Source organism: Acomys russatus, chromosome 23, assembly GCF_903995435.1.
Source record: "Acomys russatus chromosome 23, mAcoRus1.1, whole genome shotgun sequence".
NCBI classification, from domain to species: domain Eukaryota; kingdom Metazoa; phylum Chordata; class Mammalia; order Rodentia; family Muridae; genus Acomys; species Acomys russatus.
In genome coordinates this window covers 16287753-16431931 of record NC_067159.1, presented here as the reverse complement: position 1 = coordinate 16431931, position 144179 = coordinate 16287753, and the positions used below count along the sequence as shown (strand labels likewise).

Below are 144179 nucleotides of genomic sequence, written 5' to 3'. Positions count from 1 at the left end.
CTGTGTGATACAACAGCAAGTGTGGAAAGGCTTAAAGGCCCTTACAAGCCACAAACCTCATTTATTGCACAAAGTAAGGTGCCCTCAGCTTTCACAGCTCTTCCATGTTTTCCATTTTTTAATTGAAGAAAAGTCTATCTGTGTAATTAAAATTGTCTTTTGGAGTGACTTACTGTGATTCTCTGTCTCAGAGGTTCCTGGATCATTCCTTTCTTGGGGCTTGAGGCTCCTGCTGGTTTGGAGTCTCCGAGTCTTTTCTGGTGTCCAGCCAAACTAGAACTGGTGCTCTCTCTGGATATGATCCCAGGCAAATTTCTTCTCTGTGGCTTTCTGTCAGATGTTTCCTGCCTTCTGTGAAGTTTCTGCCAGATGCCTTCTGCTTTCTGCAACACTGATGGGTAATTTCCTTCACCAGTCTCACTGGGTTTTTTAATCTAACCATCTTGTACACCAGATGTAAATGTTGATTTTATTACCTCAGAAGGAATAAGATGACAGCTTACCCAAGCTGTACAAACACACAGCTTGGGATGAGCCCAGACCATTTATTTCTGTTCTAGCTATCCTTATGCCTACGTCTGGAACCTTTTAGCCTCCTTACAATATAATATTATGAAAGCCCTGACCTTGAAGGCTTCAGCTTCCAGGCTGTGTATACTAACCTTAGCCTAGAATGTTTACAGCATCTGATTTAGTGCTGAATAAGCTCACCGTATCTACTTCTTTCTGAACTCTGGCTCTCTGATTCAACTCAGCTGTTATGCCTCAAGCTCCTCCTCAAATTGACTGATTCAAATCAGCTTCTATCTGCTTCTCATTGAATTGTTCTGCTTGAATATGAATGACATGAACTGAACTGCATGAACTCAATTATACTCAACTGAATTGCATTGAATGGTACTGTACTCCTGAACTATACTGTACTGTCTCCGTGAACCCCCCTTTCTCTGAGCCTCCTTTCTCTCTCTCTCTCTCACCCTCTTTCTCCCTCCTTCCCTACCTTCCTCCCTCCTTCATTTTCTTACTCCCTCCCTCTGTCTCTCTCTCTGTACTTATCTTAAATAGTTTCTTTCTTGTTTGTTCTCCCTAGAGTTGGGGGTATCCTATCTCTGTCTCATTTGGTCAAATCATTCTCCAGTTCATCACTCTGTCTGCTTCTCCATCAGATGTCATTGTTTGTGATTAAAAATGTGTACTAAATTTGCTCCAGAGGGATTAAAGGTGTACACAAAAAGCAGGTCCATATTTCAGCCGTGATACACAGACCTAGGTCTTTAGATATGATCCCTTGTCAGAGTAGCAATGGATTAAAATTCCTTTACAACATATGAAATACATATTGATCAAATAGGCTAACTGAGATTTCCTTTTTCATAAGCACGCTTTCATTCTCTATGTTCTGAAGGACTTAAGTTCCCTTCTAGCTCTTGTCTATGCCTCCATGAATTATTGTATATTCTACAGTCCTGTGAAACACTAAACTATGACCTTCCTATGTATGCACATTTTGAGTCCTTTACCCAGTTTCTCTCTATAGACACCATACCTACTCATATCACAGCATTTATTTATTTATTTTGAGACTTTTTTTAAAGTTAAAATATAACTACATAATTTCCTCTTCCCTTTTTTACCTCCAATCCTTTCCATGTTCCTTACAATGTACTTTCCCAAAACCACAGACTACATAGCTTTAACTGTTTATAATTTAAATATCGTGAACACACATATATGTATGAGGAAATATTACTTAGTTATACATTGCTGCATATATAATTATAATTATATATATATATGTATATTCAGTCTTTATTCTGTTATATATGTATGGCACAGACTAACTCAGTTGGGGAATGGTCCTTGGGTACGGGGTTCTTGAAGCGTTGATGGACAGAAGATAAGGCAGTGACAAACAGAGACAAAACTCATGAGAAAGTTCTGCATCTGAGTGTATTTTGCAGCCAAGCAGCCTAGCATTATACACAGTTCTTCTTCTGAAACAGGGAGGTTTGTGGTGGTTACAGTTTCCCCAGAGCACTCTCACGGAAGTCAGTGAGCAATCAAGCATACACAGTACAGACACAGAATGTAAGGTTATTGTGTTGTCATTTTTTGAATTACCGCCTTGAAAGACACTATACAAATTACATAGCAGAAAGATGTCATTTCTCCTAAGTTACAGGCTTGATATCAATATGTATATGCTTTCTTTGTCCATGGCCAATGTGCTCTCCCTAATGAAACTTGTGCCCAGCATCTGTGTGCCAGGATGTTTCTTCATTCATCTCGTTCCTTCTACCTGGAGTCTTTTGAAATACTCCAATTCTTTGTAGGCCATAGTGTAACTTATTGACTAATTATTAACCTCTAGCCGTGTCTCTTTTAATAAGTGGAAGTGAAACTACTTCGGCCATGGGCAGTCCTTGGCTGCAGTCCCATGTTAGCAACAATTTGTAGCAACGTGTATACCTGAAAAAGGTCCTGAGCAGGGCGTGAAGCTTAAGAAATGAAGTTTTAAGAAATAGGATAGAGGGAAATAGCTCCCAGCAATGAGGGTTTTGAAGCTGCAGTTTCTGCTGGCAGGAATATCGACCCCAGTGCAGGAGACTCTCCCCTCTTGGGGGTCTTATGTCTCAGGCCTGTGTTATTTTTGTCACACAGACTCTACTGGAGAGGGGTGACATATGTATATGTAGGTCTTTATATGGGCCTGAGGCCCCATCTGATTTCCCCTGTTCTATGTTGGCATGTCTACTGATATAATCTTTGTTCAGAACTTATTTGGGTATGCATGTTGGTGAGATTTCTTGGTATGCTTTTATGGAATTTTTAGGAGACAAAATATTAATAGTAGATTCTCTGCCCTATATGGTGTTTCCCCAATATTTCTGACTTTCCTTCCACTAGAATCATTAAACCCACTTAGAGGTGTTGTACCAGTAGGGGATGTGTACAATATAGTTACTTCTTCTCTGAATTTTGACTGGTTATTATTTTCTATAATGGTCTTTTTTCTGATGCAAAGAGAGATATCCTTGGTTAGGGATGAGTTTCATGCTCATCTGTGAATATGAGAACACATATTTAGACTCTATGTCTTATTTATGGTTTCTATTGCTGTGAGGAGACACCATGACGAAGGCAACCTTTAAAAAGGAAAACATTTCATTGGTACTGGCTTACAGATTAAGAGATTTAGATCATTATTGTCAGGCCTAAAAATAGTGCATGCTGGCAGACATGGTCCTAGAGAAGGAGCTGAGAGTTCTATATGTAGATCTATCCACACACAACAGAAGAAAACTGAGGCAAACTGGTAAGACTTGGGCTTGTAAGCCCTCAAAGCCCACCTCAACAGTAACACACTTCCTCTGACAAGGCCACATTTACTCCAACAAAGCCACACCTCCCAATAGTGGCACTCTCTATGGGCCAAACTTACCAACACATGAGTCTATGGGAGCCGTTCCTCTTCAAACCATGGCACTGTTCTTAGGAATTTTGATGGTTTATTAAAGTGGTTGTGAATGTTCTATAAGATTCATGACTTCACTACTTCAGGGTAGTTAGAGAAATCTCTAGTAGTAAGTATGATTTCCTTCTTCTTAAGCTAGCTTTTAGTCATAAGTCCAATTAGGGAGATATTGGCTTTTCCGAAGAATGTTTGTCACTGTGGCTGACTCAGTGGTATTGTGTCTAATCTCATTTTCAATTTAGGTCTGTAACATCTACATAGATATGGAAAGCATAATGCATCTATTTATGATCATATTTTTAAGTGTCCTTCAGTTTCTATGCAAGTTGCCGTAGATGAAAGAATTTCATTATTATTTATCAAAAAAATGTAAACACATTTTTTCCCCTGATGTAATTGTTACCTTGGAGGCTTACTGCTGAATAACTGGTCCTTTTAAAGTTCTTTCTGAGCTCTGTCTGGATGTTTCAACTCAGCTGTCATGGCTTAAACTCCTTTCCAAGGCGACTGATTAAATACAGCTTCTCCAGGTTTCTCAGTGGCTTGCTATGTTTTCTGAACTCCATAAACTGAACTGCACCAAACTACCTATATTATACTGAACTTCAACTCTACTATACTGTCATCTCAGCTGAACTCTCTACTGCTGTCTTCTCTGGTGAACTTTCTACTGAACTTTACTATATTGGCTTCTCTACTGTGTCTCTTCTGTACCCTACTCTACTGTCTCGCCTCTACTGTGCTGCTCTTAAGTGCCATCTCTCTCCTGATGCCTGTCAATCTTTCTCCGGTTCATCATTTTGTCTGCCCCTTAATCAGATGTCATGTTTCAAACATGGCTGCTTTCTTCTACAAACTTCCATTGTTTGGTATTAAATGTATGTACTAAGGTCATGTCTGTATTCCAGGCAGAGAAATAAAAACTGTGTCATTACAGCATGATCACACAGAACTTGAAGTTTTTTGGATGTGATCCCTTGCCAGGGAATGTATGTTGCTGGAATAAAATTCCTGTACAAATAAGAATATAACACTATGTGAAGAAATCACATTCCCTGTATTCATCATCCATGGATGACCACCATCATTGATTCTATTTCTTGCTTAATATGAATAGTGCTGCTCCAGTGACCATGGCTATACAACTATTCTTGCAGTATTGATTTTATTTCCTCTGTAAATAAACCCATTAGTGACACTGTCATATCATATGTTAGTTCTACTTTCAGTTATGAAGCAATTTCCATGTTGCTGGACTACACCTATTTACATTCTCATCTACAGTTTATAAGAGTTTTCCCTGCTTGATGATCAAACCATTTTCTTCTGTTAAAGGTTTTTCAGGGTCCAATAGGATTCCTTTTAACCTGGTGGCACTCAGAGGAAGGACAGCAAGTAGCCAAGAAGAGACTTGATACCCTATGAGAATATATAGGGGGACATAATCCCCCTCAGGAACAGTCATAGGGGAGGGGAATAATGGGAAAATGGGGGGGGGGGAGGAATGGGAGGATACAAGGGATGGGATAAACATTGAGATGTAACAAGAATAAAATAATAAAAAAAAATAATAAAAAAGAAAAAAAATAAAATAAAATAAAATAAAATAAAATTTATCTTACAATTTTAAATTTAGAGAAAATATTCCAAGTTGTTCAGTACGAAGTAACAGATTCACAGTAGTTCTTATCCATCAATAAAAGAGTTGAGCAAAGTACCCCAGTAGAACAATGAGTAAACGAGCAGCCATTGGGACTTACGACCCTTTAATTCATAGTGATTTATAGAGTGATAATTGCTTTATTTTTTATTTTTAAATTTATATGTATTATTAATTTATTCATATTACATCTCAATGGTTATCCCATCCCTTGTATCCTCCCATTCTTCCCTCCCTCCCATTTTCCCCTTACGCCCCTCCCCTATGACTGTGACTGAGGGGGACCTCCTCCTCCTGTATATGCTCATAGGGTATCAAGTCCCTTCTTGGTAGCCTGCTATCCTTCCTCTGAGTGCCACCAGGCCTCCTCATCCAGGGGAAGCGGTCAAATACGGGGCACCAGACTTCGTGTGAAAGTTAGTCCCCACTCTCCACTCAACTGTGGAGAATGTCCTGTCCATTGCCTAGATCTGAGTATGGGTTCAAAGTATACTGCATGTATTGCCCTTGGCTGGTGCCATAATTTGAACAGGACCCCCGGGCCCAGATCCACCCATCGTAATGTTCTTCTTGTAAGTTTCTAGGACCCTCTCGATCCTTCTATTTCCCCATTCTCCCTTGCTTCTCTCACCTAGAGTCCCAGTAGGATGCCCTGCCCTCTCTCCCAGTTTCCTGGTAAGTGAAGACTTTCATGGTACATGCCCCTTGAAGGCATCCCCTTTTCTGATGAGAAGAGGAGAAGGAATGGCTGAGAGGAGAGGAGGTGAGGGGACAGCGTGGGAGGAGACAAGGGAGGGTAAACTCTGGATGGGATGTGAAGTAAGTAAGTAAATAATAATAATAATAATAAAAAGAACATATACGTATGACCTCAGCATTATTTATATTGTGGTAACCTAACAGAAAATACGAATAATTATATGACATAAATGCATTAGAAAAAGATAATGCAACTAAAAAGGATAATAAGTTAAACTAAAGAAAACTAAAATCAAAGGTAGAGGTAGATATTACTCTCTTCAATAACAAGAATAATGTAGATAAAAAAGAAAAGACCAAAAAATTTGACACTAAAATATTAGCTGGGTCATGAGAAAAGTTAAATACATTAAAGCTGAATATAGTATTATATCTCAGGAATAAACAACAAGGATAGAAAATAAAGTTAAATTCCTACTTACTAGTGTACCAACAACATAAAATATTAACAGGAAATCATTAAAGATGTATACTATTCACACTCTAAACATTTGGCATTGAGAGACAGGCAGGATGTCTCAGTGGGTAGGGTTGTTTGCTAGTAATACTTATGTTTGATCTCTGGGACTCACAATGTAAGGAAAGAACCGAGTCCCAAGAGGTTATTTCTGGCTTCCACAATCACGTCCTTGTACTCTTTCACGTATAAACACAAAATAAATAAATGTAAGTAAGAAATAACTAAAAATAATTATTAAAAATATGACACGAGACAAAATAACAGTATTTCAAATAAAATGTGAAGACTTTGTATAATTAAGATGAAATGAAGTTTTCAATTTGAACCACACAAAAGCACACACACACAAAGGGAAAAAAAAAGAAAAGAAATAAAAAATAGACATAGCAAAACAAAACATTGAAAATCTTTTTCTGACTTCTAATGGATTTACTTTAATATGAAAAGTTTTATGAAAATAAAGAAAAGAGTTAGGAAAACAATGAAAAATTTAAAGCTAGACAACATGTCTGAAGAATTTACAGTGTCACATAGAAATTTTGGGCAAACAATGCGAGTTCATCTCGCAAGGCATGTGTAAGTGTGTAAGAGTTGGCATATTGGTTAGTGGAAATCATATGTGGAATTGATATACTGTGAAAATACTATCCAGCAGCATAAAGATGCTGAGGTATATTAATAGTCAGTAATGAGCCTAAAGTTAGAGGGAAATAGGCCATTCAGAAAGAACACATACCGTACTTTTGCCTTTGTATGTGCTTCGATGCTCTCACTTCAGATAGGAGGGTACCTTTCCAAAAAGTCAACAGTACAATAGTACAATGGACGATTCATACTAGAAAACATTTAGATTTCTTCATAAAATAATGAAACTTTCCTCCATTTGTACTTAGTACCATTGAACATACAAAACTATCAGCATTAAATAAATGTTGACCCACCAATAAAACAACAGGCACAACATGGAAGATATTTTGACTATGGATTTTACAATACCTAAAGTGGACGACAGAAAGCACATTCACTCCTCATGTGAAAGTGTTCATTTTGTACACATCTTTCAGTTGCCAGATTAGTGGTATCCTGAGATATTTGTGTAGCTGTTGTAAAAGATCCCCTTTGCTTTGTTTCTTTCTCAGTATGTTTGTCCTTTGTATATAAAGACTATTGTTCATGTGTTAATTTTGTATGCTGCTACATTGCTGAAAATGGATTAATTTTGTGCACTTTTGTTATGTTTTGGTATATTTTTGCTTAGGGTTTTTTCCTTATTAGTTTTGAAGTTTGGATATTTTTATTGAAATTATGTTGGTGATTCCTAACTTTATACATTGGGTTTGTCTAATGTGGCATCTTAGCTCATAAAATTAATTTATTTAATTTGATTTAAAAAAAAACTTCCCACCAGCAATGAAGGAGTGTTCATCTCTCTCCACATCCTCGCCAACATGTGGTGTCATTTGAGTTTTTGATCTTAGCCATTTTGATGGGTGTAAGATGGAATCTCAGTGTCGTTTTGATTTGCATTTCTCTGATGACTAATGAGGACGAGCATTTCTTTAAGTGTTTCTCAGCCATTTGATATTCCTCTGTTGAGAATTCTCTGTTAAGTTCCAAGCCCCATTTCACAATTGGGTTGTTTGGTTTTGTGGTGTTTAATTTCTTGAGTTCTTTATATATTTTGGATATTAGACCTTTGTCAGATGTAGGGTTGGTGAAGATCTTTTCCCATTCTGTAGGCTGTCACTTTGTTCTCTTGACAGTGTCACCTGCCTTACAGAAGCTTCTCAGCCTCATGAGGTCCCATTTATTAATTGTTGACATTAAGGCCTGGATGCAAACTAGTACAACCACTTTGGAAACCTATCTGGCGCTTTCTCAGAAAAATGGGAATAGGGCTTCCTCAAGACCCAGCTATCCGACTCCTTGGAATATACCCAGAAGATGCACTACCACACAACAGGGACATATGCTCAACCATGTTCATAGCTGCCTTATTCATAATAGCCAGAACATGGAAACAGCCTAAGTGTCCCTCAGTAGAAGAATGGATAAAGAAACTGTGGTACATTTACACTATGGAATACTACTCAGCAATTAAAAACAAGGAATTCCCGAAATTTGTGGAGAAATGGATTGAACTAGAAATTATCATAATGAGTGAGTTCACCCAGAAGCAAAAAGAGTTAAATGGTATATACTCACTTATATCGAGACACTAGCCCAAGGGGTACGTCCCCATGGAAAACTTTACCTACCAGGAAAGTGGGTCAGAGGGGAGGACATCCTATTGAGACTTTAGGTGTGAGAAGCCTGGGAGAATGAGGAAATAGAAGGATCCAGAGGGTCCTGAAAAACTACAGGCGGGTCTGGGCCCTAGGGTCCTCCTCAAACTATGACACCAGTCAAGGAAAATATAGGCAGTAAACTTCGAACCCCTACCCAGACTAGCTGATGGACAGGACATTCTCCACCGTTAAGTGGAGAAGGAGATCTGACTTTCACACAAACTCTGGTGCCCCATATTTGACCATGTCCCTTGGATGGAGATGCCTGTTGGCACTCAGAGGAAGGATAATAGGTCATCAAGAAGAAACTTGATACCCTATGAGCATATACAGGGGGAGGAGGTCTCCCTCAGTCACAGACATAGGGGACGGGAATGGGGGGGGAGCGGGAGCGAGAGAGGAATGGGAGAATACAAGGGATGGGCTAACAACTGAGATATAATTTGAAGAAATAAATAATAAAAAAAAGGAAAAAAAACTTAATAGAATATGATAGGCAGATTTGGGCCCAGGGGTCCCGCTCAAACTAAGGCACCAGCCAAGGACAATACAGGAGGTAAACTTTAAACCCCTTCCCAGATCTAGCCAATGGTCAGAATATTCTCCACAGTTGAGTGGAGAGTGGGATATGACTTTCTCACGTACTCTGGTGCCTCACATTTGACCATGTCCCCTGGAGGGGGAGACCTGGTGGCACTCAGAGGAAGGACAGCAGGTAGCCAAGAAGAGACTTGATACCCTATGAGAATATACAGGGGGAGGTAATCCCCCTCAGGAACAGTCATAGGGGAGGTGAATAATGGGAAAATGGGGGGAGGAGGAATGGGAGGATACAAGGGATGGGATAAACTTTGATATGTAACAAGAATAAAATAATAAAAAAAAAGATTAAAAAAAAAAAAAGAATCGAAGTCCCAACAAAAAGTTAGCAACAATGAAAATTTACATACACTGGCTGACGTCCTTGTTTTTTATTACTACATTGTTAATTAATTTGGTTTATTAAGCTTTAGAAAAAGTGAGAAAGACAGTCAATCTTGAGCCATTGTTCCATTTCTCATGTTGACTTTAGGGAGTCTAACACTTGAATCACACGTTCACACACATGTATCTCCAGACCTTCCTCAATAACATCTCTATAATTTCCCTACAAAGGGGCACTATCCAAAGACTGTATCACTTTACTATTTTTACTTAATAAATAAATAATATTAACGAATTTCCTTCCATTAGAAATTGAAGGAAATCAAAACAAAGAGCCGCAATACACCAAAACAGTTGGAGCTTGCTTAACCCCTGGCCTTAAGGAGAACAGTTCTCAGTGTGTCACAGAGTCGTTGAGGCACTGTTCACTGATCTGAAAAGGGAACATCTCTTCCATACAGTCAGTTCATCTACTGTGAATAAGAACCCTCATAGTCCTTTCTCATTTTCAAAAAAAAAAAAAAATCCAAAAGTAAACATATGAGCATTTAACATTTTAAAAGGGAAATGAAACCATTATTCAAATACTAGAATTTTGTTACTTGTTTAAGTATACATGGGGATGTTTGGGATGCAAGAGAGTTAAGCACATGTGTTGTAAAACCTAAAGTTCTTTTGTATACAAGATACTTATTCCTCAAGTAAAACGGTCATCTAAACCTCATCTGTTTGTTTAAGTTAAATTATTTAGGCAAGCACATTCTAATTGTGCCATTTTGTCTTATTTTAAGTATACTTTTGTAACACCAAAAGCCATATAGACTTACCTCGACTTGAGTCAGATTATAAAATACCAACTCAATAATTTAAAAAATTCAATCATATTCAGTATATTATATTCTGTGTAACGTTTTCAAGTATTACAATGACCTTTACTAAAATAATGTAACCATTCTTATCTACAAGGTATTTGAAAGAATTCTTGCCGACTTTCTTACATAAATAAAAGCCTCCTCTGTTCAGTTCTATACCACTGAAATTATGCTTTGTATAACTTCAGCTTCTTTTCTCACTATTATTAATGAATGAAATGTAACATATTGAAACACATTCCCCCCCCCCCTTGCCACTAAAATGCTTTGGGAGTTGATTTTTCAAAGTTGAGCAGAATACTCTGGATACTAATTTCTTTTTCATAGTGGTATATATAATATTTCTTTGTCTCTTCTTACAACATAAGGAAGCATTTGGACATATGACTAGAATGATATAAGGCTTTCTTTTCAAGAATTTGGGTGAGTCACACACACACACAAACACACACACACACACACACACACACACAGAGAGAGAGAGACACAGACGCACACACACCAAAAACACTGAAATAAAAACAAAAGCAAAGAACTGAAACCAGTTATGAAAAAATTTGGCCTGGAATTGAATTATTTTTCCCAGGGAAGTTTTACTAGATTGTTTTTCCATTTATTGATTCACTCAGCTATTCATTGATATTTTGACACTAAACGGAGACATATCTATAAAAATTTGAGCCATGAGTAAAGCAGAAATTCACATGCAGACAAGACTGAAAAATCAGATGCTAACATTAAGTATACTGGTGTTTTAATGTAAGAGATGTTAAACTTATATTCTGGTTTCATTTCTTTTACAATGGTGAAATATTGTGAGAAAGAAAAACTTAAGGAGAGAAAGAGTTTGTTCAACATACACTGTCAGGATGTAATATATCATTACAGGAAGGCAAAAAAAAAAAAAAGGAAATAAAACACTAATTATATCACATCCTCAGTCAAGAGCAGACAAAATAAATGCATCCTTATTTTCATGCTTGCTCACAGATGGATTTCTTTTCCCTTCTACTGTTCTGGACACCCTGCCAAGGAATGGCACTGCACACAATGGCCTAGGTCTTCTTACGTCTAATAATAATCTAAACACCTCACCATAGACAGGGCCACAAATTAACCTGACCAATATAATTCCTCATTAAGACTCCTCTGAGATAATTCTAGGTTGTATCAACTTGAGAGTTACAATCAGGCAGACCAAATGTACATATCTATGCAACCACAGTCATGATCATATTTTAGGCATGCTCCACTATGTGAAGACAACTCCTGAGTCCTTTCACATCTATATCTGTGTCAGTCATTCAGACCCTAGAAAGTAACTGTCTATACTACAGACTTCAGCCAGTTATGCTCAAGAATTCCAATAAATAGAAACACACATTTCAGTGTATTCTATTTTTGAATACCAACAAATGAATATAAATCCCTCCAAATTACTCAGATCAAATACAATATTCCTTTGTCTTTGGTCCAGGAAGGTACTATGCACATTACCAAAAAAGAAATATAAACAACACCACAACTACAAACTATTTGATCTACAATGCTGTCCTGCTTTTAAGATATGTTAGAGCAATAGTGATACAAGCTTATTCGAGTAACCAACCAATATCTGACTTTGACTGAAGGATAACTCCAGAAGATGAAAATCAAACTCAACATTGCTTGGGGCTCCAAGAATCTGAGACTAAATAGCCCAGTCACAGACCTAAGGTAAAGCCAAATACTACTGTTCCTAAACAAACAAACAAACAAACAAACTTTCTGCTATACCACACAGATCAGTAAGTTGCCTAGCCATCATCAGAGAACCTTCCTCTTGCAACAGATGGAAACAAATACAGAGACCCATGCCAGAATTTCCTCAGAAAGTGAAATACAATGAGATATCAATCCCTAAGTGGGATATCTCTATCAGATATCTTTCCTAGAGTGTAGAGAACTCTGTGAAAGAGAAGAAAGAACTAGTATAAAAACAAGAGAGATGGAGGAAAGCAGGAAATCAGGGCTCTCTAACCAACATGATCAAAGCTCACATAAACTTATGTAAATTGAGGCAGCACACACAAAGCCTCAGAGGTTTGTACCAGGTCCTTTTCAGTTCAGTGTTCTTATGGGATTCCCAAGTACATGAATGAGTAGGTCTCTATTTCTTGTGCCTTTTTTGGGATCTTTTCCATCTGTTTGTTTATTTTGTACAGTTTTTATGTGTTAGGTTTTTTTTTTTTTTTAATTCTATTAGCCCATAGAAATCTGCTTACTTCCTAATGAGAGACACATGGGAGTGGATCTTGAAGGGAGAGGAGGTGAGAGAAACTGGAAGTAGTAAAGGGAGGGGAAACCTTAATCAGGATATATTATGTGAGAAAAGGAAATAAAAAGAAAAAATTACTTTGAGAGCTCTCTTTTTCACACCAGCTGGTGTGACTTGGTCAGGGGTTTTTGTATAAATGTTTCCTTACATATGCGACAGCTAATGGTGGATTTTGTCTAAAATTAAACTTGATCCTTAAGAAGATAATATATTTTGAAGATCTTTGAAAGAAATTGCCACAGACATCTTTTGGGTTGGATTTTTCTCAGAATCTATTGCAGAGATTCCTATATTTCTCGATTTATAAGTAGTCTCATTTTCCAGGTGCTTTCTTAGGTAAATATATTATCCTCTGCATTTCCATTCATTCACAGATAGACATTAAAATTGTTTTTAATTTGTGTGTTGGCCTGAATGTAGATGCCATACCACTTATGAAAACTAGTAAATGCAATAGTAAATTTCTTCTGAACCATACAGCAAATCTTTTCTTAATCTTGATGTTTACTGCCAAAATGTTTTGCCAAATGGTTGTACATTTTACATCCCCATCAAAAATGTATGACACTGCAGCTGCGACACATATGACTCTTGGTAGCCTGGATGCATAACAGTGTCTGGTTGCAATTTTCATTTGTATTTCATGAAAATTGATCTGTTCATCGACCATCTGCCATTTTCAAAGTGTCTGTTCAAGTATTTTGCATAATTTTAATGAGTCATCTTCCAAGCAAATTTTAAGATTTTTGGCATAAGATTTTCCAGTGCACCTTGAAAACAAAAATAGCAAACATACTTTATCCCAGGATATTCCATGGTTGGTGGTAAGTTGCTGGACAAATAGTTTTAATTATTGGCATTCAAATTCATCACTTAAAATAGTATGCTTAATTGTGATATAAAAATTTTTGTTTAAAATAATATGAAAGACTTTATTCCTCTATTTTCCTCTAGAACATATATATTTCAAAATAATTTTTCCTAGTATGAAGTTGTTTTTTGGTTCATTTTTCCCCTGAGCATATTAAGATTTCTCATCATTTATTAAAAGAAAGAGCATTATCTGTCATTGACTTCTTTAATCTTTTGAAACAACACACACAAATACTTGAACAAGTGTACAACATAGTCAGCCTGTTTATTTTAATGATTTGTGTGTTAGATTACATGTATACTCTTTAACAGTTGTGATATATATCTCTAAATTAACTTATGAAAAAGTATTAAAAGTGTCTTGGATGGTCCATATTCTTCTCATTTTATTTGGGTTGTACTGAATGTTTTAAACAATTTATGGAGAGTCAAGAAACAAATTCATAAATGAGCAATAATACAAATCAAAACGACTCTCAGATTCTATCTTACACCTACCAAAATGGCTAAAATCAAAAATTCAAGTGACAGTACATGCTAGAGACGATGTGGAGAAAGGAGAACATTCCTCATTTGCTGGTGAGAGTACAAACTTGAAGAACCACTTTAGAAATCAAGCTGGAGCTTTCTCAGAAAATTGACAACAGTGCTACTTCAAGACCCAGCTATACCGTTCCTGGCCATACACCTGAAAGATGCTCCATCTTACAAGAATGACAACTATGTTCATTGAGCTTTATTTGTAATAGCCAGAATCTGGAAATAACCTAGGTGTCCCCCAACTGAAGAATGGATAAAGAAACTGTGGTACATTTACACAACGGAATACTATTCAGCTATTAAAAACAAGGAAATCTTAAAATTTGCTGGCAAAAGGACGGAAGTAGAAATGAACTTCTCGAGTGAGGTAACCCAGACCAAGAAAGACACGTATAGTATATAATCAATTATAAGTGGTATTAGCCCAACATAGATATCCTCTGAGAGACTCCACTCAGAGGGAATGCTGTGACTTGCAGTAGCAGGTCTCTGAACAGAGCACTGAGGCTGAGAGTTGTATGGAAGATTGGGAGAATCTAAGGACCCAGGGGTTTCAGGAGCCCTACAAGGAGACCATCAAGGCCAGTATGTCTGGACCCGGGGCCTGAACAAACTGATGCATCAACCAAGGACAATATATGCAGATAACCTTGATCTCCTGTTCAGATATAGCCAATGGACAGCTCATTCTTCATGGTTGTGGAAGGGAGTTGGGACTTTCTCTGACATGAACTCTGGCGCCTCCCATCAACTGATTTGATCACTTCCTCTTGGTGGGGAGGCTCTGTGGGCACACAGAGGAAGGGGATGCAGGCTATCCAGAGGAGACTTGATAGCTGTGATCAGACTGTGGTGGAGGAGGGCCACCCTGTCAGGGGTCTAGGGGAGGGGAAAAGGGCAGAAGAGGGAAGGAGGGTGGGAATAGGAAGATACAAGATAGGAGATAATAATAATTGGAATGTGATATGAATAAATTATAATAAGAAAAAATTTTAAAGTGAATTTTTAATTGTCAAAAAACAAGATTTTCAATTTGATTCTGTTTTATTGGAGAATATACTATATAATAGAAACCTTTTCAAATTATTGACAGGTATTTTCTGATGTACCTCTGCAAATGATATTTGTGTACATAAGAAGAATGCATAATATACATAATTTCTGGGGAAAGCTACTTGCATGCCTATAACTACTACCTTACTAATCCAGCATACTTTCTATCTGCATTCTAAATATATTTCTTCCCATAGGTAGGAGTAACTCTCACCACTCATTAAGGAAATTTTCGTTGCAATATACAGAGGCCAACACATCAAAGCCACAAATGATAAAAACCTCAGTCCCAAATGAGACTGAGCACCTTGGGGATTACTGTGGAATATGAGATGGAATGATGGTAAAATCCAAAGAAGTGGGAAGTTTGCTATGAGATTGTTTTTCCTAGGGATGTCAGAGAAGCCATACTCCTGAAGTATCACCAACATCATGGCCTAAATATGGCTCAAACAAAAAGTCACCAACAGACATATTAATGTAGATGGTTGGAGAAAACTCAGCAGGCTTTGATACTAGAGAAAAACTACTGGCATCTAACAGATACTTAAAGAGGGGAAATAATCTTCTCCAAGGATAACTGATTAATTAGCATTAGGACTGGCCTTTGATAATTTGATGTGCTATTCTAAGTGTTTGCATTTAATTACAGATATTTTTATTTTTTAGTTATGTTCACATGTGGACTTATTAACCCTACAGAATTTGAATAACACTTCCTGATGTTTTTAATTTCATTAAATAATTTTAATTACTTTTATTTTTGTTCCTTTATATCATAAGGTATTGATCTGTGAGTCATTTGTACTTGGGTTTCCTGAAATATTTCTTTCTTAGTCTAATTTTGACGTTTAATTTTCTCCAGTCACAACATCTAGTATTGTTCTGTGAGTCATTTGAAATATATGATTCAGGATTATTTTTATTTCTCTTTCCATGTCACCCATCTCATTGTGTCTTGTTTCGTGTAACCTGTTGCTTGAATATGCTGTTATATAGTTCTTTTAGATTGTTTTGTTATTCTTATGTCTAGTTTTTAATGATTCTGCTCATGTTCATGTTTTTTTATTTTCATTTTCTGCCTTAATCTTTCAGCTTCTTAAGCATCTATTAAGACAATTTTCATCATTCTCATCATCTCTGTGTCTGTTTTTGCTGACAGGTTTTTCTGGTGGTTATATTCATTACTTGTACATTTCTTGACTAAAAGCTATAATAAATATTACTTTGTTGACAATACAAAACGTCATTCTTTTCCCTTAAGAGCTAAAAGCCTATTGTTTCAGAAGACAATCAAGCATCTTGTACAGAAGCTTCATCTTGTAGGATTTTTTGTTTTAAATTTTTTTTTGTATTCATTTTTAAATCCTGGTGGGGTAGTAGCCCCATGTCTGCTCTCCTCCCAGCCCCACCCTTCCTTCCTCTCCCCTGCTCCTCATCCCCTATCCCTCAGAAAATGATATCCCCCTTCAACTCCACCACATCACATCAAGTAATATCAAGACTGATCACGTCCTCTTTCCCTGTAAGATAGAGCATGCTTATTGTTACTGTCTGAGGCCTTTAGAACAATTTCCAAGATACAAATCATTCTGACCCTCAGACATTTTAATCAGTTTGTGACACCTCTGGATTATGGGTTGCGTTCCCCCTTCACTCACAGTCGTTGGAGAGGGGAGTAGGGGGAAAGCGGGAGAGAGGGAAGTATGGGAGGATATAGGAGATGCCTCCTATGGACACCAACCAGCAAGGCATATCAAGTTGCAGTAAGCCTGAATACATGTTCTCCTATTGAGGCTAGTCAAGACAGCCTACTCAGAGAAACAGGGCTCAATGGCAGGCAACAGAGTCAGAGACAGCCCCTGCCCCCACTGTTACAAGTTCTATTCGAAGACCAACCTGTACCAATGTAATACACGTGCAGAGGGCTTAGGTAAATCCCATGTAGGATCCCTGGTTGGTGGTTCAGTCTCTGTAAGCCCCTATGTGTTTAGGGTAGTTGGTTTTGTAAGTTTTCTTGTAGTGTCCTTAACCCCTGTGTATTATAAAAGGAATATACCAGTCTTTTCAAGTTCTCTCAATGACCAAGTTAATGAAAACTTTGTCCCTAAAACAAATGCTAAACTTTGTGAGTTTTTCTGTATGTATTTATTTACGTTATACCCAGTTTCCCTTTTCATCTGTACATATGGTACTTATGCAATCATTTATTGAATGGTAAACCAACTGCATCTTCCATCATTATATCACAATAGGCTATGAAATACCCATTCTGCATATGTTTGTATTGATTTGCCCATGTTTTATTAAGTGGGTTTTGGTCTGTGTTCACATGGGTTGTTGGCCTCAAGCTTTTCTTTCATTTTGAATCTATCAGATTTTGTTATAAAGGTAATGCAAGCCTCAATACACTGAGTATAGATTTGTTTCCTGTTTCCCATACTTAATAATTTATATTTCAGAGCTTCCTTCATGAATTTTTTTTATAGATGGGTAGATGTTGAGCTGCTTTCCAATGTGATTCTCTAGCAGGTTGTTAGCTGTATTTTGTGAAAACTATCAATTTGAGTGATTATTCTAGAAACTGTTAATGTGTTCTCCATCAATATATCATGGGCCTTTAATCTCTAATACCTCTATAGATAGCTTCTTAGTCAATTGCCCACCTTTTGTCAGCATATATCAGAGGCTTTCAGTTTAGGAGGTCTCTCTCCAAATATAATGATTAGGTTGTGTAAATTTCCTAAGTGTTTGTGAATATTATCTGATATGTACCATAATTTTTTTCATTTTTCAGAAAATGAAAATAACTTTAATGAAAAATAATTCACATACGAAATAACTTGTATTGCCACATTTTTACATTATTAACTTTATTATGCCAGTATAATCCTCTTTTTAAAATCCAAAGCTTATTAATTATAATCATGTTTTAAGATTATTAACTATATGGAAAAGATTACATTCGCCCTCTTCCCCAAGAGTAAACACAAATGTCTCTTTTGTAAACTCTCATTTTCCTGAGGTTATTTTTATTCTGGTCCATGTTTCAAGTTAATGTGGGGAACAGTTTTTATAAGAATATTGCTTCTCAGCAGAAGTGAGCTGAGCAAAATAAATACAGAAAACATTTAAAAACATGTTGAAACTGCCATAAATCTTCATGTTAAGAAAGACAGAAACCTATGATAATTTCAAGTTATGTCTTAAACATCCAACAATTATTATTGACATATAGGATGGTGACTGAAAATCAATCATTGTGACCAAAATCAGGAATAAACTTGGCAAAGCACAAAACCCATTACTGCACCTTTAATAATTCAGGTATTCATTTCCATACACTTCAGCTCCTTCTGTGATTCTAATATCTCAAAGAATTGACTACAATACCTTATATTTCATCAAAATAGCATGGAAACCTAGTAAAAAAAAATACCACAGATAAATGGCAAGACCTGCTCTTTTTCAACAAGCCAATTTACTTTTTTGAAATGTGTTTGGGATTTATTGTTCAGTAAGTTAAGTCCATTTTTATACATTAACCGCATTTACTGTACATTTTTGCTGACAAGTTTTGTACTGCATTCCTCCTCATTAGAATACAGCAAAGTTAAAATATAATCACTTTCTCATGATGAGTTCAGTGGTCAAAATATGATGATCTTACACAGTCACTTGAATACACAGTGTTTGCAAATATATATATTTCATTTTTTAAAATGGGGTACAGTTCTAAACAAAGAATTCTCAATAGAGAGATACCATATGGCTGAAACACACTTAAAGAAATGTTCAACATCATTATCTATCAGAGAAACACACATCAAAACTATTTTGAGATTCCATCTTACACCTACCAGAAGCCTAAGATAAATAACACAACAACAGGTGTGGGGGTGAGACAGGATAGAGGGAGAAAGTAAGAGAGATAGGTGGAATTAGGGGGCACTAAGAGTGTGGTGTGGAAAACTAGTGTAATGTATGAAAGTGATTCTACTGAGGAATGCTAGTAATAGATGATATCGAGTCTCTTTTAGCCAGGCAAAACTTGCAGTGGTAACATTGCATTGTATTCAGTTGAGGTTTTTTAAAACTTGTTCTTTTTAAAATTATTCTTTTTTTTATTAAATATTTTTTATTTTTTACATATACATTTATATTATTACACATATATACAATAAACTACCTAATGATAGAAGAACCACAAAACAACCAGGAATTATATAAATGTTACATTCATAGTGGTTTGGCTATTTGTATTTGGCAGCCTTGAAGAAAACATCTTTCCTATCTTGGTGCCTCAAAAATTCTGATTGTACATCAATATCTATCATATCTCATCATTGTCAATTTAAAACATCTATATAGACGTAAAAATGTCTTAACACATAAACAACTAATCTTCACTGTAAGACTAAACTAAAGGTATCTGATTTTCAATCCCATCAGAGACTTGAGAAAGAATAAAATGAATTACTTGAGTATACCAGTAGTGCAGGTAAGGAGCTTCCCAGATGAGAAGATGGCAGAGACAGTTTACTGCCTGAACAGTACTACAAAACACTCTATATCATTGGAGGATCATCTTCAGCCTTCTGGCCCAATATATCTGACAAACATATTTGTGAGGTAGGAACTATTGAGGACTTGCTTACCCTGTCTTGGCAGAGTTTTGGCCATGGACTCTACCTGCATCCAAGCTTGCCCTTATTTAGGCAGAATTCTGTCTGTGGTAGAATGAGGACATTTTGTCCAGTGGCTAGTTTGCCACATTTGAAGCCATCTCCATAAGGAGGTTCTTTGATGCTCGTCATCTTCTTTGAGGTAGGCTGAGTGTTGCCAGGAGTTAACCTGTCTCATTGTCAATGAATATTTATACTAATAAAAACATCTTTAAATGTTATATTCTATATGTCTCTTAGTTTTTTGAAGACTTTATTGAACTAATTTACCCTATCTATATAATAATATCTATGTGTTACACCTAGGATGTGTATTCTTGTGATAAAAATAGAGTAGTAACTGATATGACCATGAGTTGATCAACTAACAATTAACTTGTATAACTTACTTATCCTAAATAGCATGCAATAGGACTTTCAAAGAATTAGAAGTAAAGTCAGTATTATAATTGAGCTGTATGGGTAAAATATCACATATTAGAGTAGAATATATATAATGTATGTGAAGAATAATATTAAATTTGAATTCTATCCCAATGTATCAAATACTAAACTTCTTTGCATTTATATACAAAATTCTATACCAGTAAAATTAAAATAATCATGGAAGTAATATTTAAGGCAATAAGTTGAGGAGTGAGAGAAGCAAGGGAGAAGAGCAAAGTAGAAGGATCCAGAGGGTCCTAGAAACCTACAAGTAGAACATTATGATAGGCAGATTTGGGCCCAGGGGTCCCGCTCAAACTAAGGCACCAGCCAAGGCCAATACAGGCAATAAACTTTAAACCCCTACCCAGATCTAGCCAATGGTCAGAACATTCTCCACAGTTGAGTGGAGAGTGGGATATGACTTTCTCACGTACTCTGGTGCCTCACATTTGACCGTGTCCCCTGGAGGGGGAGACCTGGTGGCACTCAGAGGAAGGACAGCAGGTTACCGAGAAGAGACTGGATACCCTATGAGCATATACAGGGGGAGGTAATCCCCCTCAGGAACAGTCATAGGGGAGGGGAATAAGGGGAAAATGGGAGGGAGGGAAGAATGGGAGGATAAAAGGGACGGGATAAACATTGAGATGTAACAAGAATAAATTAATAAAAATGAAAAAAAGACGGATATTGTTAAAAAAAAAAAAAGAAAAGTTGAAGCATAAAGTAAAGTTTGCATGCAACATAATTACTCAGTAATAGACTATTTTATGTCATCCATGAGTACAAAGCAAGCATACAGACTATGCACATTTTGGAGAGGTAACTGAAATTAATGAAAAATAAATGTTTGCCAAATATACTTGCTTTATAAAAGAACTCAGAAGGGAATTTTTCTCAGTACATTCACACTATAAAGAGTCTTGTCTATTGGCTGTAGCCAAAGGGCAGCTCAGGCTTCTTGTGAGTCCCCAGGAAGGGGAACAGAGGCTGTCTCTGACATAGAATCTGTTGCCAGCCTTTTTATCACATCCCCATGGCAAGACTTCCTTGTCAGGCCACAGAGAAAGAGTCCTTATGTGATTAGATGAGCAGGGTGGATAGGAATAGGGGCTTCCTTTTCCTGAGGAATAAGGGAGGAAGGATTGGGGAGAGGGACAGAGGGTGGACTGGGAGCAGGAGGGGAATGGGGCCTGGACCATGATGAATGAATGAATGAATAGAGTCTTGTCTACAAGAATTGTAGGAGAAAAGATGGAACATAGATAGGGAGAATGGCTAACCAATGACTGGTCTAGCTTGAGACCCACCCCACAGAAGAGGACAGACAATTCTCACTGTTAATGATACTCAGATATGCTTGTACATAGGACTCTAGGCATAATTGTCTTCTGAAAGGCTTTGCCAGACCACTGATGAAGACAGATACGGAGACCCAAGGCCAAGCAATGGGCTAAGCACAATGAGTGCTGTGGAAGAGTGAGATGAAAGATTGAGGGATCTGAAGGGGTCAAGAATACCACAAGGAAATATAGATAGTAATCTAAGCTGGGCCCATGAGGGATCATATAGGCTGAACTACCAGCCAAAGAGCTTGAATGGTCAGAACCTAGACTCCCTACATATATATATATATATATATATATATATATATATATATATATATATATATATATATATATATGAAACATGCAGCGTGTTCAACTTATGGTTCCTCTAACAATAGGTGTAGGCGCTGTCTCTGAATTTACTATTTACCTCTGGGCTACTTTCCCTCCAGCTGGGCTGCCTTGTCACAATCAGGCTAGAGAGGGAGAGGATGGATTTAGTCCTCCAGTGACTTGAGACACCAGGGTGGATTGGTAACAGTTGGGGGTCTCCCCTTCTCTGGGAGGAAAGAGAGGGGAAATGGGAGGAGGCAGTGTGGTGGAAGGTGGCATTAGGAGAAGAGGAGGGTAAGGTCTGGGATTGGGATGAAAAGTAATCTAATTAATTAATAAATGGATAAAAGTAAAAAATTAATGTCTTTCAAAAATATTATAAGAATCAGTACTTGAGTGATTATTGTTAATGTTTTATATTTTCTGCCAGAAAAAGCCATTTCACTAATACAATCTTTTTCTGCAAACATTATTTACTGTTTCTTACAACTGGATTATACAGTCAATTTAATAAGTACATCCTTGATATAACAAGGCCAAAGATATGAGTATTAGTTGTCTTTGTGAAAATAGATTTCTTTATAAATGTATTAATTTATTAATTGTAAAACACATGATGGCATTTTAAATCCTTTAGAATATACAAGAGTATCATCACATGAAATTTTTGTCATAATGTCAAGAATAAATTAAATTTTATTAATCAGTATTTTATATACATTTGATTTTACTTCTCTTAATAACTGCACTTTAAGAGGTAATTTTTTAAATTAATTAATTAATTTAATCTACATTCTGATCAGAAGGTCACCTACCATCTCTTCTCCTGATACGTTCTGTCCCCTCTCTTTTCCCCATGTCCACCTCCCTTTCTCTTCAGAGAAGAGGAACACTACCTGCTAGCCTCAAGAGAAGATGTGCCGAACCAGTATTTATTCTATGAGAATAAAAACAATTGGAAATGGATTATGTGTCATAAAGCCATAAGGTGAATATAATATGAAAGATGGGTCATTTTATGAAGGTCTTATGAGTTTATCAGAAGATAAATTACCCAGAGAAAGGACTGCAGTGTTTCCAATGCCTTTGTATACCTTATATCCAAGTTAACCAGTCTGCATATTTGGGAAAGTATGAGATTTCATAAAAAATGGATATTATAGCCTAATTCATAAGTACATTTCATGAAAAATCATATATGGACACTGCTATGGATTGAATGTGTCCCCTGTGAAGTTCATGTTGCAGTTTCTTACTGAAAACAGTATCATCACAAGGCTAATTTGGCTATGAGTAGGCCAGGAGGTCTCTTCTCTTGTTGAAGGGACTTAAGGCTGTTAATAAAGAAGCTTGACACAACACTTGCTCTTTCTTTCCTGTTTGCCCCGCAACTTTCTGCTATGTTAGAACATGTTTCTCGAGAGGACTCGGCAACAAACTTCCACGTAGGAAGCACATCAAACTTCTCTGGGTATCGAAGTTTAGGTCTTGGATTTCCCGTTCCCCTGAGCTGTTATAAACATATTTCTATTCTTCGTGAGTTACTCAGATGGTGGCATTTGTTCTAGCAGCGCTAATAAAAGTAAGGTCGGATGGGGCACAAAATGGATCATCCGTAGATGATAACAATAGAGAAACTGCTTTAGAAAGTATTACAGAGTTTTACTTTCATAGCAATATCTACAACGTATGCCAGACAACCACGATCTTTATAAATCTCTTCTTTCTTCCACAGCTCTTTATTAGTTGAAAGTCTTACATGAAAGCGTTACGTTATGTTCATGAATAGGGAGTCACTTTGTATATCAATACCGTGCTACAAAACATTCACATAATATATAGAAATGAAAAAAATAAAGAATACAAATGTATCGAAGTTCAGCTTGTACATCATCTGGGGAAACGGAGATGGGACGTGAATCCTGTGGCTGGCTGGCTGGTGACCCTGTAGACTCTCTCTGAGGGCAATCTTCCAGACCGGAACTGATAGCTTCCACTGATGGTGGCAAGCCGGGGCTAGGGCTCCTAGCAGGGGCTTCCACTGATGGAGGCAATCGTCTAAAGAGAAAGGGAAAGAAGGAGAGAAAAGAACCACGCTTCACCGAGACACACCCATCATGGGTTTGCTAACCGGTGGGCCACATTCCATGAGTTCTAGAGCTGTTCTGCTATTCCTCTTGCATGGACGCCGAGGCAAATGAGAGAGATGCTAAGATTAGATAAAATTTATTAAAAACAAATTTACAGAGTAAACCAAAATAAATAAATCTCGATGGATCCTGGTTAATAAAGATTTGTTGTAATCATGTAATGTTTGAGATTTAACACAGATATTAAAAAAATTCCATACTAAGGAACCAAATGGATGTGATAGAGTTGAAATGGTCCATAACTAAGGAGATCTTAGAGGGCAAAGGGACTAAAAATAGACACTTGGTTTAATATAACCAAAGAGAAATGTCAAGTTTTGAGAATTAAAAAAAAATGTTAAATGAGATCGGTGCAAACCTATACACCTATACACCTAGGATTCAGTAGGCTGAGACAAGAGGCTCACAAGTTTGATGACAGCTTTGCCTAATGTCTTAAGAGACAAACAAGATGGATGAAAATATTCACAAAGCAATCAAGCACACAGACAAAACCCCTATGAGATGATGGGAGGGTTAAGCAGTGTCATGTGATTTTTATCTTTGAAATATATTTTACTTAATAAACCATCCTATAAATATGTGTTAGTATTCATTTTGTTGCAAATGGCAATTAATTCTACTATTAAGGAAAAATCACCAAATTACAAACATATTATAAACTAATCATATAACTAATTATATTATTATATAATATAAACAAAGATATTTTCTTTATCAAGGTATTATGTATTATATTATGACCTAAAAACCTTATGTGAATAGAAAATAACCTACTTTGAAACGGCATTTTAAGTACTTAATCAATTGAACATTATTGCTTAGTTTAGCTGGCCTCAATATGCTTAAAAATTGACATACTCCATATGCTTCATTGAATACTATAAGTGTAAAACAAATTGCTTATATAGCATTTCCTCACACCCTTATAATTCAAGGAATGCTTATTAGGACCCTGGTAACTTTAAATTGTCAGTAAAATAAATTTATAAATTATTAAATTAGCTAAGCCATTACATAGACACATAACAACATATTGTAGGTTTTTTTTTAAACGTAATTCCAAATACCATGAAAGAAAATGATGAAAAACACTTTTGTAGGCTCCAAGAAAATACCTTTTTGAGGAAGTCACTGTGTGACAGTAACTATGACTGGGTTGGAATATTCAGGAGCACGCATATGGAACAGCTAGATTATTAATTCATGGAGATCTTTAAAACCATGCAAATCATTGGATATTTTTCCCAAATAAAATTAGAATCCTTTTTGAGATTTGGATGAAGAGATGACATGTTCTAATTTCATGAATCAGATTCAACTCACTACTATGTGTTGAAAGAATTTAATGCACTAAATAATGAATATAGGTCTACCACCTCAGGACTTTTCCTCTGCAACACCAAAGATAATAGAAATATTTGAGAAATAGTGCCTGTGGTGTGAGGAAAAAGGCAATGACATTTTGAGGATTTATATTTTTGGTGGAATCATTAGAATTTGTCAAGGAAAAAAAAAGCAAGATTAAGAACCACATATGACCCCCTCATTTAAATAGGCAAGTAACATTTTTTCCTAGTTATTTTTTTTCCTAGTTATAATAGTTGCAAACAGAGAAAAAAAAGACAATAAGGAAGAAAGGAATCAGGATAGCTGACTATTTATCATTTTGTTTTAACACTTAAATAAGAAACAAGGAAAATCAGCCATACTGTAGACTTTGAACTTTTTCAAACCTACTTTATTTGAGGTTCTTTAGTGATTATACTTCCCTTCCAACCCATCTAGCCTAGAAAGGAGAGAAAAGACATTAATGGGAGTAAGAGAAGTAGATCTTTTTAGACTCAGTTCCTTGGAGCAATTTCACTCCTCATCCTCAGGATTTAAGCAGGCCCCTTAAACAGCAAGGCAGCAATTCAGCCAAAGTGACTGCAACCACAGCAACTAGGACCCAGAAGGTAAAAACATTCTATGAAGCAGTTCTTTCTAGGAGCATCATGAGGTGGATCAACAAACAGCCAAAAGATGGAAGCGATACCAAAAAGCTAAGCCTTTGGTTTTAGGCATATAAATATATCCTCTCAGAGACAATACTAAGATGTTTATCCGTTGGCAAAAAAAAATGCCTCCTCAAGAGGCAGTTTCTCTTCTAGTGGACAAACAACACATGTTTCCTCAAAAGTCTCTTTCCAGTAATTAAACACCCTCATATGGGTCTGTTTCACATCCCACACTTGGGATAAAAACAAAAACATGTTTACATCCACTACATCATACTGAAGTATTCACTAGGAGGTAAGGTGCACAGTCTCGGCAATAAAAGGGACCATATGTTTAACTCTAGGAAAAACCATAAACATTGGTAATATATAATAATGAGATTCAGTGTTGATCAAAGAAATAGTTTGATAACTTTGGGAAGAGAAAAGACACAAGGAGATACTGAGAAAATCAGTAATGCAGATGAAACCAGAAGAACACATTTTAATGTAAAAGGGAACTTCATATCACATATTTCCTAGTCTTGGATTCTTTTGATATAGTTATCTATTCTTTTCTTTAGAGAGGTTGGAAGGAAAGAGAAATATCCTGTCAATGGTAAAAGGAATTAGAGGAATGCAACAATAGCTCACAGGTGACAGGTGAAACGAATAGAAGACAGTGTATGTCTGAGTGCCAAATGGCGGTAAGGAAATAAATCACCAAACAGTATTTGCTGGTTTTCCTACAAGACATCCTTCCTAATTATCTTGGTAACAGCATTTTGAAGAGTGAGTTATCCTCCACTGAGAATTAAAATGATGCTATATACTCATTCCATGACATCAGGAGAGTGTGACTCTGTTTTATAGGACATTCAAATGTTCCTCTTGGCCATATTCGTGATACATAACACTTCATCCAGTGATTTCAGGCTCGCTTTCAAGGGGAAAATGCAATTTGTTCACCAAATCTTGTGGCCATTTATGACCAAATTTTCATTTAATATTCTTGTTGCCATTTCTTTCCCACAGCTTTCTGACCTTCTTTCTCAATTATTGATTTTAACTTTTCAACAGCCCAAAGCCTAAACACATATTCTTTCTGCTCCTGGTTCTTTCTTTCTTTCTTTTTTTTTTTTTTTTTTTTTTTTTTTTATTAATTTATTCTTGTTACATCTCAATGTTTATCCCATCCCTTGTATCCTCCCATTCCTCCCCCCTGCCCATTTTCCCATTATTCCCCTCCCCTATGACTGTTCCTGGGGGGGATTACCTCCCCCTATATATTCTCATAGGGTATCAAGTCTCTTCTTGGCTACCTGCTGTCCTTCCTCTGAGTGTCACCAGGTCTCCCCCTCCAGGGGACATGGTCAAATGTGAGGCACCAGAGTACGTGAGAAAGTCATATCACACTCTCCACTCAACTGTGGAGAATATTCTGACCATTGGCTAGATCTGGGAAGGGGTTTAAAGTTTACCTCCTGTATTGTCCTTGGCTGGTGCCTTAGTTTGAGCGGGACCCCTGGGCCCAAATCTACCTATCAGCAGAAAGAATCAAATGGTTTATACTCACTTATATCTGCATACTAGCCCAAGGGGCATGTCCCACGAAAGCCTTCACTTACCAGGAAACTGGAAACAGAGGGGAAGGCATCCTATTGGGACTCTAAATGAGAGACACATGGGAGAATAGCAAAATAAAATGATACAGAGGGTCCTAGAAATCTACAAGGTTCTTTCTTTTTTAAAAAAATATTTTATTAATTTATTCATATCACATATCAATTGTTATCCCACCCCTGGTATCCTCCCATTCCTCTCTCCCTCCCGCTTTCTCCCTACTCCTCTCCCCTATGACTGTGACTGAGGGGGACCTCCTCTCCCTGTATATGCTCATAGGGTATCAAGTCTCTTCTTGGTAGCCTGATATCATTCCTTGGAGTTCCACCAGGCCTCCCCATCAAGGGGACATGACCAAATATGGGGCACCAGAGTTTGTGTGAAAGTCAGTCACCACTCTTCACTCAACTGTGAAGAATGTCTTGTCAATTGCTTAGATCTGGGTAGGGGTTCAAAATTTACTTCCTGTATTGTCATTGGCTGGTGCCATAGTTTGAGCAGGACCCCTGCTCAATATATTCTTCTTGTAGGTTTCTAGGACCCTCTGGATTCTTCTATTTTCCCATTCTCCCATGCTTCTATCTATCCCACTTTCCTAGTAAGTGAAGACTTTCATAGGACATGTCCCTTGGCCTAGTGTCCATATATAAGTGAGTACATAGTCATGTTGACACCTAAATCATACAAAGACCCAACAAAAAAGAGAGAATTTCAGACCAGTTTCTCTTATGAACATTGACTAAAAAATACTCAATAATGTACTTGCAAAACAAATACAAGAACATATCAAAGACATCATTCACCATAACCAGGTAGGCTTCATTCCAGGCATGGTTTAACATATGGAAATCTATCAATGTAATCCACCATGTAAACAAACTGAAAAAGAAAACCCACAAGATCATTTCCTTAGATGTAGAAAAAGCATTTAACAAAATCCAACACCCATTCATGTTTAAAGTTTTGGAGAAATCGGGAATACAAGGCACATACCTAAAGTTAATTAAGGCTATATACAGCAAGCTGATAGCCAACATCAAATTAAATGGAGAGATACTCAAGGAAATCCTTCTAAAATCAGGGACCAGACAAGGCTGCCCACTATCTCCATATCTCTTCAATATAGTTCTTGAAGTTCTAGCCAGAGCAATAAGACAACAAAAGGAGATCAAGGGTATCCAAATGGGAAAGGAGGAAATCAAATTATCCCTACTTGCAGATGATATGATAGTGCACATAAGTGACCCCCAAAATTCCACCAGAGAATTTCGACAGCTGATAAACACCTTCAGCAAATTGGCTGGATACAAAATTAACTCAAAAAAGTCAGTAGCCTTCCTATGTACAAATGACAATCGTGCAGAGGAAGAAATTAGGAAAACCACATCCTTCACATTAGCCACAAGCAATATAAAGTATCTAGGAATTACTCTAACAAGCAAGTGAAGGACTTGTTTGAAAAAAAAGTTTAAATTCCTGGTCCTTTCTATACCTCTTTCCATTATAATTACATATCCCATTTCATTCTGAAATTCTAGACCAGCATCTCCAAGAATCCAATATAGAATGAATCTAGGAGAAAACAACCATAGTATATCCATCAAAGTTTTGCCTTTGTTACTTGCTGTCTTCCAAAGTCACTAATGAAGTTTGGTATTAAATGTTTATGAATGTTTATAAGTGAACAAATACATCTCAATCTTTTTCAAATATAAAGGGCTAAAATTTCGCTGTCTTTTGCTCAGTATTGAAGGCAAACCAACCTGGTAAATTCGACTCAATATTACACATATTCAAGAATGATAAATATGTCCTCTTTTATAAATTCATCTTTGTGGTACTTTCCCTAGGGAGTCACAAATGTCTACTCACCCCAAATAAATAAATAAGAAGCAAAATTAATGAATTCATGAGTTTAAATTTTTGAACAGATGAGCTTATGGTGGTTAATTGTAGGAATATAAATGCAGGTTTCCTTATATGAACAGGGGTAATGTAAAGGAAGCTTCATTACTGAAAGCCCACCCCAGCATGTTTGTCTCTCAGCACAACTTGCAGACAATTTTACATGTTGGAGAATAACCTCTTCTCAACATTCCTTACTTACTCTTTATATAGCCAAGGGAAGGGAGGTAACTTGTGCACCTGGTGTGTTTCAGAGACTTCCTAAGACTTTAGGTTCTTTTCCTGAGTCTTGAAATGCCTCCTTTCAGAGCTTCTCCTGTCTTGAGAAAGTACTTTTTTAAAGTTAAGCTAGGAAGCAGAGACTGTTAAGTAACTTGTACAAAGTCAATCACTCTTAAGTCCTTTAAGTTACTTTCAAATCACTAAAACCTTAGTGTGGTAACTTATAGTATATACCAAAGCCAGGGAGATTTTTCAAATATTTTTTTCAAGATAACAAACTGATACATTGATATATCCAGATATTAAAATACCAGATTTAATTACCTGGTCAATTACTATAAAAATGATATAGCAACTGAATTCAGTAAAATGTTTTCACTTTGTAAATTTTAATTATATAAGAGTCTTTTATTATGTGTAATTTAAAACACAAAAAGCTGAAATTTCTCTCTGCTTCATTGATTATTAATGGCCACCAGAATTATGTTCTGTATATTTGAGCTACGGCACAACAGATTTATTTTGTACATTACACAATTTAAGTAAATTAAAAGGGCCCACCAGGAACAGTAATATTATATGAGAAATGGCCAGTAATGTGTTAAGAAACATGGCATTTCACCAGTGTGGCCATTTCTATATCTGCATGATTTTTTAAACAGTGAAAAACATTATACTATAATACATTTTTTATTTAGTTATATATTTTGTCATTGATACATGTGTGGTGAAATTATGATGATTCATTGCTGTATGTATCCATTACAAACATATTTAGACCAAGTGATAATATATTGCTATTAAAATAATAATGATGGGAAGCTTATTGATTTTTCTGATTTTCTTCTGATTCAAATATGAAGCCTAATTGTTAACAACATATTTAAAATTTTTCTACATCGTGTTAGCCTGACATTCAACTTCAAAATGTTTTATAATCTCTATTATTATCTAAAGACTTGATCTGTTCAAAATGTATAGACTGAAGGAAGACTGATGAATTTATGTTCTCATGGCATCGAATAAAGGCCCTTTTCTTTCCAGTGCAAACTCTGTACGACTTTCAAACACTTCTACGACTAAGAGAATAACACTTTACCATTTGAGAAAATTAATCACTAAATAGTAACCACCTACTGATTTTCCCATCAACTGTTAGTTTACATGGTTATTGATTCTCTTCAAATATTATCACTGTAGGAAACACAAACTAAACAGTATTACCACTAACCTAAAATATTCTCAATGTTCTCAATTGCAGAACTAAGACTTGAAAGCTAATAGTATCAATCTACAATGTGTACAAAGAGTACACGTTCATTGATTCATACACATTCATATCAGGTAAAGGAAAGAAAATCCATTCTGGGAAGGTCAAAATGAGATGTAGGAGGTATCATCAGAGCATTAAAAATACATTTGATGTCAGCATCGTAACATAGTATTAACAAAAGATTGCAGAAACATGTCACAAATTATTTAATTGCTTCAACAATATCTGTTTAGTTATTTAAATCTACAAACATATAATGGATTATTATCAGGACTTTCAAAACAACAACAACAACAAAATAAAACAAACAATGCTTAAGTTTGAGAAGTATGTTATGTATAATTGGCCAAAGAAGTAAACAAGTAATTTGGAGTATTTTAAAAACTGTAACTCCAAGATTTTTCATATTACTTAGAAAAAATTCTGAAGAAGGAATAAAAAATTCTGTGAGTGACTAGTGTAACAGAAGGTGGCTACTGAAAAATTAATATTGATGTCCCTTGTGACTGGAGATGGTGTTCCAAGAAGGAGGAAAATTCAACCAGACTGGAAATGACTGTGTGGCTGAGGATCATTGTAAACAGATGGAGGACACAGTTCAGGTCAAAGGGAAACAACAAAGAGAGTATTATGGAATTGTGCAAATGCTTACTAGGAAGTTTGTGTCACTTGGAAGCTTAAGAGAGTTCCTTAAATTTGTATAAACTTTGCCAGGATGATGATTCGATGAATACCTGAAAAAAGTATTGCTTTGTGATTATTCTATTTGCAACTACTACATGTTTTATACTTTCTACAATACTATGTATGTTATTTATAATGAAACAAATATTAATATCCTGAAGAATTGTGAATATCATACTTTGAGATGATGGAGAGTCAGACAAAGAAGGAATGTGGAAGTTTGCTGCAAGTTCTACTGACAGAGAAAATGAGGAGACTGGGAAGCTCTGCAGAGGTGGTAATGAAGATTTAAATAATTTGATGTTACTACTGGAGACTCGTATTCTCAAACATCAAACTCAGGAAATAATAATACTAGTGTAACTGAAGCTAAGTGACTAGATGACTAGCTCATTTTTTTACTGCGTATTACAGCCAGATGATATGCTATACCCTTCAAATTCTTACTTAAACCCTATTTCAAACACCACATCATCACAATTCTTATTTTAGTCATGAAATTACAGTTAGACTTAGAGGACTGGGGGAAAATTCAGCAGTTAAAACAGCCTTCTTCTCTTACAGAGGACCCACTGTCAGTTGCTAGAATACGCAATATCTACTTATTAACATTCAGTGCCTCTAGGTTCCAGGAGGACCTGCAGTCACACACACACACACACACACACACACACACACACACACACACACACACACACACACCCCACAACCTTCATTTATGCACACACTCACCACCTGTATTCAAGCACACACACTTAAATAAAAGTTAAGCAAAATTATGCATAGATGAGTAATCGTTTCAAAAGGTACATAGATCAAAAGAAGAAATTCTAGCATTGATAACATTGATAAGACAGTTGAGTAAAGCCCCTAACCATCTGCTCCCTTTTAAGTGCCTTGATAAATTTAATCCTCAAGTCAGATAAGGCTAAGGCTCTGGAGATGCCACCAGTCACATTTAGTCCAAGAAGGGAGTTAACCCTAGTCAGGAACTAAAAGCCACAATCCCCATTATCTTTGGCTTTGAGTCCCTTTGATGTTTCTATCTTATGAAAGGAGGAGGGCTGCTGGATGTATATTACAATCCAGCACCACACTCAAACCAAATCACATTCAAAAGAGGCAGAATGAAATGGTTTTCTTTAAAAGTGGTTTGTGGTTTCTTTTATGAGAATTTAGGAAACATACCACAGTATTGATTGAGGTTAAGGTATAGATCTGCACAATTCCACAGTTTTAGTTTACACACTATGAAGACAGAGTAAAAACTATTGAGTCTTACAAGCAATTAGGAGTTCAGATAAATTCTGAGAAATGTTGTACCACAAGAACACAAACCTGAGCAAATGCCTACACACACATACACACACACACACACAGGTACACAAACGGACAGGTGCAAAGACATACTGAACACACATACATACACTCAGCACACTGCACCCATACACATATATGTGCACAATATACACACATGCAGGCATGTGTACCTACACACACACACACACACACACACACACACACACACACACACACAAACACGCACACCCATGAAACTTTTCAGCCATTATAAACTTGAAAACAGACTTTGATGAAGCCCGCATTTCACCCAGTCATAATTATATCTCAGAGGATGTAAATCTTTGAGCAAAAAATCTCATTATTTTTGTTCCATAGGTATTGAAGGCAAATTTGAAATTTATTAAGCACAACATAGACATATTGTACACAAGCAGAAATAATAGCAGTGACGTTCATGCATGCACTCCTCTGCTAGTGGTTTGTTATGTTTCTTAGTTGCAATCATGTCACCCATTTTCCTTCTTCTAAAAAGAATAGATTACTCTTATTTTAGAGATGTTAACAAATTGCATCTCTTTACTAACATTATTTTACATGATTAGAAATGAAATAATTGGACATTTTTGTAGCATTCATCACTAGTGGAGAACTACACTGTGGGAAAGACTGTAAGCTTTGTCACAGGTGGGCTTTACCCTTGGGCACCCCATGGATACCTTGAGATATGCTGAGTGGAGCCATCCTGGGCCTGGACTTCAGGAAGCAGACCTGGGGGACTCCACCTGGACTATTGTTTTTCTAATCGAACCTCAAGGGGAGAAGGAGACTGCCATTCGCAGGTGACCCAGACAGGCAGAGAGGAGAGAGCAACAGCAGGTTGAGACCTTGCTTGAGCACACTTGGATCAGCAAACAGGCTGGACCAGCATGCAGGCCAGAGACAGCTAGAGACCTGTCTAGTGGAATGGATACCGGAAGGTTCACTCTTTTTTCCCTTTAACCTTTTTTCCCTCTTGTGTAAGCTAATTGGGTTGGATAATAAAGTTTAATTGTTAAGAAACAGAGCCTACAATACACCTCAAGATGCTACACACCATTAACATCATTCATTAATTTTAGATCTACCCAAATTACCCAGATAAACACATAATTTAACTAAAAGATACACTGAGAACTGCAGATTTCAAAACATGCATGTGGAAACTGAAGAATAAAGTAAATATTAAAAAAGAGTTGGGAACAAGGAAGTTAAAGTTTAGTCTATGCCAAAGCTGTGGTATAAATGTGAACCTAGGGTTTTGCGACACATTCAAAGAGATATGTGTTTATAGTGTTTATTTATGTGATTCAAAACTTTCTTCTTTATATGAGAGCCAGTGAAAATGTTCCTAATGCTACTGTTTCATTATATCTACTTATATGACAAAACAAAACTGAGCGATCATGAACATCCAAAATACTTCAAATTTCAATGAAAGGGGAACTAAAACCATGTAGAATGATGACACAACACATGACCAGATTCTTAAAAAGTTGGTCATGCATTAATATTTGAGGATCTGATCCCCAAATAGGGGAAGCCAAGGGAGGGCATAGAAGACTGGCAGATAAAAAAGAAATCAGTGGTTGGGCAACTCTGGCACAGGAGAGGTTCCTGTGAGTCTACAGGGGTGATCCTAGCTGAGACTCCTAGCATCAGGGAATATGGAGCCTGAAGTCACCACCTCCTGTAGCCAGGTGGGACTTCTGATGGTGTGGAGGACACGAACCCAAACCCTTTACCAAATTTTGTCTTGCCTACAAAATGTGTAGGGATAAAGATGAAGCAGAGGTTGAAGGAATGGCCAACCAGTGACTGGCCCAACTGAGACCCATCCCAAGGGAGAGAGCCAATGCCTGTCACTATTAATGATATTCTGCTTTGCTTGCAGACAAGAGCCTTGCATAACTCTTCTGAGAGGCTTCATCAGCAGCTGATGGAAACACATGAAGAGACTCAAAACCAAACAATAGGCAGAGGTCAGGGTGTTTTATGGAAGAGTAGGAAGAAGAATTGAGGAACCCAGAGGGGTCAAGGACACCACAATAAGACACATAGAGTAAACTAGCCTTGGTCCATGAGGGCTCATAGAGACTGAACCACCAACCAAAGAGGTTCATGGCCTGGACACAGGCCCTCAAGACATATGTAGCAGATGTTCAGCTTTGTCGTTGTGTGGGTGTCCTAACAATTGGATCAGGGGCAGTCTATGACTCTGTTGCCTACCTTTGGATCCCTTTACCAGAGCTGTGCAACCTCGTTAGGCCTTAGTGGGATCAGGCTTGCAAGTCATGCTGCAAATTAGTGAGCCAGGATGCCTATGGTGGAGTCTCACCTTCTCTAAGGAGAAGGGAAGGGGAAGTTGGAGGAAGAGAGTATAAGCGTAGGACTGGGTGGAAAGGAAGGAGGGGTTGTTATTAGGCTTTAAAGTTATTAAATAGGTAAAATAATGAAGAAAAAATATTCGAGGAACTATCATCTAAGATTTGATGAGAAATTTCAGTGAATGTATGTTGGAGCATGGAATGGTTCATAGCAAAGTTTGCTCATATAAGTGTAGACACTAATGGGACATGTGATCTGTCATTACATTTTGTCATTATACATAATTTAGGTAGTCAGATATGGTGAAATCCAATTGACAATCAAGCAACTGGGAAACAGAGATAGTGGATTTCTGAGATTTCCTGGCCAGGCAACATAGCAATAGCTGTTGGAGTACTTTTAATCAGTTATTTTTATTTTTGGGTTCCTCACATCTCTTTCGGCCTGCTTCACCCCAATCCCTTCCAACACACCAACACCAGGTAGGAGGGAAAGAATGTTAGTGGGGAGAAGGGGCATAATAGTTCTCAGCTGCTTCCTGCTGTGTAGGGTTATCAAGTTCCTTGTCTCACTGAATCTACAGCAACCAGGGGCAGCAGGGGGACGCATCAGCAGCCTTCCTCTTTCTCAGAACCCCCAGTCTCTCTTTGGGTCTGGCTTTCATACCCACTGACAAAGACCACGTCCCTGTCCCTGCATGAGGTAGTTCGTAGCTGACAAACATCACATGTCATCTCATGAGGCATTTATCAGCTGTGGACAAACTGGAGCAGCCCCCATATCCCACATATGGTATTAAAACAGAAACATATTTACCATGTAACCCAAACTTCCACAACAAATAAAAGCAGAGGTTGACCTCTACATACAGAGGCACAGAATGTAAACACTTGCACACATAAAATTACCAACTGAAATAATATGAGGTATGACTCAACTATTAGCATGGAAATATTATTAGAATGCCCTTCAAATAAATGCACATATTATATTCTGGATCTTAATTCAGTGTGTCAGTGAAATTAAGATTTATATGCATCATGTAACGTCTCCAACTAATATAGCCAAAATGTTTCTCACTAAGATTTAGGTAACTATTAGTTAACTCATATATTTAGTAATGTTTCCAATCACTAAACATTGTTCTAGGTTCTTGGGAGAGAGCCATGACAAAACATAAGTAGACTGCTATTCACATGACTTATAACTAAAGAAGATATTTTAGAAACAAAAAAGTAGTTTATTTTTTTTTTTAATGCAAACCACAGGCATTACCTGTGATCAAATTTTTATTTTTTTTATTTTTATTTTTTTTTATTAATTTATTCTTGTTACATCTCAATGTTTATCCCATCCCTTGTATCCTCCCATTCCTCCCCCCCCCCCATTTTCCCATTATTCCCCTCCCCTATGACTGTTCCTGAGGGGGATTACCTCCCCCTATATATTCTCATAGGGTATCAAGTCTCTTCTTGGCTACTTGCTGTCCTTCCTCTGAGTGCCACCAGGTCTCCCCCTCCAGGGGACATGGTCAAATGTGAGGCACCAGAGTACGTGAGAAAGTCATATCCCACTCTCCACTCAACTGTGGAGAATATTCTGACCATTGGCTAGATCTGGTAATTCATCTCATTTTTATACTGAGCCTTACTCTGTAGCTCAAATGCTTCTGAACTCACCATAGAGATCAAGCCGACATTCAATTCACAGGAATCTTCTTGAATTCTGGGATTATAGGTATGTGCTACCAAAGCCAGCCTATTTTTAAAATAAATACTGTGTAGAAAATTACACATTAGATACAGAGAAATGGAATGGTGTTGTTTTAAAATGGGCGTTTTTACAGCAGGTCTCACATCAAGAAAGTAAAGTCTGGACTGCAAGAAGGTAATAGTAGGGGTTATATAAAACATTTTGAAAAAAATCATAAAAGGGAACAGAAAATAAATATGCATGTGATGGTTGATGATAAATACCAGGGTAGTCTATATAGATTTAGTACAATTGGAGCAACATGAATGAATCATTTCAAATGGCTGTGAATACTAAAACATACATAAGGGGTAGGCAAGATGGTTCAGCAGGTAAGAGTACTTGCTGTTCTTGCAAAGGACCAAAGTATGATTCCTAGCTCCCACACAATGGCTCACAACCACCCTAATTCCACTTATATAAGATAACAAAAACATTCTTCTGAGTTCTAAGGCAACAATTATCATGTGGTACACATACAGACCTTCAGGAAAAACATCCATGTACATAAACAGAACATAAAGACCCTTACTCTGAAACTATTAATACTTTTTACTACTTACATGTTTACTTTTATTGTTTTATTTTTCAGTAAAACCTGTATCACACAACTTCATGAACAAAAATAAAAATGCACTATCAAGAGTAGAACCAACAAATATTTATCACACTTGTATGATAAATCAAAGGTTCAAACCACTATTCTTGGGTGTTTCCAACAAAGTTAAATAAAATAAGTAAAAATTAATATTTCTGGTATACAAAAAGGAAGAAATTGAATCTATTAGGTTTTCAAATAGAGTGGAAAAAGTTTAATAAGACATACTTATTACGAGAGATATGTGTGTGTTTATGTGTGTGTATATGGGTCTTGTTGGTATGTGTGTGTGGTGTAGTGTGTGGAGTAGTGGTGGGTCTCTGGGAAGTAGTGTGTGTGTGTGTGTGTGTGTGTGTGTGTGTGTGTGTGTGTGTGTGTGCGCAGACAGAGAGAGTGTGTGTGATTGTGAATGGGTGAGTGTGCGTATCTCTGTGTGTATAAATGTATAGAAGTTCGGGATGGAGGGTGGTGTGTATGTATGTGTAAATATGTTTGTGTCCATGTGTGTGTGTAAGAATGTATGAGGGTTTTGATGGAAGGTGAGGTTTGTGTTTGTGTCTGTGGCAGGAGTGTCTAAGTGTTCTGAGGTGAATGGTTGGGTAGAGGTGGTAGCTGCAGCAGCCCCAGTGGTGTATGTGTGTGTGTGTGTGTGTGTGTGTGTGTGTGTGTGTGTGTGTGTCTGTGTGCATGTGTGTATAAAGAGAGAGTGTGTGATTGTGAGTGGGTGAGTGTGTGTATCGCTCTGTGTATAAATGTATAGAAGTTGGAGATGGAGGGTGGGGTGTGTGCCTGTGTAGATGTATTTGTGTGTATGTGTGTGTGTAAAAATGTGTGGGGGTTTTGATGGAAGGTTAAGGGTGTGTGTATGTGTGTGTGTGTGTAGCAGTGTATAAGTGCTCTGAGGTGAATGGTTGGGTAGAGATGGTAGCTGTGGCAGCAACAGTGGCCTGCGTGTGTGAGTGTGTATGTGTGTGTGTGTGTGTGTGTGTGTGTGTGTGTTGGAACAGTATGTGGGGTATGTGGTGTGTGTGTGAATCACTACAAAAGTAGGAACTGCAATTTTGAAAATGATTGAAGTTTCTTTAAAAATAGAAAATATGAAATATATATTACTTTAATTACTAAAATCATAAAATTTAAAACTGAATTGAAAATAATTTTTCATTTTCTGTCTTTTATTTTAATTTGTTCATTTTACATCCCAATTGTAGCCCCTCCCTCATTGCTTCCTGCTCCTACCCACATCCCTCAAACCGCCTCCATCCCTTCCTCTGCTAATCCTCAGAAAGGGTGAGCTTTTCTCCCCTAACATCTGACCTAAGCCTAACAAGTCTCATCTGTATTGCCTGTATCCTCTTCCTCTGTGGCCTGGGAAGGCCGCCCCACCAGAAGAAGTGATCAATGTGTGGGGACCAAAGTCCACGTCAGAAGTAGTCCCTATCCCCCATATTATGGGATCTGCAAGGAGACTTTGCTGCCTGTCTACTACATCTGAGTAGAGGATCTAGGACCATACCATGCATGGTCCTCCGTTGGTACATCAGCCTCTGCAGCTCCCCCCTCCACTGCCTGCATTTGTTGGCCTCATTGGTCTTCCTGTAGAGCTCCTGACCCCTCCAGGTTCTTCTGTTCCCCAACTCTTCCATAAGACTTCCTGTGCTCCACCCCAAAGAAGTCTGGCTGAGAGTCTCAGCATCTGCTTGGATCTCCTGTTTGGTGGAGTCTTTCAGAGAACTTCTATGTTAAGCTCCCATCCTGTTCCTTCTCTTCAACTGTTTCTGGTGTCTATTCTATTTGTCCTTAGGATGTGCTAGAGTGGTATTAAAAAAACTTCAAGGAATGCCAATGAAGATCAATGTTTGAGTGCCTGAGCAAATCCTGAGTCTGATTCTAAGAAAACACACACACACACACACACACACACACACACACAAACACACACACACACATGCAAACACACATCACAGGGGAGTTATAAATCAGAACATAGGATGCTGAATAAAGGGGATTCCTAAGTTCAAGGTCAGCTTGTGCTCTGTTATGAGATGCTATCTCTAAAATTAGTAAAAATATTTACAGGGATGAACAGGAATACTTTCCACTCTGGTAACAAACCTCAATGCCATTATCCCCTTGTACAAATGTCCATAATTACTCAAATGTCAACAGATCTATCATCCTTATAAGCTCCAAAAGTTTGAGTTGTTTTTTTCCATTCTTCTGTCTTTGCTGCTTTTAAACTGTATACTTTCCTAAAACATTATTCTGCAAGTCCATTCATAAAACCCTACTATTCAAGAGCAATCAAAATAAAAACAATAAAAAAGGACTCCCAAAGTGTATTCAATAACAATGTAGATTATTTACTGCATCATAAACTTCATAAGGTTTATCTCCCCAAAATATCCATTTGCCACTGGGTATATTTTAGAGTTGTTTTGTGGACAATTTGCACCAGACTAACATGCAAATACAGTTAAAGATCTACCCTGCTTTTGCAAACACAAATGTAAGCTAGTAGCTATGAAATATATATCTGTCAAGTAATTTCTATCTAGAATATATAAAGAACTCAACAACTTGCTAATGGGATCATACACAAGGCAATAAAACATCCAAGTGTCTTTGATGAGACACTTCATAAAATAAGAGATATGGATGGTAAATAAGCCAGAAGAAATATGTGCAACACCATTAGTCTTTAGGGAAAGAAAGTTAAAATTACAGCTATATATTAATATACTACCATGAAATTAAAGTAAAGCATCAACAACAGCAAAGATCACAAAATAATGCAAGGAGTGAAGACAGAAACTCTCATTGAAGCTGAGTGAATGCATAATGGAACAGCCACTTCAGAAAAATTCTTGGGCACAGAAAAGACTCAGAAGATAAACTAGTTGTCCCACAAACATGAAAACTGGGGTTTGAATTCACAGACCATTGTTAATAATGACTGATGGGCACTGGAAACCTATTTTCTCATATTTGAGGAGGCAGAAACAGCAGACCTATGTGGCAAATTTACAAGGTGGACAGCCAGACTAGTACACTCAGGGTTTATTCCAATATTGAGTTCTACCTCATACTCTAAAGTGTCAATAACTGGATGAACTAAGCAGAAATCAATGGATGGCTCCACATGTATACACATATGTGTACATACACCCTTGAATACACAAGCACCCACACACATACATAAACACACCATATAAATATGCATATATGCAAGAAACATATATATATATGCACAACAATAAAGTTTCTTGGTAGTTTCTTCTTTATTAATTAAACAATTTTTATTTTTTTACATATACATTTATATTATTAAACATATATACAATAAACTACCTGTAGCAAGAAGAACCATGACACAATCAGGAATTATATAAAATTTACATTCTTAGTGTTTTGGCTATTTGTATTTTACTGCCTTGAAGAAAAAAATCTTTCCTATCTTGGTGCATGTAAAATTCTGAATGGAAATCAATCTCTACCACATCTTGTCATTATCAACTTAAAACATCTTTCTAGACCTAAAAGCATCTTAACCCCTAAATAACTAAGCTTCATTACAAAACTAAGCTACCTGGTCTTCAACTCCATCAGAGATTTGAGAAGGAAAATTCTTGATTACCTGAGTATGCTGGTAGTGCAGGTTAGCAGCTTTCCAAATAAGAAGATGACAGAGACAGTTTGCTACCTGAATTGCCACCCAAAACTCTCTACAATGTTGGAGCATCTTCTTCAGCCTTCTGGCTCAATATATCTAAAATTAACTACATACTTACAATGAGTAAGTGAGGAGAGAGAAAGAAAGGAAGAAATGAGAGAGGTGGAAGAGGGAGATGACTCTAGTCATCTGAATTATTTTGGCAATATAGTTCACCATTAAAATAAAGTTTCTATTATATGAACAAACTCAAGCCATAAGGATCATTATGCCAGTTCCTCCTCTGGCAATAATTAACCATGTCAGAAATGATGTTGTAGAGATGGAAATAATCACGTGTTTCCCATTCAACAGGTTAGCTCAACTGCTTGTAAATTTTATGGAGGTACTACTGAGCTTAACCCACATTGTGGATTAACGACCTACAATGGTGATTAGTTTGTCATCATGCAATATATTTTCTAAGCACAGTTAAAAGTCATTTAGTATTTTATTCTTGTGAGACTCTGACCATTATATATTCAATAACTGGCAGAAGCCTTTTCAATCTGACAAATAGTTTTTAGGAAAACGCCAAAATTATGATTAGAGTTGATTCCATTGTAGATAGCAATAACAATCACGAACACATGATTATGATCACTCACCACCCTGGCCCTCACACTAACTAAACCAGAAATATAAGTTTTATTTTCTAAGGTTTGAATACCTTGCTTTTACAAAGTATATTCAGTTTTAAAATACCATCAAATTGTCATAGTTGTGATTTCTAAGATAGAAAAGTAAACTCTGAATTGATTATCTTAAAATAATAAAGGTTTTATTTTTTATACATCACATAACTGATAAGTGTTATTTAGTTTTTACCAATATCTGTTAAAGAGATTAGTAGGAAAACCAGTCCAATGCACTTGCCATTCTACAACACAAAGAAAAGAGTCAACACTATATTACAAATTCCTGGATGGTAGCACTTCAGATAACTCACAATATTTTATGAACTTAAAAGAAAAACTGTAAATTGTCACCTTGATCTTCCATATCTTGATGGGTAGATAGAGGTTAAAAAAATCACACTTACAGATTCATATTTTTCATAGACCATAAAATAACAAAAAAATTTCTCTGTGGTTCAGGAAGAGGCCAGTGAGTGGTGAATTTACTTATTCAGCACTTACATTGGAGAACCATCTATGAAATAATGGCAAAAGTGATCAGAAATTTGGGAAGTGACTGACAACAAATGAGACTAAATTGTACTAATGCATGGTACACAGACTAGGAAGACTACTGTGAATAATGTAAACAACTTCTTATTAAGAAAAAATATTTTTAAAATCAAATATACATCTTACATTTGAAAGATTTAAATTTCACATTCCCTTTAACAAATAAGAGACTACCTCAAGCATTTGGAGTTTGGCATGTGACTTGTCTTATGCAACAAATAGAATCTTGTGATTCAATTCTATTTAATGAGTAGTTGCAGGTAGAAATTTTACTTACAGAACTCACTTGCCTAGTTACAAATTGTGAAGCATGAGTTGTTTTTTGTTGGAAAAAAATACTTAAAGTATTTGATGTGCAGAACATTTGTATATTAAACTCATCAGCCAGTATTGTTTAAGGTATTTTGTTCTTCTCTCTATTTCACCACTTATTTGTTTCATAAACAATACTCCCATGGCTAATAGATTGATTTTCAACTGAAAAACCTGTTGTGAAATGAGTAAAAATTAACAAGATTGCCATGTCCATGAAGTAGTGAAAGTATCATTTACTTCAGTAACTTGTATGAGAGTCAGAATTCTGAGAAGCTACTATCTCAGAAGAAAGTTAATAAAATTTTGATGAAGGAAACCTTGGCCAATGCGCCAAATGAAGAGTACACATGTCTTAATTGGCTCTTTGTGTATCATGAAACGTATTCTGAAAAAAATATTAAGTTGCACAAAACTATAGTGAGCAAGTTGCTGATACCAGTGGTTTTGTGTTCTTAAAGTAAGGCCTTAATTGTCACTCACAAGGTTATTTTTAATTCACTGGTATATAATTTTGTATATGTATGTAAAATAAGTTTAATTTTAGATACAGTGGTATGGAATTCAATTGTAAGATTGTTCTTCATATATTATATATATTTCAACTCTAATACGCATTATTAGAACTCATATAAGTCAATTACAATACAGATTCTTCCAGTACTTTAGAAGTGCTATTGCAGGCTCTTTAGGATAAATAAGTTAATGAAGTTGATTGTTAGTTGATCAAATAATGTTCATATTAATTATTAGTCTACTTTTATGACAAGAATATAAATCTTAGGTGAAACAGATAGATGTGATTCTATAGAAATATAAGGTGAAATAGTTAGATAAGGTCTTCAAAAACCTCAGAGACATCAGAACATGGCATTTAAAATGTTTTAATTATTTTAAAGATCTACTGACAATGAGACATGTTAACTCCTGGCAACACCCAGAATACCTCAAAGAGGATGATTAGCAACAAAGAACCTCCTTATGGAGATCGCTTCAAATGTGGCAAACAAGCCACTGGGCAAAGTGTCCTCATTTCACCACTGACATAATTTACCCTAAAAAGTGGCAAGCTTGGATGCAGGCAGAGTCAACAGACAAACTCTGCCAAGACAGGGTAAGCAAGTCCTCAATAGTTCCTGCCTCACACATATGTATGTCTGATATACTGGGCCAGAAGTTGAAAATGATGCTCCAATGTTATAGATAGTTTGGGGGCACTGTGTAGGCAACAAACTCTCTCTGTCCCCCCCCCTTTTTTTTTTTTTAATTTGGAAGCTGCCACCCTGCATTTCCTATTTACTCCAGGTATTTAATTTTATTCCTTTCAAGTCTCTGATGGAGTTGAAGACAAGATAGTTGAGTTTTACAATTAAGCTTAGTTGTTTAGGGGTTAAGGTGTTTTTATGTCTAGATAGATGTTTTAATTTGATAATGACAATGTGATAGATATTGATTTACATTCAGAATTTTAGATGCACCAAGATAGGAAAGATGTTCCCTTCAAGGCTGTCAAATACAAATAGCCAAAACACTAAGAATATAACATTTATATAATTTCTGATTGTGTTAGGGTTCTTCTTGTTATAGATAGTTTATATATATATAGATATATATATATATATATATATATATATATATATATATATGTATATATATGTGTGTGTGTGTGTAATAATATAAATGTATATTAAAAAATAAAAGAACATATTTAATAAATTACAGCATTGATATTAATTTCAAATACATACCTAAATAAATTATGCATTTACATTAGGATAAAAAGAGTGTAATGTACATGCTACAGTATATATCATTAGGATGGCATTATAAGATAATTACTAATATGAATGAAACCAAAATATAAGAGAAAATAATTATGTATTCAAGGGATTCTTGCAAAAGTTTTTGGTAAAGCTCACCTATCATCATTATCAGTAACAAAAAAAAGTCATCAAAGGTAGAAAAGAAAACCTCAAGAATATTGGAAAGAAGTGTCTCTCTTATTTAAGCTTATGGGATTTAAGAGTAATACAAAGGATAATTGTGAAATGCTGGACATAGTCTTCTGTCATAAGAAAATCATAACACAACAACAATGAATATTTCTACAACCATTTCTTCATTATGATGGTTGTTTATGTCAGTTCCATTATCCAGGAAATGGTGAGTAATATCAAATAGGACATTAATTAAAGGAAAAACCCATTACACTTACGAATTGGATTTATTATCTAAGAAGAATCAATCTTCTCTAAAATTGCCATTACATTTACTTTACTCCATTTTCCCATACAATGGGAGAAAGTAATTTTAAAATACATTCAAAGTCTCAGAAACGATACAAATTCCATAAAGAAAGGTACACTATGAAGATTTGATTCATTGGATATCAAGTATAAAATAGCACACTAATTAATGCAGTGCAATGTCTTCATAATATGAAAAAAAAATGAGTTTTCATCCAAAAGCCTGCATAATAAAGTAAATACCTCTTTAACATATGAAAACTGTTCATTATTCTCCAAGAACAGAGCTAGAGTGGAAAACCTACACACATTTCTTATACCCATCAAGCTCTACTAGTTGAAGTCATAGTAAAATTTTGAAGTCTGCTTCATTGAACTACATACCTGTTATACACTCAGAGGATAACAGATAACAAAAGAGAAAAATTCATGACATTCTTTAATAAGGACTCTATAGAAAAGACATGTAAATTTAAACTGATAAGTAAAATAAATTAGATTAAAAACATGATCAACTATGTTTGCCTAAGACACACAAAAGCTAAGCAGAATGGTAATACTGAATGGCACAACTCCTCATCCTTGTAGCTGGTGGGAATGAGCTGAAATCACTGAGCATCCAGGAAACCATAGAACAACTGAGTCTCTCAGTGAAATAGAGCAGAATTCAAAATTCCGCAAATACCTCAAGTCATATTTGACATTAGTTCATAATGCTGCATATCATTTGGCCTAGAAAAACCATTACTTTACTAAGCATACACTAAACATAAATTTAAATGAATATAGCCAGAATACATGTGTAGAAACTCAGTTACAGCTAGGGCTTAACTACTATAATCTAGAAACAAAACAGTTGACATGTAATGGATTTCTATATTGCAAAAATGGGGTAGTTTCTACTATAGTAATCTATGAATAAATTTTAGAAGATAATGATCAAAACTAAGAATGATTTAAATTATATATTTATATATATATGTAAAACATGAGATTCTTTGTGAAATTTCAGGTAGTGAAAAATGGATTGTTATAATAAGAATTAGGTAGGGTTACCCTTTGGGAAAGGGGTAGAACTGGTTAGGAAAAACAGAGGAAACTTTGATCTAATTGTTTTCTTATTCTATCTATTACTGAATAAAACAGAACAGTTGTATCCATTTAGTGGTAAGTAATTAAATTCTATATTAAAATGTATGTATTTCTATAAATTATATATAATATAACAAACATCTTTATTTATTAAACAAACTCCAAAGTTATTTTATATACCTTAACTGCAATAATCCCTTATGTTTATGATGAGAGTGTTAAAAATTTGCTGGTAATAAATCTCTGAAGATGGTGGAAACACATGGTTTTCTACTTAATCTTTCAAGATTAAACTGTCAACTGTTAGTTTGGTACAACCAAAATTTTCCAGCCTTCTAGGCAATGGTTGAATTATTTACTTGTCATGAATCCTAGATACCACTGCAGGTGTAAAACCATTTCTGTGAAAATATTGGAAGATGTAGTCTGTTTGTCTGTCTCTGTCTCCATTTTCCTCTGTCTCCACCTGCCTCCTTGTGTGCATGCACACACGTGGTACTGTTCCCCAAACAAATAAAGATGAGATGTTATCAATTTAAGAAAGCAAGCTCATTAAACCAGAACATCACTAAGATCTTATTTAAAATCTTAAATTTCACTTGCTTGTTTTAAATAGCAAAAACAACAACAGCACATGTTGTTCACCAAATCTGTTCACAGATGTCTACACAGTACACTTTCCCATCCCCTTGAGGCAAAACATATACAGGCTGAATGGTTACAAGTAAAGTAGATACAGTGTATAAAGCACAACAATATTTTCTGCATACAACAGGACAGTTGCACATGTGAACTCACAGCTGCTATAACAGCATTCACAAGACCTCAGCAAGCTCAAGGCAGGAAGTAAAGGTGGGCACAAAGTCGCACCATTTACTGAGGAACTATAGGCAATTTGGAGCTGGGAGAATGGCAGGTAGATTTTGTTAACGGCACGAACCCTAACCGGAATCCAAGGGATTGCTTCATGTCTAAAAGTAGCTGTCCAGCAATAAGTGGACTCTGTGACTTTAAAAGAGAAAGACCACGAATTCAGGTGGGTAGGAAGGTGCTGGTGACCTGCAAATAGTGTTGGGTTAATATAATCAAACTACATGCCATGGAATTTTAAAAAGGAAAAGCAAAAGGTATTTACTATGAAATTTTGTTTGCTTCCTATGAGAGAAACATACTTTTATCTACAGAAAAACATTATTTTTACATTCAAACAATTAGAGGATTGAGCAAGAATCCTAAAATATATTTTTAATAATGTGTGTGAATGTGTGTGTGACAGAGAGGGAGAGAGACACATGGTCTGTTTCTAGATTTAAGCATCATACATAGTAGAGGTGTAAGAACAAGTAAGTGAGATTTCAGTTAGACGGAATTAAGAGGAGTATGGCTTGTTCTCTTGTGGTGACATTCTTCATGTACATAATCCACATCTGCATATTTTTGTTAACACAGATTAATATTCTACTAAGATGTGTAAAGGCACATATAATTATGTCTTTATGTAATTCATTTTCAAGTTATTTCTGTACCTTGGCTGTTATGTATCCAATGCTTTGATGAAGTGAAAAATACAGATATCTCGAAAGAGCTCACTTGTGCCCTTTTGGTGAATGCCCAGTGGAAATATTGCTGATACATATAGTGGTTCTATTTTTAAGTTTTAAGGAAATTCCATATAGATTTCAGGGGTGGTTTTGGAAACAAACAAACAAAAAACAAATAAATAAAATGGTAATTCAACTTTTGATTCGGTTATCATTGTACTTCCTGTTTGTAATATGGATTATACATAATGTATACATAAATCTCATAATTTTCACCCGACATATAAAAAATGAGGAAGAAAAAGAAAGGGACAAAAAAACAGAGATGAAAATGGAAGAAAAACAAAAAAAATTTAAAAAGAAAGGTAAGATAGCTAAAAAGGGACTTGAGTTTATTTGTGCAGATAAATGAGCACCACAAATGGAGAGAAGAAAAAAATATTTTTCTTTCCTAGGCGTCCATGGCAAGGGGAGTGATAAGAATCAGAGGAATGAAAGCAATGCTGTAGACACAGTAGCAGAAGCAGTATGCGTGCACGTGTATGTGTGTGTGTGTTTGTATTTTTCTTTATAGATCTCTATGGAGGAGAAGGGTCAAGTGGCTGAGGAATATTAACTATGGCTTAAAAGTATCTGTAATGTTGTGTGAAAGGTCCTAAAATTCTGGGGGGAAGTTTTACATTTAGTCATGTTATTTATGCATCTAGGTCTAGAACGTGTTAAGTTTTACAAAACAAATACGTATTGCATTACTTTGACTTAAATTCTTAAAATCATAATAGCTTAAGACTGAAAATATGGTGCTCATGTTTATTTCAATCTTTCTTTGATTATGAAGTTCCATGATTAATTTAAAAACCTGTTTTAAACTTAAAGTAGCACCAAATCTTAGCTGTTGTTTTAATCTACAATTGTGTTAGGTTATCTAGAAAACTGGTGGGTTTTTATTTTTCGTTCCTAATAGCCACCTTATTTAAAACCAGCATTCTGATTTGAGTTATGACAGACTGGCTTCTCCAAATTTAGTTCAAATAGACAAAAATTCATTAACATTGATCCTTATACTAATCAGTAAATAAATGACTTCTGGGAGGTCTTATGAAATGCTGATCATATACCCATACATTTACTTGATAAATCTAGAAACCTAGAAATAAAGACAAATCCTTAAACTTTTGTTTTTATTACTTCACATGTTTTGAGATAATAGCATAATTATATCATATTCCCCTTCCTTTCTGTGTCTCCCCCCTTTCTCTCTTCCCGTGTGTGTGTGTGTGTGTGTGTGTGTGTGTGTGTGTGTGTGTGTGTTCCTAAATTCAACCTACTCAATCTCTAAAATGCTACTTGTGTGGATGTTCCCAGCGCTGATTATTTAGCATTGTATAACCAATCTGTGTGAATTTCCCTCGAGAAGACTATTTTCCTGCTCTCAGCACTCCTTAGTGGTCAGTCACTCTTTGTATGGGAGTGAAGCATCCTAGTCATCCACCAGCCTATTTCAGCCTCTCTCTCTCTCTCTCTCTCTCTCTCTCTCTGTCTCTCTCTCTCTCTCTCTCTCTCTCTCTCTCTCTCTCTCTCTCTCTCTCTCTCTCTCTCTCTCTCTCTCTCTCTCTCTCTCTCTCTCTCTCTGTCTGTCTATTTGTCCATGTTCAGTCATCTTAGGCAGTCATGTCGGTTAGACTTTTTAGGTATAGTTCTGAAATGGTTAGAAAATTAAAATTTAAAAATACATATTGTATTAATGTTTACCTAACTGGTTGCTAGTAATCAAGGAAACTCTCAAAAGTAATAAACAGCAAAAAAAATGCTTTCATTTTGGCATACTTATTTAGAATGTGAGTACAAATAATTTTGATTGTTTCATTACACTAGAAGATAACTAAAAATCATATTTACAACATTCTACCATCTTTAAGGGATCTTCAACCACATTAATATGCAGTTAGATCCAGTGACTTGCTTGTTTGGTTTCTCAGTTAAACATAACATGTTTATTCTTACTAAGGATTTATCATTTCTCAAAGTCATTTAGAGATTTAAGACATAAGCTCAAAGCAGTTTCAAGATGTTGCTAAAGATAGACAGTAACCTTCTGGGTAGTGAAATGACTTATTCTTGAGCCATATGCTCAGCCTCAGGCCTTAGACATTGGAATTGAGTCTGGAGGGAAGGCAAACCATGACACTGATTAGTGCCTATGTCCCTGTTTTAGATGTAACAAAAATCATTGAAATAATATTTTATGACAACTAATCTGTTGTTGTTAATGTGATCCATGCAAAAAGGAAAAAAATCACTTGATACCTCACTGATATTTGTTAGAACTATGAATCTGAGATACATTAGTCATCTAGATGGCTCAAAGACTGAATAGTTTTGGGAGTTCTGATTAATTCACCTCAGATACACCTGAATTCCAATACTTCTTTCCACTGATGTTATATCTCAATTCCTGAAATGTTTTTCTGTAGAACAAAAATACATTGATCTACCAAATTCTTATCCTAATATCAGTAAACTTATGGTGAATTTCTAGACAGTAACTTATCAATTGAAACTCTTTCATTGATATTCAGAACAGTATTAATATTTTCGTAGATTAATATAATGTCATAGTGATTTATCCCTTATTCTCATTTCTGAGTCACAGTCTTAATGTGAAGAAAATAATTTATCAAATTTGTCCTTCTAAGTGCCATTTGTGCTTTTAGACTTAAAGGCATGCTTGTAAAGATGGAGAGGAGAAAATTGCTATGACTTTTGCAAAATTCCACATTTACCATTTCTTTTTCCATAATTTAGAGTTAGATCCTTGGTGCACATTCTCTAATGCCATTACTTTACCTTATTTTATACACGGGCCTAGGCTTTAGACTTTCCAGAAATCTTATACTCACAGGCAGGAAGATACATGTCCAGCACACTTCAGAGTTAAATATAATGTTGAGGTACTGTAAAATCATTCAGTTAATGTAATTTTAATTCTTATTCATCATTATCTATCAATTAAAATAATTTTTCAAACTATATATAAATAATTCTTATTTCTGTGAGAGTAATGGCCCACTGTTAGGACAGGGTTAGCTGTCTTTTGGAGGAGTTTGATTCTGTTCTATCAAAAATGCAGTGAAATATCTAAGAACTGTCTTATTCAAATAGTATCCTGATAGAACAAGATATTACGGGAAAAAATGTGATTATCAAATCGGTAAGGAATTTTGATTACAAAATACAATTTAAAACATTACGATGATTTTTTTGGTCATAGCTGAGGGTTAAACTAATGGCCTTATTAGTTCTGCATCACTACTGAGTTACATCTTTAGTTTCCAGGACATAGTTTTGCTAAGGAAATTAACAAATTGTAAAACATACTTGTTAACTTACTTGAAGATTTCAATAATAACTGTCAAGGGAGAAATACACTGTGCTCAAGGACAAACCAGTTGAGAAAGAAACATGAAAGTGAAACTATGATTTATTATCCTATTAATAATCTCATTTGGAGAGAAAGCATGATTTCTACCACATCTTAAATGTAGCACAAGACTTCAAGGAACACTCTTCCACTTCAGGTTTAGCACTCAAAGTCAAAGTTGCTTCCATGTGAACCCAGATTCTTTGTTGCATATAGGTGAATTCTGGTTCCCCCAATCTGTCTTTAAAACTCCACTGCAAGGGAAGTCATTCTTCTTATTGAACGCAAAGGCAGTTGGAAAGATTGGCAGACATTAGCTTAACCAGGTGCTCTCCACAAGGAGTGCTGTACCAAGAAGATACAATATACTGCTTAACAGACAGAAAGGAATAAAAAGCATATTCATAAAATGAAAACTCCCCTAGGTTCTTCAATAAAACTGAATTTATTTTCCCTTATTTTTGCCCTAACCAATCAGGCACATGATTTCATTTTTAAATTCTATTTTTTTTTCTTTATCTGAATGTAAAATTCATGGATTTATTTTTATGCTAAATTTTAAGCTATTCTCTCTAAAACTATCAGCAGCCTTATCCAGCCTTTCTTTCTTATAGAAACATTCCATCAAATAAACACTGGCATATAAGGGTATTTGGATGAAGACTGGAAGGTTGAGTTTCTTCAAAAATAGTGGGGGGAGGGTCAGTTCTGTGTGATTGTATGTATCGTAAAAATGCCCTAGCCCACCTTAGCAATTTAACTGCCTAATTAATAGTTATGGTTGAATAAACAAATTCTTTGTTAGGCTAATGTAAATTTCTGAGTCTTGTTTGAGCACTCCCTTCTTCAATTTTTAAAAGTCATACTAACTATTATGACCTTAGAAATTACTAGGGTTTGTATACTATGATCTAACAGACACTTTATCAAGACACTTTCATGACATTCCCATTAGTTCTTTGTCCTCAGAGGTACTGAAGTGAAATTAACTGATAACTTTTATAGTTGCCACATATTAAGTATGCTATGCATTCTTATTACTTTGTTAAGAAAATGTAATTTCAAATCCTTCTGGCTAATATTTAAAGCCAATTGTCTTTATTCAACCATCTTTTCTAGATAGAAATCCATTTTCAAAAACAGAATTCATGCTAATTTTATAAATCTTCTTTATACTTGCAAGAGACAAATAACTTACAAATGTTTGTTTCAGATTACTTAATTCTTTTTTTACATATTTCTTTTTTACATATATTTACATCATAACACATAAGTAAAATAAACTACATACAGCAATAAGAACCTCAAAACAATCAGGAATTATATAAATGTTATATTCATAGTGTTTTGGCTATTTGTATTTCCTTCTCAAGTCTTTCATGGGGTTAAAGATCGGCTACTTTAGTCTTGCAATTAAACTTAGTTTAGAGATTAAGATGTTTTTAGGTCTAGATAGATGTTTTAAATTGATCAAGATGAGATATGTTACACATTTCTTTGTGGATTCACCTTTTCTACTTTTTTATATAATGACCTTTTTCAGGGGAAATAGTTAAGAAACTTTGAATACACATAGTAATCATTAAACTGAATATTTGTGTTCTATAAGCAGAAAGCTGATGTCTTCAACATGGAGTTCAGTTGCTCAGTGTCTCACAGATTGTTGGCAGTACATCCAGGGGTAGTCCTTTGAACCAAAGCCTATCAAGCCCATATTTTAATTAGTAAGTTGCATAAGAAAAATCTTCAAAAGATCATTTTATTTTATATTCAAAGCAAGTTCTCTTTGTGAAGTATGTGGTGAAATACAAAATTGACTATAACGAATTTTTTCCCAAACTCAGACCCACAGAACCATAAAGTAAACTAAAATTGTCTTGTTTTTAAGGTTTGTGAAATATTTTACTGGGTAAAAGTGCTTGCCACCCAATCCTGATAGTCTCAGTTCAATGCCTGGAACTCAAAAGGTAGGAGAGACTGATTCTGAAAGTTGAGCTCTGATCTTAACACATGCATAATGGTATGAGTTTACACACACACACACACACACACACACACACACACACACACAGAGAGAGAGAGAGAGAGAGAGAGAGAGAGAGAGAGAGAGAGAGAGAGAGAGAGAGAGAGAGAGAGAGAGAGAAACACAAATTGTATTTTTTAAAAGCAAGTTATATTACGGTATATAACAAAAAGTAAGCCAACAGAAAATTGAGATTTATTAATTAAAAGCTACAAGAATACTAAGCAGATGTCAAGGCTCTCTACGTCATATCCCCACATATTCAGATAATACATGTTTATACATATCTGTCAATGTTCTTAATACTACTTATCAGAACTCTTAATGCATATCTGAGTTTGAAACATTCTTGAACCATGTATATCATATGTACTGTAAAACTCCATATTTTTCATGTTGTTCCATGCACATGGATTTACTTGAAAATGAGTATTTCTAATTCCAACTGATTTTAGACATATTATTATCTCTCCACTATATCTTAATCCATCTTTAAACGTGTTATTAGATAACCCTTTAGCTTATTATCCCTTGGAGATTCTGAAAATATACAAATGCTATTAGTTGGTGGGAGTCCGCAAAAACCATCCTAATTTCTATCAACTTTGTGGCTATAAACAGTATCAGATACCAGAGGCCTGATGTGTTTGAGTTAGAACAAAAAGGTGAGTAGGAAAAATTAAGAACTTGTTTAAACTCATGACTAAAGAAGGTGAGGAACGTGCAAATTGAAAGATAAGCTGTACATGTGTAATTATACAAATACTCATGAAGAGGAAGGCTTCAGTAAATAACTCCAGTAAGTGAACAATCACACCAGAAAGACCTTGCTAGGCAGTTTTAGGGGGAAGAGTACAAAGACAAGGAAAATGAAAGGCTATAGGTGAGATACTCTGGCAAATTGGTAATGGCCCAAAGGCACGTTACTGTGTTGCATTTAGGTTTACATTAAATCATGGCCTTGAACTGGAGATGTGGCTCCATGGTAAAGCACTAGCCTAGCATGCACAAGGTCCTAAATTCAATTACCATCATAACAAAAAAAAGATTCAAGTTTCCTGGAAGGTAACATGCAACCTTCGTGTTGCAGCCATTTTAGAATAACTGTAGGATTTGATCCTGAGCTAAGATAAGAATTCCTCAAATAGTAGATGCATGACACCCCGACCCCCACCTTTACACTGGGCTTGTAAGCCACCAGTCTCCTGCGTGAAAGGAGCAATTGCCATAAAGTTTTTCAATTTATTTTTAATTTCAAGTTTTAAAAAAAAAAGTCATTTGTTCTAATGAAACAGTTTTATCATGCTTTTATTTTGTTGGTGTTCTTTGTTTGCTTACTCTTTGATCTAAGAATTAAATCCAGGGACTCTCTCTCACCTGAATCAAATAATCTACAATAGAGGTACTTCTCCAGCCATGAGGCAACTTTTCATGTACTCCTAGTCAGAGCCTGTGCATAAGAAAGTCTCACAGATTTTACAGACTTTAGCTCTACTCTCCGTCCTCTAGAGAAGACAGTTTGGAAGCAGAGCTAGTAATTAATAAAATCTGTGTAATGAAGAGAACAGGAATGACTGGTTGCTTTTCAGTGACAAGGTCCTAAGAGGGAGCGGGACAGGAGAAGAAAACAATGCAGAAATGGAGAAGATAAAAGAAAGAGAAGAAACATAAATAAAATAAAATAAAAAAGAAAGAAAGAGAAAATAAATTTTGAGTTTGAAAAGTCCTATAGAAGGTGTAGTTTTTGGCAAGCAAGCTTATGAATTAAAAACAGCATCTTACATATGGTCTTCCTGAAAGAAGAAATGGGATAATGTCAGCAAAAAATTATCATACAATAGGACAAAGTCAATGGGAAGCTGGAACAAACAATGTTGCACAAGAGGAATACAGGATATATCAAGGGTGCCACCAAATGAGCAGACAACAGCACTGAGATAGATAAGCATAGCCCTGTAAGGTAGGAATAGCTGGTTTCTCAGGTTCTAAAGCCAGCATCCTCCAAGTCCTGAGCCCAAGCTAGTACTGTCTGCCAAGCATGTGCCTGGTTTTGAGAAGGGATTTTGCCCCTTCTACACACATCAGGGCCACAAAGAAAGCATCCATAGACTAGGACAGCCATGAAAAAAAAAATGGAATATTCACAACATTCTATCAGAACTACAGGGTATCTGCAGCTTTAAGGTTGATGAACATCTTTTTATAATATGTAATGGTAGTACCCCAAATTCATGAAAACAACAGTCTTTATACTGAGAGTCCATCTGAACTTCGGCTGCCTATGTGACTCTTTGTGTGATTGTACCTTGTAATTTTTCATTATATTCCATCCATATAACTGACTGAGAAATATCATGTGTGTTTTTCCCTTAGTATTGTGAGTTATCTTGTGATATTAAGTAGGCCCAAAGAGAAAGGTGACAAGAATCTTCATTTGAGGCTTGTGCATACAAAAGAATTAGGTAACACCTACTGTTGTGATTGACATGTATGCATGTAGAGGTCTTGTAGAATTGAGACCTTAACCTAAGTTGCCTAACACTCAATGCAGAATTAGGCTATAATACTTCAGAACTGAATTGAATTATAGCATCACCTGCAATAGCTGCTATCAAAGTTCTCGAAACATGAAAATTTTCTTGTTTACCTTGTGGGTTCATTCAGGGACATATTCAAGGAGAAAAAAAAATAGTTTTCATTTTATGCAGCTGGAAAGCAAAAGATCACAAGGGAAAGGAATTAAATGGAGTCTTTCCTGCATTCATTTCAGTATATTAGTTAGTTATAAGCATTATTAACAGACACTGGCTTATGTTGTCATAAGGGTAGACAGGCTATACAAGGATAATAAAATCAGGTCAGAGAGTAGAGAATGCAAGCTGAGAGAGACTAATTCTCAATATTAAATTCAAAAAAATGAATTTTACATGCTATGCAAGTCATTATTCATAATTCAAAACTATTTTATTATTTTATGTGGACAAGTATTTTGCCTGCACGTACCTGTGGAGGCCTAAAGAGAGCATAACTATAACCATAGTTATAGACTGTTGCTAGCCAGCATGTACATTTTAGGCATCAAACCTATGTGCCCTGAAAGGGCATTCAGTGTTCTTAACTACTGTGCTATTACTTTTAATGTACAAAGCTTTTTTAAATTTAAACGACACTAAATTTATTTTCTTAAAGTTGGAATATTCTTCTATTTCCCAGACTAAAATTAGCAAGTTCTAATTAGGTCAAGGTTGATTAGGACAAGATATTTGGCAACATCTGATATACCTATAAAACAGAATTAAACTTTTTATTCCATCTTGTTAATGATGTTATGTATGCAATGCCCAGTAGTTAGCAATAATAGTTAATCACAGAATCCATTGTGGAAGAATAAAAGCACATTAAATATGTAATTTGTGTAAAAGACTCTTAGCTACTGTTGCATTTTTTGCTCTAATGAATTAATGTATTTAAAGAAACAATACTGGTAGGCTAAAGTTGTTTTAGCTGTCAAAGAAAGGGGCTTTCAATTACAGTATTCATAGTCTCTCCTTGAAATTTTCATTGTCTTTATTCAAAGAATTATTGGAGTTAAATGTTGTCCTACAATTAAGTTTTAAGAATACTAATGAAAAAAAATGTGATAAGGAGTGACCAGTGTGATCATGTAATGAAGTCCTATTGCATAATAGTTAATCCAGAATGTATTCAAATTAGAGTAATGAGAGAAATAGTAGGAAATAAACATCCTTAAAATTCTTAAAACGAAAGCCGTTAGCAAACTGAATTAAAGAGTTTGGGAAAATAAATAAGTAAAAGTTTGGGAAAAAAAGGAAGGGGGAAAAAAAAAAAAAAAGACTTACAAAAGAGGCAGCCCTGGAATCACAGTCAGATTCTGTAAATCTTCAGGGATCTAATGCAAATATTCATGGGCAGAAAAAGAGACTGGAGGTGGGAAAATGTAAATTAATTACAAAGAAATTTTAATCGATTAAAAGCTATGATTTCTTTATTTGAACTTAGGTTGGTTGAAGCTTGTCCACTATGATGGGATGAGTTGCAGCTAGTGTTCTCTTTTTTTGTTTGTTTGTTTAAGTAATTTCTTCAGATTACATCTCAATAGTTATCCCCTCACTTATATTCTCCCATTCCTCCCTTCCTCTCTCACCTTATTCCCCTCCTCTAGGTCTGTGACAAAGGGCAACTCCTCTCCCACCATATGATCACAGTCTCATCCTGGTAGCCTACTTACCATTCCTCTGAGTGCCATCAGGCCTCCCCACCAAGGGAAAGTAGTCAAATAGGGGGCACCAGAGTTCATGTCAGAGTCAGTTCCTGCTCTCCACACAGTTGTGGAGGATGCGCTGTCCATTGGCTAGATCTGAATAGGGGTTCTGTGTTTGCTGCATGAATTGTCCTTGGTTGGCACAGTAGTATGAGCAGACCTGCCTGGGTCCAGATCATCTAGCCTTGATGGTCTTGTAGGTTTCTAGGATCCCCTGGGTCCTTATATTTCCCCATTCTCCCATACCTCTCTTACCTGGAGTCCAACTAAGAAGACCTAGCATCTATCTCAATCTCCTGCTAAATGAAGATGTTCAGGGGACATCCCTGTGGGGCTAGGGTCCAATTATAAGTGAGTTTATACCATGTGAATATTTATGGGTCTGGGTTAACTCACTCACGATGATCATTTCTAGTTGCATCCATTTGCCTGCAAATTTCAGGATTTTCTTGTTTTTAATAGCTGAGTAGTATCCCATAGTGTAAATGTACCACAGTTTATTTATCCATTCTTCGATTGAGGGACATCTAGATTGTTTCCAGATCTGGCTATTATGAATAAGGCTGCTGTGAACATGGTGCAGCATACGTCCTTGTTGTGTGGTGGAGCATCTTTTGTGTATATTTCAAGGAGTAGAATACCTGAGTCTTGAGGTAGCCCTATGCCCAGTTTTCTGAGAAAGCGCCTGATGGATTTTTAAAGTGATTGTACAAGTTTGCACTCCCACCAGCAAAGAAGGAGTGTTCCCCTTTCTCCACATCCTTGACCACCTACAGACTGGGAAAAGATCTTCACTAACCTTACATGCTACAAAGGACTAATATCCAAAATATATAAAGAGCTCAAGAAATTATATACCAAACCAAATAACCCAATTAAGAAATAGGGTTCAGGTCTCTGCCTCCTCTCTCTACCTCTCCTTGCTACTTCTCACTCTACCTTTCCTCTCTACCTCTTCTCTCTCTCTCTCTCTCTCTCTCTCTCTCTCTCTCTCTCTCTCTCTCTCTCTCTCTCTCTCTCTCTCTCTCTCTCTCTCTCCCCCTCCCTTCTGGGTACCTCTTTCCCACTTTCCTTGCCCCCACATGCTCATTTAATAAACGCTGTATAACATAATATCTACCTGGTACCTTGTATTCTGTCATTACCTTAGTTTTTATGTATAATACTGGTGCTGAAACTGGGTAGGGACTTCACCTACTCTCCTACTTTGTGCGCAGCTGGGACAACCAGCAGGGACCTCATTCCACCTAAAACTTCTACTCCTTTAGTCTCTTCCATGACTGGGAAATCAGGTATCTCTGCCGCCGCGTCTGCACGGCTGCACTCCCCCACCAATGCTGGACTTCCTGTATCCTGCTAGACTTCGTGCATCCAGGACATCATCAAAGCAGCTACCCACAAGTGCTCCAGTCCAACAACACAGATCATGCCAGCTGGAACTACCTTGCCCCTCCCAGCTGCAGATATTCTCAGACCCTGGACAGCAAATGCAACAGCCTGTTCTTCTGGAACCTAAACAACATTTCAGCCTTTTAAATCCCCTATCGCCACCCTACTATCAGCATGATGTAGTTAAGACGATTGCTTAGCTCCTTATCCATTTACAAAACGCTGAAATGCTGTGCTCCAAGTTCCCCCTGCATTCTTAGGTCCCTATCTGCTACAGAACATGGCTGACATAGCCTGCCCTCCACCTTGAACTTTCAGAACTTTTTCTTCCCCTTCATTATATAATTTGGACATTTTGTTGCTATTGAATTGTTTTTTCTTGTCTCCATTACCTACATTTATATACTGTAACTCGCCTTATATAAAAACAATCCAATGTTCCTCATTTTTTAATTATAAGAAAAGGTAGAAATGTTAGGATTCTGCTTCAGTCCGCCTACCTGTGATGTCATCACTTACCTGCCATGGGGCCGTGGCCCTGCCCTGGGCCATATAGAAGACAGACCCTCCATGTGGCTGGTTCTCTCTGCCTCTCTCTCTCTACTTCTCTCTCTCATCCTTTCTCTTACTGTCCTCTCTTCCCTTCTCTCCTCTCTTTCCCTCTAGCCCCTCTTTACTTTCTCTGTCTCTCTTGTGTCTCTTTCTCTGGTGTACCCCTTCCCTCTTTTGTTCTCCCCCCATGCTCATTTAATAAACTCTGTATAACATAAAAAAAGAAATATACAGGGCTCAGAATTAAACAAAGAATTCTCAACAGAGGAATAGCAAATGGTTGAGAAACACTTAAAGAGATGCTCAATGTCCATAGCCTTCAGAGATATGCAAATCAAAATGACTCTCAGATTCCATCTTCCACCCATCAGAATGGCTGAGACCAAAAACTCAAGTGACAGCACATGCTGCTAATTTTCTCAATGGCACTTTGTTTTTTACTCACTTTATATCCTGGTCATAGCCCCATCCTTCTCTGACTCCCAGTCTCACCCTTTCCCCCTTCTACTTCTCCCTCCTCCCCTATTCTTCTGGAAATGATGGAGACTATTTCTGTCCACCCTGAGCTCATCAAGTCACATCAGGCCTGAGAGTGTCCTCTGTGGCCTGGCAAGGCTGGGGGAAGTGATCAAAAAGCTGGCAACAGAGTCTATGTCACAGAGAGGCCCCGCTCTCCTTACAAGAGGGCCCACATGAAGCTTGAGGTGCCCATCAACCACATCTTTGTAGGGTACCTTGTCCAGTCCATACATAGTCCTTGATTGACACTTCAGTCTCAGCAAGCCTGTCTGAGCTCTCGTTAGCTGGCTCTGTTGGTCTTCTTGTAGAACTCCTATACCTCTGTGTAGTATTCTCCTTCCTCCTGCTTTTCACAAGGCTCCCTGTGCATTGCTGAATATTTGGTTGTGAGTCTCAGCATCTGTTTTGAAGCACTGCTTGGTGGAGCATCTTAGAGGACATTCTGCTATGCTCCTGTCTGCAAGCATAGCTGAAGATATGATAGTATATATATATATATATAAGCAATCCCAAACTTTCCACCAGCAAACTACTACAGTTGATAAATACATTCAGCAATGTGTCTGGATACAAGATTAATTCAACGAATATCAGTAACTTTCCTGTATACAAATGACAAAAAGGCTGAGAAAGAAATTAGGGAAACAATAATATAAAACATATAAAGTATCTTACAGTAACTCTAACCAAGCAAGTTAGAAACCAGTATAACAAGAACCTTAAGTCTCTAAAGAAACAAATTAAAGAAAATATCACAAGATGGAAAGATGCCCCATGCTCATGGATAGGTAGGATAAACATAGTAAAAATGACTGTCTTACCAAAAGCAATCTACAGACTCAATGCAATTCTCTTCAGAATACAAACACAATCCTCAAGGGTAATTTTAAATTAAGTTTTCAGATGGTCCATATGTTTCAAACATTTCTGCTTGCTACTTAATGATGTAAGAATGCAAGCATGAAGGTTTCTCAGGCCAAATGCAAAGACTCACTATAATGATCTGTAGACTATGATTATATAATGAAAACATTGTTTTATGGTCTTGCATTACATTTAAAAAGATGATAATTGAATTATCTCAGAAGTTAAAATTGCATCTGACACTTAAAATTTTTAAAGATAAAACATAATTGCCTTTAAAACTCCAGTATGCCCATGAGACCAGGTCTTATGTAGCTATCAAGGTGTAAAGTGCAAAATAGAGGATGGCCAATATGTCAAATCTATATTTTTTAACCACTAAGATTATTCTTATCAGTTTTTTGTTTCAGAAAATAATCACAATCATCCACAAAAGAGCAATGAGCCTTATGTATTTAATCTGAACAACTGATTATCAATACTGAGCAACAGATTTTCAAATCTCTTCACAAATAGTGGAGGAAAGACTATATGGAAGGTGGTTGTCATATTTTCACAATAACCCATCAATAACTATTGATACACTTTTTGGAAAGAAAAAAGATTATCAAGAAAAGATTATCTCTGCTGTTATCTTCATCCTAGCCATCATGACAACCAACCAAACCATTTCTCATCATCAATTTAAAAGCATTGCTCCTTAATGTTTGTCAATACATAGTGCGTTTCTTCCCCCCCCCCTTTTTTTTTATTTATTCTTGTTACATCTCAATGTTTATCCCATCCCTTGTATCCTCCCATTCCTCCCCCCCCCCATTTTCCCATTATTCCCCTCCCCTATGACTGTTCCTGAGGGGGATTACCTCCCCCTGTATATTCTCATAGGGTATCAAGTCTCTTCTTGGCTACCAGCTGTCCTTCCTCTGAGTGCCACCAGGTCTCCCCCTCCAGGGGACATGGTCAAATGTGAGGCACCAGAGTACATGAGAAAGTCATATCACACTTTCTAAGCATTATCATCAATAAGACCAGAAAGATGTGTCTAGTAGGGTCTTTAATCAAATCTTTATAGACTAACTCCATTTTAATGCTTTTAACATGTGCATTAATAAGAAATTGTATATATGTAAAAGTGTGTGTGTGTGTTTTAAAGTTTCCCTCTGATTTTAATCAGGCATTGCAGATAGAGCTGGATCTCAAGGTGACTTTAGCTCTTTCAAAAGAGCTTCATTAACCAAGAAAGCAAGCTCAAAGCCTCCTGGAAGCCATTAGTTCTATTACCTTATGCATGGCTTGCAAACAGAGGTGTGAGAAAGTGGGGTAGGCACCTATTTAATAAATAAAAAAAAACTCAGCAACCAGCAATGCCCATGAGAAGTGGAGATACTTTTAGCCACAAATTTCACCTTCTTTGTTCATTCAATCATTTCAAATTCCATTTGGGCCATTCGTCAAGGTTGATATTTCTGTGTTTTACAAGGTTATGAGATGATGCCTACATGGATCCCAAGGCAGCCAACACAGATTATGAGCTGGAAATCTGTGTTCCAAGAATTCAAGAAGCATCAAAATCAATGAAGTCAGACTTGGACAGAGTTACACATCCTTAAGTGAATTTGAAGGGAGTGCCTATGGCTGTGGCATTCAAGGGAAGAAGTACATTTTCACAGTGGCAGGAGGTCACTCTTCTCATCATACTTGCTCTGCAGATCTAAACTGTTTCATGGCTTGTCAGAGAAGCAAACAAATATGAGTAAAGAAATCTTAGTTCTGAGATTTTTTTTCTCAGCCTTCCCTTCAATTTTACGCCATTTCATCATGGTTATACTTGTTATGATGAACTATTTTAATTCTTATTCTAATCATTTGCTTCTTATTTTATGTTTCTCCTTGTAGCTATTCGATGACTACTGCTTTGATTTTGTTAGCCTTTTTTTCTTATAGAAAAACCTTAAAACTCTTCATTTTATGTTGATGTACTATTCCTGTTACTTTCATGGGGTACACATTTGACTGCTTTTTCACACTTCATGAATGCAAGGCAAAAGAGTGAGTCACCTCCAAAAAACCATGACCAGATGTGTCAACGGATTTGTTTGTCCGCCCTCAGTCTCCTTGCATGTTACTGTTTTTTACTACTTAAAATTCCAGGAGAGTTTACTTGAAAGGTGTGTTCCTCCAAGGACACCCACAATCAACTAGATGAAATATTTTGAAATGTTGTTTGTAAAACATAATAAAAGCCTAGTAAATAATATTTAGGTGTAATGGAGGCATAAAAATGTTTTAGTGTACTCTGATATCATAATAAATGTCATTAAGATAAAGTTTACTTAATTATACAGAAACGTGAGGAAAAATAATTCAAAAATATGACTTCAGTGCCCATGAAACACTTTGTGCTTGTGCATCGATAAGTTTTAGTTGAAAGATGTAACTGAGCCTTCAAGAAAACTGTCTCATGGATCCTCAAGGCTGAAAAAAGGTATTGAGCATTCCAGAGAGTTACAAAGAGGCCAGTTTCTCTCAAGGACAGTTGGTACCCAGTGGGGTGATAATTTCTTTCAGTACCCAACTCAGTTTGAGAATGTGGTGAGCATTAATCTAGAGAAGCAGTGGATGGGAGGTCTACCGTTGGTGCAATTCTGAAATTTCCCTCCACGAAAGTAAAGTCTATTGCCTCCAGTGCTTCTTAATTGTCATATATTTTAGGAGGAAAAGATAGTCTTTTCAGAACCATTGACTGCCAACACCTATCAGTTTCTCTAGTTATACATGCAGGAAAATGTATTCAGAGCTTGGAGAGATGAGTCATTGGTAACAAGAGCGTTCTGCTCTTTCAGAGGACCTGGATTTAGTTCCCAGCATCCGCATCGATGCTTATAGCCATCTGAAAGCCTGTCATAGGGAATCTAACATCTCCTCTGACCTCCAAAAGCACCAGTAGCACACAAGGCATACACATAACAAATAATAAAATAAATGTCAAAGAAACTGAAGTTATTTGTAAAGATATGGAAGCCATCTGAGATCACATTTATCACTTATACAACATAGAAATAAGATAAAGACCTAGGCCCTCCTTTATTTATATCTAATCCACTATTCACTGAGTGATGACAATCAAAACTAATTAATACATAAGTCAGATTATGTTTTATCTTATTTGAATTTAGAAAACAGAAGGGAGTATATGTTAATGTAATGTCTTCATATGAGTGATAGTGTCTCATTTCAAATGTATACAAGTAGAAGCTGAACATTTAGCTTCGTTTCTCAACATTAGAAAGATAATGAACACACTGTGGCTAGCTAACGTTAGCTAGTTTATCACAACATTTGATAAAAAATTTGTATTACAATTATCAATTTTTCCTGTAGGAGTAGTAGTTTTGAGAAAGAAAAATGGTAAATTTGATTTTCCATATTCTGAATTTGTCATGATTACATGATATTGAAAGTGATAAAATGACAACTGACTAAACAAGGCTGAAGCCAGGACTGATGACAGAGACCAACAGAGGGGCTGGAGAGTTATTAGCATATAGATGAGACTGCATGAATATATATAAGCAAGGCTGGCATCACAAAGATGCAGAGAAAATCAGAACGGATAAGAACCAATACAGAATTTAGGGTACCAAAGGCAAGAAGACATAACCTTTTAAAATGGAATATTGGAACTGCTAAATATACCAGGATAATCTAAAATGTAGCAAGAAGAAATTCACTGGCATTTAAGGAATGTGATTAGGGTGGGTGGAAAGGATAATAATTAAGAAAGATTTAAGAGTAAGTGGCGCCTGACGTGTGTCTGTATGAGTGTGTGTGTGTGTGTGTGTGTGTGTGTGTGTGTGTGTTTGGTGTTTGTGTATACGTACATATACACATATATTTGTACATATATGTAATTATATATAATATTTACATATTTATTATATAGATTTACTGTCATCGATATGTTTCTATTTTTATATATGTATATTATATAATTATCCTATCACATATGAGTAGTGTCTAATGCCATTTTGTCTTTAAATGTCTTTTTTGTGAGTAGTTTTATTTATCTGTCTGCTTGTTACTTTATTTGTTCAGACAAAGTCTCTAGCCTAAAGTTGTCTGGAAGTCACTATGTAGCCTATGTTGGTTTCAAACTCATGGCATGCTTCTAACCTTAGAAACTCAGGTTTATCATGAGTCATCATGAATGAGTTCTAACTCTTATAATTCATAATTCTTGGCCTAGCACCTTAAGGATAAAACTAAGGGAAGAGATTATATACATGCATGCACACATACATACACACATACACACATACATTTTTACTTCTAACTTTGAAATAATTTTTTATAATAGGAATTCATCTTAAACTTTCTTTAAATTATTGAAAGAAATGTGTTTGTCTATGATGTTTTGCTCAGTTCTCCTACCCAATAAAGGGGCTTGCTGGCACAATTTTGTACTATTAAGCTACTATCTAGATTGCTTTGGTGATTTCTTTCTCAGACACTGTTAGTGGCACAACTTTCAGAAAAAATGTAAGTGCTAAGCTTGCTTACCCAATCAGCACAACTTTGAAGGATTATTGAAGCATAAGATCTCCCCAGTGAGTCTTCTTCTAACGCCGTCACACATCATTTTTCCATACTGACTTTTTATGTTTCCTTGTTCCTTACATAAAAATGAACTCAATATTTCCCCCAATTAGTCAACCATGTACCTTATATATTTATTCAGAGGAACAAAGTTCTACTTGGTTTCAGAATACCATGCTTGTACATCCAGAAGTCTGAAATATTAATGCATCCTTTCTCACTCTGCTTTCTATCCATGAACACATACATACATACACACATACACACATACATACATACACACATACATACATACATACATAGAAATACACACACATCATTCTGAATCATCAGCATAAAATTTGCTTATTTAATAATAATCTTTATTAAGATATTTTGAATAGTTATAGTACATTGGCTTAGATCATATTACTACTCAGAAGCAGATAATGTGGCAGGACATGTGTGCAGATGATTTATCAAGGCAGTTATCCCAGAAGATATTTGTATGAGAAAAGAAAAAAATGGAAGGAATAAAGAAAAGCCTTGGCTTCAGCTTGGTCCCATAATGAACACTGAGATATAAATTATATTGCACTGTTTGACTGCCCAAAGCACGGCAGTTGCATTTTCAAATTCTCTCAGTACCCAGTCACTGATTAAGTGATACCCAGAGATACATATACTTCCAAACTTTAAATATTTCCAGCTTCCTGCAGAGCAAGAGTCCTCCTTGAAGAAAGAAGTACAAACGAAGGAAAGCACAGAGCAGTGGAGCAAATGGCCTATAGAAATAATAAAAATATCTGAATGAGTCTAACACCAATAATGTTCCTCTAACTCGATTCCTTGTTATTACACACACAGTAAGATGGAGCTCACAGTCTCATCTAAGAAGATTTTTTTTGGAAGTTGTAAGATGAAACTGAACGTCAGGGCCTCTTATCTGTATAGGACAAACAAAGCTGTAACAGTGAGATATAACAAAATGCACATGTTGTCTATATTGAGCTCTTTTGCCTCCAAGAAATAAAATAAAATAAAAAGCACAGCACATAAGCATGATGTGTTGTTTATCAGATATGAAGGTTTCAGACAAAGAAGTAGTTTCTTGATGCTTCGGTTGTCTGCTTCCCTTTGTGTTAAGTAATTGAGTGGTAATTAGTGATTCGGCATCTCTTGAAAGATATTTGAAGATCCATGCCTATCTGACCAGGCACTTAGCTTCATCCAACTGAATTCTTAATCTTTCAGCACCCAAAGATATCAACAGCTAATCATGCTGGGCCAAAGAACTTTTCCTTAGTTTAGACTTTTTTTGTAACTTTCCTTTTTTTTTATTAATTTATTCATATTACATCTCAATTGTTATCCCATTCCTTATATCTTCCCATTCCTCCCTCCCTCCCGTTTTCACCCTATTCCCCTTCCCTATGTCTGTGACTGAGGGGGACTTCCTCCCCTCTATATAATCATAAGGCATCAAGTCTCTTCTTGATAGCCTGTTATTCTTCCTCTTGAGTGCCACCAGGTCTCCCCATCAAGGGGACAAAAAAGGGGCACCAGAGTTCTTGTGAAAGTAAGTCCCTGCTCTCCAGTTCAGAAGGTCCTAGAAACCTACAAGAAGAATACTATGACTGGTGGATCCTGGCACCAACCAAGGACAATATGTGCAGTAATTTAGACTTTTTAATTAATATGATTATCTGTACAGATACACAAGCACAGATACCACAATCTGCTTATTTTAATTAAATTTGAAATTGAGGGAAATAATCAACTTGAGCCTGGAAATTGTGATTTATATTTCTTGTAGGAAATATTTAAAATATATGTTTTACATTAAACATATTGATGAGGAAGAATAATAAGGAAGAATATTTCAATGTTTATTTTAATGTCTTCTAAGATACACCAATCAACTCAAAGATGTAGAATATTCTTATATAAAGTTCAAATCCTTAGGCATACACCCACAAGATGCTCCACCAAACGACAAGGACATCTGCTCAATTATGTTCACAGCAGTTTTATTTGTAATAACCAGAATATGGAAACAACCTAAATGTCCCACAACAGAAGAATGGTTAAAGACACTATGGTACATTTTCACAACAGACCCAGCCATTAAAAACAAGAAAACCATGAAATTTGCAGGCAAATGGATGGACCTAGAAAATATCAACCTGAGTAAGGGAACCCAGACCCAGAAAGACACATATGGTATATACTCACTTATATGTGGATTTTAGCCATATGGTACAAGATAAATATACTACAATGCACAGACCCGAAAAGGATAAGTAACAAGGAGGGCCCAAGGGAGGAAGCTTAAATCTCACTCAGAAGGGGAAATAGAATAGATAAAGGTGGTATTTGAAGAGAGGAAACAAGGTAGGAGAGGGAGTATAGAGAGATATAAAGGTGGAGATCAGACCTGGGGAGAGCAGGGACAGGAGGACAGAAGGCCTGCAGAGAAAAGAGAATCTGTGGGCGGGGCCATCTCTGTGACAAGCTGGAGACGTACCTCGTACCTCGGAGTAGGCCACTGCGAGGATATGAGGGGAACTCTAGCTGAGATTCCCAATTCCAGGGGTCATGGAGACTGAAGAGGACGCCCTCTAACTAGATAAGACTCCTAGTAGAGGAAGAGCACCAACCTAGCCACAGAAGCTTTCATCCAAAACGTACTCAGCCTATGAGGCAGGAACAGATAAAGAGAGAACAGATAGAAGAGAGATAGAACACAGAGGAAGAGGACGAACTCAGTCCCGATACATTTTTATGAGCTGTGGCGAGTAAGAGGGGAGCTCCCCTTTACTGAGGATTAAGGGTGAGAGGAAGGGGGAAGAAAGGTAGGCTGGGAGGAGAGGAGGGAGAAGCTACCAGAGGGACGTAAAGTGAATAAATAATTAATTAATTAAAAAATAAAGTTGAACATACATATATCATTTAAATTAAAATGAGATCCATCATATATCCTACATAGCAAATGTGCGACAGGATGTATATTTAATTTAAATTTCATATTTTAAAATGAAATACATTACATGGGTAGAATATTACATTCTTAACTTTACTAACTATTTTACGTTTTTCTTTAATAAGAAATAGTCCTTAAAACGTATACAAATCTTGCTTCATCGAGGAGGCCGGACACGGGTGCACCAGAGCGGTGATTAAGCTGCTAGCTTGGCTTGCCTGCAATGAGCCACATGACCCCAGCCCCCAACCCTACCCCAACCCATACCCCCAGCCCCGCCCCCCGCCAGCCCTCCACCCCCTAACCAGGGCTCTTTATCCTGATGCAGCAGGCATCATTGAGCTGAGCCTGCCACCTGATAGGGACAGTGGTGAAGTATTCCTTGGGCCGAAGTTCATGGGACAAGTGTTTGATGCCTTTTGGCAGTGGTACCCTAATCTCTATAATCTCACAAGTCTTAACCAAAGACCTAATTCCTGGGAGGTAACCCCTGGCCAAAAGCTTCTATACTGGGAACTCCTGACCAAAACTAATGTGAGCCACTGTTTCCTGCCAACTTGATTCACTGCTGTTCATCCTGGAAGACTCTATTGTGGACCCGCAGAATCAGACTATGACCACCTTCACCTGGAATAGCAACCATGCCTGGCTGATGGCGGTGGAAAAACAATGAGTTTACCGTGTGAACTCTGACAATAGCAGCTAGACCAAAATCTGTCAGGAAGCCTGGCTCTCCTCTAGCTTATTTGGCTTCTCCAGAACTTTCCAGGAATTTGGTCTTGCCAGTTTAAAAGCAATGTGACCAAGTTAATAAAGGGCTTTGAGTACATCTTGACAAAGCTACACAGGGAGGCCCCTTCCACAACACTTGTTCAGACAGCGAAAGAGGCCAAAGAGAAAGCAAAGAGATGGGACTGGCAGCTACAGAGAAGTCCAAGGACCTGGCCAACAAGGCTGCCACAAAGCAGCAACAGCAGCAGCTTGGTATACCTTGCTTCCTCTCCCTTCTCATACTTGATTATTAAAAATTAACCTGCTGCCCTCTCTACTAACTGGGTGGTGGGTCAGGGCACTGGCCATGTCAGCGTCTGCAGTACATCCAGCTCAGTGTCCCCTGGGCAAAGACATGCAGTGACTTGCCCAAAATCACAAGCAGTACACAGGTAAAATTTTAACGCATGTGTGACCATATGATCTATATAATTCGTGAGGGCAGGTCTCCTTATTTTATTCTCTGCTGTTCCCCAAGTACCCTGAACAACATCTAGCACATAACAGGCACTCAACAAACACATGATTTGATTGCACCCCCCCCCTAAAAATTTATACAAATCTTTAAAATGGAAATTTCAGACAAATCAGATTAAGTTTTAAGAATAAATTCCTAGCTTAAATTCTCTTTCAACTTCATTCAAAATTATATCATGAACTTTTTTGGTTTGGAGGATATTTTTTTTATTAAATTGCAATCTTTTAGAAGTCTGATGTCAAATCCCTGTCATTCCACAGCACTGCAATGCCCCCTGCTTGCTGCATCACCCACTTCTGGTACGTCCCTGGAGGATTATATGAACCTGTATCTTCAGCATTTAAAATCTCTCTCAGTCCTACATATCAAAAATACATCCTGAACTCAAGCAGTATCCATTAAGTAATATGGAGAGACACATTATAAATATTTTAAAAGTTGACAAGAGATTAACCTTTGTAATACTAACTCAGCATTGTTGTTCACCGGATTCCTTTCATCACTAATGTTTTGGTTGAATACTATGAATGTAATTGACTTTCAGGTTTATATTTCAGAGAAACTGTAATATTTCCTATGAATTATGGTCTCTACATTACTGGATATGGATTATCCTAAATGTGGATGACAGTAAAAAATAAAAAAATAAATTGTGTGACTTTATACAACTTTCTACATTCATATTACAAATGATGAAGGTTGGCCTTGTGAAAGAGCATTGATGTACATTTGAAAGCTGTGCCTTAATCTGTTGTCCTTTAATGCAGTGAATACAAAAATCCTGCCAATAAAATAAGTACAAAGCAGACCACTGATATAAATAAGTTATTAGAATCTTAATATAATATGGGTAAGTATACAGCCATCTGGACAGATGTTTATGAATGAAATCGTGTTTTCTCTAAGCTAAAATGATAACAGAGTGTTGTGTCAGTTTTCATATTAAAGCAACTTATTTACTAATGTGCCAAATAATATGAAATACAGAAGATAGCTACAGTACACTCCAGAAAAGCAAAGAAAATAGAAGGTCCACACAACTATAAATCAAAATTATTCTCATTTGTATTTCAAAAGTTGGACTAAGCGTAAATTCAGAATGCTGTAAAACACGCAGTTGAAGACAGAGCACTATTTCAAGAAGATTAAAAGTTGACTTGAAATTTGAAACTTTCTGTGAAGGCAAGACCCGGAAAGAGGCCCTACCTTACACCAGTCCTTCTAAGAGGATAATTAACTGATTTGAATGTCAATGGTTGTGGACAGGTTAGAACGGCACAGATCAAAAGCCTAATTACATTATATCTCAGGGTATCTTTATCACCTACAGTAGCTATTCCTTGCTCAACTGTGTGTGTGACCTAGCATCCTGTGACTATCACATTAATTGTTTAGGTGATTTATTAACAGTTACAAATGTCATCAGAAAACATATGAGACTTACAGAAAGGCTTTCTCATTTTTTTCTATTTCCTCATCACTATAATTAGAAATATTCCCAGACCATGGTTACTCATATTTGACTAAAGAATAAGAACTGTCTTTACCTTGTCTGAGGTGATGCTATCATAGCATCATTAACACAAGACTGTTAGCGCCTAGTCTAAAGAACTCTACCCTGAGGTAGAGACATGGCATTGTCCTATCCTTTAAGGATTAATTCAGCTTGGGATATCTCCTTACCTAGTTAAATGACAACCCCTTTTGCAGGCAGATTAATCTAGTGCCAAGCTAAGCAGATAGGAGGAATATCTATTCCTGTTTCTACCACCAGGCACATTACTTTCCCAGACTCTTTCTTTGTAAGTTGCTAACAGATCCACAGGCAGGAAATTCACTACATCTGCCTGCTTTTATAACTACTCAGGAAAACATAACTTTCTCTCTTCCTTTTTCTATCCCTTTTCTCATCATGGTCTTCCTATACTTGGACATTTGGGCTTCCTCATTCTTTCTCTGTTTCCCTGAAGCTCTTACCACTTTTTTTTGGGGGGGGGGGGCAGGGGGGAGGAGCTTGGCTGCTTAGCTACCAAGTAACTGAGCTGACCTAACACACTGGCTCAACTTTACTGGCATGGCAAGATATGCTCCTTATTTTTCTTCATCTCTTCCACCTTCCTCTTCTGGTAAGTTGCCATGTGGCTTGTCCTAGCATTATCGTTTTAAACTGGAATAAAAAATGTTGCATGCTTTCTTCTGAATAGTTTGTTCTTAAATTCTTTTATTAATGAACCTATGAACTCTGGTAGTAGACCTGAGTTACTGCAGAACATATGACACCAAAAACAGCAGACACACACACACACACACACACACACACACACACACACACACGATTAGAAATCAATAATGAAGTAACACAGTTGTAAGGAATGTATAAGAATTAGATCCAATTTAACATATTGCTCATGGAAGATTAGTAACTTTGATATTAGTTTATAGAATAAATTGTACAAGAATGTTTTTGCCAAAGGATAAACTTTTCAGTAGATATATTTTATTCAAAGAAACAAAAATCATAAACCTTGATCCATAAACTATATTCAAATGTAAACACTTTATAGTAGTCGAGTTTGTAAATGTTTTTCTGATTTACCGTCAACTAACGAAAACGTACCTTAATGATTTTGATTGGAAATGTTATACATATAAAAACTCTTAGTCTTTCATATTTTTAGCAACCATCAAAGTAAAGGCTTTGACATTAAAAGTTTGAATAAATAATAACTCATGGAGAACTTAGTTACTAAGACTGTATGCAACTTGGAGATAGTTTTTTTTTTCTTTTAGTTTTTTATCTTACATATTTTTTTTTACTTTTGAGATGTAGTACAATTACATGATTTCTCATTTCCCTTGCTTTCTTTCAAACCCTTATGTGTATTGCCTTCCTGGTTATTTTTCAAATTCAGGCATCTTTTTAAAAACTGTTTTTACAAATATATGTAGTGTATTCTGGTGTGTGTATGTGTGTGTGTGTGTGTGTGTGTGTGTGTCCATCCCCAGCTGCAAAAATACAGCCTGCTCAGTTTGTACAATGTTAATTTTTTAACCAAATTTTGCTATGCACATTTAGTAAATTAAGAAGGAAGACTTAAAACTTCGGGCATGTATTAACCAATATGCAAACCAGGTCCCTGAATGCTATACTTTCCTCCAGGGTTTCTTTAGGATGAAAAGGCACTTGTACAAAAAAACGCTAACAAAGTGTTATGATAAACCCATCTGCAAGAATTCCTCAGTTGCTACTACAGGAACAATTAGAACAGCTCACATGAGCAGCTCTGCAGCAATTCATGGCTTCAATGAGCAGCAGTGCACACAACAGTTCAACAATGTCCTCAGAGGGGCTCATTTCAGAAACCACTGGGAAACACTCAACAAAGATGAAAGTCTGGTAAGAAACTCCTCCACTTTGGAACTTGAGCCTTTGGACCTTGAGGTATGAAACAGTTTTAAGACTAGTTTAACAACAAGACATCAATAATCTCTAAAGTGGAACAGGGGGGATAATGCCTTCACTGTGCAAGCCATCAAGTCTAATTAACGTGTCCTTCTTAAGTCATAAATAATGTACTGAAATGTATTCATAAAATGTATACATAGAATAGATGTGTATATAAAATAAGAAATGTACAATGTAAAGATACCCTGGTTTATTAATATATAGTTTAACTCTGACTATATTAAGAGATGCAAAATAATCAATGCCAAAGGCTGTGTGGTTTCTCTCATTTAAATTATTAATAGGAATAAATATGTTGAGAAACAAAATGAATGGTGGTTACCCAGAACAGATGGAGCTCCTGTTTGATGGACATAAAGAGCTCCAACTTTTAAGGTAGAGAGTTCTAGGGATGGATGTGAAATATCTTTAATGTTGTTAAACTAAAAATTTTAAACTATTAGAATGATTAAAGTTTTTTTGAAATTTTTTTATTAATTTATTCATATTACATCCCAATGGTTATCCCATCCCTTGTATCCTCCCATTCCTCCCTCCCTCCTATTTTCCCCTTACTCCCCTCCCCTATGACTGTGACTGAGGGGGACTCCTCCCCCTTTATATGCTAATAGGGTATCAAGTCTCTTTTTGGTAGCCTGCTATCCTTTCTCTGAGTGCCACCAGGTCTCCCCCTCCAGGGGACATGGTCAAATATGGGGCACTAGAGTACATGTGAAAGTCATACCCCATTCCCCACTCAACTGTGAAGAATGTCCTGTCCATTGGCTAGATCTGGGTAGGGGTTTGAAGTTTATGGTCTGTATTGCCCTTAAAGTTTTTTAATAATTAATTTTAAAGTCCCTTTGTTAATATCATTGTATTTAGTTATAACCTAATGTTCTCCTATAATTTTTCAGATGGAAAGCTTCTGTGTATGTTACATTTTAGCTTTTCCTTAAATTTTGCTGGTATTAGTTAACAGAACACAAGATTTTCCCTGTGGCTTCTGTCTAAGTTACTCGTCTATTTATGTGATAAGATACTATGAACAAATCAACAAATAAAAGAAAATGTTTACTTTGGGTCCCATGGCTCCAGAAGACTAAAGTTTATGACCATCATTGTGGGGAGAACAGCATCTAGTAAGCTGGCATGACATCGGCGTTACCTCTGAGAGACTAAATGTGGATCTACTGTCAGGAGGCAGCAAGAAAGTGGGAACGATGTGGGAGTTTGAAACCTCCAAGTCTGTCCCTCTGTGACACATCTTTAACAAGGCCACAAATCTTAGTCTTTACCCAGAATTCCACCTACTGGGGACCAACCATTCAAATATATAAGCATATGGGGCCATCTTCCAACAGTTTCCTATAAAAATGTCATCAAGGTAGACTCACTTTTTAATGTCTTTCCTTTTCAAAGCTGAATAACAATCCATTGTGTGGAAGTGGCATTTTTTATCTATTATCTACAATAAGATGCGGAAAGCAAATGTCAACCCGGGCTATTTCAAGAAAATCAATCTATATGATTGTGTACTGACTAACATTTTTATATCAGCCATATAATGGTTAATTCATAATAATCACTCTTATGTTGATGTATACATACGTAGGAAAAACGTAATATAAAATAGAAATCAAATTTTGCAACATTATAAATAGTAGTTGCATGGTTTAGGGACAATGAAAAATGAAAGTAGAATGAAATAAATATTTCCAAATCAACATAAATGGCAAAAATCCCACAGGGCCCTACCCCTAGATGAAGAGCAGAAGCATTTAACAATACCTTAGACAGGGGGATTTAGCTTCCCAAGGATGATACCTTCAATTTCTTATATTATGCCAAATAATTCCTGGAAACATATAAAGAAAATCAACAATCAACAGACTCACAGACTCAGCAGTTACATTTATCTATTTATCCATTTACAACTAAATCTAACAACAGTCAAGTAAGAGAAAGCTGTGAATTTAGGAAGGGGAGTTAAATATAAGGAAGCTAAGGGAGTGAAGAAATCACAAATTTAATTTAAAAATAAATGAAGCATAATGCGTGTATGTGTGTGTGTGTGTGTGTGTTTTTGAGTGTGTGTGTGTGTGTGCAATGTGTGACTTCATACACAAGCATTCTTGTACATGAATAGGAGTGCATGCAAGCCATGGTGCACATGTGGAAATCAGCAGACACCTTCAGAGGCTGGTCCTGTCTTTTGGGCCTTGCCTGAAGCAGGATCACTTTGACATCCTTGCTTATGCCAGGATAACTGGCCATTAAACTTCCTGAGAGTTTCTTGTCTCCACCTCTCATCTCCCCCGAAAAACACTGAAATTGCAAAGTCTAGCCCTAAACATCGATTTTTGTTGTTTGTTTGTTTTAATGTAAATTCTGGAGATTCAAACTCATGTCTTCATTAAAATCAAATGTTGGTTGCTCTCCCCAAAACTTTTTCACAAATACCCCTGCCATGAAGTTTGAAACATATTAATATCAGGAATACAATCATAATTACAATATAAAAATATAATTCTACATAATATTTTTCAAAAATATTTTTCATATATATTGGAGACCAAGGCTTGTTTGCTGTCCTATTTTAAAGACTAAGATTAATAGACTCATAAATTTTTAGGTTGAAGGCCAAACCAGAATTAATTAGTAATACACAGCGGATGCTAAAATGAGCTAAGAAGACCAAGAATATTTTCTTTGCCAAATTTTCCTATCTCCATTTATTAAAAGAAAACAACCTGATAAGTTAACCAGCCTGTCATACACAACCAATAAACCCAAAGTTTACTTAGCAAATAAGTTCAATTTCTTTCTTCTTTACTGCTGAGACAAGGTCATTCTACTTTCTCTTGATATCTCAGAACCCATAATTAATACTCCTTGTTATGATAAGGAAATGGGAGATTTAAAACATTATCTACCTTTCCATGGTAATTCTCATATTGCTATCTTCCTGAAATCTTCTCTTTGAAATTTCAAGCTTGTTTGTTTCTCTTTCAAACTTCATTTGTCAGGTTGTGTCTGTTGCTTGCATTTTTAATTTCCACAGAGCCTCTTTCATGTTTATGCCTTCTCTCCTCATCTTCTTTACCATTTTGCTTGGATGTCTCTTGACAGTGGATTAAGATAGCCCCTATTCTTGTTAACAGCAATAAGTGCTAAAGACACTTGAATGACATTTTCAATGAAGATAGATCACCTCCAACAAATGCAGTATCTATAGACTGAAAAAGGAAAGGCTGCCCTGGAGCTTCGAATTGAACACAGTGAAAAACAGATACTGTCTCTGCAATACAAACTAGGTGGCACAGACTTTTTTGTTGTTTGTTTGCTTCCCTGTTTGTATTTATTTTTGAGATTATAATATAATTATGATATTTGTCCCTTTTCTTACTTCCTTCCAATCCCTCCCATATAACCCTCCTGCTTTTGTTCCAATTCATGACCTTTTTTTTTTTTTTTTTTTTTTTTTACTATATGTATGCTTACAGGGATGACTGTTTGGCAGTGGGCAAATGGTTGGTGTAGTCTTCTCTGGGGAGGGTCATCTCTCCCAGTCTCAGCTTTCTTTAGTTGCCTATAGTTCTTTGTGTAAGACTAAGGCCTTGTGAGCTCCCCTTACCCTTTGCCATGTCTTTGTGTTCTTGTTCAACTCAACTTTCAGCAGTCATTTTGGAGGAGCATTATGGGTTCAGGGTGGGAGGTGCTAAGAGATTGTGTCTCTTAGTAATATCTTTTGCTTTATAAAAGAACTATATTATGAATTCTGGTGCCCCATATTTGACCACCTCCCACTGGGTGGGGGAAGGCTGGTAGCATTGAGAGGAAGGGGAAGCTGGCTATTCAGATGAGACCTGATAGGCTGTGGTCCTATCATGGGGAAAGTAGTCACCTGTTACAGGCCTAGGTAAGGGGAATAGGGTGAAAGAGGGAGGGGGAACAGGAAGATACAGGTGAGGGGATAACAATCAGGATGTAATCTGAATAAATTGCTTAAACAAAAAAGAAAAATAAATAAAAGAACTATATTAATATTGTTTTGGTTAAGGCAGCACTGTTAGGCAGTCACTGAGTCTGTTACCTATAAATGAAACTCATGGCCATAGCACATTTTTTTAAGAAATACAGATATCCCTAATTTTAAAATTATATCTACTTTGAGGTCAATTTAAATTTTTAAATCTTCTTTTTAAGCATACACGTCAGACAGTAGAAAATTCATTCAATTATTCAATACTTGTTATCTGGATTAAACCAAAATATAATTAAGTCATATGATATTTATCAAATTTACTAAAAATCGTACCATAAATGAAAGAATATTCACACATAGAACATGACTTTGGTTTAGGTTAAAGATTTTGATTTTTTTTTTTTTTTTTAAGAAATTTGTCCTCACTATCGACAGGAAAACACAAGGTGTAGACAGTGGTTTGTCAGCAGGACAGGAAATTAAAGTAATATATTCAGCTACTATTTAGCTGATATCTGAGACAAGGTAAAATTTTGCAGGAAGTATTATTATAGTTTTACCAAACCAAAGCTTTACATTGTATTATGAATTTGACGAGAAAAGAAAATTACAGAAAAAATTAATGCATTTTATTAGCATCCTTTCTATCTAGCATGTAAAGTTTTCTCCTTTGACCTCATCTTTGCAAAGAAAATAATTCAGTAGAGAGACACAGACACTTTAAGAAGATATTTATTTAACAAAGCAAAGCAAAATTATAGTTTACACAAGAGAGAGATTGGAATGGCCTGGTCCTAAAAGAGAGGGATCTGCATTGAGGAATGTGTGTGTGTGTGTGTGTGTGTGTGTGTGTGTGTGTGTGTGTATGTATGTCTGTGTGTGTGTGTCTATGTGTATGTGTGGGTCTATGTGTGTGTGTGTCTGTGTGTGTGTCTGTGTGTGTGTTTATGTATGTGTATATGTGTGTGTGTCTATGTGTGTGTGTCTGTGTGTGTTTCTCTCTCTCTGTGTGTGTGTGTGTGTGTGTGTGTGTGTGTGTGTGTGTGTGTTCATGGGCATGAGGCATACTGGGAATGACGAGTTTCAAAGCATAAAGAAACCATTCCACAGCCTATTATGTTGTTGGGCATATTTAAATTAATAAGATTGTTTTCATAAAGTTAAAAGTATTTTTAAATAGCTTTAAAATTATTATAATTATTATTATTTAGAGTATCTTAGGTTGACAATTTATTGAGACGACTAAGTGATGATGAATTAAATATGACTTCTTGGTAAATTATCCCAACTCAACTTTAAAACATGAATTAACTGTATCTTGCCTGACTTACAGATAGTTCTGGGAAAGGAAAATAAAATTCATTAAGCTAAATTTTTAGGTACCTTTAAAATGAATAAACAAATACATTGGAAATATAAGGGTCAGTATTCTTGGCCTTATATGACATAATTACAAACATTAAAAGGAAAAAATAGAAAATTAGAGTAAGCATGTCAAATTGCACATGATTCAGATGGGTCATATGTTTATAAATCCAATATACAAGTACATAAGGAAACAAATACATTGTTTAAAAATCAGTGGAGAAGGGCTAGAGAGATGACTTACTGGCTAAGAACATTGGCTGCTCTTCCAGAAGTCCTGAGATCAATTCCCAACAACCATATGGTTGTTCACAACCATCTACAATGGGATCTGATGCCTTTGGTCATGCAAGCATGCTTGCAAATAGAGCAATCTATCTGCAATCTACACAAAGTACATAAATAAAAGTCAATGTATAAAAGCATCAGACAATCCTGTAACATAATTGTGTGTCTGGTGTAAGAAACTCTGAAACTCTGATGGGTATGTGATGGAAGGAGAAGGCAACTTGAAAACAATCCCATTGGCCAAAACCTCTGTAGTCTGTAGGAAAAATATGACAGTTTCTTACCCTGAGAATCCTGGAGTATACAGAATTCTTTGGTAGAAAAAAAAATGATAGAAATAGAAGAAAATCCTGAGGAAATCAAAAGAACCATGTCTTCTCCTAGCCTATCTGTTTGCATGTGTCATTTAACTGCAGCCTACTTGAACTCCCTGGAACCTCAACTCCTCTTGCACTATCCAAGTATATTGCTCCAAATATAACCTATATATTTGAATTTAGTGCATGAAATAAAAAATTATAATACATGGAATAAGAAACAGGATGTCAAGGCAGGGGTCTATACATTTGGATTTAATGTATAATATAAGAAACAAGAAATATATTTTGTCCTCTCACCTCATCCTTCAATCTTAACACAGCATCTGCAAACCTTATTAATATGTCTGAGGCATCAAGGGTGAAAGTGAAGAAAGCATCCAGTAATGTCTGCTAGATAATATTTTGAGAAATAACAGTGAACAAACTCTGCTGTCAGTCAGAATACTGATATGACCAAGGAGCAAATTATCTCTGTCATCTTCCCTTTCAAATGGAGCAGCTTACCTGGTCTGCATATCTTTTTCTCATAGAAAAATGTTTGTAAAAGTGGTCCTCAAAGAAGACTGGTGAATAGCTATATTCAGCATCTTATTTGCAGACCATTATGGTTGTGGGACCCTACTCTTTAACATCAAAACTGTGACTAAACAAATGGAACATTAATTAGAACCATGTGTAGGTCCTAATTACTGACACCTCATAAGCTGCTGAAGCTCACAGGATTTTATGCAAATGAGTGCATTGGTGATTTTTTTTTTCTTGAAGATGTGACTTCTTCATCAGAGAGTTCAGCTCAAATATGACTTTCCACAACCTCTGTAAAGTCGATGTGACATATAAGAGATCCTATGGCATGAAAAATGACAGTGGCTACAAAATTTTTTTATTGAGACAGACTGTCTGGTTTCCCAACAGCTGAGCTTTAGTGTTCTTAAGGTTTTATAAATGTACTCAATGGTGGGCGTGAGGATGTGCATATAGAAAGAGAGGCACAGACACAGCACAGCACGGAAGCACTCTGCAAAGGAATGTAGAACTCTGGGCAATACAACCCGAGATCCCATCTTCTGTACCAGGCCTCTAAAGGCAGAGAGTTCTGCTCCAGATTATGCCTACTGCAAGTCACCACAGATCAGCCATCAGCAGAATTTCTCTGAGGGCTTATTTAACAATATGAAGTTTATATTACTTATTTTTTTTTTCCTACGGGTTTTGTTTTCCCTTCATAAATGCCAACCTTAATAGCTAACATCTATTTTTAAAATCCTATATGCATTATAAATAATTTATATGTAATGCTTGTATAAGTGACTACTTGGGAATGTTTGTTACTTGCCGACTACACACTGGATGTCCAAGTTACAGATAAGGAAAGACACAAGAACCCCCAACCTACATGGGACAATATTGTACTTATATATTGCCACCAGAGACCTCTTCAAGTATATTTTGTTTTAACATTTACTCACCAACCTCCAAACGGACAGGAATTCTAGAAGACATTTGCAAGTTGTCATTTTGAGAATGTAATTTGCAAAAGGAGATGCCAAATATCCTTTTTTTTTTTTTTCTGACATTTCCATGCTCTTTCCCCCTCCTTTCAGTTTTTCTGTTGCCAGATTCAGTCAAAATCTCAGATTCTCTTCTCTTCCTGATGATGTGGGGAAAGGAGAAGGCTGTCCCTTACCAATTGTCAACTGGGTAAGGCCTAGAACCATCTGAGAGAAACGTGTCTGGCCATGAAACTGAGCATTATCTTGATTAGCTTGAGACAGTAAGACTACTTATTGTTCGTGGCATCTTTCCCTGGGATGAGATTCTGCATTTTATATAAAAGGGAAAAGTGAGCTAAGTGTACACATTCATCTCTCTCCCTGCTTCCTAACAATGAATAATATGGCGCCTGAGTCACCTCGGTACCTAGTCAAGGGCGAGGGACTGCAGATTTAACACACAGTAAAACAGCGATTCCTTCCTGCTAAGAGATCTGCGGCAGCTTTTATTCAGCATCCAAGGAGCCTTTTTATAGGCAGCAAAGCAGGAATGCCACTTGCAGGTGAAATCCCTCAAGAGGTGATTGCGCACAGGAGGGAAAGTTCTCAGAGCGGTAACCATGACTAGTTAACCATCATAAGCACAGACACGGAAGCTGCAAAAACAAGACATGCAACAGCAAGACAGGCAGGCAGCCCAGTCGGGCCTGGTTCCCACAAATAAGTTACTGCAAGCCTGTCCACCATGATATTAACCCGCTAAAATTTGCACGAAGCCTTCAGTCCTTTGCTGACACCAGTTTGACCATTGTGGTATTTTGAAGAGTCCTGAATCATATGGGCTTGGTGAATATTCCACATAGAAACTTATTGAGGTTTTCCTCATTGATCCATTCCATAAAACTATCACAAGAAATCCTGACAGCCAGTGGATCACCAAACCAGTCCACATACATAGAGAGATACGTGGGCTGACATCCGCTGGCCACAAGAGCTGTGGTCTTGGAAAGGGCCATAAGTTCCACCACACTATTGGTGGCTCTGGCTGTGCAACCTGAAGAAGGTGCAATACTCTCAAGCTCCACTGTTACCACAAATACATGTAATGCTTGTAAAAAAAAAAAAACAAAAAAAACATTTAAAGTTTGATAAAGTGATTATCTTAATTTCCCCTGTTGTTTTTCACCTGGTGTGCAGTTTAGCAATTGAAGAGCACTACAGAGCATTTTCTTAGAAATCCACTAGCATTTAGCACATTGTCTGTACACATGACTCAAGGTAGACACATGACTCAATTGTAACATGAGACCTTGTTTACATGTGACAAGTAGAATACTGAGCATGTAATTAGTGTCACTCTAGTCGAACCTTCTTCTGCTGACAGCAAGCCAGATTCCTGATAGCATCAATATTTCTTTGAGATTCCATTCTCTTAACTAAGTTTAAAGGCACAGAACAGGTTTTGACATAGCAAGACTATATCCAAGTGTAGCATGGAAATCCACCTGTCAATGCTCAAGGCATTTCCCCTTTTTGAAAATTAAAAAACTAAATGCCAACCATTGACCTAAAAAGGTTCACCTTTGAAAAATATAATTTATTAAAACCCTTATGTCTCAAGATGGGAAATGCATTTGTGCTTCTAGGACCTAATTGATAGAAAGAATATAAATGTGCTTAAAAATTGTAAATCCACCAAAAAATATATCCAGGCAATGACATAAGTAAGATTAGGATGGAGAGCAGTTATTTCTGGAATTGGGTAACAATATGTTCTTGTTTTCCTTATAAACACAAGATAGCATAACATAGTTGATGCGTGCTTAAACTTTGCATACAAGTATGCACAATGCCAACTGGATTCAATTTATTCTGTCTTAATTTAAATTAACTTGACAGGTCTTCTGACACATGCTGAACAGACTAATTGTTGCTTCTTTGGGTGCACTGAATCAGCGAACATGGCAATCAGATTCCAGGCAGATGTTCATAGTTTCTTTGATTGCACAGAGCCTGAGGTTAGAAAATAAGAGAGACTCCTTCTCCTGATTTACTGTGGCTACTGCCTGTCTTGGTACAGACAACACTACAAATACGACTGTTAAAAATAAGCCTATTCTGCAGAAGAGTTGGGAAGATCAGGTAAGAATGCTAATGATCATTTTACCTTTTAACACACTTGGATTGTATAGTTTTTATATGCCGTATTAGAAGTAGTAAGGTTATGGAAGCACGGTTTTCTCCCTGCTTCCTAGTGATTATAGTACCATCACATCTACTATTACTGTAAGTTTGTTATCATCAGCTCCATTGACAAAGATGATGATGATTGTCAAGCACAAAACCAAATGTGTAGCAGCTTTCAGTTTGGGATGTAGATCAGTTGAGAGAGAGCTTGACTGGCATCAACAGAGGTCTCTGTTTGATGTCCAGCAAAACGTATGCCAAGTGTGGCGATAGATACCCTGTAATCCAAACCCATAGGAGATGGAGGAAGGAGAACCTCATCAACATTCTCCTTGAATAAGTAGTGAGCTCAACTCCAAGTATATAGGAGAACCTGTCTCAACTTTGCTAGTTCACGTGTTAAGCACTATTTTTAACCGAATTTTTTAAAAAAAATTAGTGTGTTATGCAATTCCCTGAATATGAAATGGAATTATTGGTTTAATCACTCCTAATTGGAAATAAGATAAATATCAACTGATCTGATTTATCCTACTTTCATTACTTTATTATTAAAAGATAATAAAAGGCAATTTGAGAAATTACAGATTGCATTACATTTAATTCTAGTAAAGGTGCGTGTTATTTGAAATACTCTCAAGTATCTTTTTTTAAAGTAGTATGGGCCATATTTATCTTTTAAGAATTTAATTAAGCCTTGAAATACTCACACCGTATTTATTTCTTAGGGTGTTTAATTCTGATACTAATTTTTTACTTTTTTCCTCATCTTTTCCACATTTGATTTATTTCTTTATTAATTAGGTTTAACTTTTACCAGTAGATACTCTCCAATATACTTAGAGATCAGTGAGGATCAAGAGTGTTTCCAGAATTTCCACCCACAACCACTTATGTCTCCAGCTGCAGGAGATCTGATGCCTTCTGCTCTCTGTGAACACCCACATATTGGAGGCATACACACAGACACATATACAAATGTAAATAAATTCATTAAAATTAAGTCTTTAAAAATAAACATGAATTTTTTGAGAAGCGTCTGTATTTCCCAAGTCAACTATTTGTGAAATATGGTTAATCACATTTTAAGTATTAGATAGTTTCATGTAATATGCATACATTTCATACATTAAGAACAAACTTTTATAGTTTTCCATATCAATTTTGAATTAAGTTTTCTTTAGTGCCTTACAATTATTAATAATGAAAATGTTATTTGAGCTTCATTTTTTGTAATTTTAATTTTTAAAATTTGTTCACTTTGCATCTTGACTGTAATACCCTCCCTTGTCTCGTGTTTTATAGATAATCAAATGCCCAAAGTTTTCCCAATTGATTTGCTTTTGAAGATTTCATTTCTATTAGTTAAGTTTCATACAACATGTTTTATTCACTCTGTCCCCCACCTGTTCCCAGATTCACCATCTCTTCCCTACCCACCCCACACCAGGAGCCACATGATTATTGAAAACCATCACCACCTCTCCCAGCAAATATAAATCCCAATATGTCCAGTGCTTAGAGTCAGAGTATGTGGCCAGCTCCCTTTTCCATGTTGGCACTTCACCTGGCTTGACCTTGCACAGATTTCTTTTTCAGGAAGGGAGGGTCGACTGAGTTTCTTTGTGTATCCTTGCCTATCCTTGACTCACTCTGTAGACCAGCCTGGGCTCAAACTCAGAGATCTGCCTGCCTCTGCCTCCGCAAGTGCTGGGATTACAAGCATGTGCCACTATGCCTAGCTTAACACAGATATTTTTAATGCTATGCTAACCATATGGTTTCACGAGTGCTGCTGTCCTAATGTCTAGAAAGCAATGTTTCTTACTTCCTCTGCCTCTTAAGACTCTTTCTGCTACTTCTTCGTAAACGATTCCTGAGCGATGGGAGGCTGCACTCTCTTCATTTTGACCAGCAGTAGAAACCTGAGTTGACCCCCTATACCACAAATAGAAACTTCCCAGATGTGGGTTGTGAGATGCATTTTATAGGGTTATAACAATGTCATTAGGAGTCAGTTTAACACCACGTCAGCATAATAGTAGTTTTTCCCAAAGGTTTATGGCAGGTCTAATCACAGGTTCTTATCCCAATAACAGTTTCTGATATAAATTTAATCTTGTGTAGTGGAATTTAAATCCCATCAGAAAATGGTTGGTTCTCCATAATGCTCATAACACTGTTGTAGCAGTGTGCATATTTTGTCAAGCCAGTCATTATTGTAGCTCTCAGCATATCTGCATCTGCATATGAGTGATGATCACTCTTTTTTATAGTTTGCATATCACTCTTCAGCATTATGAAATCTTTCCAGATCAGGGCCAACTTGTTAACTCCATGTTCTCTGGTGTCTTCAGCAGTTTATTTCTCAGACATTTGACACAAAACAGTAAATCTTTGCAAGTAGACAAAATGTAGACTTGAGAATGTGTAGATATCCTCACAAGCAAACTATATTTTGAGATAGATAATATATCTGAAAGAAACATAAACTAATTTGTTTTTATAAACCTTTTTCATAAAGCTTTATTCTGCAGGTTACTCCTTTTTTTTTTTTTTTTTTTTTTTTTTTTTTTTTTTTTTATTTAGGGCACCATATCTCTTCACCATCCCTGACTTAGATCACTAATTGTTTATCACTTTCTGTCTAACTGAGCTATTCAAAACTACAAATTTCCCTTCAAATAATGTTCTCTTGGAACAAACTGCTCCTTACAGCGATGCAGTACCAAATTTAAACATCATTGGGTTTAAGTTGCCAGCATATTTTAGGTATAATTCATCTTTTTATAAAACTTCTAGATCTGTGATTGTAATGTGATATGATTTCCTTGTAATTTCCTTATCATATTCTTCAAAAATAAGCTTAAATAATTTTATCAAGATATTATGAATAAATTCATGATAATCCATTTTAGAATTAAGATAACACAAATGGAGTACTTGATAAATGCTCCCTGCCAAACTCAGTTAAGATTGAAATCTCAACAGTCGTTTTTTTTTTTTTTTTTCTTTTCTTTCTTTTATATGTTTACTCTTATTTTTCAAGACAGTGTGTCTCTGTACAGCCTTGACTATTGGATATTACTTGGTAGATGAGGCAGGCCTCAAACTACTCCATAGACTAGGCTGGCCTCAAATCAGAGATCCACCTGCTTTTGCCTCCAGAGTGTAATCATATTATTTTTAAAGAAACAAATAGTAAATTATCTTACTTCAAAAGGAAAATGTTTGCCTAAGTGGCACAAGTAGACAACGTAGACTTTGGAATCTCATCCCCCTCACTAGATGGTTGTCCTTTTATGCACATACTAACATTACATTAAATTTGTAAATTAAGTATAATATAAAATTTCTCAAAATCTTACTGCATTATACTGATACGTTCTTTGGAAGACAGAAAAAGACAGAGTCTTTCATGAGTAGATCAAGTAGGGTGAGCAATATAGTCTTTGTGCTGTAGAATATTTGTGCATATTCTACTCTGCAAGATTATTTAGAAAAGAACTACAATTTTGTCATTGTCGATTTAAGAATGCAGATGGCTACTAAGTGGCTTGCATTCTAGGGAATAGGATGATTGAGGCCTCACGTACGGTGAACGGGAACAGCACGTGGTTTCACATTATTCTTCATGATTGTGCTGATGCAGGGAGGTGAAACAGAACCAGAAACAGGCATACCTTAAACAAAGGCTTCCAAAATTATCATGAAGAAATTGTTGGGGGGGTAGAAAGACAGAAGCTGAAGACACTGACACTGATCCCAGGGCAACTCAGAGTGTCAAAGAGTGACCTATGGCTCAGTATACTAATAAAATGCACACCCCCATTGGTGGAGACTAAAGATGCTAATTGTAATATACATTATAATGGTAACTTGTCACATGCTGTTTATGCTCTCTGAGAAGCTGGTTCAACACACAAGGTAAAAAATTCATTCCCCCTTTTCAGTGGTTGGCCCTTATCCATGCAATTGGGAGGGCCATCTGGACTGATTCTTATGTTTTTGATACCTTGGAATGGTAGGACTATGCCTAACGGTTATTCAGTTCTCTTCATGCAAGGAAAACAATCAATAATTTTCCAGTAACTGTTCTCAACTGCTGCTTAACAATGTGAACTATATTGAAGGAGTAACGTCTAAAACGTAAGTTTGAATCTTCAGCTAATGATGATAAGGAAAAGACATATGCCTCTATGACTCTTCATATAGCTAATCTTGTCATCATTATTATACTTAATTTGTAATTGCACCAGATCTCAGCTGCCTCTAGATAGTCCTCTTGTGTACACAGTAATTACAAATTATACCAAATATGCCAAATGAGCACATGAAAAACTTATTATACACTTAATTTTAAGAATTCCACTTAGACATTTGTCTAAAACTGGGAAATATCTGTTGCTAAACAAAATCAGTGCAATTAAAACATCCAGTAGTACTTTCTATAAAAACAATTTCCACTTGAGATAATATAGCAATTAAAATATAATATGAAGGAATTTCTTCCCATGTACTTTTATCCTGCAGGTGCAATCTAACTTTATTCTATATATTTGCTTCGTTTCTATTGCATTGAAAATTAAAAACAAGTGATTAAATACTTATTGTCACAACAAACTAGGTTATATTCCTTTAGGGAATTAATTCTTGCTCACCATTGAACCCCAGTGACACCATTGCTTTAAGTCTGAGAAAAAAATTAATGTGAAGGTCACTGTTAAGGCTTTAATTGTATTCATCTAAAATTTATAGGTGGATGCCAAAATACTTAGACCCTCAAAATTTTAATGTAGAGATAGTTCTTTGAAGGAGTGAGTCAAGTAAAATGAGGTCACAAGAGTATGCCCTGCTCCATTTATGTTGCTCTCTTTAAAATAGAAAGCCTGGGTACATAGAGAGATACACAGATGCTTTTGAACACAGAAAAAGGAAATCAAGTTATCCATCTACAAGCAAAGAGAAGAAGCTTCAGCAAAAAGGAAAACTCCCAGCATCTTGCTTTTATATATTCAGCCTTCAAAACTAAGAGGACAGAAATTTCTGCTGTTTAAGCTGTCTGTGTTGGTACTATTTGTCTTAATAAATTGTGCATACTAAGTAATAGGGTGCTACATAGTCAAGTAAATAGGAAGAAATAGTGAATAATGTTTTAAGATATGAGGACCCTATGGCAAATAACAAAAAGAACTGAACAGTTGAGAGAGAAGAAAACAGATTTAAAAAAAAAAGTATTTTATTCATATAGTCTATAAATATGTGTCTAGCCTTTTATATAGTCTAGACCAATGGTTCTCAATCTGTTTAATACTGCAACTCTTTAATGCAGTTCATCATTTTTATGGTGACCCCCAAGCAAAAGATTATTTTGTTGATACTTCCTAACTGTAATTTTGCTCCTTTAACAAATTGTAATGTAAACATCTGATCTGAAGATGGTCTTAAGCAACCCCTATGAAAGAGCTCTTTGACCCATAAAATGGTCATGACCCACAGGTTGAGAAACACCAGTCTAGACAGTTGAAATGCAACTGAATTCACAGTAACACAGGCCCTGAACGTTCATGCTGCTCACAACTGACAAGAACTGCATCTACAAATAAAGGGACACAGTAACTGTATAAGCTAAAATATTGAATAATATAAATAATTGCAGATTATGGAGAATTAATAACATATACTGAGCCAATGCGTTATTTTTAAATTACTTCATCTCTGAATAATTTATTATTTATAAATTTCAAAAATGAATTTACAAATATCTAAATACTAGGATTTAAAGTAAACATTTGAATTTGGGAGCATAGGTCATTGATAGTTTAAACTAATTAAATGAACAGTAAAATAATGTTTGAAGAACGATTTGTGGTTTCCTAAATAAAAAGGGTATGCCACAAAGTGAGAAGAACAAATACACTATTTTTATTTATTGGTTTTAAAAATTATTTTTAATATTTTAATTGCAATAAAATTACATCACTTCTCCCTCCCTCTCCTCTCTTTCCTCTTTTAACCTCTATCACCTACTATTTCTCAAAACCCTCTCTTTCTTCTCAAGTTGATATCATTTTTCTTTTATTATATTTCTAACATGTAATATATATGCTATACATAGATAAGTATATGGTGAAATATTTATATATAAAACATGCTGATTGCATTTTTATTGTTTGGTAATATATGGTTTCAAGGCTAACCACTCGCTTTATGCATCCAATAAAGGGCCTTATTCCAATGAGTTGTTAGTTTTCCTCCCAATAGTTTATCTTAATCTGTACATCTTTGTCAAAGGTGGGACCCCAGAAAGTGTTAGTGGTTATTTTAAAATTGAATTGCAGTGTTTCTCTTAACCTGACTAGCAGCCGAATAACTGAGACTGGGCTATTATATTTATTTAACAAGCTTTAAGGCACAACAACTGAGCAGTATTAATCTATTTTAACTCCCTAAAATAGTCTGGCTGTGTCTCAGCTGAAATGCACAAAATAGTTGCACTTTTTTGCTTTCTCTGCTCCAGCTGTTCTGTCATGAGTCTCTTGGACCTCTCCTCCTAGCTGAATTCCTTTCTTCTTTTTTCTCTCTCCTCTTCCCTTTGCTGTCAGGAAGTCTAGCCCTATCCTCTCCCCTGTTCAGTCTTTGGCTATTAAGCTTCTTTACTGACATACCAGGGAATAGTTGGGGAACAATGTTTACAAAACATTGAGACAGGAGAGTCTCAGATCAAGGATTGCAACCAGATATGGGGCCACCAGAGTCGGCATTTGGATCTTTACACAGTGAAAAATAATGTTATGCCTATAAGAAAATGTTTCCCCTCCCTCGTTAACATATTCATTGATATCACCATTGTTCTAGTCTTGCTTATACAGACATGTCTAACAGAGACATTTTCACAGTAGCCTAGTATTTTAACTGTTACAATTGTTCTGTCCCCTCTCTCATAATATATCTAAAAGAATAGATACAGGAGCTATGATATCTAAAGGACCTGAATTTACTGGCTTTATAAATTTCTTTCAAAAATGCATTTTAACCATATTTTCCTTCCTCCAATGCCTCCCAGATCTATCTATCCAAATTTATGTTCTCTTCTTCTTCTCCTCCTCCTCCTCCTCCTCCTCCTCCTTCTTCTTCTTCTTCTTCTTCTTCTTCTTTTCTCTCTCTCTCTCTCTCTCTCTCTCTCTCTCTCTCTCTCTCTCTCTCACACACACACACACACACACACACACACAAAGAACAAGAACAAAAAATGACAAATCAAAGCAATGAACAAACTAAAAATACATGTCAAACCAAATAAAGATTTGTTTAAAGCTTAGAATTCATTTTGTGTTGGACAGCTACCCTTAGATTTTCATGCATCTTTCCTGAGTGTGGTTGATATACACAGTGAACTGATTTTTCATCTCTCAATAGGTATCTATTGCAATTGATTTTTTGATGAGTGATGGGACTTTGTGCATACATAACATTATCTTTGATTTAATTTTGTCTTGTTGAATATGTGCAGGAATTGTGTATGCTTTCACAATCTCTGTTAGTTCATATGTCTCAACCATATTGCATGTGAAGATGCCATTTACTTGGGATCATCAATCACTTCTTCTCTGGCCTTTTCAAACTTCCTTGCTCCTTTTCCCAAAAGACCTCTGAGCTTAGAGGTATGTAAAGATATCTCATTTAGGCCTGAGTATTCCAAACATTTTATCTCTCTGCACTGTATAATTGTGGACCTTGGGTTAAGTGTTTTCTATTGTATGAAGAAGTTCTTTAATGAGAGATGAGCAATACATTAATCTCATAGTATAAAACTATGTCATTAGGAGCCATTTTTATCAGTGTGTACATTTAGTGGTGTAAAAGTAGTGACCTATTTTGTCTCATGTTTTTGACTGCTATAGCAGTATTAGGTATAGACCACATCTTACTGACTGGGCCTTAAATCCTATCAAAGAGAGCTTGCCTACTCCTATAACATCTGTGACCCTACTGCACCAATACGTCTTACAGGCCTGTCACTAATATTGCCACAGGGTAGACAGCTGGGTGATATTGATGATTAGTTTTCTTTGAGAACTACATAGTAACTTATAGTACCAAGAACACTTCCCAGTAAAGGAAAAACCTTTAGTGGTGCAGGCAGCTCAATTTCTCAATATAACATTATATTAAACAAAAGAAAGTGAACAATTTCGTCACATGTAAGTCATTAAAAACGTTTTCAGGTTTCATTATACCAATATCTCTTTTGGTCTTTTCTTTATCAACCAGTTAAATATAATTTTATATTAAACTATTAACCCCTATTTTTGGATCATTTTTTTGTTCACTGTGAGAAGTGATTATGAGTGGGAGGGCAGCAGGTGGGAAGGTCAGCAGACCAACAGACAGTGGCTAGGACAGCTCGCAGAGGCCATGGCAGGTGCAGGACTGTGGCAAAAGTTTAGTGCTTGCTCCTGTGTCTACTGCCCCAGAAACAAGTGCTTGGCACCCACTGAGTTCTTTACCAGGACATGAAGAGGCTGGTATATGGTCTTCTGCTCACTGAGGTCAGCCTCCTAAATCCAGCAGCCATTACACCAACAATGTGATCATCCTGAGTGACATTGACTTTATCAATATGGCTGTGGCTAACACTACACACTGGCCCAGCATGCCAATGCGCTGCACCCTGAGACCTTCATCACTGCCTGGGGCATCCTGATAGAGCATGGCAAGTGCCCTGAGGGGATTCTGAAGTATGACTCTGACCCCAGTTTTGCCATCTGTGGCCTCCACTATTACATTAAGAAGAGCCTTCTGATAAAAAATTGGTCATTTTCATTATGTACAACTGAGAACAGCTTACAGGGGCCTCCAGCCTGTGTCAGATGATGAAGTAACTGACTGATATGGTGTCACCTAGCACATCTCACTATACCAGGTGAGAGGCAAGGGCTCTTCCGTCAATACTTCACAGACATCTTCTCACTCCCGGAGATGGCAGTGCTGCGTGGTGGACTACTTTCTGACCCATGGCCTGGAGTTTGACCAAGTACACCTCCACAAGAATGTGACAGATGTCATTGTGAAAGACCTCATGTACCCATAGGTTGAGCAAGACATAGAGAATTTCAGTCTGAGAGAGGATGAAACATTTGCAGTCCTGAGCCCTGGTGGCCCATGAAAAACAGCTGGTCCTCAGTAGCAGCAGTCATGTCAGTTTCATGGACAAAGCCATGCAGCACATCATAGGCCCTGATTGGCACCAACGCATAGTCCGGTCAGACAAGCCCAACTTTTTCACTGACTGAGGCAAGCCTTTTCAAAATCTTGACGAGAAGGGCTCCTTCCTGTGGGACCATATAACTGGTCTAGAAAAGGGCAAGCTCTATCAGCAGGGGAACCTATTGTATTGCCTTCTTCTTTTTTCTTTATTTTTTATTTTATTTTTTTTTTAATTTTTAACATATACATTTACATTATTACACATATGCACAATAAACTACCTATAGCAAGAAGATCCATGAAACAATCAGGAATTATATAAATGTTACAGTCTTAGTGTTTTGGCTATTTGTATTTGTCAGCCTTGAAGAAAACATCTTTCCTATCTTGGTCCATCTAAAATTCTGAATGTAAATCAATATCTATCATATCTCATCATTATCAACTTAAAACATCTATCGAGACCTAAAGACATCTTAACCTCTAAACAACCAAGCTTCACTGTAAAACTAAGCTACTTGATCTTCAAACCCATCAGAGATTTGAGAAGGAATAAAATGAATTAACCTGAGTAGACAGAAAGTGCAGGTTAGCAGCTTCCCAAATGAGAAGATGACAGAGACAGTTTGCTGCCTGAACAGTCACCGAAAGCTCAAAGATATCTGCATCAGATATATTGGGCCAAAATGCTGAATATGATGGATTTCCTTCTTCTGACAGAATGGTGAGGGCTGCCTGTTTTCTGCTTCTGTGACCACCTACGGTGTCCTGACAGATCTCATGCTGCATCATGGCTGGCACACAGGAGCCATCACTCCTGAGCTGGAGTGTGAGATATGCAGCATCAACACAGAACAGCACAGACACTCATTGACCTGGCAGCAGGTTCTTACTGGGCTGCTAGAGTGCATGCAGATTTATCGGGATGGCAAGTCACAGCAGGCTCTGGCTACATGGATGAATGGGAATTAAGAAACGATATACTCCACAAAGGCCTGCTTCAGTGCTCAGTTTGGGAGCATCTTCCACAACCCTACCTACCTCTCCTGGCACCTTGTATGCTTCTCCCAAGTCTACATGGCCTCCTTCAGAGGCTTGGTCAGTTACCATGTAAACTTCACACCCTGAAGCTCGAAGGGTCCTTCTGGGTACACCGGCTCTGCTCTGGCTGCACAAAGACACCCTTTCTTGGTGACATGATGCACATTGCTGAGGGCAGACCACCCGGCCTTCCAGTCCAGCCACCTTGACAAACAATACAAGTGGTCTCTACTTTTAAAAGAAAGTAATTACACTAGTCAAAGTTAGAAGGAGAACACACTCAACCCCCAAAGTGTTCAAGTATACAATTCATGAGGTTTTCAAGTTTGTGCCATGGAAGCAAAGAGAAACTCTTGTTGCCAGGAAATCCTTAGCTAAGCTTCAGAGAGAACAAAAACAAAAACAAAAACAAAAAACAAAACAAAAAACTAATGATCCACCTGAGTCCAGATGACTGTCCTTAGTCAAGTATATGTCAGGGACAGGCATGTGTTCCTGTGCTTTTCACTACAGAGCTCAATTGTATCTCCATACTTGCTGTTCAGTTACAGTACCATTGTAGGTAGTTTCTTTTAAAACTCTTTCCCTAGTGTTTTTTTCATCATTATCATCGGATATTCATTGGAAAAAAATAGCCTTCCTGTGGTTGCTAATGTTTCTATGTTGAATTCGTGTATTGATACAATCTTCAGTGCCAGCCAGAGAAAGGTCATCAGCCCTACTTTTATCAACGAGAAAATAAAAGAGTGGATTCTGGGTAGTAGATATACCATTCAATTTACTCACGTTAGTGAAGTGGCTCAGGTGGAGAAACCTTGGGAAGCAGGTAGCAACTGAATTCTGTTTAGGGTTCAGTGACCAGGCAGAATAATAATTCAAATATTTATATGAAAACTAGTTGAAGGCTACTATATTAATGCAGGCAGGAACACAGGGCTGTTGACCTGTGAGTGGCAGTAGAGGTACGCAAAAACAGGCAGACACCATGTGAAGAGTAGACACATGGAAAGATTGATGAGAAGTGCAGGGTGGCTATCTCATAGGAATGGTATAAGGTTTGTTTTGTTCTGTTTTTATTCTTATGGATGTTGTTTATTATACAATGATGTATGGTCATATCTAATCTCTATTCTCTATCCTGTTCTTTCACTTTCCAAACAACATGCTCCACTTTCAACTTTATGCCTTTATTAGAAAAGGGTGTTAAAACCAAGTTAAGTTTTTGCTGCCCATATGTGCTTGGATTTTTTATTTCTATAGAGTGTGGAAATCCTACCAGTGACCACTTCTACCAGAAGAATGACCTCCCTCCACAGTAACAATTGACTTCCAATACTTCCTTGGTAAAAAGTGGGGCTTGGAGTTTTTAATCTCTCATCTGTGCTGGAATTGTGGCTGGGCAATCTTTCCCAGGGGACCACAGCTGCTCCATGCTCATGAATGTGATCAACATGTCTCTTCTAGAATACAGCCTTTTACAGGACGTGGCTCCAGCCTCTGGCCCTTACATTCTGCCTTCTCTTTCTTCATGTTTCCTGAAACTTGGAAGTGATTATTGGCATAGTTGTTTTTCTAATATTTTAGTAAGATACCTTGGTATTATTTATAATGCACTTAATTTTAATCAATTGTACAACTAATAATTTCTCTGTACCAGGATTTATATCCCTCGTTTGTGCTACAGAAAAAACATACGTAAGTTACAGTCTATGGCTTCAGAAACAAATGCCCCATTGAGAAAACAGATATCTAAAAAATTAACTATATTGTCAAGCTCCAAGAAAAATGATAGATACATACTATTGAAACACAAGATAAAAACTGCTTCTGTAAATTTGGAAAATGTAATTTAGCATAAACATTCATGGTAAATAATCTTCACCATGAAGTCTTTTTTAATTTGTGGGTTCTACTTTTTCCCACCCTTCCCGCTGCCCCCAGTTTTACCACCTAATACTAGGTAGGAGAGAAAAATGGAGAGGGGGCAAAGAAGAGAGAGAGAGAGAGAGAGAGAGAGAGAGAGAGAGAGAGAGAGAGAGAGAGAGAGAGAGAGAGAGAGAATTCCTTGAATCTTATTTATTTCCTTTTGTTTCTTCTTTGACCACAAACCACAAACAACCTCACTAAATGACCAACTACCGCCACTCATCTTTCAGAGCACTAGCATTTATATATCTTCTGTAAAGTCCCCAGAATTCCAAACATCACAATCATAGAAATTTTCCGCATCTGGCAAAACCATGCTTCTGCTAGAGCATCAGACGAATCATAGTCAACTGCTGCAGAATCCAAAGCAGCCCTACACATCCTTAAACTTCGAATTAAAATGAAAGTACATTCATATAATATTTTTGTGTTTTTTAAAGAAACCAAAATTCCAGAAGTCTCAAAAATATCACTACACAGTATTTGCCAGCCGACCATGTGTAAGGACACAAAACACATCTCTGTCCTCCCACTGTGCCTATGCCATCTTACAGGTGTATCACTCATCTCACCACAGTGGTTCCAGGCAACAGATCACACTTCACAGGCCAAGCAGCTTGAATGTCACCAGCTATTCAGAGCTCAGAGATGCCTTTTCTCTATAAAGACAATGCTATAATGGATAAAATTGTATGCTCTGTCAAGAAAATAGACAAGTCAGTATAGGAAAACGCAAGTCAGAATAAATATCTCTCTGTTTCTGTCATTGTCTCTCTCTGTCTGTCTCTGTCTCTCTGTCTCTCTCTGTGTCTCTCTCTCTCACTCTTTCTCTCCCTCCCTCCCTCCCTCCCTCCCTCCCTCTGTGTCTATCTCTCTCCTCTCTTGTTCTCAGAAATGTAAACCAACCAGTATAACTCTTTGGTTTGAGTCTCTCACCATCAGGTTCCTTACTCATTAGAACTCCTTTATCATCTTCCAGCCAGTTGTTGACAGGGAGCGAACATTACCTAAACTATTTTCTTTGTAAGATGGGAGCAGTTAGTGGTACACCAGCAGTACTTTTTCAATGAACATCAGTGGACACACTAGTTCTTTCAGACATTCTACGTTGCCTCATCCACACTCCTCTCTCTCTCTCTCTCTCTCTCTCTCTCTCTCTCTCTCTCTGTCTCTCTCTCTCTCTCTCTCTCTCTCTCTCTCTCTCTCTCTCTCTCTCTCTCTCTCTCTCTCTCTCTGTGTGTGTGTGTGTGTGTGTGTGTTTCTCCAGATTTAGTAGCACTTTGTGTTCAAGACATTTTGAGTGTCATGATTGTTACTTCATATATTTTTAGATTGTTATCTGTGATAGGTTGATTTTCTGATGCCCATATTATAATACTATGTCTCTGACATTAAATTCTACATTTTTAAATTCAAATAAAATATTCTACATTTAATTATGTTCGTCTTGGTGGGAAAATTAAAAAGTCTATTTCTATTTGCCATGAATTGGTAGTAATTAAGCTTTGCTGTTATTCAAACTATTTTTTAAACCCCTCTTTATTATGCACATTTACAAACCACAATATACCACTACTTTGTCCCTCAGAATTTTGAAGCCTACACTTTTGAAGCTGCCCCTGTTGCGAGAATACATCTCATCTGCCCTGTAATTGGCCACAGGCTTTACAAAGCAAGATCATATTCTGGTATCTTAGAGATTAAAGAAAACTGAAACATGACTCTCCACTCAGCAGTATTGTTTTCCTTCTTAATCAGAACATCTGTTGTACGAGAGTAGTAAAGTACTCAATAAATTATTCTCTCTTATTTAAATTCAGTTCTATTTTCTACATTTCATTTTCCTTGAGAATGTGGGCATTTTTTTTAATGCTTTGCACTACATTAACTTAATTGCTTGACTACAATGTCTGCATTCTTTAATTCTATTAAAAATTACTTGAAAACATTAAAAGCTATGATAACCAATATTATTCCCTGCATTATAACTTCACACTAACTCAGAAAGTTTGCATATAACACTGTTACATGAACAATGTTACTGTAGCAACACACTTAAGTAACCATAAGACATGAACTTAGATATAAACACAACATGTGCTAAAATTCTAAACATGACTTATTCTTGGGCCAATTTACAAGTATTAGAACGAAATGACATCTTTTTTAAAAATATGTGTCTAACTTTTTATTTTATATAATTGGAGTTAATGTTTTTAAACTGTCATGCGTATCATTTGGAGTTTGGTTGTTCAATAGTTTTAGTTTTATTAATAAATATCTTATTAATGGAAAAATATTAGTTGCACCCTGATCATCAGTAGATAAAAAGACTGATTTCACTCACAAAACATTAGATATTAGAAAATGATTTCACTTACCCAATTATGCAATTATTTTCCCATTGTACCTTAAAGCATATGTAAATGTTATAAATTTTGATTATGAAATACATCTTTATTGTTCTTTATTAAAATATTTTATTGTAAACATTTTCTCAATCAAAAACGTAGGTCTACAAAATAGTATTTTATTGGAAAAAATGGAAAGCAGCCTGTTAGTACCTGTTAACACACCAGATTTCAATAACTGAAACAATGCATTTAATGAAAATTTTTATTCAGATACTCTAGGTGAAGCTCAGTGATAGAGAACATTTGCTCATGGTTTATGATCCCGGTACCAAGACCAAGCATCCAAACAAACAAAGAAGCAAAAACCAAAACATCTAATCAAGTTAAGTGTACTGAAAAATTACAGAGGAACAACCTAATAATCACTACTTACATTCCATTGACATACCAATATTCTACACTCATACACTTTATAGAATTCTACTTTTTCTTGAAAACATCATTATAAATTATTAATCTTATTCTGAAATGTAAATAAGTGGTTTATTCCATTTATAATTCTGTAACTAAAGTGGTCACATAAGCTTTTTGTACTATACATACGTGGTTTTTATCAGGAATTTTGAATTCTTTAATCTTAAGACATAGTCATATACCTTTATGTATAGCAGAAATAGTTAACTAAAATAATACACATATTTAGGTACATAGTTATAGTGATTCAGCAATCTAAACATAGCCTTCAGCTCATATCATGCTAATGCCAAGATGGTGATTCTACTGCATTCTGACCTAGAAGAATGGGGAAGAATCCATTTCCCAGTTTATTTGGCTCATAAGAATCAATTTCCTCACAGTATATGATTTAATGTGTTGCCAGTCAGGATGGGGAGACTATTGCCACCTTTTTTCTGAATGTTGGCCATCTAAACAATTACGTTACAACCTTAATATTAAGAGTTTTAGCTGCTGGTGGGGGTTCACTCTTTAATCCGAGCACTGGAAAGCAGAGGCAGGTAGATCTCTGAGTTTGAGGCCAGTATGATTTACAGAGTTAGTTCCAGGACAGGCAGGGCTACATGGAGAAACTCTGCTGAGAGAGAACGAGAGAGAGAGAGAGAGAGAGAGAGAGAGAGAGAGAGAGAGAGAGAGAGAGAGAGACTTTTAATTATACAAACAGAATATATTTACCTTTGGAAAAATAAGGGAAACATACAATCTGAAGTAATAAGACAAAAATTTCCTCTGCTTGTCTCCTGAAGCACGAAGTCTCCACAATCAGTAATCTAGAATACAAAGTCATATGTTATTATGGAAGACTTATCTTTCTATCTTCCTTGTACAAAGTATTGTACTAGATACAGTAATACTATTAAATTCATCACATGCAACCTTTATGAGTAAAATAGATGTCCAACCCATAATCACTGTTGTGGGACCTTTCATTGCTTTTTTAAAAAAAATTTTATTAATTTATTCTTGTTACATCTCAGTGGTTATCCCATCCCTTGTATCCTCCCATTTTCCCCTTATTCCCTATGACTGTTCCCCTCCCCTATGACTGTTCCTGAGGGGGATTTCCTCCCCCCTGTATATGGTGCTATCTCAGAAAACTGGGACTAGGGCTTCCTCAAGACCCAGCTATTCCACTCCTTGGAATATACCCAGAAGATGCTCCAGCACACAACAAGAACATTTGCTCAACCATGTTCATAGCAGCCTTACTCATAATAGCCAGACCATGGAAACACCTTAAGTGTCCCTCAGTAGAAGAATGGATAAAGAAACTGTGGTACATATACACTATGGAATACTACTCAGCTATAAAAAAAAACAACGAATTCCCAAAATTTGTGGACAAATGGATTGAGCTAGAAATGATCATTGCTTTTTAATATGGTAAAAATTAAGGAACAACTTAGAATTCACATTGCCACTCTGCAAACAGTTCATACATTTCTCCAGAATAAGCAAGGCACACCCTCACCTTTGTTTAAAGTTCACATTGTTTCCTTCATTCTTTCTCTCATTTTTAAATTCTTTTTTTTTTTTTTTTTTTTTTTTTTTGGAGACAGGGTCTAGCTACATAACAGGGGCTAGCTTTGCTGCAATTCTGTTTCTGCATTTTGAGTGCTAGCATTATAAACATGTACCATTACAGTGAGCCTCTGAAGATAAACTTTTAAAATGTATTTGATTATAATCATAGCAGTGAAAACACAGATGATCACTTGAACTAAGTTTTGAAGGTTTTATATGAAAAAAAAAAAAAAAAGGTTTTCTATCTTTTTTGATAGACCTGCAAGTACTAAAGACTAAAGGCTGGAGCCGCCTAACAAGCACATGGCAGCTAGCCAAGTCCGTTAGGCTAGCAATGGCTGCAAAGCCTCAGCGTAGTGCAAGTCATAAAGAGCCCTTGCAGTCACTTATCTGCTTCCATGGAAAAGTCTTGCATTGCTCTAAGTTTCAGGAGGGCCCAAGTCTGAGTTTCAGCGGTTCCTTCCATTCAGAATTGCACAGCTGCAGACATGCCACTTACACTCTTATTTTCCATTTTTATCCTTGGCATTAACTTTCCATAATGACTACCACTGAGAACTAAATCTCAGGTAATCTCCCAGCGATTTCTTTTGCTTTCTCAGGTGTACGTTCTCTGCTAACACACCTTTTAAAACATAGGATTGCATGTGGGAATCGAAGGATGTCAGGCTGTCCCTAATCTGTCATTCCAATAAGATTGACAGTCACTCCATTATTATCCCTGAGCTCCACCTAATGTTTGAGTGTGGGACTCTGCAACTGTTTCCATCTGCTCCTGGGTGTAGCCTCTCAGAGGACAGTTATGCTAGTCTCCTGTCTGCAAGCATATTAGAATATCACTAATACTGTAACGGGTTGGCTTTCCTTTACGGGGTGGATCTCAAGTTGGGCCAGTCATTGTTTGGCCCTCCCCTCAATCTCTGCTGTATCTTTATCCCCGTACATCTTGTTTTCAGGGTAAATTTTGGGTGGAAGGTTTTGTGGGCTGGTCAGTGTCCCACTTCCTCCACTGGAAGTCCACCACCTATGAGGTGACCACCTAGTCCCCACTCTCATTTCCCTTCCCATCCAACTCACTTTCCCCTTTATCCACTATTTGATTTCTCCTTCAGATGGAGCATCCTCCCTTGGGTCATCCTTGTTACTTAGCTTCTTTGAGTCTTTGAAGTAGACTGGTTATCCTCTACTATATCGCTAATATCCACTTACAATTGAGTATATATCATGTGTGTCTTTCTGGGTTTGTGTTACTTCACTCAAGATAACATTCCCTAGTTACATCCATTTGCCTACAACTGTCAAGGTTTCCTTGTTTTTAATAGCTGAGTAGTATTCCCTTGTGTAAATGTACCACATGTTCTTTATCCATTCTTTGGTTGAGGGACAGTTAGGTTGCTTCCAGTTTGTGGCTATTACAAATAAAGCTTAGGAACATAGTTGAACAGGTATTCTTCTGGTATGGTTGTAGTCACAATTTTCTGAACCAAAATATTTTATTAACAACTTATTGACCGAGCCTACGTCAATTATAACCCAATTAACCAAAACAGTAGGAAATGAGGATTAATTGACACACACAACAACAAAACCTTAAGGATATCAGTCCCGAGGAATGAGGAATGGTTCTCTGGTTGGGAGCTGTAGTATTTCTTCCACTGGAACCGGGGGTAACCAGACCCCAGAGCCTCAGCAGGAGCCAGAGTTCTGAAGCCTTCCCTCAAGTGGTTTTCTCTAGGAGCATCTAGAAGGGCAGTGATGAATAGCCAAATCTATCCCAAGTCTTCAATCTCCGTGCTGCCAGTTCTGGGCTCATTTATATATCTCCTCCCAGAGTCTGTTCACAGGATCTTTTTCATCTGGTAGCAATTAAGCTCCTGCATGAGGTGGTTGGTCTTCTAGTGAATTAACATCACCTGTTCTCTTACTAGACCATTCAATCCCACACTTGAGATCCCAAAGAACAGATTTCTCTCCTTCGTATGGTTGAGTGACTTTTGGATATAGGCCCAGGGGTGGTAAAGCTGGTTCTTGAGATAAAACTATTGCCAGTTTTCTAAGAGCCAGAATGATTTCCAAAGAAGTGCAAGTTTCCATTCCCACAAGCAAGGAGGAGTGTTATTCTTATTCCACATCCTTGCCAAAATGTGCTGTCACTTGAGTTTTTTTTTTTTTATTAATTTATTCTTGTAACATCTCAATGGTTATCCCAGCCCTTGTATCCTCCCATTCTTCCCTCACTCCCATTTTCCCCTTACTTCCCTCCCCTATGATTGTGCCTGAGGGGGACTTCCTCCCCCTTTATATGCTCATAGGGCATCAAGTCTCTTCTCGGTAACCTGCTGTCCTTCCTCTGAGTGCCACCAGGTCTTCCCCTCCAGAGGACATGGTCAAATGTGAGGCACCAGAGTACATGTGAAAGTCATACCCCACTCTCCACTCAACTGTGTGGAATGTCCTGACCATTGGCTAGATCTGGGTAGGGGTTTGAAGTTTACAGCCTGTATTATCTCGAAGCAACCATTAAAGAAAATGTCACTTGAGTTTTTTATCTTAACCATTTTGAGTGGTATAAGATGAAATCTCTGAGTCCTCTAGACTTACATTTCTCTGATAGCTAAGGATTTGAACATTTTAAGTGCTTCTTTGTCATTAGAGATTCCTTTGTTGAGAATTCTCTGTTTAGTTCTATACCTCATTTAAAAATTTTTTATTTATTTATTATTAGGTATACAGTGCTCTGTCTGCAGGTATACCTACATGCCAGAAAAGGGCATCATATCACATTATAGATGGATGTGAGCCGTCATGTGGTTGCTGGGAATTGAATTCAGGACCTTTGAAAGAGCAGGCACTGCTCTTAACCTCTGGGCCATCTCTCAAGCCCCTGTACCTCAGTTTTAACTGGATTATTTTGTGTGCTGGTGTTTAATTTCTTGAGTTCTTCATACATTTTGGGTATTAACCCTCTGTCAGATGTAGGGTTGGTGAAGATCTTTTCCAAATATGTAGTTCGCCATTTTATTTTATGGACAGTGTCCTTTACCTTACAGAAGCTTTTCAGTTTCATGAGGTACCATTATTAATTGTTTATCTTAGAGCCTGAGCTGTTGATGTTGTGTTTAAGAATTAGTCTTCTGAACTACCTTTTGTTCTATTAGGTTTAGTATGTCTGGTTTTATGTTAAGGTCTTTGATCCACTTGAACTTAAGTTTTGTGCAGGGTGATAATTATGTATCTATTTCCTTACTTCTACATGAAGACATGCAGTTAGACCAGCACCATTTGTGGAAGATGCGTTCTCTTTTCCATTGTATGGTTTTAGCTTCTTTGTCAAAAGTCAATTACGATAGGTGTATGGGTTTATTTCTGGCTCTTTGACTTGATTTCATTGACCAACCTGTCTTTATACAAATACCATCTGGTTTTTATTACTACTTCTTTGTAGTAAAAGTAGAAATCAAGGACATTGATACCTCCAGAAATTCTTTCAAAATAATCTTTTTGATTATTCTTGTTTTTTTGTTTGTTTGTTTTTGTCTTCCATATGAAGTTGAGAATTGCTATTCCAAGAACTGTAAAGTATTGTGTTGGAAATTTGATTGGAATTGCATTGAATCTGTAGATTGCTTTTGGTTAAAATCTTATAAGGCACTTAGGAACCTGAAAGGAGGATTACAAGGAGTTCAAGGCCAGTCTGTAATATAAAGTAAGTTCTGGATTATCCTGAGTTACAGTGCATGTGACAGTTTTTAAAATATAACCAAAACAAATGGCTCTCACATATGCATATGAATGTATTTATTATTATTAACATCACACCAGGATGCTGCTATTATAATCATCTAATTATAGAGCCTTGCTGACACTTAAGTTCCTCTAATGTTGTCCTTACCATTTGAGTTACCTTTCATATTTTTCTTGATAACTTAGAAACATTTCTTTCCTGATTTCTATACTTCTTTGCTATTCAATGCCATTATACAAATAGAAAGAGATATTTTATGGTCTTCTTTGACTTTCTTTTTAACATGACTTCATTCTCTGAAAATTTGTTCCTGTCATTTTGCATATCAGTTACTAGTTTTCTTATAGAATTGAGCAATATGCCACTGTTAGGCTTTACCATGGTCTGAAACCTGCTAGACTTAAGAATGCCAGCGTTATTGATAACTCTAGTCTACTATAAAAACATCTGCTTCATATGTCAGTATGCTGGCTTTTGTGGGAACACCTCTTAATTTTCATTTAATAAATGCATCAGAGTGCAATTAGTGAGTTGTATTAAAGTTTCCATATTTAATTTTTGTTCAAAAACTGCATATTATTTTCTAGAATTGCTGTGAACATTTACATTCACATCAGAAATTCATGAAAATAGTTTAAATTTGTGCTGGCACACAGTATAAAAGTTCTTATGTTTTTATTCATTGTAGAAAGAGTCACAATAACTGATTGTGGCTTTAATTTGTATTTCACCAATGATACCAAACATATTTCATCCTTATTTCTACTTGCATATTTCTAGTGAAAAACCCAGTTCTGCCTTTTGATTCATTTTCTAATTGGACTATCTTTTTAATAACTGTTCATTTGGTGACTACTTTCCACATTCCAGCTTCTAGTTCCTTGTTAAACATGGCCTGAATTATTAGTTCCTCCACTTTGTGTTTTTTCTCCTTTGGGTCTTGTAGAGAGCGTTTGTCAGGTTGTCCATATTCCTTTTGGATTCTGTTTTCTATATGATGATTAAGAGTAAAATTTTTGAAGATTAGCTTGTCATTTTGTTTAAATAGTTTGTATATTAACTTACTATTCATTTTGAATTAATTATATATGAAAATTGAGACTTATGACAAAGTGTAATTGTTTCAGTTTATTCTATCTATATTTTCTTCTCTGAATTACCTTTAAATAGACATATTTTATATTTTCTAAGCTCTCTGCTCTTTTTCATTACTTTGTCTGTTCTGCTCATGGCATGTATTGTTGGTTAAAATAACTTTATGAGAACTCAAAATTGTTCTGGCTATTCCAGTGCTTGTGAATTTAGTACATATTATAAAACAATCCTGCTCATTTTAAAATTTTCCTGATTGGGCTTTGATAGAATTGCATTGAACCTATGCATTAGTTGTGATAATTGGGTATTTTTCCCATGTTAATAGTTTTATGGTTGTTGGTGTCATTACAACATGAGGATATGTGTTGAAGGTAACAGCACAAGGAAGTTTGAGATCCATTGAATTAGAGTTTACCTGAATCCAGTATGATGTCATCTACTATATTTGAGAGTCTAATATTTTAAAATAAGTGCCTATTTTGAGATTTAAGGCAGACTTCGATTTTTAAGTCATTATTCAATCCATTGAAGCTGTTGTTGTTTGCTTGCTTTCTTATTTGTCCGTTTCCTACCACACACTTAGAATACTTAGTTGAAAAAGATGGGAATCCAATAGTGTCAGCAACGTGGACAGAAAACAAAACCTGAAAGAAGGCATGTTCTCTTCATCCAAAGGGTCAAGTTAGGAGTAGCCCAGCATAGGGAAAACTTAGGGAATGATCTCTCCACTTCCAACCCAATGTTGTTCCTGAAGTCAGAAAAGGAACACGGAGAAACAGAAAATGAAGCTTGTGAAGTTTTAAAGACCATCCCAACATCCAGGCTGAAATAAGTGTCAAAAAGCCCTCCTGTCCCTGGATAGTAATTAGCTCTTCTTCTGCTGCCAACAGAAGGAGGTAGGAACCTGAAGCCCATACCTACTTGATAGGGGAAGTAATAAAGCACTTGCCTTTCTCTACTGGAGAGACCTCAGAAGCCATGACCTTCACATTTGTTCAGCAGTAATGAAGGCATCCACATTGTACCAGTAGAGACATAAAGGTGGAAGAAGAAACTCACTACTATCTTCGCAACAAGGGTAGCCTGCTTTTCTCTGATTGATCATTCAGACTCTTCATCTGATTGTTTCAAAAACTGCAGGACGTTTTACTTAAGTGAAGTACAGAGGAACATATACACTTGCTTTATCTTACTATGGTAGCTGAAATTACCCTAAATTTATTCTTAATGGCTTAGAAAAATATATTATTTAACATCCTCCTCAATATTCTCAAGAGATCTTTAATGGGGGACCAAATAAAAACAGGTAAACACATACATATACACTGATTTAAAAATCTAATGAAAACACAGCTCTCTGCCCATGTCTTTAGAACAAATAGTGAGGTGGATAATCATTTCCATCTAGGGTCAGAATCTTCAGCACAGTTGATCAAGACCATCTTCTCAGACTCTGGGAAAGGAGAGACTATGAACTGTGGTTTTGTTTGTGTTCTCTTTCTCTTGAACAGCTCAGGCACTGATGGTAACACCAGACAGACATTTTTCTCTAGACTACTCCAGTTCTTGCCCAGGAACCCAAGAACTGAGGGCATCACCTTTACTTTTGGTTTGAACTCCAGATTCATGAGGTTTCTTTGGAAACATGAGGGATGCTTCCATTGCTATAGACCTTCCCATGGTCTGCAGGACCAAGTCTTCATTAGTAGTAGTTCAGTAGTAGAGTGGTTCAGGCTACTACTGCAACAAGTTGGTTATATTTCCTCCTTTGTCATGTCATTCATTGTATAGCAAACACTTCCCTCCCCACATCCTTTCTCTGACATTTTAAGTGAAACTAACTAACCTAGAGGGGCCAATTCAAATGGCCGATTAGTTCCTTTCTCCCATTTCATTCATTCCTTCATATCTCTTCATATCTCACATATTGTAAGGATAGGATCTTCCCATTGGGTGGCTGCTTCCATTATTCTGATAGTAAAGTATAACCCTTCCCATCACAGGGCTTATTTCATACCCTTATTATCTTTTGCTTGTTACTTTTGTAATTATATTTATTTTAACTTATTTTTTCACTTTACATGCTGACTGTAGCCCCCTCTTCTCCTCCCAGTCTCCTCCCTTGCATACCCTTTTGCCCATTCTCCTGTCTCCTTCTTCTCAAAAAACAGGGAATTCCCCTATGGGTACCAACCAATTCTGGCAAAACTAGGTATATCCTATCGCACCAAGGCCAAAAAAGGCAGCCTTGTTAGGTGGGAACAGGATCAGAGTCAGAGACGGCCACTGCTCCAGTTGTTGGGGATCCATATAAAGACCAAGGTGCACATCTGCTACATATGTGCAGGGGCCTAGGACCGGTCCATGCATGCTCTTTGGTTGATCGTTCGGACTCTGTGAGGCTCTGTGTTCTCAGGATAGTTGATTCTGTAGGTCTTCTTATGGAGTCCTTGATCCCTCCAGCTCCTATAATCTTTCCCCCAACTCTTCCATAGGACCCCCCAAGCTCTGACTAATGTCTGGCTGTGGGTCTCTGCATCTGTTTCCACCAGCTGTTGGGTGAAGCCTCTCTGAGGAGTTATTAATATACCTTCCCTGATAACTAGTCAGTCATCCAATTTCGGTTACATTTATTAACATGTTGGTTATAAAGTTTTGCTTTTTTCTGGGTAAGCTCTTTATTTCATCAATAATTCCTAATCCTCATCAAATTTTGATATCTTTGTTTCTCAAGATATTAGTTCTCTCCTCAGGAATAAAATTTCTTGAAAAACCAACCAAAATAATATAAGCCAACATCACAAAAAGCCACAGGGAATGCTTGAAGTCGCAGCCAATTAGAGGATGTGTGGCCCTGTCCAAAAAACACACTGGACACTCATTGTTATTGCTTCAGGCGCTCCAAAGTTCCAAAAAAAAAAAAAAAAAAAAAAAAAAAAAAGCCAGGAATTTGGATATTTAAAGGTTAGCAACTAATTAAAAATTAAAAGCAAATTGTATGTGAGCCAGTATTATTTAGAACAAATAACATAGTTCTGAAGAACAAATTTGTCTCTTTGGTCCCCAATTTAGGACTTCTATAATTGCTTTAATAATATTTTCAGGAGTGTTAGGAAGTTATCCTCTAAATACTACTCCTGTGGCTCACAATAATATTCCTTAGGTGGCATGGGGGGGGGGGGATCAGAGCAATTTAAGGACTACCTATGGAGGAATCATGTCTCATGTCTTTTTTCAACTCCATCTGGCAAACAGTTCCCCTCTGACTCAAAGAATCATTGTCTAGCTGACTGCTGGCAATCGAGCTGGGCTCCCCCAAAGGGCACAACACAGGTATCAACCCAAATCACTCTGTCATGGGATGGGTTTTTCTACATTGTAAAGTTTATGATGCTGCAAGCTGGTATATAGCTGTGCAATTGCCTCTGCAGTGGCAGCCGAGTGCATCTGTCACGCAGGCTGTGCAGACATCAATACAATTGTTATCTTAGGTACTGGGATTTTATTTTCTACAATACTTTATTTACTTCATTGAAGAGTATTGAATTTTCTTCTGCTGGAGTTGGGCAGTGAGACTAAATCACCAGCAGGTATTTGAGATTGTCCTCTAGATGATTGCTTGCTTCTATTTCTGGCATGGTTTTTCTCTCTGAAGTACCGTTTTGGATTTTCAATTTTGGTGGTCAGACCTGTGTTTCTCTTCACTGTGGAAGTTTAAGCAAGTCTCTGAGGCATGGCTTCCTATTTATTCCTTGTTTCTCATGTGTCAGAACAAGATGGTCCATAGGCTGTGGAAACTACAGACTGTTTCAAAGGACTTTCAGGATCATCACAGAGAATGTTCTAATGTCATGAAGGAAGGAAATGGGGAAAACTTTTTCGTCATTTAAAAAAAAAATGGGCAAGTTTACCTCGCAAGTTTTGTCTTATGAGATTTTTTTTCTACTAAATTTATAATGAAATACTTTTTTCCCTAATACCCCTACATTTTCTCTCTCTTTGCTATTGAAATGGAAAGGTTTTCCATGTTTTTAGTCCTTTGACACACATACTTTTTTGGGTCACAAGTTAAGAACACAGCCATTACCCAATTTAAGATGTATTATTTTTATTAGCTTTGTTATTAGCTATTATTTTATTAATGTTTATAATTGTAAATGCTGGTTTTCATCTTGAAAACTTCAGACTCACCCAAGAGGCCAGCCTCTGGTCACACATAGGGGATTTTTTCGATTAGACTAATCTCTACATGTCTTTGTGAAGGATTTTTGCCAGGTACAGAACCTGAAGTTGAAAGACCCACTCTGAGGATGGGGGCCATCTTGGAGTTGCCCTCACATAAGGAGGAACAAAACAAAAACTAGTACTTTTTATGCCTGCTTGCCTTCCTGCTTTTTGGTGTCCCCATATCGTGTTGCTGCCTCTGATGCAGTTGGCCTCTGTTAGCATCAGAACCCAACTTCTTCAGAGTTCCTGTGTGGACTGAAAACTAGTGACTCTCCAGGAATCTTCCAGACCTGTAGCATCTATTTGTAATTAAGATGCATCCAGCCTTATGTACTGAGCAAGTACCAGATCGCAGCCTCTACTATGTAACCAGCAATTGTTGGAATGCCAAAACAGTATTCTGTAAGTCAATCTAATAAATCACATTTAAATAAAAATTTATTCTATTGCTTTTGTTGCTCTAATAGCCTTTAATGGCTGTGGGATTCGGTAAACTATATGAGATGCATGTGTTTGGTAGGTCATGATGTGTTCTCTTTTAGATAAAAGCTAACTAGAAGGGAAGAAACATAAGATTGAATATAAGCTACAGCAACATTTAAGAGGGTTAATAGAACATAAATAAATGCGATTGTGGCAGTGTGTAGAATAATACTTATAAAATCTAATGTGGCACCCCCAGTTAGGTATATTAATGAGCCTTAACTAACACAATTATTTTTGTTAGTGGTCTATATCAACTTTAAATTCTGAAAGGTAAGAATTCATGTCTGTATCAACTGCTGTTATATTCCTTGAAGAGGAAATAAATGCTTAAATGACTTAGCTCAACCTATTGCTTTTTATTTGCATATTCAAATTTTAATTCATGCCCTCCATTTATATTTAGAATCTGTCTACCAAACGCTATCTGATACTTTCACAAATCAAAATATCGCCACTGTCCTCTGAAAGTTTATTACCACCTTTTGCCTTCCCTCCTGCAGGTGTTTCATCTTTTCATATCTGAGGCTATGTGGTGAACATAATTGGCCTAATGACTTACAGTTAACTTTTGTATGACTAGACCTGTATGCAAAGTTTGTTTTTTTTTAATGGAAATATGAAATCTATGAATTTAAGTTTTGTGCTACTCAGTCTTTACACTTTCTCCTGTGAGAAACATGGCATGGTTGGGGAATGCTTCTGAGGTTTTCATAGGTCTGTAATAATATAAATAACATAGACATTTAGTTAAATACTTCATATAAGGTTTCTAAGGCTGTATAAGCAACAATCCAAAATATAAAGAGCAGTAAAAACAAAAGCTGATTGTATTGTTCTTCTTGAGCTTAGGAACTGAGTGGTGCTGTCTTTTGTGAGCAATAGGGGAAGTGAACATTCTTGCGTTTATTTTGCTTCCCCTCTTTGCTTAAATGGCTCTGCTTCAAACTTCTCCTTTCTTTGAAGATATATTTATAATGAAGATTCCATTATTGTAATAAATTCAATTGCTTCTGTAAAACTCCTGTCTTGAAGCATATTCAGATGTTGGAAATTAACCTATGACATGTTTTTTGTTCAAGATAATTTGTGAGTATGAATGTAATATAATTTTGCTCTTGTTATATACGACAAACTACCACGTGAGGCAGATCATTTGAAAATGCTACGCTATCAAGTGCAGACATTATTTTCTTACGCTGGTTCAAATAAATGCCAACAGGTACATTTGAGTGATCAGAAAAATATTCTACACATCAATTGTAGACAAGACTTTCTTAAAAAGTAAAACTGGACCTTAATGAAAATGCAATTTGAATAAGCAAGGGGAGGAAAAGACCTTTAAGGTCTGAAGTATGGTTGAGAGGACAAGCACATTTATTTGGAATGAAGGGGGTGGGAATAATCAGAGATATGTTGGAAGTCTTGCATAGTACATATTCCTAGTCACTGAGTTATTTCTCCATCTCTACCTAACCTTCTGCTCTGTAAAGAGAATGTGAACATACCTCTTGTATGGTTTGAATGACTACCTTCTTGAAGTCATTTTTGAATTAGTTTGTCAAAAATGTATTCAGCCATGGATACTTTGTTTTCAGGCATGCCAAGCTCATAGAAAACAATCAGAAGGCACTCACTTGCATTCAGCAAACAAGGAAAGTACAGAAATACATCTCCATGCAAATTACTTTTAAAATTTAGTGGTTATACAGCATTAAGACATGTTTTAAATGTATACATTTGTTAAGGATAGAGAAAAGATAGTTGTGGTCATCTATAAAGTCCCTTGCTGCTAATCAGAGTTTAGTGTTCGCTTGAGCTATGTGGCATCTGTTCCCTAAATGTCCTGAAACTCTTAGGTATGGTTCCTCTCAGTCAAAATATTCAATGAAACACAGGCTTTGTGTAGAAATGAGTGAGTACAGAGGAATGGGTGAAGTATAAATGCTGTTCTCTTTCTTTTTTAATATATTTTATTAATTTATTCATATTACATCTCAATTGTTATCCCATCCCCTGTACCTTCCCATTCCTCCCTCCCTCTCATTTTCCCCTTACTCCCTTCCCCCTCAGTTGCTGTTCTCTTTCTTCTCCATCAGCTGACTGGGTCTTGTGAGTCTCCAAAGTCATGCACATCTGAGCTTGTGGTTTCCTTTGTTGAACAGATGTGCTACTTAAGGACAACTCAGAGACTTCTCTAATGCTTCTGATAACAATGCCTGTGATTCTGAATGATTTGCATCACTGAGGATTCTGCTGAGAAGCTTCCTAGCTGGCAAGGAATCACTGTGGCTGCACCAAGCTAGCTTCCAGATGCTATGCTTGAAAAGAAGCTACCTAGAATTAACTTGAAGATCTGTTCAGAACTCTTTATGTTTATTTGATGACTCATCTCTTCTTTTGTCCAACAGATGAAGATTTTACATAAAAACAAAAACAAATTTGAAGACGTGACTCGGATCTTGTAGTGGCTTGTTCTCAAAGACAAGTCATAATTGAGACACCATACTACAATTTAGCATGAAAATCAGCATTTATCTTCAGCGTATGCAAATCATTCATGAAACATGATTTTTTTTCTAGGATTTAGGGTTTCTTGTACTTAGAAATGTGTCAGGATTCTCATTATTACTTAAAAATTGATTTCAACAACTTCATCAAACTGAAAACAGGACAATGTTAAAATAACTAATTATCCACACAAGTTTTGCCATTTAGCCTGGAATTTCTCAAAATTTAGAATCTGGACTACAAATGCAATTCCTAGATTGTTTAACCATTTCCCCAACTTTATTTGGGCCCATACAAAGGTATTATTCCTTCCAAATCAGATGGAAGTAAGCTTAAAAGAACAATGCCCCATTTCCCTTAAGGTGAGTTGGATAGGTTTTTGGTTGCTTTCTTGGACTATAGATGTTTATTTTCATTGGGAGTTGGTTATAAGTTACTGTTGGTCTTTTTCAGAGAAAAAATGAGGTTGGGCTCAGGGATATCTCTCTTTTCATTTATCTTCCTTTATTAGGTTTAGAGATAGGGGTTGGAAAGAAAGGCAGGAAATATACAAATATATAGGAATGATAGGACAAAAATAGATTATTGAGTGGAATCCTCAACTTAAGGCCTTAATTATTACTCACACTGTTATTTTTAAATCATGCTTAGAGAATTTTGTATGTTGAGGAAAAATAACTTTAATTTCAATGCATTGTTACAGAATTCAAATTTAAAATTATTCTACACACACACACACACACACACACACACACACACACACACACATATATATATATATATACATATATATATATATATATATATATATACTCTAATATGAAGTATTATACCCAAACAACTCAAGTAGAATATAAAGTTTACCTCTAATACTTAGAAAGTGCTTTAACATGCTGTTTACGATAAGTAAGTTGTACAAGTTAATTGTAACTTGATCAAATTATGCTCATAATAGTTACTAGTCTATTTTTCTCACATGAATATACATCCTAGGTGTAAGAGATAGATATGATTCTTTAGATAGATAGGGAGAATAGTTAGATTAGGTCTTCAAAAGCCTCAGAGAACTACAGAATTTGACATTTAAAGGTGTTTTTATTGTTTTAAGAATTCTTTGACAATAAAACAGGTTAACTCCTGGCAACACCCAGCCTACCTCAAAGAAGATGATGAACGTCAAAGAACCTCCTTAAGGATATGACTTCACATGTGGCAAACCATCCCCTTGGACAAAATGCCTTTGTTTCTACCACAGACATAATTCTGTCTAAAAAAGGGCAAGCTTGTATGCAGGCAGAGTCCAAGGCCAAACTCTGCCTAGACAGGGTAAACAAGTCCTCAGTAGTTTCTGCCTCACATACATGTCTGTCGGATATACCGGGACAGAAGACAGAAGATGACCATTTTGAGTGACTGTTCAGGAAGCAAATTGTCTCTATCATTTTTTTGTTTGTTTGTTTGTTTTCACCTTAGAAGCTGCTAACCTGCACTTTCTGTTATTCAGGTAATTAACTTAAACTGATAGGGTTGAAGACCAGATAGTTTTGTTTTACAATTAAGTTTAGTTGTTTAGGGGTTAAAATATTTTAGGACTAGATAAATGTTTTCAGTTGATAGAGATGAGATATGATAGATATTGATTTACATTCAGAATTTAAGACTCATCAAGATAGGAAAAATATTTTCTTCCAGGTTGTCAAGTACAAATAGCCAAAACACTACAAATGTAACATTAAAATAATTTATGATTGTTTCTTGGTTCTTCTTGTTCTATGTAGTTTATTTTATATATGTGTAATAATATAAATGTATATGTAAGAAAATAAAAAATAATAAAAGGAAAAAACAAATTATTTCGAAATTAACATTAAAACTTTAATTTATTATCTTATCTTCTTATTTTTATTATTTTATTTGTGTTGGTGTGTGTATGTGTGTGTGTGTGTGTGTGCAAATGTACTGGTGTCCATAGAGGCCAGAAGAAAGTGTAAGATTCATTCCATGGAGCTGAAGCTACTACAGGTTATTGTGAGTTGACTAAACTTGATACTGGGAACCTAACTCAGGCCCTCTGTATGAGCAAAACTCTCCCTTAACTGATGAGTCATCTCTGCAGCTGCAATTTTTTTATTTTCAAATTTATTTTGGTTATGTTTTTGAGCTAAGCATGTTTTCATGTAGAATCTTCTTACACACACGAAAATATGAGATTCTTATTTAAGAACTTAAGATATAAATGTATTATTTTTCTGTAACAGATGAAGTATCCAAGCTTGTGTTATTAATGGTTCAGTTATACAAATCTGCCAACTGCTGGGTTGATGGTTTCTGCAAGTAGATTTCCCTCTGTAGCCCTTTCTTACACTAAATTTAAAGTTAAACACCCATAGGTTTGAACAAAGAATTCTCTGTCATTTCAGATACATTTTCTTTAGTGTTCCTGAACTAATCCCTTCCACAGAATCATGCAAATATTTTATTTAGTCCAGAGGCTTTACATACTAGTGAACTTAGTGATTCATCTCTGCTCAAAGTGTGTAAGAGAATGACAGTGAATAGAAGAGGTATAAGGATTTGTTTTTATTCATTATATTGTAAAGTGTTAATCATTCTATTGTGGACAGAAACAATGTGTACCTCTTTATTTAGTTGTAGACATATAAAGGTAGTAGGGCTGTATACTTTTGTCTGTCTTCCTGTCAAAAGCCTTACAGGAACACCTGCCATTGAAAGGATACTATTAAATAAGTCCTAGCTATGGTGAAAGGGAATTCCAGAGATCACTGCAAGTTTTAGTTTTTGAAACGAAAAGTTAGCCATGTTTCTGTAACTATATTCTGCCACTCTCTGTTTTGTTTTGTCCTGATCAAATTTCCTCATGATTATTGACAACTGGATTTAGAGAGACAAAACCTGATAACTCACCAGGATTGGTTCATAGGTAGTCGTTACTGAACCTAGGGTGTTGTATGCAGGACATTTTCTGTCAATTACGTCATGGTAAATCACCTTGCAATCTTCATGGCTCTCTGGGCTGCATTCTAATCTTACAGCCAATGCCAGAAGATGGGATGAGCAAAGTATAGAAGGTGAAAGAGCCCTGAACCTTTTAAACTCATTCTTCTGTAAGCAAACATTCTGATACAAGAAAAAAGAGGCATTAGAAGCTTTGTCTGAAGAGCTTGGACTCTCCACATTAGGATGGCTTCTGACGTGTTTGGGTATTGTTTTTAAAGTGTTTCTAATCTACCAGGTGATAACTCTCTTAACTTGAGTATGTGTAATGACTTCTGAACAACCAGATATTTATAGAAGTTCTGGATATGAGGCTGTGTGTGTGTGTGTGTGTGTGTTGTGTCTTTGCATTCTAGGGAGATGCAGCTGGGATGACATGGGCTAGATGCTTAGTCAATACATTGTAATTAACCTGAGTGCAGCAGACTATGAAATGAAATTAAGAAAAATAAGCTCCAGACTATTCTTACACATTACTTCATTTAGGAACATATAAGGATTCTGAAAAAAAAATTCATATATGTTCATAAGATATTGACTGTGGGATCAGCTTAGAAAACTACCTTTGTATTCTTATGTCTTTCTGTCATATTTTCTTGCATTTGGTATAGAAGTAGCCACTGGGAAGATGTTCAGTTAGGGACTATTCATCCGGCATTTGTATAGTAATTTCCCAGAGTGGCATATAACTCCTAGGCATTCAGTAATTTTATGCATATGGATGCTTTAATCCTTGTATAGTTATGGAATTCTAAATAATCTTACTACCAACCATGTCCTAATGACTAGAAGAGATAGCGACAGTTTAACACATTAGGCTTGTGATTCCTCATGCTGTAAGCATGAAAAATATCCACAACTATAGAGAAACAGTATTTAAAATGTACAGAGGCAAACACTCCTGTGTGAAAAATTTTGGCAAATCTTATGCTCACATATGAACAAAGTTTAATAGAGCTTTCCCAACTTGGAAAACCAATCCTAATAGGTTCTAATGCTAGAACAAGATATAAAATGAAATCATTTCTGAGGTATTAATTATTGAACACATTATTTCCATGCATATGTTGGAGAAAGGTAATATTTCATAAATTAAAGAGTTTTGGTGTGTGTGTGTGTGTGTGTGTGTGTGTGTGTGTGTGTGTGTGTGTGTGTATTGTACAATTTACTAAGGAATCACTGAAGTAGATCTAAGATTTAATTAAGAGACATCTTCCCCAAACTTCTGATATTTTGTGATTGGTTCCTTTAAGCAATTTTTGATGAGATATGTTGATTCATTCAAAAATAATCTTTTATCATGTTATTTTGGGTTTATAATTTGTCTTCTGAAAGAGGACTATGCCAAAAATTCTATGTACTAGACTATGACTCAACTCATTCTTTCTGCAAGATCAAAATGAGCATTCATATTTTTAATTCCAATAACTTACAATTATTCAAATGTCATCTAATAAATGTGCCTTTTTTCACTGACATTTTATTTGTTCTACAGATTAAATCAATCATAGGGAAGATTTTAAAAAATCCTGATGTCATAGAAAAGATCACAGCCGTATAAGAAAAAATGTAGTTATCTCTTCATTCATTCCCTTAGGTGTCAAATTTATTTCGTTTAAAAAATTCATCATGTGGCTTCCCTAACAACAGGAGTAGAGATTCTCTGTTGACTCCCTTTGGATTCTTAACCCCTGGTTGGGAGGCCTCAATGGGAGGAGGTGCATTTAACCCTGCTGGTATTTGAAGTACTAGGGTGGGTTGGGTACCACTTTGGGAACTCCCCTTCTATGAGAATGAGGGGGAAAGGGGTGGGGAGCACAAGAGTGGGACTGGGACTAGAGGAAGGAGAGGTCTGGAATCAGGCTATAAAATGAAATAATCAGTTGATTGATTGATTAACTAATTAAAAACTACTTTGGCATGAGTTAATATGTAACATATTCTCTCATTAACTCAGGTAAATTATCTTATATATGAAACCTTTTTTGATAAACAAATATTATTTTATGTGTGATTTAAATACTTTTAAATAAAATGGTTGCAAGATATTTTTAGTTCTGAAATTATGAACCCATTTGAGAATTTGTAAAACATTGACTTTTAAAAACCATTTTGAAACACAAATATAAGTTGTCATTTTCTTGGAAATATAGTATTGCCATGCATTAGCTATGTTGTATATTTGAAAAGTTATTTTTGAACGCTAACTTGCAAGTGTTAGAGTGTTCTCACCTGGATGGTCAAGAGTGACAATCAAAAGCCTTTCTGTAGAAGAGAGTCATTTGCAACCTGTTTAAGAAAGAAAATGACCAATCCAGGTAGACAAGACTTGATTTATTGATAAAATTCATATCTCCCTCCTCCAAAGGACATTTACACACTTAGTTTCAGAAATAAATTCTGAATTACAAATGTTCATTTTTAAATGTCAAGATTACAGATTATGTTCTTTGAGATAAATTATCAGCTGATAAATGTTCCAGAGGAATCTGGTATCAATAAATTTAACACTTCATATAAGAAATTATAATAAAACATTTATTTTCAAGTCTTACATATATTACTTAAAATAGATACAAAGTTCAGTTGGTAATTTAAAATTTTTATTCCTAATTCAAACTACATGAAAGAAAATACCTTAGTGGAAAAAGAAGTGTGTGGGGGTGTTGATTGTCTTGAGCAAATTTGACTTTTAAAACAGCTCACCCTTATGTATTTATCTACTAGGTTGGTCAAATATTGAATATAATTATTTTAGAACAAAGGAATTGTATTTGTTGGGCAAGTAAAAATAATATTTGGGACTTATTACGATGCCACTTATATCAGATTCAAAACCTTCATTGTTTAAAAACCTAACATTGCACAAATTCACAAATAATTGCTCACTTCCCATCTTTAATATTAGTTGGCATTACTGAAGCATACTGAAGACAATGAAAGAAGATGACGTAGAGAAATAATTGTATATAAATTCATTTGCTGGGTGGATGTTAAAATAGTTTCTCATAAAAACTTTCCTGTCCAAAAATATAAACTTTCTTGTTTTCCATATATACAAGTATTCTGTGAAATCTGGTTTCTGAGACGAAAACAATCGAGGTATAGCACTGAATTATGCATTAAAATGCATGGTATTTCTGGCTGAAATTCAACAAGTTATTGTCAGCAATGAAGATTTGACTGGTGTGTACCCCTCAAAGTCTGGCTTTGGCCCAGTATGAAATTTGTTTGTGACATTAAATAACTGAACTCTTCAACATCAACATATACAAAGGCATTTTATTATTAATCAAAGAAGGGAATTAGAGTAATCAGAAATTACAACCTTAGTTTTTGTAACATGATATTTATTGTCATCACAGTTCCACAAAATTGTCATGAAATTAGAGCTAGGTGGGATTCAGAGTCACGTGCAAGTTTTGGAAATGGACACACGGATGACAGTGTAGAACTGTACATAAAATAATTACAATTTTTAAACACACTTTTTACTATATCTCTGATGGATGGGAATGAGCACCATGTTTTTTAAATGAATATATATTTTCTCTCTTTCTGTTTTCTACAGCACCAAAGAAATCCAAATAGGGAAAGGAGAGATGAGGGTAGAAAATCAAGAGTCAGCCCTGTATCCATCTCAGCCACACTATCTTCCACCATTGGGACTACCAAAACCTCGCTCCTCTGATTGTGCCTCCAGCAGGCATCAGTGATTCCTAACACATGATCTATATGGTCCTTATTCAAAACTTGCATGTGGCATGAAATGGGTTGGTGGCACCAAGGTACTTTTTCTGTTGGTTTCTTAAGGTCTTCGTCCTAATCTTAGCCAAGGAAGCAAACTGGACCGACTTCAAATCCGAACTTCTGATTCTGATCACCAAAATCATTGATCATTACATCAATGATGGGTACCTGATCAATTTTTGGAGTATTGATCTCAATCACAGTCTTCTCATAGCCTTTTCTGGACTGTAAATATAAACAGACATTTGAGGTTAGTTCATCACTTAAACATTACTAAAATTCATGTTGTGTTCTTTGTTAACTCTCTGACCTGAGCTAAGAAATTGAGAGAGGAGATCGCTAATAACTAGGTAAGAACTATTTTTTTTTAATTACTGATGTTTTAAACTTTGTTGACAATCGCACTAGCTGTATTATTTTAATTACTTGATTATGCTTGGTTAAATAGAATCTGAGTCAAAACATGTAATTCAATATGAAATGTACATATTGGGTCATACATAAATAAGAGATCCTTGCTATTTTAGGTATAAGGGTGCAGGTATATAATTAAATTATTTTATGAGAAAGCAGAATAAGGGGTGTCAGAATGGAGCTATGGGAGGAGATTTCTGAGAGCCTGTGAGAAAACTCCAAGAAAACAAAACAAGAGTATTGTGACCTCTGCTCCTCCTAAACATGGGTTTATTCTTAAAATGTACTTTTGTGCCCCTCCAAAATATAGTAAAAAGGAGTGGGTGTATTGTAGATGATACACTGCCGCTAACTTTTGTTATTCAAAAGATGCTTCAAAGCATGTCCTGTCTTTGAGTTTTTATACAACCTGAACTCATGAATTCTTTGTGCATTTGACCTTGTTATCTTTCAGAATATAAATTGTCAGATATTCCACATAAAGTGGAGACCTTACCCTGCTACACTTTTATGCTCCATTACTCCAGGTACACACTTCTGACTAGAGTGGTGGCAAATTGTAGGAATTTAAATCACGAAGTCAAAAGTCAAAAAATGTCTACTACTGTATTTTAATTTTATAACCATAACCATGCAATACACTGTGGAGTTTCCATAGCTTTGCCTCATTCACTTATTTTCTCTTGTGTGTTCCTCTTGTACCACACTCACTTTGTTAAAATCATAAACTGTGTTGTTTGCAAGTGAGATCACTCTAGACAATGACTCTAAAGCTAAAGCATCAGCTAATATGTGGAATTCCCACCTGCTAATTTTTTCCCAGAGAACACAAAGAGAAAAAAAATATAATAGAACTAAAGCTGGTAGTATGGTCCTTACAAAGGATAGGCAGGAAAAATGCATCTCTTCTATAAATGACATAAGAGAAAATCCTCGTGCTCCATATTTGACCACTTCCTCTTGGTGGGGAGGCCTGGTTGCACTCAAAGAAAGAATAAGCAGGATACCAAGATGAGACTTGATAGCCTATGACCATATAGTGGGGGAGGAGGTCCCCTCGGTCATAGCCTTAGGGGAGGGGAATAGGGTTGACAGTGGGAGGGAGGGAGGAATGGGAGGATATAAGTGATGGGATAACAATTGAGTGGTAATCTGAATAAATTAATGAAATAAAATAAAAATTAAGAAAGGTTTTATTATGAGAGAGCAGGCCTTGCATATTTAAGATGTTATTTGAAAAGAAAAGAAAAGAAAAGAAAAAGATGTTATTTGAGGTCTCTGCTAAATTAAAATTAATGCTGTTATATATAAAAAATAAAAATAAGTTGAAAAGGCTCTCTTTTTTTTTTCCAAGACAGGGTTTCTCTGGGAAGCCTTGGCTGTCCTAGACTCACTTTGTAGACCAGGCTGGCCTCGAACTCACAGTGATCTGCCTGTCTCTGTCTCCCGAGTGCTGGAATTAAAGGCGTGCACCACCATGCCCGGCTCTCATCATTTTAAACTCATGAATTCAGGGTCTATTATATTGTTTTATATTTTTCTTAATTTTGGGGTCTTTTGTAGATATTCTTCAAACATCAGATGTAGACACAATATCGCATGATCCAATGTTATATTCTGTTACATCTTCAAACCTAGATATTTAGGTGTGTATTTCAGAGTGTATCAGTATGTGTGTGTGTGTGTGTGTGTGTGTGTGTGTGTGTGTGTGTGTGTGTGTGTACCTTAGCTGTTTCTAATATGTTGTATCTTAAATGTCAATGCCAAGCCCTAAATCTTAATAATCATCATTTTTCATATTAAGAGCATCATCTGTCTTTGGACCATTACGAGGCCGTCCACACTGCCTCTCATACCCAGAAAGAATGCAGAAGGAGACTGGACTCACCGCACAGCCATCATACAATGCTTTGATGTGTGGGTTGTTCTCATAGGACATCTCCTCATCATTAGATCCCAGAAACCGGAGTGCCTTGTCATAACTTGCTGATGATACATCGTACCAGGCAGTTGACAGATGGCAGTGGTAGGTAAAATTCTGTCGGGCAGAGGCAGTCAGGAGCTTCAGGAATGTCATTTGCACCATATTGATGGAATTGCCTTCCACATCCAAATATGAAAGCTGGAAGAAGAGAATAAAAAGGCACTTAAGGACTGTTTTTCTTTCTTGGTATACAGAATTAAATACAGGCTGTGATGGATGCTACCAGGGCATGGTGACACTAAGTGCAACACTATAGCTTCATGAAAAAATGTGATATGAGGGTCAAAGGACTTACAGTTAGGAGCTTTGCTGCCAGCACTGTGATCCCAAACACCCCACTTACTACAATGCTGCTTATATATTTTTGTTAACAAATGTCCATTATTCCTCTCTTTTTGTTTCTAATCAGTAACTACTGGAAGAAAGCAAATGTTCTGTCTTCACGAGATATTTCAGCATAGTAGCATATCTTCAATTGGTAAGATAGTAAAATAAAAAAAAATAATTGAAGAATCTAGGCATAGAGTAAAGATTGGATGGTTTTTATATTATTTAATTTTCAGAAAATTTGCAATGTCATCAACTATAGAGCCACAGAAAGTTTTAGTCATTTTTGTATCAATCATGACTTGGTTTTATGGATGAAATTTTTCTTAGTTGCAAATTATGAATGTGTAATACATTCATCAACTATTTTATTTTGCATGAATGAAATATCTGTGTTCCAGTAATGTATATAACCCAAAATTTAAATAAAATATTCAGGATGAGTCCATGCAAATCATAACTCTCTTTTTTAATTGACTTAACCTTAATAACAGAATCAATGATTATTCTTGTGAGGTTGAAAATGTATTTTAGATGTCCTTTACACAAAGTAAATGTTAAAATAAAATTAATAACCATAATTCTAAATTTGTTTATATTAATTCTGAATATTCACCATTAGTATTTAACATGTAACTTGATGGCTTAATAGGCAGTTTTATTTTTTATTCATTTATTTATTTATTTTTGAGACAGGGTTTCTCTGTGTAGCTCTGGCTGTCTTGGATTCACGCTGTAGATCAGGCTGGTCTTGAACTCACATCAATCCACCTGCCTCTGTCTCCCAAGTGCTGGGATTAAAGGTGTGCGCCACCATGCCCAGCTCTTACTAGGCAATTTTAACTTTACTAGAAGTCATTGCTTAATATAGATGTATATGTATCCATAAGGAGATTACATGTATAAGTTATTATCTGTGGAAAGTAGTAATACACAGGTGTGTTTCACTGTCAGGTAAATATTTAGGTTAGTCTTGAGTTGTGATGTTGATTTGCTGCTTTTTTAAAAAAATAAAAATTGACCAAAAGTGTTTAATTGGCATTTTTTAATGTGAGCCAAAGAAGTGCAGCTATGACTCCATATTACAGTCCTGCATTTCCTAAGTTCCATTTTGTTAATTGATTTTCTTTACTCTGGTTTTTAGTAACAGAATCAAGTATTAAAAGTTGCTGTTGATTAAAGTTTAAAAAAACACATAAAATATTAAATAATTAAATAATTTCAATGAATAGTGGAAATTTTTGAGAAATTCCTATTTAACTAAAAATGCATATTTTAATGGATTTTAATTTGATTTTAGTTAGGACTTTAATCTTTTATTATTTTTAATAAATTATTACATGAAACTGGTAATTATATTGAAATATTTAAGCAAAAATGAGTTTCTTACAAGTCAAGTGTTTATTATATTCATGAAACTAACAATGAGGGATAAATTGCACATTGCACTTGTTCTTTTGAAAATAAGAGGAACAAAAAATAACTGGGTTTCAGGCAGATAGAAAATAGACGTTATGTTTTGATTCTTGCTCCTTTTAGTAAAAGAAAATCTATTTTGTGATATTAAACTGCACTTATCATTTGATCATACTTTTTTCTCAGAAATCCTTTCAGTTATTTTGAGTCGAAGCCTTAAACTTTAAGGCACTACTGACGTCTAAGACCTTTTAGACAGGGAAACATGAAACTATATGGAACTCTGCATAACATTATTTATGCATTTGCATTCACCTTCTCAGGACACATAATTGGAACTGCATCTATGGAGTTTAGGAAATTTTGTTGTATGTGAGAGCAACAACGTACCAGTTTTCCTCTCTTAAATTCACTGTACCAACTTCCTGGTCTCTCCTTTGGCCACGAGGAAATTCTTACCTATTATGAAAGTTAGAAAATAGGTGAAAATTATAAAAGCATTGCTTCCACATAAATCAGAAAATTTCAGTAAGATTAGGAGGCTACAAGTGTTCATATGTATGAGTCCTTTATTATACAAAATGAGATATGAACAAACTTCAAGCTACATCCTGTTGATGTCATGTGATGAAAACTGAGTCATTTGCTTCCTGATAGATTTTATGGCTGAAAATAGAGAAACTAACTCACAAAGAATATTACAGGCTATAAGGGAACAGAACTAGTAGTCCTATGTAAATGATTTTTTTTTTCCCAAGGGAAAATGCCTGTCCCATCACACAGCTTCAAATCATAGGCTCAACTTCTCTTTTCAAGACCTGTCACACATAGTTAGCTGAGTCATTTGAAATAGTTTCCATCTCTCTGCCACACTACTTACTAAGAAAAATGATATTTATTAACTGAATAAAATAAACATATATTGTCCGACTTATAAAACATCAGAAAATATGTCAGTTGAATATATTTCTCCATATGGAGATCTGCCTGTGTCTTTGGAGATACACTTCAGGTTTCCAAATCCTGTGAGGCAAGAATCAGGAAATTTCTTTGGTGAGACTAAATACTCAAAATATATGTAAAGTTCTCATACATTCATTTAAGAAGACATTAATACTTTATAAAATGTTGCACTTTAAGAATAATGTGCAGCTGTGAGTTCTGTGATGGGTAATGGGCAGAGAACACCATACACACTCTAAGATCTGAGATTCAGCTGTGCTGTGTCATGGAAAGCAATAGAATTTTTGAGAGCAAGCAGGTGCTTAAAGAATACATTTGAGTAACAAAATAAAGGAAAGAAGTATCTAAACTGTGAGCACCAGTTTGGTGCCTTATTCATGTTTATGCAAATGAAATATTCTAATTACCCTGTAAGAAAAGCCGATAAGTGAAAATACGACAGTATAATTTTCCTGTTTAGTTCAATATTGCAAAAACATGGCAGGAACTGTCAACATCCACCGGATAGATTGGTACTTACTCCCTCAGATTTTTTGTCTGGATAGATGCATGTCTCACCACCAGCTGTGAAATTACAGTAAACTTTGAAGGAATCTCCTGAGCAACCTTGGTTAGGATCAATCCAATATTCACCTGGAAGTTAAGAAAAAACATCTCATACACAAAGCCAATGGTATCGAAGTGAAATGCATTAGATATCAAATTTTATGATTTGTGTGTGTGTGTGTGTGTGTGTGTGTGTGTGTGTGTGTGTGTGTGTGTGTGTGTGATATATCAGTGTATATTTGAATAGTTACTTTATGCCTCTGACTCGAAATCTTTGTAAATAGCCTAAATAGTCATTCTGGGATAATCCTTTTAGTTCTTAACATTCCAGTCCTGGTTAGGTTCCAGCTTAAGTATAATCCTTTCAAGGTTTCTTAAACATTTGAGAAATAGGAAGGGATTTTAAGGGTTAGACCAGGGTACTAGGAGTGCCTCATTTGCATGCAGAGGAATCCAGCTGCTGCAGGACATGACCTTATAAGTGAGAGAAAATTTAACCAAGCAAGCAGGGTACTTGGCCCCCTCCAGGAGGGAGAATAGGGATGCATGGCTACGTGGGCCGAGACTAACAGGCCCAAGGTGGGCAGCGGTGGCATGGGGCTGATGGAGGTGGTAGTGGTGGTCACGCTGAGTTCCAACTGTTGCCCATCTCAGGATGAAATTTGAAGCATTTGGACATGCCGAGACTCAACTCTTTCTCAGGGAAGCTCTCCCTGGTCCAACAACTCCCCAGCCCCACATTGTTAATGGCTATTATTGGTATTTTGTGAGTGCAAATGGTAAATAATGAGAGTAACATATAGTTATTCTTCAACTAAATAACAATGCATTTTAAACAAATTATATATGTGGTGATTCCTCTGCTCTCTTTTTGCCATACTTATGGTTCTACTTCAGTTCAAATATTGATAATCTACTGATTATAAAGTTAAATTCTGTATGTGAGAGGTCTTATATGTGTTTGTTAAGTGTCTGTGTTTGGATCTGCACATATATGTGTAACTGCGTGGAGCGCAAGGGTCAATATTCACTTTAAAAAAAAATCATTTAACCCTTTCTTTTGAGATGTGGTCTCTCTCTATACTTGGAGTCATCGCCTCACCCAGACTGGCTGTAGGATGAGCTCCTGGGATGCCATTGACCCCTCCCTTACACAATTTGGAATAGAGATGTGTACATGCATAACCAGCCTTTATGGGAGAGCTGGGGATCAAAACTCACTTCTTCATGCACACTGAGCCATCTCTCCAATCCCGTTTAAAACAAAAATCTCAATTTGATTTAGTACTAAGGCATTCTAAACTAGTTTCATCTAATTCTTTATCATAATACTCCAAATAATTATGTAAGTTCATTAAAATTCAAAGGCTTCTAAATTTTTCATGTAACAAAATTTTCACATTTTGACCACATTCTCAATATATTCACATATGAAATAAGCTAAGATTCTTAGGAAAGCCATACATGTTAAAAAGAATAATCCATAACTTTCACAATCATACCATCTTTCTATGTATTTAAGAATACATAATTTAGAGTCCTATAGAAAATAAATTTGTATCATTTCTTTTAACTATCGGTTTCCTTAAATATGTCCGAATTCATATTAATACATAAATTCCTAAGATAAATTTGTTCAGGGATGGGAGGTGGTTCAGCACTTAAGAGCATCTGGGTCTTCCAAATGATGTGGGTTTGATTACCAGCACCACATGGAGGCACAAAATCTGTTTCCCTCACTCCAGTTTCAGGGCACGTGGTGACTCTTTTATCCTTTGTTGCACAACTATGAATGTCTCTCTGTCTCTCTGTCTCTGTCTCTGTCTCTGTCTCTCTCTCTCTCTCTCTCACACACACACACACACACAAATATACACACATACACCAGACACAACACACACATTTATACATGTATTGCATTATATATATGTATGTGTATATACATACATATATATATATATGCAAAATACCCAAGCACACATAGTTCAGTAGAAACATTAGAAAACTGACAGGGTTCCACATCCCATAAATACTATGTTACATTTGCCTTTAATTTATTTATCACTCAATTTGGAATATTTTAACTATAAACTTAGCATCTTCCTTTATTCTGTAAATAATCAATCAGCTCCTTAACCAGCTTCCATTGATGCTGTTTGTGCTCTTTTACTTTACTACAAATAGCACTGCAGGTTGTACAGTACTGCTTACACTCAGTGAGCCAATTTTTTGATTTTACAAAACCATCAGCATTTTGTTTCATTATAATTTTACAAATGTTTTCCACATTTTTCCTAGAATATTCTTTTGATTCTTAGCATAGCTGGTGATTTCTTTATCATTTCAGAAGAAATAATACTACCAATGTACTAACGTTATTTTGATCAGAGTACACCCATTATCTTATTACATACATTTGCATTACTTTCATAACAAATATATGCTGTCTTGGGCTCTCCTATCTATAGAGTTAGAGGCCATCATTTTTGTATTCAACTATGAGTAATTGTATATAGAACCACTGCTCAATAATGCTCATAAATATGTAAAAATAAAGATAAACTAATTTAATTAGTAATATAAATATTAATGAAGTGGTTCACTATGCGTAGAAGTTATTGGAAAGTACAGTTCACATAGATTTCACCATTTCCATAAAGTATTTTAATTTCAGCTCTTCTGCATTATAAGTGGTATGAAATTCAATACAGATCCTTATCTTTCACACTTGATGATCAGTTATACATGATTAAAACATTTATTGAGTTTTAACATGTATAACTCACATGACATAGTCATAGTCATTTATATTAATTTAAGTGTCCTATAAACCCAACAGGAATCTATTAATTGACAATGTTTTAAACTTCAGAGTAGTAATTTTCTAGCATATGTTAAACTAAGTCATACTATCTCATTGCTTGTATAATGCCAGTCAAAAATAATAATATTGTCTTTATAAGACACTGAATTAAATGTATCTTTTGAAATAAATACTGACTTAAGAACTATGGATACCCACTTAATAGGATCCAATTATTGTGTTTTAGTGTTAATGTTTTAGATAATAAGATTTCTGTGGTGATTACCTTTTATAGTGCTACTTGTGAATCATCCTTGATTTTTATACCACATTGAGATATGTATACATAAATCATAATATTAATTTACAATTAATCATAATAACAGTAATTTTCTGGGAATAAAAGAGGGACAGGCACACTTCAGAATAAAGTGGAGGAGTGAGAATTAGAAAAGGACTTACCACTCACTAAATTACTAATTATATGATTTTACCAACTATTTCTAAAACCTGAAATTGTGAATTCCTCTGAGAATAAAGATTCAAGACATTGCTAGGTTGATGGCACAAAAAATTATGATTTGTATTAACTGAGATTTTTGTAGTTGTTCTCACTATGTGCTCACTAGAGGAAAATGATTTTTTTGAAGGTCTAGTTTTATTTTATGTCTTTGATTGTTTAGTCTAAATGTATGTATGTGCAATGTGTGTGTGTTTGAGCCTGTCAAGGCCAGAAGTTCCAAGAAACCTCTTAAAGTGGAGTTACAGACTGTTTTAAGCTACCATCTGGGTGCTGGGAACAGCCAGTGTTCTTAATGGCCTCCAGTCCCCAAAGCTAAATGTTTGCTACAAATCATCATGGTCCTTAAATATTGTAGTCACTAAACCCATGGATCAAATACTCATCTGTTAAGCTACTTAATCTTATACATATTATTGAGATTAGTATACTAAAACATATTCATATATCCATATTAGTTATTATTAATATAATCATTTTAATATAAGATTAGTCATTAAGTTAATGTTAGTAATAAATGTAGTGTCATACATGTTTATGTGCATATAATATTATGCTGTGACCCATTTACATGGCCAAATATATCTCTACTAGTGATAAGTATTAAAACATAATCTTGCCTAAATGTAATGAAACATGGATTTTCAGAGGACTTTACAAAGCACTACTTGGATGGCGTGCTTTTTCCATCTACAAGGCTAAAAGTAATAGGAATCTGCTTTTGTTTTATTTAGAGACTATATCAATCATGTTAATAAAAATGAATGAACTGACAAGGTGCTTCAGTGGCTGCGCAGCTCAGGGTATTCACTCTGTCATTATTGACATACCATCTGGGAAGTCAGGATGGCTGAGTTGCAGGTCTTTGCATGTTCGGGCCGGATTGGACTGTGTACCCATGGGAAACTTCATATGTTCAATGTCTTGTTTCAGAGAATTAAGGGAACCAAATATTTCCTCCATTCCATCTGAGTAATCAAGAATATTATCCACTGCATCGGCCTGAACACTTTCAGTATGTCTTCTTGTTTTTTTGGGTGACAAAATAGGTAACGGCTGAATGACTTCTCCAGGAGGACCCTGTAAGAGAATTGATGTTCGTGTCCTTATTTCAGAAAAATAACATATTCTGTGAGTTTATTTACTACTTATTATATTCTTTTTAGAAATTAGTTGGCTTAGCAATCAGTAGCTAAATTAATGATAGGTAATATATAAAAATTATTAGGCACACACATATATATTGTGTAAGTTCTTTTAAAGTAATATATTAGACATATTGAGTTAGGTATACAATCAGATATTTTCTGGTACATTATCTATAATTAACATAGCAATTTTTTTTGCTGGCATGTTATATAGGTTCCTCTGTTATTGATTAACTAGTCTTAATTTGTATGCCTATATCCACAACTAGATATTAGAATCTGTGGTGATTAGAACACTGTTAGAAAGCTCTTAATCTATCCAAAATCTGTGTACTTTATTCAATAATAACTTACTGAATGAGTTATAAACATCCCCACTGTCATCTTAAAATATGCATAACTTACATTATTCTATATTATTCTGAAAGTAAATGACACCAACTTGAATGTGCCCGTGTGTGAGAGTAGAACCATACAAAAGAGTTAATCCATAACATCTATGGTCAAGTTTTGCCTCACGTATAAGTACATATTTCTGACCCTCAGCACAATAACTCCGAAGGCAATGTTTCTTATAATCGGGATGATCGAAGATATGATTAGGTAAGATGAAGTCACTGGGGAAGGCCTAGTGAATTATGGCTGATGTTCTTATGATAAAAAAAAAGTTCACAGAAACACAGATCTAGTTAAGGTAGAGATACCAAGAAAAGGATATCATCTATAAACTGGGAAGTTTGAAATAGTTCCTTCCCTCACACCTTTCAGAAGAAACCGAGCCTGTGAAACTTTGATCTAGGATCTCCAGCATTCACAGCAACACTCTGCTTGTACTAGTCCCCGTGGCCTGACTAAACCAACACACATAAAGTTGGAGACACTTTAGCTAAAACAAACAAAATTCTAGGAAAAAAAAAAAGGATGTAATTTCTGTATCTTTAGAAGTGATATCAATTAAAAGATAAATATTGACATGTAGGGTGAGAACCCAAAGGACTTAGTTGCATTTTCCTACAAACCCCGTATGTTGGACAGACTGTGCTTTTTCCTTTGTCATTTAAGTCCAGAGAAACTATTGCCTGCACCCATATCCCTGCTAATAATCTTTCTTGCTAATATTCACTTACCGGAGGTCCAGGAGGCCCAGGCATGCCACTATCACCCTTCTGGCCAGCGGGTCCCTGTTAGAAAAAACAAAACAAAATAGGACAAACCATGAAGTGAGAGGGCAATTCAACAGGTGTCACTGAAGCTTTCCTACAAACACGAGAACAGTACTTACTGACGACCCTTTGTTACCCTTTGGGCCAGCAGGACCCTAGAAAACACAAAGGCAAAAGCACAGGTAAAAGTGTGGACCACAAGTTGCACCGGTGTGCTTGCTGTTTCACCTTCTCTTTCCTTTCTCTTATACTTACTGGTAATCCTGGAGGACCAGGAGGACCTATGGGACCAGCAGGACCTGGGATACCCTAGGAGAAGAAATAGCATCAAATTTAATAAGGTTTGCAGTTCATTTTAGTTCCATGTTTTGCTACATACATTGCAACAATATGCAAATTAACAACATCCAAGAATTTTTTTCAGTGTGAATTAGAGGCTCTTTTGCAGTAACCCAAGCCTTTTCCATTCATTGCAACATGTAGCTTTCATATATGTCTCTAGCATGAAGACTATATGGACATAGATTAAGGCACCCTTGACACTCTCAGGGTCTGCATGTGTTGTGGATTTTAAAATGGTTTGTACAAACATTTATAGCATTGTATATTTTATTAATCTCACTTATATCAAAATTTTAATTAATTACAATATTTCTCAAAAAATTGCATGGCCTAAAGAAGATTTGAAAGAGGGTGGCCTGAAGTACCCTAATGATCATGATGAAATAAAAATATGTGCATGCAACTGTATTTGTGCTGAGGGAATGAAGTGGGAGAGCCATCTGCTCTGTGCTCACCCCGTCTCCTTTGGCTCCTGGAGAACCCTGAGTCCCGGGAAGTCCTCGGTCACCTTTTTCCCCTTGTTCTCCAGGAGGGCCAATCAATCCAATTAAACCAGGATGTCCCTACAGAAATGAAAGAAAACAAACTTTAGTATTATATGCTTTGACAAAAATTATAACATATAATTCTAATCATTAAATCCTTGAATATGAAGTTCATGAAACATAACATCAAAGAAATGAGGTGACTTTTGATAACACTTTTGTATGAAAATTAGAATATAGAACCTTCATTTCATTAAGTGGTCCATTTATTACTTATGTCCTTTAATACGGATGGTGTTTTTAAAATAAAAAGAGCTTTCTAAAAGAAAACAATAATAATCATTAGTGCTTCATTTGCGATAAACTTTTAAAAAGTGTCCAAATGGAGTTTTGGTAGCATAAAAACCAGAGAGCTCATTATTGTAGTAAGCATCTCATTTAATATGAAATGTTTCCTATTCTTCAGGGACTGTTTAGTCTTTCGGAGAGTTTTGGAGACGTAAAAACCTTCAAACCCTCAGTCATTCCATTATACAAATGGCTCGTTTTCTTTATGCGGTAAAACACAATATAATTCTGGGAGAACATGTTATTACTTGGAAAACATTTCTGCCTCAAAACTTTTACTTTTATGTTTAAAAACAGAAAAATGGTCATTGTGCTGTTAAGTCTATTTTGGGGCTAGTTATTTAGCATAATCAGCATATGCTCTCTCCATAATGTGTCTAAAAAGGATCATTAGGAACACCTCTTATACGGAAACATTTTTCACTACTGTCTGCATACTTTTCCTTCCCTAAATACATTTGAAAGTGTGAGAATTGTTATCTTTCCAATGACCAGAATGACAGTGGTATAGTTTGAAATTGTCTTTTAAGTGACTTTGAGAAAGTTATCACATCTGCTATTCAGGTTATAAAATCCTAATAACATTCTTTTACCTTCTCACCCTTAGAGCCAGGGTCACCTTTGAGACCAGGTAAGCCAGGAGGTCCCTGAAAAGAAAATAAACCAATAAATAAATATATTGAGAATAAACAGAGAATTCTCAACAGAGGAGTAACAGAGAATTCTCAACAGAGGAGTATCAAATGGCTGAGAAACACTTAAAGAAATGCTCAACCTCCTTAGTCATCAGGGAAATGCAAATCAAAACAACTCTGAGATTCCATCTTACACCCATCAGAATGGCTAAGATCAAAAATTCAAGCGACACCACATGCTGGCGAGGATGTGGGGAGAGAGGAACACTCCTTCATTGTTGGTGGGAATGCAAACTAGTACAGCCACTTTGAAAATCTATCTGGTGCTATCTCAGAAAAATGGGAATAGGGCTTCCTCAAGACCCAGCTATTCCACTCCTTGGAATATACCCAGAAGATGCTCCAGCACACAACAAGAAAATTTGCTCAACCATGTTCATAGCAGCCTTATTCATAATAGCCAGAACATGGAAACAGCCTAAGTGTCCCTCAGTAGAAGAGTGGGATAAAGAAACTGTGGTACATATACACTATGAATACTACTCAGCTATTGAAAACAAGGAATTTCTGAAATTTGTGGATAAATGGATTGAGCTAGAAATGATCATAATGAGTGAGTTAACCCAGAAGCAGAAAGAATCAAATGGTATAAACTCACTTATATCTGCATACTAGCCCAAGGGGCATGTCCCAGGAAGCCTTCACTTACCAGGAAACTGGGACAGAGGGGAGGGCATCCTATTGGGACTCTAAATGAGAGACGCATGGAAGAATAGCAAAATAAAAGGATCCAGAGGGTCCTAGAAATCTACAAGTAGAACAATATGATAGGCAGATTTGGGCCCAGGGGTCCCATTCAAACTAAGGCACCAGCCAAGGACAATACAGGAGGTAAACTTTAAACTTCTTCCCAGATCTAGCCAATGGTCAGAATATTCTCCACAGTTGAGTGGAGAGTGTGATATGACTTTCTCACGTACTCTGGTGCCTCACATTTGACCATGTCCCCTGGAGGGGGAGACCTGATGGCACTCAGAGTAAGGACAGCAGGTAGCCAAGAAGAGACTTGATACCCTATGAGAATATACAGGGGGAGGTAATCCCCCTCAGGAACAGTCATAGGGGAGGGGAATAATGGGAAAATGGGGGGGGGGAGGAATGGGAGGATACAAAGGATGGGATAAACATTGAGATGTAACAAGAATAAATTAATAAAAAGAAAAAAAAGAGAATAAGCATTATGGTTTGACTGAAATGTTTTCCCCAAGAGACCATGTGTTTGTTCTGTTTCCTTTTGGTGCTTATCTTCTGGACAGCTATAGAACTCTGGGCTCTAAGCCTAGTGGCTACACAAGAACTGTAGCAATTGGTCAGGAGGGCTGGAGGCTGTTGAAGTAGGGCGTCCTCTCTGCTTCCTGTCCAGCCTTCTGCATATGAGCACACAGTCTCAATTTCCTGTATCAGAGACTGGTCTCAGTCACTGTGTCTTCCCTGCCATGCACCTTAGAGGCATAATAAACCATTCTCTCTGCAAGTTGTTTCTGGGAATTATTTTGTCCCAGTGTTGAGAAAAATAACAAATACAGTGGCTAAGAACTAAAAAGTCACATTTTGAGTTACAGAGCTACTTTGTTGAAATACTGAGTTTAGTCAAGGTTAATGCTGATTAGTGTTATTGCACTTCTCGGGATTATAGAGAAACTCGTGGTATTAAAATATCATGGAATTAATGAGGACACACAATACTGATAATTGTATTTAAATAAATATATGAGAAATGTGAAATAAGATACAAGTAGAAAAGATTTGTAAATTATGCATCTATACATCCTAATTTCAAAGGTTACAATATTTTGGTAAAAATTTAAAAATTATCTCAAGCTTTTAATAATCAAATACTACTTGAAAACCAAAAAAAATTAGATAAATGTGAGATGACATGGGATGCCATCTAATCCTGTGGAATGAGCAATGACTTCTATGAAATGAACCTGAAGCTACACAGGTTATGTCTAATACTGAATTCAATCTCTATTTTTGTTTATACTCCCTTGACTATAAACACGTTTCACTGTGATCTCTGAAGAGAAAGATATATTAAGATACTCAATAATCCCAATATAACTTAATCCTATATTTTCAACATTCACAGCAATTACAACAAAGTTGTTTTGCCCCCAGTTAACTTGTTATAAACAATTGTTTAACTTAAAGGAACTGACCTGGAATTCAAATCCGGGGATTGGGTTGACAGCCCAACACCCTCTTATCATATCGCATTAAACTATCCCATTAGTGAGGAGAGCAAATAAAGAGATGCTGTCATTCAGCAAGGTAATAATAAAATCTGTGTTACAGAATGGCAGGGCAGTTCAGCAAAACACTGAATGCGCGTCTCAAAGGAAACACACTGAATTAGAGCTCAAAATTTAGACAGAAAAGGTTCCTACACATCAAAAGAGGAAATGAGTGAAAACAAGGATCCTTATAAAATTTGACTGGACAGCATTAAGGAATAAAAAGTAAAGTTTACATTTCTCAGTCTTAACTGAAAATCCTTAATGTGAGCCAGAAACGGTTTTAGCAAATTGTAATACAGTGCTTTGACTGTAGCTGTATTTTAGAATACACGATACTTGACTATTTTTTCTTTTGCATTAAAAGTTTGTTGTGATTGAAATGCTTGCTAACTAAGAAAAATCAAGTGGGCACATTTGATTAGAAGACCACAGGACCAATGTTTCAGGTAGGTTTCTAGATGACAAAGTCAAAAGGATCGACATGATTCAGATTAGCAATAGATTTCCTAAGCCATAGGTACTGCCAGAGTTTTGGAAATGATCAATTTAATATAATATACTTGTATTAACAAAGAAGCAGCCATAAGCTTAGAAGACAGACTGAAAAATAAAACGACTTGACGTAAAGTCTATAGACTTCACCCAACATTATTTTCTTCTTCAACTGAATAACAAATAACAATATCCGGTTTTCTTCCCTCATTAAGTAACTGGAATTCATTCCTGGTTTTTTATTGCAGACCTGCACAAAAATTCTTCAACTTTTGAAACTGTTTTAGCAATGGATATAGAGTCAGTCTTTCCTTTCCTTTCTTTATTCTTCTCACATATTATACCTGCAACACATTTCTCTCTCTCTCTCCTTTCCTCTCTCTCTCCTTCCTTTCCACTACCTCCACTCTTCCCTAGAGTCGCTTACCACCAGTTCCCCTCAGAAAGTGTATGCCTCCCAGGGATATCCACTAAAAAGGTATATGAAGTCTCAACAATACTAAACACCTCTTCTCATATTAAATATTACTCAGGTGTAAAAAAAATGACAACATGAAATTTCCAGGGAAATGGATGAAACAACAACAACAAAAAATCATCCTGATTAAGACAAGCCAGACCCAAAATAGACAAACATTACGTATGTACTCACTTATCACTGGATACTGGATGCAAAGAGGCTAAGTAATGAGGAGGGCTCAAACAGCCTTTTCTTAATTATTCTCCATAAAGTATACTTTAATAATACATTATAAATTGAGTTTGTATTCAGGTGTCGTAAATGGAAATCCATGTTAACATATCTATTACCATAATTTAACTTTTCACAGAATAAAACTATAAAACTTATTTATTTAAGTAAATCATGGCCTCATAAAAACAAATAAATATTAGTCTTATAGTTTAGTCATGAAAACATCCAAATTGCATCAGATATTGAGGTAAGGACAGCCAGAGACTGAAAAGTTCTCATGCATGCTAAGGTTTAAGGAAGGAATAATTTAATTATAGTTAAAATATTATTACATGAGAAGGAAAAAGGGAGAGAGAGAGAGAGAGAGAGAGAGAGAGAGAGAGAGAGAGAGAGAGAGAGAGGGAGCGAGAGGGGGGGGGGGAGGGGAGAGAGGGGGGGGGAGAGAGAGAGAGAGAGAGAGGGCAATTTGCTTTTAATATTAGAATTCTGGAGGCAGAGGAAGAGGAATTCCTGTGAATTCCAGGCCAGTCTGGTTGCCATAACAATTTCGACACCAGCCAGGGTTACAAAGTGAGACCTTGTATCAGACAATAATAACAACAACAAAAACCAAACAGAAAAAAAAAATCTCTGTGTTACCAGGTTCCAAATTCAGTTACATGTGATATAGTCCAGGAAGATGATGCACATTAAATATAAGCCGGATATATTTATTTTAACATCAATACCAATAACTAAGTTAGTGTTGGTGGCATGCCTTTCCTTTTGCTGTATGCAGAAATACCCTATAAATATTCACTTAGGGCAGCTGGGAGCTAGAGTCATGAGAGTCAGAAGTTCATGTTCATTTCCTGCAACATAGCAAGTTTGAGGCTCTCCTGTGCAGAGGAGACTCTGTCACAAAACTACAGCAAAAAAAAAAAAAAAAAAAAAAAAAAAAAAAAATACAGGAGAAAAAGGGAAGTAGCACTGGAAGTGTAGCTTTGTTGTCCAGCATTTGCCCTACATGAACATTAACATGCATTAAAGGCCATACTTTTATCACTAACACCACAGAAGAGAAAAATAATTTTTCTAATTGCATACTTTTAAAATGGCTTTACATGAACCTCCAGTACCACATGTTTAAGAAAGTAATATAAACGGTTAAGAGAAACCATCAAATAAAAATATATTGACCTTATAGGATGTTTCGCAAAGATGCACACTCATCATTAGATGCATGAAAGCATGAATAAATAGTTCTAATAAAAAATAATTGTACTCTTTTGTCTGCTCTTGAGATCCTTTCCTCCTACTGAATTTCCTCATCCAGCGTTGAAACAATGGTTTGTGCCTAGGCTTTTTGTGACTTGTTATGTCATGTTTAGTTGATATCTCTGGGGGGCTTATTCTTCTCTGAAGGAAATGAAAGAGAAGAGGATCTGTGGGAAAAGGAAGGTGCAGGAGTGGAGGGTGAAGGAGATGAGTGTAGGGAGCGAAAACAGAAGTTGGATGTGTTGTTTTGTTTGGTTGGGTTGCTGTGTTTGAGACAGGGTTTCGTTGTGTAACTGTGGCTGTCCTGGACTACTTTTATAGATCAGGCTGGCCTTGAACTCACAGTGATGCACCTACCTCTGCCTCCTTGAGTGCTGGGGTTAAAGGTGTGTGCCAGTACTCTCAATTCTATTGAGTGTATTATAAGAGAGAAGAATACATACATGCATGCATACATGAATACCTACCTGCCTACATACCTACCTACCTACATACATACATACATACATACATACATACATACATACATACAACAGTTAACCATACACTTGTACAAGAAGCAGAAATCATTAGGAATCTTGGTTGAATCTAACCTATGCCAGTCAAAAAATGGTACATTTTCAATATATTGAAAAAATGAAAAGGGACCACATTTATTGTTTTCAATAAACTATATTTAGTCTATCAGGCACATGAGACAGTTTCAGAAATTCTTCTATGAGAAAAAGAAGTGACATATACACTGACCAGACATCCACATCTCAATCACTGTTAAAGTCACACATGTGGAACACCTTCCAGCCTTGAGTGTCTCCACAGTATTTAAAGGTAAAAATATGTCAATATTAACATAATGAAAGGGGATTCTAGCTTAAAAACTGCCAGAATTAATAATAAAGGGCAATGAAAGGTTATCATTATCTTTATGTTGCTGATGAGGCAGTACTTACCAACATTTTTACCCCCTTATATTGTAAAAGATAAAATGACAAAAATGGGAAAGGCCAGCAAATCTATTTACTCAAGAACTTAGAAGAAATATACTAGACACTATTTGAGCATCAATGCTATTTTAAAGTTTTTTTTTCTATAAATACTGTTCATGAAGGAGTTTAGGTAAGAGACAGTATTCTTCTAAGTTAGTAAGATTCTAAAAAATTACAAACTGTGCTGGGAATGATGCTGTTAATTTAAATCAGTCTTATGTTTTATGGACTGAAAGCAGAAATTAGTAATGCCACGTCAGTGAAGACAGTTTTAATCTCTCTGGTTTTGTATGGAAGATATTAAAAACTTCAACTCTCTAATATGAAAATACGATTCCAAGTGTTCATGTTTGGTATTTTCTCTTCAGGCTACTGTAACTGGAAAATCCTTAGGGAAATACATAATTCATAAGCAATAAAGAAAAAAGAAAACAGGAACCATGCATTCATAAGTGTTGAAAATACAGAAGCAGACGCTCATCCCTGCACTGCTATGACCTGTGAAATTTCTGCCTTGACCTGCAACTCACAACTGTACAGCTCTCGGTTTTAAGAAAACTGTATACCCCAAGTTTGACCTAGAAAATAAAATTAAGAAGTACTTCTGAATTATTTTTTATAAAAGAAGATACCTTAACAATTAAACCTATTTAATCACTATAGAATATCACGTATTACAAGCCTGCTATAGAGCTTATGTGGAGCACTAAAGACAGCAATTCAAATTATAATTGAGTAACCCAGCTCACTTTTATTTAGGTTTGTAATTTTAAAAGTGGATGCTGTCAAATATTTATTATTTTCTGAAAATAAAGTATTTTATATATTAAAATTGATAAAAACTAATTTTCAGCATCATTGAAATGCATACGTTAGAATAAAAATATTAAATAAAAAGCTTATAACTATACAACAATGATTATGCTTACAAATATTAGATATGTGTGTTTTAACTTATTTGAAAATGATAACTGTGATCTTATAGTGGACATATGAATTTATTCAACATTCTTTATCTTTTGAGACATGCCCATGAAAATGTGTTGAATTCTCAAGAAATGAGTAGTAGTTCTCCTCACAAAACAACATAGTTTTATTGATGTCTCAGTTTCTTGTTAGATTCATATGTGCTTCATATTTTTCCTAAATTCTGTGGAGTAATGTTTGTTTGTGTGTGTGTGTGTGTGTGTGTGTGTGTGTGTGTGTGTGTGTTGTTAATATATTATCACAAAAATATATTTTTATAGCTGGGCATGATGCATGATGGGTCACTTCTGAAATCCAGTACTTGGGGTCTGAGGCAAGTCTCAAACCTAATGGAGCTACATAGTAAAATCAAAGCCAACCTGTACTACATAAAAAAGATTATCTATTTCAAAATAAAGTTAAAAACATTTTTAGAAAATAATGAGAATGTTAGATTCTGTTGTCAAACATTTCTGTGTAAGAAGTTCTGGGCAACTAATAGTAGAAAAAAAAAGTCCTGAATAGTCTTGGATGTGAGTGTGAATGGAGTTGTAAATATGAGGAAATACATTACGAATAAAGAATCATTCATATAAATTTCAAGTAGATTAATTTTAAGTCCAATGAAAATCTATCTGAATGTTCAAATATTTTAGTCTCACTTTCTACAAATCCTCCCTTAAGCCTCTTTCCTTTTTTAGAAGCTGGATCATGCTTCAAAATCAGGGACACAAACGCACAGGGGACCTGGGAGTGACATCTTCTGTTTGCCTATGTAACAGACCCAACGAGTTATGTCCCAGCTGCTCTAACTATGATCCCCCTGCCTTGTCAGCAACTTCTGATCCAAAGTATTTGTTAGGCAAATATATGGATTTAGCTACCATGCAGTTACACTCAATAAAAATACAAACTGATTCTTCAGAAATATTTATACTTTTTTCTTGCATTTGGCAATTCTTTTTTCAGCTGTGCTGCTATTCATTAGTTGTGTGAGTGCTTTACAAAGAACTCATTTTATAAACATAAGAACACATTAAGAAGAAGTTATCTGAAATACCTTTAATTAAACTTAATATCACCTTTTATGATAGAGTCAGATGCCTTCACTATTTTCTCTGTAAAAATAGACTTGGCGAGGGGACAGGGTTAATAATGTCATCACTCAAGCCTGTGGAATGGCTAGTTTCTTTGAACAATGTGTTTGGCTTCCAAGTGGGTGAATTTAACCTGTACTCATAAGACACCTCTCACTTTGACTAAGACACGTTACTCCTAAAATAAACCTTTCTTAATTAAGTAGGAAAGCTCATTATATGACACTCTGCAGATGCCTTCTCTACCTCCCCTCGTGTCCTAGGTATGACTAGGCAGCATTTTTCAGATATCAGATTCAGTGAAAATGCTATAAATAATAGATTTACATCAGAGTATTCCCTGGTTAAACCAGCAATAGGGAATCGGTAGCTCCATGTTGGGCCACGCTGATGCTTACCATTGCAATTTTCCAAAATGGAATTTTAGTTGTTCAGCCTTCTTATACTGTAAACTCACATTTGCTTAAGCCTTAGAAATACACATTTGGCAGAATTTAATCAGCTGGTGTGTGTCTGATGGTTTTATTTTTAACATTAGCTAAAGGAAATCGCTAAGTAGATGAAGGTGCTTCTACTTCATCTGCTGAAAGGTCAGAATGCTTATTAGAAAAATCTAACATAACAAGGAAAAAATAGAACCCTAGTAAATTTTAGGGTGATACTTAGGGAAAGAGTTTTGCTACCAGATTCTGAATCTGCAGTGATGAGTTAACCAAGGAGTTGTGCAGATCTGGAACTGACCCTGCTTCACCCACAGCTCAATTTCTATGATAATAAGATTATGCATAGAGCAGATAACTAGTAATCTCCTGCTTGAAGTCAACTAAAGATCTCACAACATTTATACAGTTACTGAATAGGCAATCTAACGTCTCCAGTGCAAGTTTCAAATTATTTTTAACACTTATGTTATGGTGGCTATGTTAGAGCTTGTGGCCTCCTTTTACAAACGGAATAGCCAAGTATGTCCTGTACTTAGAATCACGGTTCCAGCTTCTATCTTGTCTGAATATGTATATATCCTAAGTAAATCTGAAAAGCTCTAGCAGGCATGGCAAACATTGAGCCTGGAAGTTTTGCCTTTCCCCCCTTCCTCCCCTTCCCTCTTTCTTTTTAAAAGTTAAATTACATTCATAAAGCTAGCCACCAAGGTCTATTCCCTTATTTGGTTACTTCCTTTACCAAGGCTGCCTATGAAGGTCCAGCTATCGACCTATTAAAATCCAGCAATCAAAAGCCCCCTTTTGGCTACTGTAATTAACATGTCCAATCAAAATTAAATACCTCCTCCTAAATACAGGGTTTCTTCCTTTGCTTGTATAAATGCCATTACCTATAGACCAGTCTGTCTCTTTCCATCTGGAGGCAATCCTTTGGCCCCCTAGGGCAAATATCCCTGTCCTCTTTCCCTTGCCCCCTTTCTCTTATGCTCATCCTCTATATCCTGTCATTGTCCCTTGGGGAAAATAAATCTCTTCCATGCTGAGAACTTGGTCTTGGTGTAATTTGGGCTGTCCTTCCTTTCAAAAACTGTGCTTAGGATAACAGGATTGTTAACAAAGTTCAAATTACATTAAAAAGGGATTTGGTTATTTAGAGTAAACTCTATCGTACTCTATAAACTGCTTTGTGTCTAATCCTTAGATACAGCAATGTAAAATCAGTGTTTACAAACCCCTACCAATTAAATCAATTTGTAAAGCAAAGTGAGTTGGTGAACAATGGCTTTAAAGGACATGTTTTCATTCTCTCCTCATGCCATATTTTAGCAAGAGCAACATTGGACCCTAAGATATTGGCAAAGCCAACGCGTCATTGCATCAATCAAGCATGCTCTTTGTATGTGGAGCTCATTGTACTGTCCAACTTCAACATAACAGAAAACAAACACATGATTTTTGTTTTGTTTTGATTAAGAGGACAGAATAATTTCCTATTTATTTCATAAAGAGAGTCATCTATTCAGGCAGCTACCAACTTCATGTGCCAACATTTTTTTTAAATGAAGAATTAGGAATCAAAGTTCAATCACATGCATTTTGGTAACTGTCTGCACTGAGAAAATGAGTAGCTGCACCCTTAATAGCATTTTCTTCTGAGTGGAAAAGATATTTTCCATCTAAACTGTATGAAAAGGAATATTCTCTGGGCCAAGTGGCATACTTTATAGGTTCTCTTCAGGATTATTTTCTCCTTGAATGTGTAATAGTTTTTTTTTTTTGAAATGTACAAACTACTTTATAAGATAAACACTCACAAACAATTTTATTTTAGAAATTCTTACCAATAATGAAAAATGCTACTCACCAGAGGACCAGGGGGCCCATCTTGGCCAGCAGCACCGGGGAGTCCTTGCTCTCCCTACATAAAAGAAAATGATTTTTTTTATAAAGAAGACAATACCTGTTTCTTTTAAATTTGGACATACAGAAAGAAAAAAAATGTTATATGTTAATTGTACTACCCTAAACCACATTAATATGGTACATTTTTAAATTCTCTGTACCTGTGTATGTATATATACTCATGTACACATGAACATATATTTTGATAAATGCATGCACATCTATATCATATGCAGAGATATATGCCTGAAACCATTCACTGTCACATCAGAACATAGATGCCTTTTCTGAGTTAAAGAAATTAGAATGTTCACTCAAATTTACAAAGTAAAATGACAGAACTACTTTAAATGTATTATTAAGTTATTTAACTAAGTTACCTAATAACTTTATTAGTAACACTGGATTCCTATAAAACATATTAGAAGTTATGAAACACCAACCCGAAGGAGCATTATAATCCATACATTTTAAAATTTAAAGTTATTTTTATAGCTGTCCATCTTAGGAGAGATGCTCACCACAGGACCAGGGATGCCTCGAAGACCTTCTGGACCAGGCTTTCCAGAAGGACCCTGAGGTCCGACAGGGCCAGTTTTCCCAGGAGGTCCTTCTGTACCAGCTTCTCCCTGTTTGAAAATGAAACACATGTGCACATTAATAATGATGAAGCTCAAATAAGATTTAATGTGTTGAAATAGATGACGTTCAATGCATACATGAAACTGTAACACATCTCTTCCCTATGCTTTACCTTAGCACCTTTTTCGCCTTGCCTTCCTTCTGCACCCGAAGCCCCAGGAGGACCCTGTGAATAGAAATCTGCAATTAGATGTGAACTACCTTAAAACCAACATAGAGGAGGAGCTATATGCAAAGGTAAGAACTATTTTTTGCACTCCTAAGTTGTAGTTCTATATTACTTCTCTGTTTAAAACACAATGATGAAATTTAACACTAATTCCAATAAAAAATACCCATTGAGATAATTTAAGTAAATGAAGTAAGTTGAAGACTATTCGATAACATCAACGTGGACAAAAAAAAAATGCATCTCTTTTAAAAATGCTGGTTAGTAGCCAGCCATAGTGGTGAATGATTTAAAACCCATCACATGGGGAGAAGTGGCAAGTGGACCACTCTGAGTTTGAGGCCAGCCTGGTCTACATAATGAGCTCTAGTCTATCCAGAGCTACGTAATAAAACCAAGTCTCAAAAAAGGGTAATAAATAAAATACTTACTATGAGTACAAATGATAGAGTTATTTGTTATTTTGAATTACTCAGTTCCTTTAACATATCAAACATTATTCGCATTGTTATCTATGGGAATATTCCAGAAGTGCCTCAGTGCCTCATTCTAAGAACATTTAAATCCTCATGTATTTTAGGATCATGCACCAGCTGAAGAAAAATAACATTTGCAAACATGAAGGTCAACAGTCAAAGCGGTTTCATTCTTGTGGAAGGATTTAAATCACAAACATGAAAGTTTAAAAATAATGTTATTTTTTTTTTAAACTGTAGGATTAGCTACAGGAAAAGATTATACTCAAAATGTCATAGAGAAACATGTAAAGGAAGATTGAGTAAGGAACTAATGATCACTAAGTAATTTCCTTTATTTTCCCCAGGTCCTCCTGCTTTCCATCTGTTCAATTTTTTTCAGTGATCAAACTTAAAATTATAGATTGAGAGTGGATATGGAGGTTTTGCAGGGTAGATATAGTGGCAACAATTTGAGAGACATGAAGATAACATTTTGTTTCTGGTGTTATCTCAGTATTTGACTTTGTTTAAAGGTCATATTCCATGTAATCTCTCTGTACTATATTTACCAAATTTAATAAATATCAATCATTTCATCACACTCTAGTTCAGAAAGTCATTTAGATGTGTCAATGAAGCCATCTTTAGTCATGTTGTCCCCGGTAACATTACTGTAATCTCACTAATTGCATTTACAATCATGTATTTGCAGGAGGCATTCAAGGTGCCTCAAATCAAAAGTAAGATGTGTATGAATTCTACAAACTGTTGCCTGAGGAGATAGCAATGTGCTGAGTCATAATAGATACCTCAAGTGCATGCCCTTGATGTGCTCAGATGGTTTATTTTCTAAGAGGAAAAAGTAGATCCCGAAGAACACGTTGCAGTACATCTGTTTATTCAGCAGTATCTGTACTGAGCACATGCTTTAACTTTTCCTATGATTACAGTGTTGATCAAGACACTGTCTTGCTGCACTAGTGAGTAGAGTGTTTATTTTAAGATACATCAATGATTACTGTTTTCAAAACAGCAATAATAAAATTTATTGGAGTAATAGTTCCTCCCTCCCTTTCTCTCATTTCTTCCTTGTCTTTCTTTCTCTCCGAGGTACTGAAATATCTCATAAGCCTGCTGATGATATTACAGTTATTGTGCAGGAGTGTTCTTAACTTCTTGCCTATGCAGAGAATGGGCATTGTAAGAGGCCAGATAGCTCAGTCTGAAGGACTCAGGACACAGCTCCGTGCTGCCATGTATCCCTTGGACAGCGAAGGCCTTTGGTGAGCCCTCATGGGCTGCTAGTCATAACCAACCCTTCCCTGTCTTTTCGAAGCCTTTTTGTACTTGTCTTAACTCTCATACTTGAATCTGTTGTAGCAAGAACATATTTTAGAA

The 144179-nt window shown here is 36.2% G+C and overlaps 1 protein-coding gene and 2 pseudogenes across 1 annotated transcript in view; 2 read left to right on the top strand and 1 right to left on the bottom strand.

Moving 5' to 3' along the window:
• Nucleotides 1-67731: 67731 nt before the first annotated feature.
• Nucleotides 67732-69574, top strand: LOC127206163 (PRELI domain-containing protein 1, mitochondrial-like; annotated as a pseudogene).
• A 3498-nt stretch (nt 69575-73072) lies between these two features.
• LOC127206162 (5'-nucleotidase domain-containing protein 2-like) lies at nt 73073-93344 on the top strand (annotated as a pseudogene).
• Nucleotides 93345-117723: 24379 nt separating this feature from the next.
• The window catches only part of Col11a1 (collagen type XI alpha 1 chain), a 236795-nt gene continuing 210339 nt past the window's right edge, over nt 117724-144179 (bottom strand). Inside the window, 13 exon segments of the mRNA XM_051165742.1 lie at nt 117724-118506; nt 120584-120817; nt 122813-122881; nt 123906-124018; nt 128085-128334; nt 129530-129583; nt 129685-129720; nt 129821-129874; nt 130363-130470; nt 131334-131387; nt 141475-141528; nt 142034-142141; nt 142267-142320. Of these exon segments, the coding sequence (XP_051021699.1) occupies nt 118360-118506; nt 120584-120817; nt 122813-122881; nt 123906-124018; nt 128085-128334; nt 129530-129583; nt 129685-129720; nt 129821-129874; nt 130363-130470; nt 131334-131387; nt 141475-141528; nt 142034-142141; nt 142267-142320 (1335 nt within the window). The 3' untranslated portion in view covers nt 117724-118359.